The sequence below is a fragment of the Amblyraja radiata genome, chromosome 46 (genome assembly GCF_010909765.2).
Source record: "Amblyraja radiata isolate CabotCenter1 chromosome 46, sAmbRad1.1.pri, whole genome shotgun sequence".
NCBI classification, from domain to species: domain Eukaryota; kingdom Metazoa; phylum Chordata; class Chondrichthyes; order Rajiformes; family Rajidae; genus Amblyraja; species Amblyraja radiata.
In genome coordinates, this window is record NC_046001.1 from 6,013,748 (window position 1) to 6,142,752 (window position 129,005).

Here is a 129,005-nt window from a genome sequence, read left to right on the forward strand (position 1 = left end):
CATGACGCAGGAAGCAAGTCAGACAACAGGTGGTGGGAGAGGTTGAGCAGGCTAGGACAAATTAAAGGTGGGCATGTTCAGAGGCAGGATTTGATCAGAGTCGCTGTACTGAGCACAGGCCCCAAGGGTCTTTGCAGCAGTGGGGAGGGGATTGGTGGGAAGGCAGCAATAATTGAAGAAAGTGCACCAATCTGGAAGGTGGATACTTTAGACTCCAATGTATAAAACATTGGTGAGGCCATGTTTAGAGTATTATGTTCAGCTTTCCTACACCAGGCTGTAGGAAAGATGTTGTCAAGCTGGAAAAGGGTGCAGAGAAGATTTATGAGGATGTTGCCAGGACTCAAGGGCCTGTGCAATAGGGAGAGGTTGAGCAGGCAAGGACTTTTATTCCTAGGAGCGCTGGAGGATGATGGGTAATCTTATAGAGATGTACAAAATCATAAGAGGAATAGATCGGGTAAATGCAGTCTTTTGCCCAGGGGAATCAAGAACCAGAGGACATAGGTTTAAGGTGAAGGGGGAGAGATTTAATAGGAACCCGAGGGGATCTTTTTTATTTTTTATTTTTTAAACACAAAGGTTGGTAGTGGTATGGAACGAGCTGTGGCGGAGGTAGTTGAGGCAGGTACTATCGTAACATTTAAGAAACATTCAGACTGGTACATGGATAGAATAGGTTTAGAGGGATATGGGCCAAATGCAGGCAGGTGGGACTAGTGAAGAGGGGCGTTGTATGATTCTATGACCATCTAAAGGCAACTAGGTAAGGCCAGGCTTGGGTTGATTGAAAGATACAGTATGGTAACAGGCCCTTCGGCCCACCAAGTCCGTGACGACCATTGACACTAGTTCCCATGTTATCCCACTAATGCATTCACGCCTTACACATGAGGGGCAATTTTGAAGATGCCAATTAACCTACAAACCCGCACGTCTTTGAGGTGTGGGAGGAAACCGGAGCACCCAAGGGAAACTCACACAAGTTACTGGGAGAATGTGCAATACCAGAAGTCAGAATCAAACCCGGCTCTCTGGTGATGTGAGACAGCAGCTCTTCGGCTGTGCCGCTTAAAATTGAAGAATGCCTTCACCCTCCATTCAAGACCTGCTTCAGTGAGTGAGGCTTGCACAGTATCATTTTGGGTTTGCACACTTTTATACAGTGCAGGGCACAAAAATGTTGCATTATGCAAAAGATTTTCTAGGCCACATGACTTGCATATACGTTGCCCCATCAGTACATATATCTGTCCTCAGACATAAAAACAAAAAGAGGTTTGAGCAAGGTGCTGACGACTTCAAATTCCTGTGAACCTGATCGCCAAACCAACAGTGAGCATTTTCAGGAGAATGGGAGAAGAAATGGTTAACAAAAGATGTTTGCTCCTCAAACAGTTTGGTGAATAAAACCACAAATGTCATGAAGATCACAAGAGCTAAATCTGAATAAGCCGATCTCAGCCAAAGCACTAGGAGCCCTGGGTTGGCAAGTGGAGTACACACGCCAGATTTATCAGTGCTTATTCCATTGTGACAAGCCCTTCCTGCCACCCATCTCCCTGCTCCTCACCCACCTCCAACCATGCTGGTAAAAGTATGCAAGACACAAGGCGAGAAAAGAATAAGCTGTTGGTCCATAAACAATAACCCCCTTTTTCATACAAAGAATGGTCATTAGTGTGTATACCAGAGGAAATCATATCCCATAAGCCTTAACAAAAAGGGATAAATATATATACACACATATAAAAATGATATCAAAGATGAATAGATAGGTACTAAATTTGATCACTGAATTGCTCTGGGAATCTGCATCAAGTAACACCAAAAGGAGTCTGACATTATTTGGCTCATAAACTCTTCACTGCTGCTTCATTTGAAAAAGGCAAAAATACAAAACAAAATACAGTATAGCAACTAATTCACAAAATTCTACAAATACCCACGATAGGTCCTTGGAGCAATGCCTTGTGATCTGTTGTACTCTTCAGAGTTAATTAATCAAAGTACTGATCACACATTATTATGTTCAAGTATCTTGGCTCGGCATTTATATACAGATAAAACAAATAATTTCTCTCACTATTCTTCCTCCTGGTATGAGTTGCAACAATAAAGGATGATTTGCTTGGTGGTGGGATGGGGAGTTGAAGGTAGTGAAGCCATTGCATAATATGATGTCATGATGGCTTCTCTTAATGAGTTACTTAGAAACACTGCTCAAGTAGAACATAACTGAAGGAGCAAATTCAATTTTCCAAACATGAACTTCAACTTATAAAAAAATGCCCAAATCTATTGTCATATTTTACAGATCAAAGTAAGCAATTGAAGATAAGGATTTAAGCTTCTTCCTACCCATGATATACCACAGAGTGCTGTCTGAATGTTCCAGGTATTTATTTTGTGGGCAGTCAGGCTAATGTTTGGTTCATCAATACTCAAAGCACCAAAGCTCTCAGCAAATCTGGCAAAAGAATCATTCCTTCTGGATTTCACGGACCCACATCTCCTTTCTCTTTTAGTGTCCTTTACTTTCAGAATATTTTATTGTAATGATTGCGTAACTTGACTGAAAACATACTGCTCTTCCCAGTTTTGCATGGCTCATGGAAAGGCTCAGCCTGACTGGTAGTTAGTCTAACTAACCTAACCGGTAGTTGAGCAAAGCCATGACTGGAGACTAGGGTGAAGGGGGAGTTCCTTCTTTCTATACCACTTCCCTCAATAATTTTTGAGCATGGATTATATTTCCCTCCATCCCAGAACTGATGTTTTTCTCTCCCCCACATACATGTGCCTCAGCCAAGTTCTTTTAACAACCTTGTGTAAGATGGTGGTAATCAAAGGTTTTGAGAAATTATATTTCAGATCAGAGCATTTAAAAAATATTTAAAAAAACAATTCCACAAGTAATTACAGAAATAAGAATATTGATGCCCGATTTCTAGGCATTAACCTCTTATCACAATCCTTTAGCTGCCTTGAAAACCAAATTGTTGCCTTTCACCACTGAACCAGATTAACAGGCCAATCAATGCTAATTCAGGCCTCTCAATCTTCAAGTGTCTCAAAGAGCAAATATTATGAATGGGAAATAAAATTATACTTCATTCTGCCCACTCGAGTACACTATTTGGTGCAATTACCCCTTTGTGCTACAAAGTTCTCTTTGTTCATTAACAGTGACCAGTGGCATTTCTCCAGCTGTATAATAAGCAATGTACCATTGGAATCAATAGTCCAAAGATGTAGTCCGTAAAAGGCAATGGTTTTTGCACCCAGTTTTTTTGTTTTGCCTCGTCTGCCTCCTTCCCAAATATCTGACAGGTCCAATATTAAAACTGCATGTGCTGCAAGGGACAGTACCATTGCCTGGTTATTATCAACGACCAGGGGATACTTCCATTTGAGAGACCTAGGTTCCTCTTGCTTTTTGCTTTGAAGGAACAGCATAAAACAGTTTCTGCTGGAAAGGCACGGCATTAAACCACCCCTCCCTCCTTTGTACTGGACATCAACGGCAGGTGATTGGAGTGTTACATTCTGTGCGTGTGTGTGTATTTATCATGACTGACGCAAATTGGATGACACACACATACAAAGGCATTAGTAAACTAGTCATTTCCTCCAGTTAGATTGTCAGTTTTCTGACTGAGATCAAGAGTCACCCATTCTCACCCTATCCCCACCCTCCCCTCACCTTCCAAAGTTCAAAAATAAACCCTTTGCTTGTTGTTGAGTTGCCAGGTATCTAGATAGAACCCTGAAGGTGATCCTCTATGTCCTTTTTATTTCTGACTTTGCTGGCAGACTATTGTGCCAGTAGTCTGGATTATCAAAGGCATGGATGTCAGCCTCAGTTATAAACACCGTACTGTCATCCAGGTATTCTGGGTTCTGCACAATGCTCACACAGCCATTGAGGTAGGCTCGTTTGTTCATGTACTCATATTCCTGGTTATCACTAGGTTTTGAGTCCGATTCCTTCCGATTCTCAGGTGACTGGGTGGTATTCACATCACCGGCTTTACTGATTAAGGGATCTGCATCGTTGGCAGGTTTCAGGTCCTCTGTAAGCAAAGCACAAAGACTTGTAATTCACTGGAAAATAACTAAATGCTGTGAATCTTTTATCTTCTTTGCTTCTGAGATGCATGTCTGACATGTATTTGAACAGTTTCTTGGACTGAGACATGCACACACACACGCACCAACACCCCCCCCCCCCCCCCCCCCCCCCCCCCCTTCCTCTGGTCATTTCCTAGCCTGGTGCAAAACAAATAACATAAAAGACCGTGGATTGAAACAGGACTTGCCTCATCTTTAGGTCTCTACTCGATCAGACATGATTGCATTTACCCCTTGAACCATTAGGTGGAACTACAATGCCGTACAATTATTGTATCAAGGATACTTACTGGCAAGAGAGTGTGATTTACGATTAAATGATAGAACAAGTTTGTGCTTGTATTAATATTTTATCCCACTCTGCAGGCACTTTACAGCCAATTAATTCCTTCTGCAGCGCAACTATTGCAGGCATATACAACAGCCCTGTTTATGCACTGCATAATCCCACAATTAAGAAATTAAATAAATAGCCAGTTAACCTGTTCTTGGTATGGTTGCCCAAGATATAAATTGTGTCTTGCTCTTCTAATAGCAGCATCAGATCTTTAGCACTCATCAGAATAATCATAGAAGGCCTTGATTTAATTTCTGATCTGATAGACACTTATCCAAAGAGCACTCAGTCACTACTCAAGTACCAGAATATATTTATTGCTCACAGTTTCCCACAAATCTACTTACTCCATAGCTACCAAGACTACACCTCCTCCTACCCTGTCCCTGGTCAGGACACTATCCCTTTCTTCCAGTCGCTCTGTCTTTTCTGCATCTGTTCTCCAGAGGAAGCTTTCCATTCCAGAAAATCAGGAAATGGGGGTTCCCTCGCATGTGCTTGATTGAGCCCTCACCGGCATCTCCTCCATTTTTTGCACGCACCATCTTCCCCGAGTCCTCTTGGTGCTGACCTTTCACACTGCCATCTTCCATATCCAGCACAATATTTCTGCCAGCTGCATCCTGATCCCACCACCAATCACATTTTCCCATCTCCAACCTTTATACTTTCCACAGGGACCACTCTCTCTGTGACTCCCTGGTTTCTATACTTCCTCCCTCACCACCATCCGGAGACCTAAATACCCCAACCAGGTGACACATATTCACACACACTTCCTCCAACCTCATCTATTGCATTCGTGCATCTAGTGCTCTCCCTGTGGCCACCTCTACATCGGTGAGCACTGTCACTTGTCAGCTCTTGCCCCACCTTTCCTCTCGTCCCTTTGTACTGACTAAATACCCTCGACTCTTTCAAGCCAACCCCAAATATCAACAGTGAATTCCCTCACAGATGTTACCTATCCTGCTGATTTCCTCCAGCAGTTCATTTGTCTGCTGCTGGATTAGACTGTCCAGATAGGTTATATGTTCAGATTGTAATTTAGACATGAGAAATTACAAATTATACCAGATTTAATTGGGCAATTTAGTTACTTCTTTTAGAAGTTTCATATTTTCTAAATTCCTGTGCAAAATTCCTATGCATTTCATTTTTATTTTTGTACTCAAACTCCAAGCAGAAGGTTCAAAGGGTGAATAGGTTTCTTACCAGCAGTAGTGTTTTTTTGTTCTGGCATCACATAGCCATTAATGTCCACCTCTGCTTCATCAGACGGGGAAATCATCATGTTTGTGCCATTGGAGAAACGTGCACTGCTGTCTCGCGAGCGGTGGCCACGGAGCTGGAGTGTTCCATTCAAAGATATCTCTTCATACAGATCAATTGAGGATGCTGTACCTCGACCCTCCGATGACTCCGAGATAGTCCGCGTCGTAGATTCATTCCGTGTCCTCAGTGAGCGCTTTGATCCCAGGTCTCCATTCTTCATCCCAGTCTAATAGATGAACAAGGCACTTTGTTATATGTCACTGTAGCTGGTAATGCACACATTCCTCTTATGTGGTATGGTTAAAGGACTTTTTGTAAGAGGTAAATAATTACACCATGAGCACATGGTCAAATTTTCATATTTATTGAGGTTTTCATGATCTCCTTCAGGGCCTCAATGCTACAGGAGGACCCTGACTGAGGGGATCAGTTTAGACCAGGGGTCGGCAACCTTGTTCTGCATAGGGGCCAGGATGCATGTCTGAGCGGATGGCGGGCCACATCTATCACGTGCCACACATGGGTCCCGCCCCGGATGGCAGGCATCAAATCACATGTTCACAGAAGGTAGACAAAATTGCTGAGGAAACTCAGCGGGTGAGGCAGCCTCATGCAATCCTTGCATGTCTCACCCGCTGAGTGTCTCCACCATTTTTGTCTAACTTCGATTTTTCCAGCATCTGCAGTTCTTTCTTAAACGTGTTCACAGAAGGTGCGCGGCCGTGCCGGCGGCTTTGCACAGGATGCGGTACAGCCAGAGCACGCGGCCACACTCGGGGCGGGCACTCGGTGGGCCGGATGGTTACGGGGAAGAAAATCCGCTTGCGGGACAGATGATTTTGGGTTACAGGTTGCATTCGGCCCGGGTGCCGTAGGTTGCCGACCCCTGGTTTAGACCTTACTTTAAAAGAATGTAGCCTGTCACTGGATTTTCTTTCTCACCAATGCTCCATCATGCTCTTATTTTCTTTCTTTTCTTTCTTACCTACAGTTCTCCCTAAACCGTACTACAGTCTGCTTGCACAGCTCCATAATTATCGTTATTACCGGCACTAAAGTTCCACTTTATGCATATTAAGATCTCTTTCTGTATCCCTATTGCAGAAGTGAATGTATAAGGAGAAGTGTATGAAGTATCTGGGTGGAGTCCCCAATTCTGGCTCAATTATTTCTCCAACTGAACCAAAAGAAGAATTGGATGACCAAATTCCCAATGCACAGTTTTGAGCAAGAAACACTGCAACAAAACTCGAATGCTGCCTTTTTTTTCGTTGCTGTTGAGACACTTCAGAATAGCATGTTGGTATAGGGTGTAGTGTATCGAAGCTGCATAGATGCCAATCTGTGATCCAGCAAATACCCACAATTGAATGGGTCCCTTCTGGTATTCCATACTCGAGGTACAGAAAAAATAATTCAGTCTTAAAAGTTAAACGTTTACATGGTGCGTGCTGCTTACAATATATATATTTTTAATATTTGTGAACAAATGCAATAGCTGCACTAAACATTCAAAGAATCGGGGCAAAGATTATCTAAACTTACCCTTTAAAATACCAAGACTAAGAATATTCCAATTATTTTTGAGACTATCTTTAATTGTTTCTATGTACTATCTAAATAAAACGTGATACTTTTGCTGCCGTTATCAGTGTCTCCAAATAGACTTCATTTTGTACCCACCTGCCGAGAGCCATCTTGACCAATGCCATTCATTGGCATATACGCAGCCGGTAAACTGTTGCTCTGCAAAAGAGACACAAGCATTACATTTGGAAGGGCACCCAACACGAATTGTCTCCAGTTGATCAGGAGACCATTTGGGATATCAGCAAACAAATGGTTTGAAAATAGGTCAGGCAGCAACTCTGAAGAACATGGATAGGTGAAATTTCAAGTTGGGATTTCTTCAGACCGATTGAAGGGGGGGGGGGGGGGGGGGGGGGGGAGAAGAAAGATGGGAGAGAGGGGGTGTTAAGGGGCTGTACATAACTAATCCAAGGTGTAGTTTAAGGAACCAGGTTCACAGCCAATTGAGTTTTGGAATAAGCAACAAACAATTTGCAAGTAGCCTTCGCCCTGGTCTCTCCATTATTCTTGTGATGCTATAGCTGAGGTCCTTATCCAAATGACCAGTTCTCTACATACTAGCTGAGATTATTAACATGTCCCTTCACCAGAGACCAAGGGGAAACTGAGCAGCTGAACTGGATGTCGCTCCACATTCACACAGTTATTAGCAGAGGTATTCAGATCATACCAAAAGCGGAACCCTGGCTGATATTTTTCTCTCCCTTGCTTAGGAGCGCCAAGCCATTACTACTATCCCAGCTAAGATCATCCAACTGGAAAGTCAAATTTAGTTTTTTTTTGGTCGATAACAAATTGATCATTTACCCCACTAAACCATGAGGAAATCAGCTAATTCTCTCAATATGTCAGGAGAAATTAGCTTACAACTCTGCACTCTCTCAGCTAGCTAGTTGATTCAAAGGATATTGAGAATGGGCAATAAAAGCTTGGTGTTGCCAGAGACGTCTGCGCATCACACAAACTGATTGCTTTGTGCAATCAACATCTAGGAAAGACTGAAGGGAACTAAGTCCCCCCAAATAATCTGCTCTTGCCACAAAACCCTAGATTAATATTCGCCCATTTCATACCCTGGTTGATTCAATCCTCAGCCGTACCACACCAGATGATGGGTTATCCAGTGTGGTCTCCATCAAATCTTCATCCAGATCATCACAATCCACAAGATCTTCCTCATATTCATGCAGGGTCCTTTGGTCACTAACGTATGTATTGTTAGCCCTGTCATCACCCTAAGGAAAGATACAGAATGCTTAACGATACAGTTGGCAGCCTATCAACAAAACAGGGACATCCTCAAGTAGGCAATGATACTGTTAAATCAACAGAATATAGGCAAACCTGATATGTAATTACTGAATCTGTTCCATTCTGTATTAGTTTTTTTGCACAATCCGCAAGCATTGCCACTTTTAATTTCACTGCACATCTCGTATGCGTATGTGACGAATAAACTTGACTTGACTAAAAAGTTCCATCTTAGTTGCGGTATAATGCAAAGGAAGTCCGTGGCAAATCTACCCAAATCACTACTGTAATTCGGAGCAGGATATCCAATAGAGAATGGTGAGAATGTGGCGCTTGCTATCATTGAGTGGTTGTGGTAAATGACATTGATAGATTAACAGAGAAATGAGATGAACAAAACAGAGATTAGAAGACAATGCTCGCAGGAATTACTGATAGACTGTTCTCAAACTTATTTCCACACATTCATATCACAGAAACAAACCTCAATAACCAAATATCGAGCTGGATCCCGGGCCATTCGAGAAAATTCTGCACCAAGTTCTTTGAATGTTGGGCGACTGTCTTCGTCGATCATCCAACCTGTTTTAGAAAAATGAAGAGAATTACGTTTTGTTGCACCCCAACTGTACATTGAGGGAAGAGGGTAGACGGGAAGCAGATCATGGAACCCAGATTCTTGCATGTAACTCATTCAGAAAGTCAGTAATCTTTATGAATCTTTAGCCAAAAGTCTCAAGATCTGAAACCCAAGGAGGGGGAAAATAGAAAGAGCATGGAATTTTACACAAGGCCTTTTAAAATCCATGTCCTTTTTCTATTAAGGACATTCAAATGGGGATAGATGGCCCGTGATATATCCATACCATGCAATCCTGGCAGCATATTGACAACATATTGAAGGCTTTCATAATTATACACACATGCAAAATACATGTTACCACAGTAAATCTTTTTGACCTCCATTACTACAGCTCGCATAAACTACAACAGATCTCACTGAATCACCTGATAATCTGATCAATATGCTTTCATGTTTGGATCTTGTTGCTGCTATTTGGATGTGAATAGTAATGTTGATGAGCAAAATAATTATCTATTTAATGTTCAACGATAATAACTCAAACATTTCAATCACTCCATCATTGGGACTAAATTCTGGAAGTCCTTCTTTAAACCCGTTTCTCTATCTTCTTCAAAGATACTTTTAAATTCACTTGTTGCACCACGCTTTTTAGCGCGTGTTATTTTCTTATGGTTTGATGCAAGATTCTTTTTGATGAAGCTTCTGTGAAGTTCTTTGGGACATTTTACTCATCAATTACAGACTGCATAGAAGACAACACATTGATGCTGTTTCCCAAGTTGTCATATATTCTATGCAGCTTCAAATGATATATCATAATCTATGATACAAGGCGTTATTATTCAATACTCCGATTTTTAGTAACCGTCTATTTTGATTTGACAAAAAATCCTAGAATCTGTGCTTTCAAAGTTAGGGATAGAGAAACAAGATGGGCCAATTTGCTCCCTTGAGGCCGTTTCACTAATCAATGATATCAAAACTGCCATGCAATCTAGCTCCGTATATCACAATACCTTTGGTTAACAAAAAAAAAAATAATGTCTTAGATTTATGATTGACAATTGACCTAATATCAATTGTTATTTATGCAAGAGAGGTCCAAATCGCAACTGTCTGTTGCCTGCAGAAATGTTTCCTGATTATCCTCGGAAGGCCAAGCTGTAACTATTAGTCTATTGCGCGCTTATTTCTAATGCCAGTCTCTCAAACAAATGGAAGTGGTCACTCTACCCAGTCAGTTCTCTCTAAATCTTTAATATCTTGGAAACTTCAATCAAACCATCCCTTAATCCACCTAAAATTCTGCAGGTAAAACCCTTGTCTTTAGTCACATACTTACATTTCACCATCACCATGTAGACATCAATGGTACAGATCTGAGGCTGTGGCAAACGTTCACCTTTCTCCAAGAGACCGGGGACCTCACGAACAGCAATGCCCTCGTACGGTTTACTACCAAATGTCATCAGCTCCCATATGGTGACACCTGCAAAGAGCACACAATATTTTAAAACTCGAAATCTGGTACCTCCTATGGACACAGACAAAGGAGTTAAAGTTCACTTCAATGGCAACGCTGAACATACAAGCTGAAAATTGCTGTTGGTACAATTGAGGTTTAATTGAGAATTACTTGGGTTTCTGAGGAACTGCTTTATTCAACAGACTCCTAATTTTAGTGGAGTATGAAAAGATTTTCTTGGAAGCCAGCCAATGCAGAAGATGCAGTAAAGTTGTGCTGGAGAGGCCACAGTGGCTGTAAATGTCAAGCAACTGATGGCCATATAGGAAGAATAACCAGCTTTAATGATTGGATGCCAAGAAGCCCATTTGGTAAGGTTCAAGGCGTGAAACACGATATGAGACTCATGACCATTCCTCTCCACCTTCTCCCTTCCCTCTCACCCCTTCTCCCTTCCCTCCTGGCATCACAGACATAGGAGATACTGTCAGTGCAACTCAGCATCCTGAGCCCACAAGAGGTGGGAAAAGACCGACAAGAGGATGTTCCAGGAATGTGCTCCACACAATGAGTGCTATCTCATGTGCACAAGTGCATGCAAACACACCTGCATACAACATTCTTCATTGACTGCTGGAAGGTGATAAATAGTTGGATACGATTCGCTGGAATAATATCACGCCATAATAAAACAAGGACGCATTTTTTTAAATCTTAAATGGGAACACTCAGGAGATTTACAGCATTTTATAGTTGGAGTTGTACAAGGAACATACACAGGATAATCTTTTAATAACTTTCCACATATCCTTAATGGTCATTTGTAGATGTTCCTACATCACTGTGCTGTGAATTCTCTATACTCATGAACCACCAGTAGGAGAGAATGCACTCAATCAAGAGGCAGCTTAAGTCATCACCAAGGATGGGGATCTTTGTGGGAGTGGTGGTCAACAAACAAAGGTTTATGTCTTCCATTATAGTGTCCATGTCCTGCAATATTCCACTAAGTGATAGTCTCGGAGATACCACACTGTAGCAATATCCCAATAGTGTATTGCATGGAAAGTCATGCTTGAAGGTGATGATTGCAGGTAGAGGGAAAAGCTGACAGCCACAGCTGGAATACCTGACCAAGCCAATCCTCGTCACACCCTACATTCTTATCACCATCTTCAGAATACACAGCTGCACAGACCCCAGAAGAGGTAACAGGCAAGGTCTCAATCTGGTGCCATATCCAGTTCATCAAATATCTCCCCACATGGGACAGTAAGCAGGCTGGACTAGTCAGCCACAACAACAGTCACCCCACCCTGACAGAAGCAGGCATAATGCCTTCACAGTGTACAACACAAAATCTCTGGCCTCCCAACAGATTGTTCATGAAATCATACAATTCAACAAGAGAATCGATTTGAAGAACTCGTGATTTCAGGTACGTCAGAAACACGTGCGGAGTTAAATTACATTCACACTGACCAGAAGAAGAGGCTTGCATTTCTGTAGCGCTTATTATCACCTCAGGTTATCCCAAAGTGTTTAGCGGACAAAAAAAGTCATTTTGTATTGTTGGTACTATAATGTTGCTTAATACAGCAGACAATTTGCGCACAGCAAACTCCCACAAATTGCAATACGATAATGATAAGTAATCTGCTGGAATTTTTTCAGATGTTAAGGAACAATGCTGGCCTGGAACTCCTTCGGCCTTCTTCAAAATAGAGGCATTGGATTATTTGCGTCCACTTGCGAAGGAGATAACATCTTGGTTTAACAGATCATCTGACAGACAGCACAAGTGTGAGTGCAGCACTCCCACAGTACTGCACTTCAGTGCTGAACTAGGTGTCTGTAAATGCACAATGTTTGAAAGAAATGAACAACGCTAGTTTTGTGCTTATATTTATTTAGAATTCTTTAGCATATTGACAAAAGCCAGTAAAGAATGGGAATAGGTTTCCAAATGAGGAAATTGCAGGACAGTGGTGTTTTTTCTTCAGTTACTCTTCAGTACAGATTACAGCTTTAAGAAATAGCACACATTGGAATTAACCTTAAATCTGCATCTGAAACACTAGTTCTACTTGCTGCATTATGGGTTAGCAACAAATTCATTGTCCTTTACACTTCCTGGTCCACGATGGCTTTGCCAGACTTTATCTGGTCGACAAATGTTCAGTAGGGGGCGCTGCACTGGCAGCAGCCTGTCGGCAGCGTGTCCGTCTTTTTTCAACTTTTTTTTTTTTTTTAGTATGTTTAAAAGTTTGTTTTTAAAGTTTCTTTGTGTGTTATGTGTGGGGGGTGGTGTGCGGGGGTAAGGGGGAAACCGTTTCGGCCGCCTCTTCCATGGAGAGGCGACTTTTTCAGGTCGCCTCCCCCGTGGCCTAACAGCATGGATCGGCGCGGACTTTCCCGGAGACGCGCCCGGAGCTTCAGCGGCGGGCGCAGCGTGGACTCTCGGCGCGGAGCGGGTGAGACCTCGCTGGAGGGGAGCGCTCCGTTACGCTGGCCCGCGACAGCCGGCAGCCTGAAGCCACAGTCTGCAGAACTCCAGCTGGTGCGGCGTCTACGCCCGGGATCCCTCGTGGAGGACCCGGGGGGGAAGAAGTAGCTTCCACCGCCGGCCCGCGGCCGTCTTCTACCGCGGGCGCGGTATGGACTTAACATCTCCCCTGGAGGGGAGCTTCGACCGCCGGCCCTGCAGACTGCGGTGCTTCCGGCTGCGGCACGGCAGGTACTTTAAAACTTTGACCGCCGGCCTGCGGCCTACACCAGCCTGAAGCCACGGTCTCTGGTTGCGAAGAGCCGATCCTGGACTCACCTTGACTTTGACTTTGTCCCTTACCATCTGGACGCCCGCAGCAACGGCTGTGGAGGGTGGAGGTCCCGACCACGGGGGAAAATGGAGGAGGACTGGCCAAGCTCTGTGCCTTCCACCACAGTGATGAATGCTGTGGTGGATGTTTGTGTAAAATTTTTATTGTGGTTGTGTTCTTTATTACTGTACCGCTGCTGGCAACCCAAATACCACCGACCTTGGTTGTGTGGCAATTAAATTATATCAATTATATCAATCAATATCATATTTTCTTTACAGTGCAAAGCAAACAAATGTGTTGCAGTTGACACTGGGGTGGGGAGGAATTGTACCACACAATTAAAGCTTCTTTTTAAGATCCCAATGATTTTTGTGATAATGATTCTAATGGTAACACAAGAATATTTGTGTCTATTTCCAAATAGCACAACATTTTGCACAGGAATCCGAATAACAATACATGTTCTGCTGAATAACGTCTAATCACAGTTTTCGAGAAGCAGACAGCAAATGGACACCTTACGATACTACATATTAACTCAGTAATAATCCCAAATCACAGATATTTGGTTTAAGCCATCAGCAATTTCCAGCCTATACTTCCCTCTTCTCCCACATATTTTCTCATAGACATACGTGTGGTAACCCATGAACACATCTCTAATGTCAGATTTTCATAACAAATCCCAGATCTCTCTCTCGATTCATTTGTGTCAATATTTTCCCATTAGTCTTGTAATGCATCTAATTAGGGTGTATCAACAAGTGGAGGAGTTTATACTAAATTACATAATATAGCACCAGCCAAATGTTGCCTTCCCAAACAATGTTCCCTGTTTGTGCCCATTCCTTTGACCTTATTAACCACCCTGTTGTTTTGCTAGCATCTCCTGATTGAACTAAAATGATCAACATGTTATTTGAAAATGGCAAAACAGTCCTAACACTGATCCCTCTCGTCCAATCATCCCTTCCACACTCTGCACAGATCCTTTGACTCCAATCGGCCAACAACAGTTTGATAGCAAGTCCTTTTTCTGAGGCCAATTTAACAAAGTTGAAGTAAGACACATTTCTGTCATATTCTCTCTGCTCCCTCAGAAAACGAATACATTATTCGGGACATTATTAAGGTCTATACTGCCTCTTCAACATCTCCAACACAAAGACCTCCTCCCCCTATCCCACCAGAAATGTTGCTTAACTACAGAAATGAAGTATTTTTGCATCAATTTTGTTTAAATATGAAATAATGCTGTACTGCACTTTTAATAATAAAAAAAATGCTTCCATAGGTATATAACTCACCATAACTCCACACATCACTTTGGTGGGTGTATCTTCTAAAGTGGATGCTCTCTAGTGCCATCCATTTAATGGGCATCTACAGCAGGCAACAGACAGACAGACTCAACAACAAAGCAACAAAAGGGTGGGGCAATTTTTTTTTACAACAATGAAGACAAATGTTTGCCTTTTATGGCACTAGGCCCCTGGTGCAGACATTGATTTAGTTATTGCCTAATTCACAGTCCACGGTGATTTTGTGCCCAATAAAACGAATGGGCAGAAAATCAAGGGAGCCTTGAATGAGAAGCAAGTCTAAATTTCTGCCAATATGCTTTCAGCATGTAAAGCTCCCCTGAATGGGAACATTTAAAAATATCACATCTTGGGGCCTTGGTGAGACCATACCTGGAGTATTGCGTACAGTTTTGGTCTCCTAATCTGAGGAAAGACATTCTTGCCATAGAGGGAGAACAGAGAAGGTTCACCAGACTGATTCCTGAGATGGCAGGACTTTCATATGAAGAAAAACTGGATAGACTCGGCTTGTACTCACTAGAATTTAGAAGATTGAGGGGGGATCTTATAGAAACTTACAAAATTCTTAAGGGGTTGGACAGGCTAGATGCAGGAAGATTGTTCCCGATGTTGGGGAAGTCCAGAACAAGGGGTCACAGTTTAAGGATAAGGGGGAAGTCTTTTAGGACCGAGATGAGAATTTTTTTTTCACACAGAGTGGTGAATCTGTGGAATTATCTGCCACAGAAAGTAGTTGAGGCCAGTTCATTGGCTATATTTAAGAGGGAGTTAGATGTGGCCCTTGTGGCTAAAGGGATCATGGGGTATGGAGAGAAGGCAGGTACAGGATACCGAGTTGGATGATCAGCCATGATCATATTGAATGGCGGTGCAGGCTCGAAGGGCCGAATGGCCTACTCCTGCACCTATTTTCTATGTTTCTATCTAAAACCAATTTACAAGGCATGTTGCCTTGTCTTATTTATGTAATATGGTGATGTTGCACACAAATACATTTCCTTAAATCAAAATCAAGGTCTAAAGCATATGTGCCAAACATGATCATTGCAAGCAATGAATCCCTCAATAACATTGAAACATTTCAGATCTTGCATCAGTTTGACAGAGGCTGTTGCTTCTGCTTTCAATGGTTATTACATGATCCAGCTTGCTCAACCAATTCAACTCTAACTTCATTCACAAGGAGTGACACAATGTTGACGATTTAGAAGTAGCTGCAGATTTGGGTCAGCAATGTAGTTATAGTTTGCGCCTCTGAAATTCAGCTCAAATGCATGCAGCTGCATTTCCATTCCTGTCCCTTTAATGTGACGGCAGAACCTGTGGCTTTATTTATGCCCATTCTAGTAAAGTGCCAGTTTCAACAATATAAAATGTGTTTTTGTGCAAGCCAGTTTTTTCCACTGTCTAAGTTCACTGCGTTTAACCGGAGTGAAAATTTAACATTAGCGATGTTCATTTTGCGCAGAACTGTTGACAACCTTAGATTGTGTAAAATAATCTTTCCCAATTTACAATTTGAGATTCCCTAGACTACTGAATGTGGCCTATATAACAAAGCCTTTCCTTTCAAGTAGCTTCTAAATATGTAACAGAGGAAAGCTGATGAAACCACAGAATCTCAGAAATGGGCAAAAGAAAAATAAGGCAAAAGTGCTGGAGAAACTCAGCAGGTGAGGCAGTATCTATGGAGCGAAGGAAATAGGCAACGTTTCAGGTCGAGACCCTTCTTCAGACTGATGTAGGGTGGGGGGGGGGGGGGGCAGGAAGAAGAAAGGAAGAGGAGGAGCCAGAGGGCTGAGGGAGAGCTGAGAAGGGGAGGAGACAGCAAGGGCTACTCTTCCTTTCTTCTTCCTGCCTCCCCCCCCCCACCCTACATCAGTCTGAAGAAGGGTTTCGGCCCGAAACGTTGCCTATTTCCTTCGCTCCATAGATGCTGCCTCACCCGCTGAGTTTCTCCAGCACTTTTGTCTACCTTCAATTTACCAGCATCTGCAGTTCCTTCTTGAACAGAAAAATAAGAGTTCCACATAAATGTTAATGTGCAGTAGTGACTATTGCTCTGTAGGTAATGGTAGCTGCCTATTTGCGCACAGCAGGAAGCTGCAATTGCCGATGAGATGAATGGCCTATTGACTGGTTTGTTGAACTTTGGGGGAATTCCCCACCCTGTCTTTAATTAATAAATGAGATCTTTAACACCCAATTATATAAATTGACAGGACATTGGTTTAATAGCAGGGATGAAGGGCAATGGGCGAGCAGCTCTTCACTCATGACTATTTGCGCAAAACCAGTTGTACAAGATGACTGACAAATTTGTGGACAAGTGTTGTACGTCTTGCAGTTGCTTTTTGTAAAAATAAAACAAAATTCAGGTATTTTCTGACAGAACAACAAGAGAGCAGTTGAGATGGGGGATTAGCCACGGTCTTATTGAATAACAGATCAGGATCAAGGAACTGACTCGCCCTTTCTTTTATAGATACAAAGTGCTGGAGTAACTCAGCTGGTCAGGCAGCACTTCTGGGGAAACATCGATAGGTGACATTTTGGGTTTGGACCTTTCATTTGATTGAAGGGGAAAGAAACAATCTTTTTCTTTTGTACTTTTGAAACTTCATAAGAGATTCTCATTTCGTGAATATATTCATTGTCCTTTTCCAATAACTTTCTTTCTTCTGAAACATTGCCTGCGTTCGGAATGCATCGCTATCTTTGGGAGCAGAAACCTGAATGACTGAGACTATTTGTAATGCCTCCAATATTACCGACAGTTACTGGGGGAATCAAACCTGGGATTTTCTTGGTCTACATAGGGGTAGGCATGCAAATAAATGTTCTCTTCAAATATTATAAATTAATGAATTCCCACTTCCCTGACGTATCAAAACCAACATTTATGGAATTAGTAACTTAATATTTTCTGCTTAGTAGAAAACTTAACCAAGAAAAATGACAAACCTTAACTTCATCAAAGAAATACTTTTTCTCGTCTAATGCCAAGAGGTTGGTGATGCCAAAGTCCGTGATCTGAACATGACTAGGTGATTTCACAAGTACATTTCTGGCAGCCAGGTTCCGATGAATCATCTTCTTCTCCTCCAGGTATCTCATACCCTGTGGTAACAATGTAAATGTATTTAACTCGGACATAAGCAACGATAAGTATCATCCCAATAGTCCATTTAGAGAGGTTCTCCCCACCAAGGGCTCACTAGCACCTGATCTTCAATAAAGCTATACAGAATGTTTGACATGCCAAGCATGACTGGTTCCTGTGCGGTTCCGAATAAATTTCAAGACCCTCCTCTATGTCTATAAAGCCTTTAATGGGCTTGCCCCCACCTACATCAAAAGTCTGCTTACCCACCACACCACCTCCAGGTCCCTCAGATCGGCCGACTTGGGGTTACTGAACATCCCGCGGTCTAGGCATAAGCTCAGAGGCGACCGCGCCTTTGCGGTTGCAGCTCCTAGACTGTGGAACAGCATCCCTCTTCCCATCAGAACTGCCCCCTCCATCGACTCCTTTAAGTCGAGACTTAAAACTCATCTCTTCTCCCAAGCCTTTCTTGACGTCCTCTGAGTGAGGGTTATATGTATATAGTGATGTATGTATTTAATCTATGAACCACTGTTGTATAACGTTAGTACCTCCACCAATGTAAAGCACTTTGGCCAACGAGAGTTGTTTTTTAAATGTGCTATAGAAATAAAAATGACTTGACTTGACTTGAAGCAGAGGAGCATAGACACAAGGTCCCACTTACCTTGGCAATCTGAACACACCAGTTGAGAAGCTTTTGGGACTGGATGTTATCCTTGTTCTTGTGGAGGTACTCAAGGAGAGAGCCAAGTGGCAGGAGCTGTGTGACTATCTGGAGTGGGGCTCCGGGGCAGATTCCAAGAAGCCGCAGGACATGATGGTGATCCAGACTGCCCACCATCAACATCTCCTGTAAATACAAGGTAACATGAAATACAAAGTACAGCATGTACCAACAGTAAGCCTTTTCCATGGTGAGATACAGGGATAATTGGTGAGCTATTTTCTCCACTAGTTGTTCAACTCCAGACCATCTATGGGAAGGCAAGGAATGAGGGACAAATTCAGTCAATACCATTACTATCAACACAAATCATCCTCAGTCCCAGAAACCTATCTGGTTCACCAAATTCCATCAGGCAAAGACATTCATGCCTAGTCTGGGCCTATAGGTGACTCCAAATAAGAGCTAAACTCACATGAGTTGCTCCATCTGCCATTTAGTGGATTAGAAAAATCCCTCTTCAAAAAAGAGCAGGAGAATTTTCCCTTAATATCTTGGCCATAGTGATTTACACTTTCCCTCTCAGTTCAGGGGCCATTAGAAATAGACAAGAAATAAAAGATTGACAACCACATCTATATCCTTTGAATGATTAAAAAAATGGCAGGTTTACCTCATTCACAGTCCTTGAAGCCTCAGAGCAATGCTCCTCCTGTAAGACCTTGATGGCCACTGGAATCTTTACGGACTCACCCTCAGGGATCCAGAGACCCTAGGAACAGAAATCTTATCAGGTCATCAGGAATAAAAATAACTAAGGTGGACTCACATGAGCATTGGATCTGGCTCAGCTCAGCACAAAGTAGTCTCTAAGTCTTCATCTCATTAATCTCATTCATTCACCTCACTTCCTATCACCAAAGTTTTTTCTAGTGTATCACAATTTCTTCCCGATAAATCGAAACATTTATATTGGTAATTGAGTACCTGGTTTTATTCTCCCATCATTTATGTGCTGACATTATTTTGCCCCACTGCGCCTTATATAAAGTAATTCATAATAGAACCCACTTTTGTGTAAGAGGTCACATTGCACTATTGTGCACTAGCTGGGGTTCAATGGGCAGTACTCAGTCCTCGGAGTCTGTCAGTGGTCGGTTTAAGACCCACTCCAGACTCTTGAGCACAATAAGCCAGGCTGTCACTACCGCTCAACGTCAAGGGAGTGTTGCAGTCTCTTCCAGATAAGGCATTAAATTGGGGATCTCTCCCAAGTGGATGCAAAAATATATTGAGCAAGAAAATTCATTGCCATATTTCCTGCATCATAATAGTGTCTACACTTTAAAAATGCTCATACACTTCAGGACATCCTGAGAGGTGCCACTAGCCTTTCTATTTACACATTCCAATTGACTGCAACAGCACATCATGATCAATCCCAATAACAAGGTCAGTTTGAAAGAGACTTATAATTTGTTTGAGTCTGTTTAGCATCAGATAACCTTAGACCTCAACCATGGTTCCTCAACCGTAGACCTCAACCTTAGACCTCAAGTAATGGCTAGAATCCAGCAGTCTTAATTAATATTGGACTAACAGCTGTATGCAAGAATTGTGATATTAAAAGACTCAAAAAAGGCAGATTGTAGAAACAAGAAACTGCAGATGCTAGTTTACAAAAAGGCAGAGTTGCAGGTCAACATTATCCTGCAGTGACCTATGCCCACTAACCTTGTACACCGTTCCGAATACTCCAGACCCCAGCACCTTAACTTTCCGCAGTTCCGTCTCCTTCAGAATCCGTGTGTTCACCTGATTGGGTGAGTCGGCGCTGGGATCAAGGGGATCAAGCATCTAATGAAAGGAAACAAAATCACAAACGCAATGTGTTATCCTGATGGTAATGGTGTTTGATGTTATTGATAGGATTTTGTTGCATGTCGAAAAATCAAGGCTCCAGAGACCCAAAATTGGTCAACACTCTTTTGAGAGTTTCTTCCTCACAGCAGACTCAGTGGAGCTCACACTAACGTCACTAAAAGCAACCTCACGCTCTTGACATTGTCCATCTAGGACGACCTCTCACCTCTGTCTCCAGATATCGCCGCATTGCCCTCTTTTTCCGAATGATCTGCCTTCTCCAGTAAACGACAGCCAGCAGCACCACAAGCATCACAGCCATCAGTCCTCCAACAACTGCTGCTACAATCTGAGGGATTTGTCTAGATTCAAAATAATACAAGTCAAGGCAGGTTTTGCCTCACGAAATATGGCAAGAAGGTCATTCCTTTCCTTCTCAAAATAATAAAATCTACAGTGGTTCGAACAAGATTAGCTACATCAGAGCTTTAAAGGTCACACCAATTGTACTGCCAAACAAATGTGCAGATTAGAATTTGCAAAATGGATCTGTGCAGCATAGTTCAATGCTGTGTCTATGGCACTCCAATGCACAAAGGGAGCGATTTACTTTGACTGTCAGCTGGCTATTGGTCATTGAAGAGGAGTGATTCTGAAAGAAAGCATGCTTGCACGAGTGAACAAGAGGGAGGGCACGCACGAGAGAGGGAGCTAGAGAGGGGAAGAGAGTGAGAGTGAGAGTGAGGAGAGGAGGGAGAGAGAGAGAGGAGGGAGAGAGAGAGAGAGGAGGGAGAGAGAGAGAGAGAGGAGGGAGAGAGAGAGAGGAGGGAGAGAGAGAGGAGGGAGAGAGAGAGGAGGGAGAGAGAGAGGAGGGAGAGAGAGAGGAGGGAGAAAAGGAGGGAGAGAGAGAGAAGTGGAGAGAAGGAGGGAGAGAGAGAGGAGAGGAGAGAGAGGGATGGAGAGAGAGAGGAGAGAGGAGGGAGAGAGAGAGGAGAGGGGAGGGAGAGAGGGGGAGAGAGAGGAGAGGGGGAGAGAGAAGAGGGGGGAGAGAGAAGAGAGGGGGAGAGAGAAGAGAGGGGGAGAGAGAAGAGAGGGGGAGGAGAGGGGAAGGGGGAGGGAGGGCAGGCACGTATGAGAAAGGGAGGGAGAGGGCGGGCATGTGGGAGAGATAGAGGTAATGTGGGCATGCGGGAGAGGGAGAGGAAGGGGAAGGGGGCGAGCGCACGCACAGGAAAGATAATGTGCATAGGATGAATGCGCGCATGGGAGAGAGAGAGCAAATATAAATGCTCTGAAATGTTATTCCCACATCATTGCAATCCCTGCCACAGGCAGGAAACGTGTGGAGTGAAAGACTTTAATTAAGTTGATTAAATGTGTTCTTTAAAGCTCTGAGGAAAACAAAATGAAGCATGAAGAAAACCCCATCAGGATTCAGACACACAGCAAACAGTACACAGAGAATCCAACAAGTTGGAATTCCCCAACTGAAGGGAACAGAAAACTTTGCTGAAGAAATTGAGTTTGATCTGGATCTGTCAGTTTCTTCTTCCTTGTCGGGTGGGAATATTTAAATTGTCACAGTGATGGCGATTGGAGCTGTTGAGGCATCAACCATTATCACATTATGACCAAAACAGTGTAAAGCTCCTTCTATTCTGCCTGAACAACACTTAGACCAGTGTGCTATCAGCCAAAATCATAATTCCACCCCATAAAGCATTCTAGCAATGAAGGGGCAGTCTGTGCCACCCAGCTTTCTGCAAGAGCTACCACGTAATCCCTGCTATATCCCCATTGCTTTACAACCCTCAAATTAGTATTATCCCTATAATCTAACTTTATTTGTAAATTCATCCATTTAATTTCTGGGTCTCTTTTCAGATTGCATTTATCATCATCGTTTATACTTTTGTTTTCGATCCTGGTTATGAAAAAACATGGTAATTCTGCTGGTTGTTTTCCTCTTTAACATTTAAAATACCGTACTATTTATGACACAACTATATAACCTGCACTTATGCAGTTCCTTTAATACAGTAAAACCAAGGTGCTGCATAGGAGTGTAACTGAGCATGGTCTTGATTTTGCAGAATTATATTCAACAAAATTAAGTTCATTCAAAATTAGGGCAGCCTGATTTGCATATATTGCTGGGTATTTGAGTTCCTATTTCGCAGAAAACAGGCTGCAGAATTTTAACAAAACGATAAAGCCATTTCCTGGCACACTTTTTCTTTTTAAAATAACAACAGTAAAAATTTGCATTTATACAGTTCCTTAAAAAGAGCAAAATGTTCTGAGGAAGTTGCCAAAGTAATTATTGAAACTGACATCGACCCTCAGGAGATTATTGGGGCAGTTGGCTGAGAGATTACACAAAGCTTGGCCTTAAAAGCAGTTTAAAGGAGGAAAGAGAGGTGGAAGAGTTTCAGGAAGGAATTCCAAATCTTAGGGCCCAGGCAGCTGAGGCATGGCTGCCAATGGTGGAACAATTACATCTGGGATTGACCTAAATTGATGTGATGCAGAGACCCCTGAAGGTTAAAGGGCTGAACTGAAGAATTAAAATACTGCCCATCTTTATGTAAAGGTTTGTGGTCAGTCTTCTTCCAAAACCCAACCAGTTTTCCACAAATGCGCTCTAACAATAATAAGCAATATCTTGCAATTCATTCTAAAATGTATCTGTCAAAATGTGAGCAAGGCTCTGAGTGGTGGCGATTTTTCCACTGGCAATGAAATGATTTGAACCAGTGACGCTGTAACAGGAGAGGGGAATAAGGATTATGTCTTCAGCAAAGTCATCAGTTTCATTCAACATGCAAAACACTCAAGATTTCATAGGCATGGTTAAGGGTGGTTGAACTGCAGATTGCAACATGGTTGCTGCATTATATTTCCATTTACATTCACGCAATGGAGAAGGGGGAGAATTCAAGCTTCCCCATCAAATGAATGAGAAGGCTGGGCCGTTGCCAATGTTACTCTGCAAAGGTAATGTGACAGAAGAGGATGGGTCGATTGGCCTCCTTTGTGCCTTCCTCTGGGAAAATGACATTGCTTATTTAACAAAATAGCACCTTTGGTGCAAGGGGAATCGTGTGCACACACCCCGACATCCTGTGACAAGAGCAGTAGCATTTTGCTGCATTCTGCCTTTGACAGAGTTGAAAGACTTACACCTGATGCAATACAGCCATGTTGCCACCCTTAATCATTAATTCATATCCAACAGTACACTCTTTGAAAGGCACGATTCATAGTCACCCTGTATGTGAAGTCAGAAATACCTCATCTGTAAAGAACTCTGGTTCCAAATGAAATCATGGTCAGAGTTTAAAATTGACAAAAATGCTTTAGAATCACATTTTTCCTTCCAAGTTCTCCCATCTGGGTGGAGATCATCCAGGGTCAAATGGTGAGGCGGGGAGGGATGCCATGTTGCTCAGTAACATCTGTGCATTCTGCAACTGAGCATCTGAGCAGCCTCCACTGCAACCAATTCTGATCAAAATATGTTCTACAAAATCGGTGGTTAAAGACTTCTTACAGGTGAGGTCTTTCAGGAGGTGCAAACAATAGCAGTCAAAGCAGGATCAAAGTGCTGATGGGAATGGATGTTATTGTGCGGTGATCAAAACAGTGGCCAATGAAAGCATTGATAAAGACACACAAGGAGCATCACAACTCTGGGACATTGGGCTGGTGGAAGCAGATGATGTAATTGAGTGCCTGTTAATTTCAATACAGTATTAAAAAATAAATAGATATTTCCGTGGTACCCTGATCAACAGGGATGATACATAACAAGTGCCATGACATGGAGTACAACATAAAGATCAGACTGGGACCTAGTCCAGTATTTCACATCCTGCAGTCTACCAGTATTTTCCTTTTACACCTCGGGGCAGCTAACCTGTAATACTGGACTCCCTGACAGTACTCAATAGCCTTCCTAGGAGCCTGGATTTTCAGCACAAACACAGAACAGCTTTTCTTACTGTACTAAAACTTTACACCCCAGTTGTCAATTTAGAGTACACTTACACTATGGATCCAATATCACTGCAATGAGACACACAAGTTATCTCGGTCTGTCTATTTCACATTGTTTTCCTCCAAATGCTTCCCAGACAATTTGACCCATTTCTTGTCACCAGCAAGCTGGTTTCTGTCTTTCTTTGCTGTTCTGTCCCTTCTTCTCCTGGGGTCATTGCTGGGTTCAATTTGACTAGTGCAAGCCATGCATTTGTAAAGGGCAAGCTGAGACCATGAGTGCCACTGGATTGGATGGCCAGAGATAGTATCCTGTGCAGTTCTCCACTGCCAACACTTGCATCGTGGGAACACCAGTTGATTCCCAGCAATCCACTCCTATCCCTCCCAATAGCTCCATTCCAAATACCAAAGATAGCAGCCCATTAATGAGAGCACAAAAAGCCAGTAGGGGTTCAATTCAGGCAAGGTAGCAAATCAGACAGTATCAGGTATTGTATATCGCACCTTCTAATTTAATTCCATTCTGATGGATGGAATTAAGTACCAGATGTTGATGAAGGTGCCATTGACTTGAAAGGCTAACTCTGTATCTCTTCCCACATTTTCTGCCCGATGTGCTGAGTATTTCCAGCATTCAGTTTTGATTTAGTTCCACTAATTGCAGATGAGCTGAATAATGGCTGGTACCCATAACAGGAGACTAAGACCATCAATCCTGCATTGCAGTAACGTCCAAGACAAATTACGTGTAACTCTGCTGTTGGATGCACACAGCCTTTTCAACAACACAAACCACCAGACAGGGGATGCTCACAATTACTGTTCAAAACAAAAGATGAAACCCCCTGATTGATTCTGCCTCCTTCCCCACATAGATCTCATGTTGCACTTGCATGTCACAGCTCTAATTTGAAGGGGTGGTGGAGAGAGGATGTTACCTATTGTGTAATGCTTTGATGGGGGCCATCCAAGGATAGCGAGAGCAATCCAGCCCAGTGGGACCCTTACACCTGTATTATAATCAGAATAAGAGAAAGGTCATGAGGAGGCATGCACACACGCAGACCGTCAATGGTACCTATGGACAACTTCACCACAATCCGCTGCATCAGAACCTCGGCACCTGGTGTCATGGCAACACAAAAGAAAACAAGTTAAAAATCACAAAGCAGTTCTTGGCAAGGAAGTGACAACCTGGTTAGCAACATCAATTCAGATCCTGGACAGACACTCACAGTGCATTGCGTCAGCATCAACAGATCACACTCGAGCATTACCTCTTTGTTGTGCGGGGATCAAGGCTGCCATCGTCTGCCCAGGATAGGTTTCTCTGCTATATAGAAACATATAGCAGAGAAACCGACCCTTCGTCCCACCTCGCCTATGCAAACAATGATGCCAGTCCTGCAGTGTGATGAACAGAACTGTACGAAATACTCCAAGTGCGGTCCAATCGATCTTTATACAGCTGCAACATAACATAGTTTTGCTCTCTACCTGCTCCTGGCTGTTGGAGATCACAACCCTTGTCCTCACCATACTGTGGCACAAAGTCAAGGCAGCATTACCAAATGCAAACTTTCTGTCTGTTGTATCATTCACTTCAGGGGTTTGGTTCTCCCCAGCATTGGGACTTTGTAGGACCACCATTCAATGAATCCAGGTGCCCATGATTTATGCAGGAGTTTCAACACTTGCCCAGTTCTTTGGCTTCATGAGGCAATGGAGTTAGGTCTGATTCAGTTGGCTCAATGTCCAAGGTAGATACTTCGAACAGGGGTCGTTGTATAATAACTAGACTTGAGCACACATTTATCGACCGATTTCTGACCTTCAGGTGGAGAATGGGAGGAGGTGGGTCAGCTTATTCAACAAGGAGGTTGCGCTCCACCCTCTAACCCCATTGTATGGGTTGAGAGTCCCCATAAACACCCTACACCGCTGCTTCACAACACTGAGTGGTTAAAAAAATGTTCACACCCATGGGATTACAACCTGTCAGACTGTTACTCACCCCAGAGAATCTTCCTTTATTGGGCAGCACAATGCTGCAGCTGGAAGAGCTGTTGCCTCACAGCACCAGACATATGGGTTCCATCCCGACCTAGGGTACTGTTTGTGTGGAGTTTGCACGTTCTCCCTGTGACCGCGTGGGTTTCTCCGGCTGCCTCCCACATCCCAATGACGTGCTGGTTTGTGGGTTAATTGGCCCGAGTGTGTAGGGAATGGATGAGAAAGTGGGATAACATAGAACTAGTGTGAACTAGATGGTCGGTGTGGACCCTGCAAGCCAAAGGACCAGATTCCATGCTGTATCTCTAAACTAAAACCAGACTGTTCTCATCTGAAGAGTCCAATGATACAAAAGTAATACGCACACCATCGCAGAAGACTGTTAATCAGCTTGCGAATCCTTCCAATAAGCCACACTCTACTGCTAGGCAAAAGTGCAAAGAAAGAAAAACGATCGGAATATTTGACACATTTCAAAGGTTAGAGTTCTTTGCACCTACCCCTGTGTGCAGTTCTCATGGCAGGACTTGCATTCTTTGTTCTTGTCTGGGTATTTGAAGATGAGACCCCTCTCTCCCTGGATTCCTTCCGGGCATTTCTGCACACAGTTGGGTCCATCTTTGTAATGAGCACATCGAAAGCAGTGAGCAGGTCCCTAAGAGTATGTAGAAACGGACGAGGATGGATTAAGCAAAACATCAATTTTGTTCAACAATTATCTCCCTTCCACTCCTCCACCCTCACTATTCTGCAATCAAGGCTCAGTGCTTTATTTTCCCCAAATAACGCAAAACCTTCATTTCCTCAGTCTCCCTTTCTCTTACAATTTACAATCAAGGTTTCATATTAATTCATTGCAACTTCCTGATTTAATTTATTATTCTTCCAAATCTTTTCAATTCAGGTAGCAGAATAGACAGCAATTTATTTTTGTAATTACATTGAAAAACAAGGACACTTTCTCCTTGTTTAATATCAAGCACTTGGTGCAGCCTTGTGGTTCAACCGTTCACAGCAGTCATGGCTGTTGATTGAAGTGTGCCAGAGGCTGGTAGGTACAATAGTATCCCTGCCCTCGCCCAGTCCTGTCACTCTGGGTGGGTGCCAAAATGAAGCCACACTTCAGTAAAGTGTCGATGATTAATGTCCTACCTGGTAAGTAGCAATAAAAGAATAAAGGCCACGGTCTTGGAGGAAGCCAATCATTACCATTCTTGGCCAATAATGATGACAACAATTTGAAGTTCTACATTTTCTTTATAACATGGTAAAAAATACCCCAGGGGCTTCACAAGACCATTATCAAGGGATTTTGGCTTTGTGCAGGAATGTAGCATGGATGTCTTTGATCAGCCACAATCTTATTGAATGGGAGAGCAGGCACAAGGGGCAAAATTGCCTACTCCTGTTTCCATAGATAACCAAAAGCTTGATCAAAGAGATGAGTTTTAAGGACCATCTTAAAGGAGGAAAGAGAGATGGCTCAGTGTAAGGAGCAATTGAAAGTAGAACATTGAAACCGAAGCAAAATTTCTAGTCAGTTGCACTCCATGTTTCCCCCTTACCGTTCCATTGCAGGTGGGTCCTCCCTTGATCTTCCTGCACTCTGGGTGACATAGCATGCACGTGGAGCCATCAGCATACTCTCGCTGGGATCTGTGAAGAGAACAAAAGAGTACGTGCTGATTCTGCACACCTCCCAACTCTTCCTGCAGCAGGCTATATACTGGATTGTCACCTTTGATCTTCATATCAGCCTGCAGTATTCATGAACACGCAGAGAATGAGGAGGGAAGAGACTGCAGCCCTAAGATTTTTGCCTCCATCACAGTGAGGAGGTGCTTGGTGGACTCACTGTGGTGGATGTTAATTTGTGTTTACTGTCTGTTCTGTTGTTTATTATTGTATTATTGTATGTATGGCTGCAGGTAACGACATTTCGTTCAGACCGTAAGGTCTGAATGACAAATAAAGGATCTAATTCTAATTCTAATTCTAACATATTGTTGATATGTAAAAGGGGAAAAGGGATAGACAGGAACACGGTGTTGAGCTTATTCAGATGAGGCATGACCTTATTGAATAGTGGAGCAGGCTCTTGGGGTTGAGTGGCTGATTCCTGCTCTGAATTCATATGTACGTTCATAGTATCATACTGGGTGAAAGCAAGGCTGGAAACCGGCCCATTGCCCTAGAAACAATGAATTCATTTGCACAACCGAGGGTCCTTGCCTCGACCAACCTAGCCAACAGCTCTCTCAAACTACTGCAAAACAGGATGAATTATAGATGACCAGGACAGGGGGGCAGAATAGGAGGGGTGGGTATCCTTCAGACTTCAAACAAGTCTGCTTTCATAAAGAATCTGCAGCACAAAAAGAGGCTGTGCACTACAGCAGGATTTCTGTCCCATAACAGCCTCCTCCCACTAGACGTCACCACTCCCCTTCTCTCACCACCTCCTATTCTTTCCTCCCTCATGTGTTCAGCTTCCCCTTAAACATATTTCTGCTATTTATTGTAGCCACTCCCTGGTGTCTTTCAGACGAGATCACGGCCTGATCCAGTCGTTCAGATCCCTTTGAGTCCATCTGAAGCTCAATGGCCTCATGTCCTGCATCCATGAAGGATGGATCCCTCATCCTTCCCACAGAACAGTGGATTACCTTATCTTTCAGCTCACTGCTGTTTATGGATTCTTGCTGTGTGTAAGACTGCGCCACAGTTCCCTATACTACAACAGCTCTTGTACTTACAAATAATTCCGAGAATGTGAAGTGTTTTGGGATGGAGGAGGAGGAGGATTCAAATTAAATTAGAAATGAAATGCTTTGCATGTTAGGTTCGTGCAATGGCAGAGCCAGGTCACAGGTTGAGAGCAGAGTGACCAGAAGCTCCTGACATACGAGACAAATTTCAGGTGAAAGTTCCGATGAAGGATCTTCGACCTAAAACGATAACTCTGTTTCTCTTTCCACAGATGCTGCCTGACCCGCTGTTTCCTGCATTTCTCATTTCATTCCATCTGCCTGTTGTTGTGATTTACATGAGCAAACTCACGCTTTTCAGATAAAATGTTCCCAACTTTTACTAAATAGGTTTTACCTCTGTCTCATACCTTCAAGTACATTGTGGGTATACTTAATGGCATGAGGCATAGCGTTAAAACCTACAATTCACGCAGGTAGGTGGAGGGGAATGATCAGGGAATCAAGGGTAACAGCAATGTATTCCAGGAAGTGATTACCAATAATACAGTGAGTGTTACAGTCCTTACCCTTCCTGGAATCGGCAGCTTTTCACACAGGTTCCACCACGACTATAGAAGGCACAGGACAAACACTGGCTGGGGCCTGGTCCCCAGCAACCATCAGAGGAACACAGGGGATCACACACCTTCTTTTCGTTCCCTGTGGAAAAATGAAGGAAAGAGGAGGAGAGAAAAATAAATGTAAAAAATCAGTACAAATATGCCGCAGATTTAATCCAAGATTTTTTTTATTTTTTTTTAATATTTTTTTTTTAAATTTATTTTTTATATAGTGTGTGAAAAAAGAAAACGAGTAAATGAAGAAAGTTGAGAGAGAAAATAGAGAAAATAAAATAAAATAAAAAAAGAAAAGGAGATCATTATTTATAATCTTGACCAACCCTCGTCCAATCCTGAAACAGTTATTTTTTACAATTGTGTTGCACCATATGATTCCAAAAAAACGACGAATGGAGACCAAATCGTTATGAATTGGTCTGATTTATCCAAGATTTAAACCTAGTTCATCTCTGTGAAGCAACTTCACCAATGGACACAGCTATTGTTTTCCAATCTCAAGAACATCCACAAGACAAATAAAAGATCAAGGGGAAAAATGAGTGTCTACCCAGTGGAATTTGGAAAAATCACAGCAAATCTCCAAAGGCCAACTGCAGCATTAGCAATGAAGGCAGGAGGGAGACCAGTTGATGGAGGTGGCACTAAACAGTGCTTTCTGTAAGGATAGATGGACTTCCCCACCATTTGAGCAGATGGAGATTTCCTTCCCTTATTCACTTCCCTGCTGGAACTGCTGCAGCATCCAAGTTGTGCCTCATCTGTAAACAGACAGATCCATCTGGGCCATTACTGGTCACATCCTAACAATGTGAGTACCTGCCTTTCATCCCTACCTCTCAGGCAATTTTCCAGCCGAGTCAATAATTGGTCATTCTATCCACGAGCTTCAACTTTTAATTTCTTATAAAGAATCTTATCAAATGGCTTTTGGAAGTCCACATAAAGTGACATCCCCTTCTGCCTTAGTAACCCCCACACAAAATTCATTTCAGATTTGGTAGTTGATCAATGCTTTTTGTTGATACTTGCTCTCTTTGATCAAATGAAAAATTTCAAGTAGTTCTGTCACTCTCTTTCTTAGAGATGCTCAGAATGTCCCAAGAGCTGTTAGGTTAACTGGCCCTTAATTCCCTGGTTTCCGTCTCTCACTTTTCCCGAATAGCAGAATTACAATTTTTCGATCTAAAGGGAACAGTTCCCAAACAAAGAAAACTTTGTAAAGTCATGACTAAAATATCTGCAATGTTCTCACCAGTTGCCCTTAAATCCAGTGATAGAAACCATGCTGCAGTACATCTCATTGTTACTGTGCTCAATTCCTGTCCTCCGCTACCCAGATGATGGCGGATGTCCCGACAATCATGAAGGCCCCAACTTTGGAATTGTCCTTTCTGTCTCTCTGTAAAGTTTATCCTTTTGACCTCATTTTTAATGGCCTGGACACAATACGTGGCAGGGTATCCAGATATGTCTGATTATCGTTCCTGTGACACGTTATCACATTAAAGGCGCTAGATAAATGCAAGTTGTTGTGTCGTGCTAGAGAGAGAACGCACCCCGTGCTAGAGAGAGACAACCCCGTTCCCCCCCACCACTATTGTCTTCCTTTACCCACATCCCACTTCCATACCCGTTATCCAAGCTCACTCACTGCACAGTCTCCCTTGCTTGTTTTCTTTGATGATGGGAGATGGGGCGGGAGTCTTCCGACGGTACAGCACTGTCCAGTTCAGCGTGTTGTAGTAGCAGAGCTGCTTATTGAAGGCCACATACACCCTCCCAGCGCCGATTTCCATCAGTGATTGAAACCCAAGGGATGTCACGTGCGGAAGCTTCATGATCATCAGAGACAGGCCACGGCTACATAGAGACACACAAAGGGGCAGAGTGAGAAGTCATGGTACTTAGGCTCAGTTCCAGTGGGTCCCCATTCGACTTTGCGCATTCCTTCCCACGCTACTCACATAAAGCAGCGCTAACCAGAAGCTGGCTGTGGAGGAGATTCCAATCTCAAAGCCACGTTCCTGTGCTCTGACGCATTGGCTGTTGGCCGCACACCGCCGTTTCTATGCCCTGTCACCCCACTCCCACCTCTCCTATGGCTTAGAGCAAAACCATGATAAACCACATAAATCAGTGTTTCACCCAAGCTGGACTTCAGTGACTGGTGGCGAGGTGGGGGATGCAGGGTGGACTGTGTGAGGGGAAGTGGAGAAAGGACACATGAACAGAGCCCATTCAGTCCAAACCTGATAGCCACAAATGACGATCTGCTTCCAGTCGGAGCCACAGGATTCATGACTGACATGCACCCTCAACAACCAGGTGACGGAAACTACCCGCCACAGCCCTCCACTTCTCAAGCACAGGTTAACTACCCTTTCATTTTAGAGTGCTTACATGTAGAGCGTCCTTCCTCCAATAGTAGTCAGATTGGAAAAGACACTTAAATTCTTCAGGCTTTCTGGCCAGGACTGAATATTCAAGTAACCTGGAAATGGAAAGAACGCACATGTGATTCGAAACATCGACAAACAGGCCACACTCTCAAACAGTCCATATTGTTGCAGCATCTGTACAGGTGATTTGAGTTCGTTTTTGCCCGGGATTTTTCCAAATGGGGGAGAGTGCAAGACTTTTTCTTTCAACCCTCTCTTGCTGTTGAGAATTCAGGGAAGTTGCATCCTGCTCTCTGTCAGTATTCTCCTTGAACAGAGCAGAGACATGTACAAGAAAGACCTGTGGGTAAACATTACCTCCACTATTACCACATTTTCCTCCACTTCGGATGTCTGAAGGCACTCAGCAATACTTTGAGCCTAGACCCTTTAAGCATCACTGTATTAATTGGGTATTCAATTCCCAGTAATCTCCATTCATAGGCCTGGCATCAGTTGTACTGGTAAAAGCTGTAACACTATCGGGCCAATGCATCTGGAACAGGCGACATGGGCAGCACTTAAACTCTGCAGGATCTGGATTAATCTAAGGCAAAGCAGCACTTCTATCACGTTCTCCACATCCTTTAGGCCAGTACCTGTATAGGCTGGGGGTGGAGATACACCAAATATTGGTATCAATCTAATAGCACTTAGGCAGATCCCCAAAACAAAATAATCTAGAATGGTTTTGAACCTTAGAGACCCCTTATTTTTGGATTAATCTACCAAGTAACATATCAGACCTTTAATCATAAGGTGCATACCTGTTATCTCCTGGACAGTTTGAAATATCTTCAGCTTTTCTGGATCTAGACGTGCAATTTTGTGGTACGGGTCCCTAAAACCAAATAGAAAGGAAAGGAAAAATTGAATTGGAAAAACTAAAAATCTCATCCAAGCCTTTGAAGCCAAGTAATTAAATAGCAAAAGCACTTGGGATTTAAAAAAATCTTAAACCGCTCTGGGATAATTACATATTGAAGTAACTCCCTGCTGTCAAATCTCAAATATAACAAGACTTCTGTATTCAGACAAGCTAAAAGCTTGGAGAAAGAGGGCAGCATTCAATTGAGCTGATTCCACATTGTGCATGAACAATATCAAAACTCAGAAGTGCAGCCTTTTTCACGAGAGATGTTAGAAACGGTTCCTCAACATGAAACATAGAAAATAGGTGCAGGAGTAGGCCATTCGGCCCTTTGAGCCTGCACCGCCATTCAATATGATCATGGCTGATCATCCAACTCAGTATCCTGTACCTGCCTTCTCTCCATACCCCCTAATCCCTTTAACCACAAGGGCCACATCTAACTCCCTCTTAAATATAGCCAATGAACTGGCCTCAACTACCTTCTGTGGCAGAGAATTCCACAGATTCACCGCTCTCTGTGTGAAAAATGTTTTCCTCATCTCCGTCCTAAAAGATTTCCCCCTTATCCTTAAACTGTGACCCCTTGTTCTGGACTTCCCCAACATCGGGAACAATCTTCCTGCATCTAGCCTGTCCAACCCCTTAAGAATTTTGTAAGTTTCTATAAGATCCCCCCTCAATCTTCTAAATTCTAGCGAGTACAAACCAAGTCTATCCAGTCTTTCTTCATATGAAAGTCCTGACATCCCAGGAATCAGTCTGGTGAATCTTCTCTGTACTCCCTCTATGGCAAGAATGTCTTTCCTCAGATTAGGAGACCAAAACTGTACGCAATACTCCAGGTGTGGTCTCACCAAGACCCTGCACAACTGCATTAGAACCTCCCTGCTCCTATACTCAAATCCTTTTGCTATGAATGCTAACATACCATTCGCCTTCTTCACTGCCTGCTGCACCTGCATGCCTACTTTTAATGACTGGTGTACCATGACACCCAGGTCTCGTTGCATCTCCCCTTTTCCTAATCGGCCACCATTCAGATTATAGTCTACTTTCCTGTTTTTGCCACCAAAGTGGATAACCTCACATTTATCCACATGATACTGCATCTGCCACGCATTTGCCCACTCACCCAGCCTATCCAAGTCACCTTGCAGCCTCCTAGCATCCTCCTCACAGCTAACACTGCCCCCCAGCTTTGTGTCATCTACAAACTTGGAGATGTTGCATTCAATTCCCTCGTCCAAATCATTAATATATATCGTAAATAGCTGGGGTCCCAACACTGAGCCTTGCGGTACCCCACTAGTCACTGCCTGCCATTGTGAAAAGGACCCGTTTACTCCTACTCTTTGCTTCCTGTCTGCCAGCCAGTTCTCTATCCACATCAATACTGAACCCCCAATACCGTGTGCTTTAAGTTTGTATACTAATCTCTTATGTGGGACCTTGTCGAAAGCCTTCTGAAAGTCCAGATATAACACATCCACTGGTTCTCCCTTATCCACTCTACTAGTTACATCCTCGAAAAATTCTATAAGATTCGTCAGACATGATTTACCTTTCATAAATCCATGCTGACTTTGTCCAATGATTTCACCACTTTCCAAATGTGCTGCTATCCCATCTTTAATAACTGATTCTAGCAGTTTCCCCACTACCGACGTTAGACTAACTGGTCTGTAATTCCCTGTTTTCTCTCTCCCTCCCTTTTTAAAAAGTGGGGTTACATTAGCTACCCTCCAATCCTCAGGGACTACTCCAGAATCTAAAGAGTTTTGAAAAATTATCACTAATGCATCCACTATTTCTGGGGCTACTTCCTTAAGTACTCTGGGATGCAGCCTATCTGGCCCTGGGGATTTATCGGCCATTAATCCATTCAATTTACCTAACACCACTTCCCGGCTAACCTGGATTTCACTCAGTTCATCCATCTCATTTGACCCCCGGTCTCCTGCTATTTCCGGCAGATTATTTATGTCTTCCTTAGTGAAGACAGAACCAAAGTTTCAATTGGTTTGCCATGTCCTTGTTCCCCATGATCAATTCACCTGTTTCTGACTGCAAGGGACCTACATTTGTTTTAACTAATCTTTTTCTTTTCACATAACTATAAAAACTTTTGCAGTCAGTTTTTTATGTTCCCTGCCAGTTTTCTTTCATAATCTATTTTCCCTTTCCTAATTAAGCCCTTTGTCCTCCTCTGCTGGTCTCTGAATTTCTCCCAGTCCTCCGGTAGGCTGCTTTTTCTGGCTAATTTGTATGCTTCATCTTTTGTTTTGATACTATCCCTGATTTCCCTTGTTATCCACGGATGCACTACCTTCCCTGATTTATTTTTTTGCCAAACTGGGATGAACAATTGTTGTAGTTCATCCATACAGTATTTAAATGCCTTCCATTGCATATCCACCGTCAACCCATTAAGAATCAATTGCCAGTCAATCTTGGCCAATTCACGTCTCATACCCTCAAAGTTACCTTTCTTTAAGTTCAGGACCCTTGTTTCTGAATGAACAATGTCACTCTCCATCCTAAGTCATGAGTCATGAAGCATGACTCAGAAAGAAGACAGGGCTAACTCAATTACTTGGTTGGTAAGAGACAAACCAAAGACCTCGGGTTTGACTACAGCCAGTTTAGTGGTTGGTCACAACTGACCTGGTTATTTAACTGGCTGGTTAACTGGCTGATTAGGGCACAACCAATTCTGGTCATATATTTTAGCACAGGTGGGAAGTTCCCAGAAAAGGTGCCGAAAAGATTTACTGCAATGGTTCCGGGGCCACAGAATCAAAGTGAAATGAGGACATAAGGAACATATTTTTCTTTATGTAGTGTGGCTATGATCTGGAACACACTGCCTTTAGGAGTGGTGGAAACAGAGCCAATCACAGCATTCAAAAAGGGAATTAAAGACTGATTCGTAAGGCTACTGGGAAAGAGTGGGGGTATTGGACTGATTGTAATAGTTTACAAGGAAATGATGTGGACCCAATAAGCCAAATAACCACTTTCTGTGTTGGGATCATTTTGAGTTTGCAACTAAAGACAACTGGGAGGGTACTGCTGCTGGGCAATACAATTTGGTGAGAGAAACACTCATCTGTACCATTTAGCTCTCCTCCATAACATCTACCAACCAACCTGAAAAAGCTACCATGTTCCCAAGTCCTTGAAGGTGAAAAACATAAACCAAGATATGCACAGGATGGGAGTGGTCCAATCAGTCTAAAGGGTCCTGACCCAAAATGTCACCTATCCATATTCTTCAGAGATGTTGCTTAACCCACTTTGTGTCCTCCTGGGAGTGGTTCTAGCTTTACTGACAATATTTTCTTCACCCCTTTCTCTGTGCATCCCCTATGCCGCCACCTATAGTTTGCTACATTGCTGAGATGGATGATGCATACAACCAAACATCCTCCATTCCCTCTACAGCCACTGGGGTCCCACAATGTTCCCAGTATTGCACTGCCTGGCATTCCCATCCAAAGGAATTGTCAGTGCTTTCTTACCCTTCGAGACCAGTGATGAGAAAGTCAAGGTTGCCGGTGATCTTGGTGCAGTTAATGAACTGGTCAATGTTGTTTGAATCCACAGTCTGGTATCGATTGCCAGCTCCAGTCCCAGTCCCAGTCCCTTTGCATGCTGTGCAGACAAAGAAGCAAAGGGGACATTTGAGGAAATGCACTGGACAGTGGTTTTCCCAGAACTCGAGTTCAGAGCTAAAGCCCTCTGGAATCTGCAGTTAGCACACTAACGGGCAATATGTAGGAGGAAGTTTGCACGCAGAAGCACAAAAGGTGGTGCTGCTGCTTACCAGTAAACTTTTCACATCAGCATTCCCAAAATTCCCTGAAGAACTGTTTTATTCCAGAGACGAGCACATAACCAGGCTGACACTCCCGCAGTGCTGAGGGAGTGCTGCTCTATTAGACGTATCACTCTCCTGAACAGGTGCAATGTTCTGACATTAAACTGAAACCCTGTGTCTTCTCCAAAGTGCTGTTTTGAGGATGAGCAGGGAGTTCTGGGGCCAGTGTTTAATCCTCAATCAGCATCGCTGAAACAAATTATTATCTGATTAACGATCACACTGGATCTGGAAGTTTGCTATGCACAGACAGGTGCCCTGCAATAATAACCACACTCGGAAAGCATTTAGTTGGGTTTAAGGCATCTGGACCATCTCAAGGGCATGAAAGGTGCTATCAAATGCAAATTATCTTTCCCTTTAAATAATTAATTGCCAAGTTAACTAGTCCCAACCAAAGCAGTAATCACTTGTTAAAAAGATCCACAAAGTAAGGTCAGGGATCTTGTAAAATTGTAACGGTCAGGGTTCTTGTAAAATTGCATCAGAGAAAGAAGCAGGAAAAGGGAAAATGCCAAAATAGAAAAAACAAAGGCAATTTAGTCGTATTGATCCTGCAGATTCTGCTGTTTGCCTGTGTGTAGGAAATGGATGCTGGACAGTGCATCCTGCAGAGCATCAAAGAGCCTGAGGGTGGTGCTAATGGAGTAATAATTTCTGTAAGTTCCACGTCACTAAATACTACACTGCCCATGCAGTTTGAGAAGAAGTGTTCAAGGGGGCCCTCTCGCTTTGCCCACCTGCTTTTAGTGTTAATTAGACGTGGGACTCTTCTGTCAGAGTGTGCCATCCACACAAGTTAGGGTATCCTTAAACAACTGAGTCCTGAACATTGCCAATGGCATAGAGTGGGTACAGGCTTGCAAGTCTATTCTGATTATTATGCCAGAGAATCTACAGCATCATAGCATCCAATCAATTCTTACATGAATGCAAAGTGAAGAGGCATATTGCAGCCCAATGGTGTCAGAGTCAGAATACCACAAACAGTAACAGGATTGACCCAAGTTGATAAATAGGTGTACAAATTAACAAACATGCTAGTTAGAAAACAGAAGAATATAACAATTAAATATTTTGTTCATGGCAGAGCAAGCCAGTAGTTTGGGGATTGATTTGGTCATTTTTGGTAACTTTTTATTTTACTATATAATCTTATCATTAATTCAATATAAGCTCTCTGCAATGTTCCCATATGTAATAATGGTTGAAAACAATGATTTTTCACGGGGTGGTGGTGGTGGAGGAAGATATGATAGTAGCATTTAAGAGACTTTTGGAAAGGCAAGGGATGGAAGGATATGGATTAGGTGCAGGCAGATAATAGGATCATATTTGATCTGGCTGTAACCTCAACTTTGCATTCCCCCTTCCTCCCAGTAACCTTTCACCTCACTTTTCTTGTCAAGAATCTATTGACTTCTGTGTCCAAAATATTCAAAGACTGCTTCCAACACCCATTGAGGAAATAACTTCCAAAAACCACATTTCTATGAGAAAACATTGCACCTCGCCTCTGTCTGAAATGGGTGACCCCTTATTTTTGAACAGTGACCTTTGGTTCCATATTCTCCCTTAAGAGGAAATGTTCTCTCCACATCCACCCGTCTTGCCTGCCATGATCTCTTATATTTCAATCAAGTTCCCTCTCAGGCTTCTACATTTCAGTGGATACAAACCTAGCCTTTCCAACATTTCCTCAGAAGACAATCTGCTCATTCTTAGCTATTTTCTATTTTGAGAAAACCACAACTCATTTCCAGTGTAGTGATATTTTTCTTACAAAATAACACGGTCTCTCTCAAAACCCACAAATTTGTCAGAAAAAAGAAACGGCTTAGCTGGCCCACATTTGAAAGCAGCACCTCGCCAGTGTAGTTAAGGAGTAGCAGGCTGGTGAGCCTCTGCTTTTTTTCCTTTGGAATCTGGGTATTTATTGCCCTTTAATGGAATGGCTTACTATGCCATTTCAGTCAACAAGATTTGATGGGTCTGAAGTCACATACAGCATAGGCCAGTCTGTACAAGTGTGCCAAATTTTCTCACAAAATTTACATCAATCTGGTAATTTTGTGGTCAGTATCAAATAATTCTGGATTATAAACGGAATTTAAATTCCACACTAGCCGAGGTAGGATTTGAATGTGGATGACTGGATTGTTGGTCTCAAGAGAGTTTTCAAGAGAGTTTATGGTCATTGTCATGTGTCCCAGATAGGACAATGAAATTCTTGCTTGCTACAGCACAACAGAATATTGTAGGCATAAATACAGATCAGATCAGTGTGTCCATATACCGTAGAATATATATATACATATAAATAAACAGATAACGTGCAATAGGCTGTTTGATTTCAGAGTTTGTTTGAAGTTGTGTTTAATAGTCTGATGGCTGTGGGGAAGCAGCTGTTCCTGAACCTGGATGTTACAGATTTCAGACTCCTGTACCTTCTACCTGATGGCAGCGGAGAGATGAGTGTGTGGCCAGGATGGTGTGGGTCCTTGATGATGCTGGCAGCCTTTTTGAGGCAGCGACTGCGATAGATCCCCTCGATGGTAGGGAGGTCAGAGCCGATGATGGACTGGGCAGTGGTTACGACTTTTTGCAGCCTTTTCCGCTCCTGGACGCTCAAGTTGCCATACCAAGCCACGAAGCAACCGGTCAGCATGCTCTCTACTGTGCACCTGTAGAAGTTCGAGAGAGTCCTCCTTGACATACCAACTCTCTGCAATCTTCTCAGGAAGTAGAGGCGCTGATGTGCTTTCTTTATAATTGCATCAGTGTTCTGGGACCAGGAAAGATCTTCGGAAATATGCACGCCCAGGAATTTTAAGTTCTTGACCCTTTCCACCATTGACCCGTTGATATAAACGGGACTGTGGGTCCCCATCCTACCCCTTCCAAAGTCCACAATCAGTTCCTTGGTTTTGCTGGTGTTGAGGGCCAGGTTATTGTGCTGGCACCATTTGGTCAATCGGTCGATCTCACTTCTATACTCTGACTCGTCCCCATCAGTGATACGTCCCACAACAGTGGTGTTGTCGGCGAACTTGATGATGGAGTTCGCACTATGTCTGGCTACGCAGTCATGAGTATAGAGTGAGTACAGCAGGGGGCTGAGCACACAGCCTTGTGGTGCTCCCGTGCTGATTGTTATCAAGGATGACACATTTACACCAATACGGACAGACTGTGGTCTGTGAATGAGGAAGTTGAGGATCCAATTGCAGAGGGATGTGCAGAGACCCAGTTCTGCGAGTTTGGTAACCAGCTTGGAGGGGATGATGGTATTAAATGCTGAGCTGTAGTCAATGAATAACATACGAGTTTTTGTTGTCCAAGTGGTCCAGAGCGGAGTGGAGAGCCAGTGAGATCGCATCCACCGTTGATCTGTTGTGGCGGTAAGCGAACTGCAGTGGGTCCAGGTTTTTGTCGAGGTATGAATTGATTTGCGCCATGATCAGCCTCTCGAAGCACTTCATCACCACAGACGTTAGTGCCACTGGTCGATAGTCATTGAGGCACGTCTCTGCATTGCTGAGAGTAATTTAATGATTACTACCACTGTACTCTACAGGTCAAAGAACCAGAAACAGGGGCTGGCCATGACTTAACAACTGGAAAACACCAGGAAGTGAAAGTCCCTGCAAATTCAAAGTCAACTTTGAAAGCATAAAATAGTATCTGTTGCCCAGGCAACCTGCTACAGTGGAAGGGAGAAGTTTGAGTCTCTTGCACTCTCACCTTTTGGGCACAGGCCATCACATGGTTCACACATCTTTACTCCATTTTTCTCAACTTCCATTTTGTCACTGGGGCAGGCACGGACACATGAGCTCTGGTCCACAATGAAGTTCGCTGCAGGACAAAACAAAAACAGAAGGTGACTTTTAAAATCAAAGATAATGAGTTGGTCATTCAGGGCAGTTGAGGTTTCTTCACCCAGAGTGTGGTGAATTTTTGGAATTTCTGCCTCAGAGCGTGGAGGATCAGTTATTGAGTTCATTCAATACAGAGATCGTTAAGTTTCTGGATATTTAAGAAATCGGGAAACATTGGGAGAGTGCAGGAAAATGGGCGCAGATCAATCTTGATTTTGATGAACAGTGGAATCGTTTGAGGGGCCAAACAGCCCAGTCCTGCTCCAAATGTTTATGTTCTTCATGCTCCGCTCCTTTGAGCTCATGCCTCACAGCCATTTCCAGGAGTTGGCACATACACTGGGTAACATTGAATTGGCTGCCTGATAAACATGGTACCACAACTCTCTGCAATTGAAACCAAAAGCTGTTCATGTATAAAACAAGCAGTTAGCTCAAGGATGGCCACGTTCAAAAATTATTGCCGGATTTCATGGAATACGAGTTTCCACTGGCAAAAGGGTGTTCACAGGTTTAGAGAATCACTTGTGCAACCTGTAGAGCGATGAGGGGAATTATTTTAACCTAGTTAGTTACTGTGATCCATAACGCCCTTCCTGAAAGAATTGTGGAAGCATATTCAATAGCTCTCAAAAGGGGAATTAGATAAATACTCAAAGATTGACAGTTATACAGGAAAAGAGAAGTCAGTCAAGTCAAGTCAGTCAAATTAGTCAGTCAGCAGGGGAGCAGGACAACCTCCTGTAAAGTGCCGGACCCGATGGAATGAATGGCTCCTATGCTGTGGATTCTATGAAACCTCCCTGTGGCACTCTGAATGATGTGTGAGTAATAATAAGAACAAAACCTCTAATTGCAGGGGGGGGGGGGGGGTATTAATATACAGATGAGAAAGATTGCAGCTTCCATAGTCGTCTGTTGAGTTAGCCAATAGCTTGTACGCCACTTGGGATGGCAGAGAGAGGGACGGCTGTAAACCTGGCTTATGCCAGGAGTAAGAGAAAAGTGAGGGACACAATTTTATCTCTATAAGGAAGCCATCATTAGCATATGTTGACCAATGGTTGGTTACACACCACAGATTGTAGTGTGAGCGTTCTGCTGCTGATGATGTAGTTCCCAGAGAATGTAAAGCGCAGAATTCATGGCAAATTAAATGTACTCACCAGGGCAGCTCTTCACGCAGAAAGCTCCATACATGTACTTGGTGTCTGGGTTGCGCTCAAGCTGATAGGACTGCTTGTTATAAATTAATGGTTGCGGACAGACTGGAACACACGCGTTGCTGTCATTGAACCATTTGCACGCCTGTGGGAACAGAACCGTCAATGGGAGAAATTAGAACAGCTCAGGAAATGTCATTTTATACTCTGACGCTTGGGCACACAGCTGGCCCTCACCGCTCTGACTCACTGATGCAGTCTTCACTATCAGTGAGCCCCACTCGCTGTGTGAAGCTCCATTATCTTTTCTCTGCTTCAGTCATCATCACATTTTGGTTCTGTTCGCTCTGGACATCAGTCATAAAATCACAGAATGGTTTCAGCACAGGAGTGGGCCATTTGATCTACTGGAACCATATCAAAATCATGCAATCAGGTTTATCCCACTACCTTGCCCTCTCCACCAATTATTTCCTTTCAGATACATATCCAGCTTACTTTGGCTTGCTACAATTGAACCTGCCTCCAATACCACCCCAGCAGTGCATTCCATGCCCTAACCACTCAATGCATGAAGAAGTTCTTTGTTGTATCACTTTTGATTCTTTTGCTAATCACCTACATTCTATGTCCTCTAGTTCTTGACCTCCCTGCCTATGGAAACTGTTTCTCCCTGTCCACTCTGAGTATATCTTTTGTGAATCCACCTCATTCAGATCCTCACATCCTCTCCTCGTCCAAGGAGAGCAACCCCAGCTTCTCCAGTCTAGCCAGATAACCAAAATCCCTCATCTCCAGAACGATCCCAGTAAATCTCTTCTGTACTTTCTCCAAAGCCTTCACATCTTTCCACTCACAGTTGCTCATTATCATGCTGATCCCACCCAGTGCTTCCATTCCTTCAGTCTTCATCAGGCATTTGCTCCCTGTCACGCTGAATCTTGGTGCTTATTTAATTCTTTGGGATTCACAATTTCAATCCCTGCTTCAGAAAGCTTTTCTATTGACTGTGAGCATCAGGATTGATCATGCAGAAACATCTTAGCAGACAGGAAAAGTAAAACAAGGTTCATATTTCAAATTGACCTGAAACATTAACTTAGTTTCTCCCGCAACACACACAGTTGACCTATTTCTGCAACTTTTTTTCCAATTTCCAGCATAGCACCTTATTTCCTATCACAATTCACACAACTAAAACAAATATATATTTTTTGAAATATTGAGTTTGGTGCTTCACAACTGGCTTTGTGCTCTGAATGTGTAGTCGTTGTAATAAAGCTAAAATAAAACCCGCCAAGGACTTACAAAGCAGTTGGTATCTTTGGGGCCAGAGCACCCACCAGCACACTCGCCGTGGCAACACTTGCTGGGGTTGTGTTGTCCAAAGCATCGGCCATTACACTGAGGAGCACACACTGATTTAGTCACTGTTGGGAAGATAAGGAGAGCAAAGTCAAAATGATTGCAGCTTTTGTGTTCCATCACCCTTTGCCTGAAGGCAGTGATTCCTGCTGGGTTTCCCCAGGACACAGATGTACTTTAGTAGTGCACATAAGAAAACATCTCTCAAAAGCAAGAGCAGGAGAAGGCTATTGAGCTTCTCAAGCCTGCTCTATCAGTTAATACAATCAAGGCTGATCTATCTACCTTCCTTGTTAATTTGCATAACCAAAAATATTCCAATAGCATGAATATTCTAAACAACCAAGTCCTCTGGTGCAGAGAAGGTGAAGGTTGAAGAAAATTATTCTCATTTACATTCTCAATGGGCAGTCCCCTATCCTCAGACTTAAAGCTCTCCATCCCGAGGAACGGCCTATCAACTTCCCCACTGTTAAGCCTCGCTTATACAACAATCCATTTATTCAGTCAGATCTTTGGTGAAGCAATGAATTAAAAAATAACATCCCTTATCATGTACCCCTTTACCAGGCTGGCAAATCATTCCTTAACGCAGAAAGCATACTCAAATCTTGGAACAAAGCTTCAAATCACAACATGAAAATTTACTCCAACTTGACACTAATTTATGATTGTCTATAACTAATTGAATGTTACGTTTCTTTAAGGATTTGGCAGTTTTACACATACATCCCCATTCACACTGAGAGATTGTATGTGAATCACTTCAATACAGATGCTTTCAACCCAAGGTTAGCTGTTTGTGTCATCTAGCTAAATGATAACCCGCCAACAACAAATGCTTTCTTGGAAATACCTCTTGTGTGATTGAAACAATATTTTGTTTACAGAACCTCTAGTTAAGCTAGAAGGTTCGTCTGAACAGGGTAACCAAAGGTAGATCCACTACTTTATGGATATGATGAGACTGTCCTCAAGCTAACTTTGTGACAAAAACAGAGAATGTTCAAATTCTTCAACATGTTGGGTAGCATTAATTGGGAGAGAAGAAGAATCAATATTTCAGGTCCAGGACCCATTATAGGAACTGGAAACATGAGAAAACAAGCATGTTTTCAGTTGCAGAGAGGAGTGGAGGGAATAGAGGGAAAGTTTCATATAGGGTGCAGGCCAAAGCTGCAAAGTAACAATTATTTTAAAAATGGCAATTGGACAAATTGATATCAAGATAAATTGATAGATGCTGGTTTAAACTGAAGATAGACACAAAAAGCTGGAGTAACTCAGCAGGATAGGCAGCGTCTCTGGAGAGAAGGAATGGGTGACGTTTCGGGTCGAGACCCTTCTTCAGACTGGTTAGGGATAAGAGATATAGATGATGATATAGAGAGATAAAGAACAATGAATGAAGGATATGCAAAAAAGTAACGATGATAAAGGAAATGGGCCACTGTTAGCTGTTTGTTGGGTGAAAACGAGAATCTAGTGCGACTTGGGTGGGGGAGGGATGGAGAGAGGGAATGCCGGGGCTACCTGAAGTGAGAGAAATCAGTATCATACCACTGGGCTGTAAGCTGCCCAAGCGAAAAATGAGATGCTGTTCCTCCAATTTGCGTTTAGCCTCACTCTGACAATGGAGGAGACCATAATTGACTCCGGCACATCCATGAGAAAGGTGTACTGCAGGCCTAAGTTTTACTACAAATTTTTAAGCTCAATATTAAGGCAATAGCCAGCGTGCACCGTTGAGTAATGTATGTTACCATAGAGAAACTATGCAGGCAAAGAGAGGGTGAAACAGTAGAATCCGTGCAGTCTGTCAACATATGGAGCAGGTGCTGCCAATCCCCAGCAATGGGCACATTCACCACTGGGGAGATCTCAGTGCAGAACAGAAGTGCCCCAACACCAGCCCCCAGCGACAACACCCCCCACACCAAGCACAGGACAATTCATTGCTGCGGCAGCTCCACCAGAGGGCAGGGATCCACACCAGGCTCCCTGCACAGCAGCACTCAACTGAAGCGGATGCCTTTTTTAAAGTACGTGTGTATCTATCTGTCAGTGTTCAGACTGCATAACTAAGAGCATCGTAAGAAATCAGCACCTGACAGGGTCGCCATGTACACAAAGCCAAGTCTTACCGTTACATCTTCTGTGTTTTGCATTCACACGTGGTTCAGTAACTAATAATGTGTATACTGGCTAGAGTTATTGTTTCATAGTCATGCTCTACCTGGACTGCATAGCAGCCTGAATCAATAGACTGTGCACTCCTCTGCCCAATTTCTATATCTCACAAACAATCCATTAACAATGTACTTACAGTTCTGACAGTCAGCCTCGCCAGGGCCCCAACAATGTCCTTTACAGGATGCATGGCACTGGGAGCCTGAAAAACAGGAAATACATCTTCATTTAAAATCAAAAACACATACCCCAAAGAGTTTGCATACCCCAAAGAGTTAACAGCATTATCGCAAAAACCTGTAAATTGAGGATTTACGATTCCTTTCATGAAAAGGCAGCATTTCAGGAGAAACATGGATAGGTGACGTTTCAGGTCAAGACACTTCTTCAGACGGCCTTCTTCATAGAGTCATACAGCATGAAAACAGGCCCTTCAGCCCAACTTGCCCACACCGACCAACATGCCCCAACTACAATAGTCCCACCTGCCTGTGTTTGGCCCACATCCCTCAAAATCTATGCTATTCATGTACTTGTCCAAATACTTTTTAAACGTTGTGATATTACCTGCCTCAACTACCTCTTCCAGCAGCTCATTACATATTTCTACCACCTTTAGAGTCATAGAGTGTGGAAACAGGCACTTCAGCCCAACTTGTCCACTCCAGCTAATATGTCCCAGCTACACTAGTCCCACCTGCCTCCGCTTGGCCCATATCCCTCCAAACCTGTCCTATCATGTACCTGTCTAACTGTTTCTTAAAAGTTGGTATAGTACCAGCCTTAACTACCTCATTTGGCAGCTTGTTCCATATACCCACCACCCAGTGTGTGAAAAATTTACCCCTCCGATTCCTATTAAATCTTTTCCCCTTCACCTTGATCCTATGTCCTCTGGTTCTCGATTTCCCTATTCTGGGCAAGAGATTCTGTGCATTCCGCTCTCCTCTTATCAAGGAACAGCTATCGTCAGTTTTTTTTTAAATCAATCCTATTCCTGAAAAATGCGTATGAGGCATACAAATGATTCCCCTCCATAGAAAATAAACGTTAGAGCATGGAAACAGGCCCCTCAGGTTCCTATTACATCTTTTCCCCCCTCACCTTAAACCCACGTCCTCTGGTTTTTAATTCCCTTACTCTGGGTAAAAGACTCCTATCTACTCCTCCTACATTTACTCTATCTATTCCTCTCGTAATCTTATGCACCTCTATAACACCACCCCTTATCGTCCTGTGCTTCACGGAATAAAGCCCTAGCCTGCTCAACCACTCCCTGTAGCTCAGGCCCTCAAGTCCTGGTAACATCCTTGTGGATCTTCTCTGCATCCTTTGCAGCTTAACAACATCTTTCCTTTTACAGGGTGACCAAAACTGAACACGATACTCTAATTGCGGCCTCATGCACATTCAATTTTAGGATCTGCCTTTCTTCTGCAAAGAATGTTACGGTGGGGAGACCATTCCACCCATCATGTCTGTGCTGGTCCGTCTGCCATACCTGATGTTGTTATTAGCTACAAGATCTGCAAGTACCAGGTTAATTGGTTGGGATCTGGACCAACAGTAAGCTGAGTCACAGAGGGAAGGAGATGAAGAGGTGGAAAAAACAAAGATAAAGAGAGCCAAAAGAAAAAGTCTCAATGACAGACGTTTGGCATTTTGAAAAGCTGAGCTTTTGTTTTGATCAAAGATCATTATCTACGTCACAAGCCAGGAATGTGATGGAATATTCTCCACTTGCCTGGATGAGTGCAGCCTCAACTCTCAAGAAACTCAACATCATTAAGGAGAAAACAACCCACTTGATTAGAACCACACTCTCCACCCTAAATAGTAATTGTCTCCACCGTGAAATGCAAAGTACACTGCCATTACTTGCCCAGGCACCTCCCAAAGCTATGAGCCCTACCACCTGGGACCAGGGCAAGAGGTGCATGGGAACACCATCATTTGCAGGTTCCTCTTCAAGCCACATACCATACTTACTAGGAAATATGTTGCTGGTTCTTCATCATCTCTGGGTCTAAATTCAAAAATTTAGAACAGCACTGTGAGTGTACCATCACTGGAAGTACTATAATGGTTCAAGAAAGCAGCAGCTTACCACCACCTTCTCAAAAGCAATTAGGGATGGGCAATAAATGCTAATTTAATGCAAAACGCCAGAAATGAAACAAATCAAAGACCAATTTACAAGTATGTTTATAACAGCAGGGATACCCAAGTTGTTACCCCTAGCTAATGACGGGTCTCGACCTGAAAAGTCACCCATTCATTCTCTCCAGAGATACTGCCTGTCGCGCTGAGTTACTCTCTCTATCTTCTATACTCACAGCCTTTGGCAGCATCCTTTGTCTCATTGAAGTCCATTCTCTCATTTGGGTTTTGCAGGATGTCAGCCCAATCGATGGACTCTGTGTGGCACAGAAACTTGTTGGATTCTAGGTATACACCTCCCACCAGAATCTCTGCAAAGCACATAAAACAAAAAGGAGAGCGTTAATAAAGAAAGGGAACAATGACAATTGGAAGCCTAGGAAGAAGAGAAGGGAGAATTTAATCAAACTTTTGGGACTAATGCAGGGAATTAATGAGTTTTGAATGGAGACTGAACACAAATACAGCCAAATTCCCGTAAAATTTGAGCTCACAATATTGCAACTAGATCACAGTTTGTAAAAACTACAGATGTTCTTTACATTGGAAACATATTCTTGAAATATCTATCATGCCATTCCACTTTAGCCATTAATCTTCCAAATCAAAAACCTTTCTTTACAAATACTCTGAACTTGTGCTAAAACCTCCGGATGGTCCCAGGCAGCCTGATTTTCAGCAGTCTTGCGATATCCTAAAAATTGTGCATCATAAGTAAAGGGTAGCTCAACCCCACAGAGAACAAGAATGGGAGATGCAGGGATCTTAATCATTGTAAACTCACAAACACAACTATTTGATCATTCAACATTACTTTTTTCATCATGTATGTGATGATTCTTTGCTTCAGTCTTTTAATGGGGATCTTTGTAATGATCACACAATATACTGTCAAGTAAATGGTTGTGTCAGTTAACTCTAAACGGGTGTAGGGGGAGGGGTGGGAGCTGAAGTAGAAATAGAGGGATAAAGGCTGTCTGCAATGAGTAGGTAATAGAATTTGATTATAAGCCCCCTTTACGCAATGACTGTAGGCCACCCTGAAGTGAGAGTGACCACACACAAATGGTATTTGTGAATGCAGATACCAATACCTTGATGGTTTTATTCAGCATTCCTCCGCAATATTACCATGATAAGCGTCAGCTTCGTTAACAAGTCACTTATACTGGATGGTGAAGTGAATCGTATTGGTGGACTTAGGAACAACTGGCCAGTTCAAGGCATCTTTAGCATGTGCTCCCTGGATGGGCTGTTGGTATCAATGTCTGGTCTGAATTGAGAGTTAATCTCAAATAGGAAATCATTTGTTGCATTACAGACAACTTCTGGCGAGGAAAGGGAGAAGTAGGCATGGTGTATCACCGCAATGTTGCAGGGGGACATTGTTGGACCCAGTTATGATGCCTTATATGGGCGGAAATCCTGGGGGGGGGGGGGGGGGTGGGACATCCCCTCCATGCTTTGAGAGGTGGGGGACAGTCCCCCCCATGTTTTGTAATCCAGACTTAATCAGACACTTTCTAAGGGCTGAACCGGTTTAAAATCAAACTGCTGCATCGAGGCTCCCGATGTTGAAGCCCCTGCCGGCCGATGAAAAGCCCCGCGAACGGACCAATTCAGACCCCACGATTCGGGGCAGACAAAGCTGCTGTTGCTGGAGTTCGGAGTCGGTCACCAACCACGTCAGCTCCCGATGTTACCATCCACTGGGCCCAAGGCCGAAGCCTCGCGTGTGTGCGCGTGCGCATGCGAGTGTGTGTGTGTGTGTGTGTGTGTGTGTGTGTGTGTGTGTGTGTGTGTGTGCATGTGCGCGTGCGCGTGCGTGCGTGTGTGCGCGCATGCGCGCGCATGGCCGCCAAGAAATTGTGTCCCCCCCCCCCATGTTTTGATTGCGATTTCCGTGCCTGATGCCTTAGCAGTCAAAAACATTGCAGGTGAAGACAACCACAGTTTCATCATGAGGTGGCCCATGTGTAAGAGGAAGGGAGGTATCTAGGGGGAGTGCAGAAGGAAGGGAGAATAGAGTGGGGGTATGGTGAGAGCAAATAAGGTGGGGGTGGTTTGAGGAATGTATGGGTGACAAAGTGTGGGTGAAGATGTGGAAGAAGGGGAAGGCGAGGGGAGTGGTGTAAGGGAGAATGGAATAGGGTGAGTTGAGGGATGTGTGTGGGGAATGTGGGGTTGGGGGAGTTTGGTAAGGGGCTATGGGGTGGGAGAGCGTGGGGAGAGGGGTATGGGATATGGATTGGTTGAAGTGTATGGGCTGGGTTTTGGGAACGAGCTGGTAGGAGAAGGGTGGAGCGGGTGTGGGAGGGGGGAATGTTTGAGGAGGAGTATGAGGGGAGTGGGGTGAGGGCAGTGCGGAAGGAGTCAGGATGTCTGGGCTGGTGCTGTGTGGCACGACAGACAGCAGCTTTTGCTTTGATTGTTTCCTCAAGCTTGTTGCCTAGTTTGAGGTGAAATTTGGCTCCAGATCGGCTCCTTGGTTGAAAATCTGGTTTGACAGAAACTGCAATTCTCTCACTGACTCATTGCAAAAGTCACAACAAATAAATCTTTTAATTAGACCTGTCATCCAAACCTTCGTCTTTAACAGAGAGCTAGAGGGAAGCACAGAAACACGTACTTGATGCAAAACAAAATAAAAGATGTCTCTTATGGGTTGATTTATGAGGAAGAACCTCCATTCCCACGCGCAACTTAAGCCTAGTCAACTCAACTCGAGTGGCCTCAATATCTGAGCACAGACCAAAGGTCCCTGTGAGGCATAAGGCAAGGTCAGGTTCAAAGGTGATGGTTGCAGTGGCGCTCACTGTCCATGTCCATGCTGCCAGGATGTGGCCTCCTAAGCTCTCTAGTGTTCACAAATAAGGTACATTGTTCAGAACAGGATGATAGAGCAAAGGAAACCAAGATGTCAGGGTGCTTGCAAAGTGCCTGAAGGGCATTGTAAGTTTGTGTGGTAGGTCTTTGCCAAACTGCTGATAGGTTCTAGAGCACTAACTACACCTAGGGGGTGGGGGGTTTTCTCCAACTCCATGCGCCCTCATATCCAAAGATCATACCTGTCAGGTGTTTAAAACCAAGCTGCTTCAGCCCATGAACTCCATCTTTCCTGTAGTTGAGGATCAACGACAGTGCATACTTGCCATCGTAGAGCGTCGTACCACGGATAATTCGCAGGTTTTCCAGAGGAAGGTATTCAAATTGATTCAGAGCCACAAGCAGGTAACCAGTGACCTCCCGGATTGACTATGGGGTAAAGAAGCCAAGATTAGATCTGCAAGACGATGTACTGTGCAATGCAATAGGCCATTTGGTTACAAGTTTAGTTACACTATCAGGAACTCAAGATGCAATGCTAGCTTTATACCAACAAATCGCAGGGGACAAAGCAACCAGGATGGAAAACAAACATGGTCTCGTACTAGCCTGGATTGTGGTGCTCAGCACATGGGGGACTACTTGAAAAATCAGGGAAGGTTTTCATTTCTTATTACTCCCCTGAGACCCTATCAAACCCTATCAAACACTCCCTGGGCAGGCTCGACACGGCATAGAAATGGTATAAAACTCCTCTATGTTGTTCTGTCAAACACTTCTGGGCAATGACAGCTACAGTTAGACAAAGAGTAAAGAACCCTCTGCAGTGTCCCATCAAATGCTACCAGGCCAGGGACAGTATGGGTTAAACACAGAATAAAGCACCCACTGTCCCATCAAATACTTCTGCAGCAACAGCAAGATTAGACACAGCATGAAACTCCGTCCACAATGACCCATTACACAATCCTAGGGCAGGGACAGCACAGGTTAGATCCAGATGAAAACTTCCTCTACACTATCCCATGAAATATGCCCGAGACGGGGACAACAAAGGTATAACACAGATTAAATCATGAAATACTATCATAGCCTCACTCCATACCACAGCAAAACTATTGATGTTTTGCGTTCCCTTCTTTACAGTGGAAAATCCAATTTAGTCTTTTCCAGGATTGTGTAATCTCTCCAAGCTACATATACCTGAAACCTCTGTGTTCCTCTAATTCTGCCCTCTTGGATATCCTGAATTTAATCGCGGCCTTCCCCTACACTCCCCCACAATTAGCAATCATGCCTTCAGCTTCCGAGACCCCAAGGTTGAAATGTCCTCCTCAAAGCTCTCTGCCTTCTTCCCTTCTCCCTCTTTTAGCACTCTTTCCAACCCACTATGGACTGTGGGTTGTAAAAGATAACTCCATTATCTTTCCTGTGACTTTTTATAAATTTTTGATTGATAATCAATCACTCCTGGGAAGCACGCTCGGACATAATACTATGTTAGAGGTGTTGTTTATGTCCAATGTTCCTGTCTTTGGAAGAATTGTCCCAATTTTCACCTACATTTTGCTTACTGATACAGAGTTGGTATTAAGTTACGAGAATGCTGTGAAGGAAGGTGGAATTTTTCTTTTTCTATTCAGCGCCCACAAGAAACTGAGAAGAAGTCCCGCTGGCAGCCAAGTCAGCAGAGAGAGGTTTTTAAAATGTCAGCATGACGTTCTTTGGAAGTCAGCTCCCAGAGGCTGAAGAACAAGTTGTAAACTCACGATGTCCCTGAGCTTCAACCAGTCCACCCTGTGTTGCAATAGGAACACTCTCTGATAACACTACAACAAATCAGTCTGGCCTTTTATTTCGCTTCCTTGGTAGCAAAGAAGATCAGTCTAAATATTAAGCTGCATGCCAACAGGCCAGTGTGCCACAATGCAACAGGACCTACAGGTACAAGTGACGACTCAGGCTAGTCCATGGCCAGAGGCAACCTCTTTGCCCTCCCATTCCTGAGGGAGCTAAAACTCTGAACAGCTTGTATTGGTGCCTCATGCCTCCATGTTAATCTGGGCAGCTCTACACTTAGGTCCCAAAGTCACAGAAAGAAGAACACCTATGTCCAGTTGACGGCCAAATCCAGTGGCCAGCAACCTTGGGTGGTAATCTGATGGTGGTGGGGGGAGGGGGGGGGGCAGTCATGGGTGAACAGACTTGAGTGTCCAACAAACATTTCTCATGGTCAATGTTAGAGAGCATGTGTATTTTTCATTCTTCTCTCACAGGATGTGGCATCGCCACATTTATTCCCCATCCCTAATTGCCCTTCGGAAGGTGGTGGTGAGCTGCCTTAAAGCACTGCAGTCCTTCTGGTGAAGGCGTTCTCACAGTGCAGTTGTGCAGAAAGATTCAGGATTTGAACCCAGAGACCATGAAAGAGCAGCAATATGTTTCAAAGTCAAGATGATCTGAAACGTGGAAGGGAATTCATGCACTCGCTGCCCTTGTCCTTCTTGGTGGGAGAGCTTGCAGATTTGGGAGGTGCCAGCAAAGTATCCTAGGCAAGTAACTGCATTGCATTTTGTAGACGGTACATACTGCAGCCACGTATGCACCAGTGGTGAAGGATAAGTGTGGTTGATGGGATGCCAATGAAGCAGCTGTATCGTATTGGAAGGTGTTTACAAGTATTGAATATTCCATCATATTCCAGATTTCCAATTGTAGATGTTGGAAAGACTTTTGAGTCACAAGGAGGTGTGTCACTCACTGTGGGATACTTAGCCTCTGACTGTGGTATACATTTCAATACATTTGGAAATCTGACTTTTAAGAATTCAGGTCACTTCCACTCGTGTTTATACACTGTATAAATTCCAACAATTAATTGTCAGAAGCGTACTGTCTCAGTGTAATTTACTATTCCTACAATCCTGTACTTAAGTATGATTGTGCCTATGTATAGTACGAGTTTTACTGAATTGTATGTAAAAAGGCAAAAGGGAATGTGACGATAAAGTACCATTGAACCATCGTGTCTTAATAGCTCTGACCTTGTCAACTGATTAGTCAAAGGAGTGATTGGAATGCTATAGGTAGGCTAGGTTAGGGAGGTGTGATATTAAAGATAATTTCTATTAAAGCGTGTCATTCATTAAGCACCAGGTTGTACACTATTACAGATATACTTCCGCAACCTGAGGATGGGGAGGTAGTGGTCAATGATCGGTGGTGCAGAGATCCATCAGAGAGACAACATTCCCCATCGTAGAACATTTCTGCTAACTCTTCGCTGTCACAGTTCACAAGTGGACATTCTGACATTGCACTTGTGGTGCTTGGGAACCAATGCCTTGGGGAAAGGTGAGACAAATTTTCGAGGAAGAAGTTTTCTTTTGTATGACATGAAAAACCTTCCAGTTTGTCAATCCCGTCAATTGACTTCTTGAGATGGCAAGTGAATTAGTGATGTGCCTCCTGCAACTAATTTTAACAGAGAGGTTGATGTGATGCTATCCATGGTTTGGGACATGGTCACAGCTGCACTTTGGCTCACTGAGCATTTTCCATCAATAGAGCAGGTGGCCATATTGTCATGGCTGCACAGATTCTGTCAAGTCCTGTGTAGCATCTTCGAGGGAGGTTAAAGTCAGCGACTTCTACTGTGCATATGGTCACAGGTATTTGTTCCCTGCATTGGATGCATCTTACACTTCCTTGCATCGGACAGGGGACTTGTGAAAGTGAAACTGCCTAAGAAGTATGTTGATTTCCAAGGACTTCTAAAAACAATATGCTTTCTGAGAAATATTTGTTCAAGGACATTGGTTGGAAAGTTGAGGGAAAAAATAATTTGGCATTCAGTATCTAGAAGTAGAGGAGCATCTTCCATATCTGTTTGTTTTACTGTATACCCTTTTAAACATCCCCAGCCCCATGCTTCATCATGCATGTCCCGCTGAGTTACTCCAGCATTTTGTGTCCATCTTCGATTTACTGCATCTGCAGTTCTTTCCTACCCAGGCTTCATCAGGCAGGCCCAGACAGGCAGTGCCTTACCTGTGGTTTGTGATAAAGATTGCACATTACTCAGCACTCCTTATCATGATGAATGTGGTGACATACCTGCATTTCAAAGAGGAAACTTACCTTTTTCCCACAGTACGTTTAGCTGAAAGAACAGTTTAGAAAAGATACTTATTTTATATCTTCAATTGGAAAAGAATACTGTTTTAACAAAAGGACTTTGTGCCTTAATGCCTCTCTCTGAATTCTTGAACTTGTTATTGCATTCTCAGGATGTTCCAACATGCTCAGCAGCCAATAATTTCTGAAGGACAATCATTGTTGTTGTGCACATAAATGCAAAAACTTAAATTTGCATTTACACAGTCCATTTAGCATTATGAAATGTCCAAAGGCAGATTATCAAACAAAGTTTGACACTCAGCCATGGACGTAGTTGTTATGACAGGTGACCAAAAGCTTGGCCTAAGAAGTAAAATTTAAGGAACAACTTAAAGGAAGAGAGAGAGGCAGAGAATGTTTAAGGAGGGAGTTCCAGACTTTTTGAGGCCCAGGGGCTGAGACATAACTGCCAGTGGTGGAGCGATTAAACTCAGGGATGAGCAAGAAGCTAGAGATGGAGGAGCAAAGAAATCTCATGGGGTGGAGGAGAAAGGAAATGTTAACACACCATAAAAATTAGCCACAGTAAATCTCATTTTAGCAGGATTGCTTGAGGAAAAATATTGTTTGTTGTTCAAAGTAGGTTCAAGTCCCACTCCAGAGAAAGCATAAACATCTAAACAGTTTCCCTGGTGCGGCACTGAGGCAGCTTTGCTGAATATGTTGCCTTTCAGGTGAAATATTAAACTGAGACCAGTTTGCTTTCTCAAGTGGGCATGAAAGATCCCGTGGCACTGTTTAAGAAGAGCGGGGGAACTCGCTCCGGTATTACTTATAATGTCACTTCTAAAGTGTGGATTTTCCACCGAGTGGTATGTGGATTTATAATATCCAATATTGTCCTACAAGCCACTATATTCCCTGAAAGACATTTTGGGTATGCAGGAACAGATTTAACAGTTTACATTTTCCACAGTTTCTAACTAGCTGTGAAGTGCTTGGAACATCCTATATATGCATGTAGGCACGTGGATGTGTGAATGCATTGAAAGGTATATTGATATTTTTGTTGTGCTTGTGTATTTGCTTGTTGTTATGTGTTTATGCACATGCACTTTGATTTATGTCCAAACATGTTGATGTGTATCTAATGTTAGTCATGCACATTGACATACATGTGTTAATGCAGTGTGCATGCACACACATTGATGTGAGCCTGTGCTCTGGGACGTGTACACAAGTTGATGTGTGTGCACTTCACACATGCTGTCCTTGAATGCTCAGTTGCTCTGCTGCCTAGTTTTAAAACAGGGACGGTTTACCTGGATTAAAAAGGGATCATTTATATTTTAAAAAAGCAACATGGTTTTGGATGCAAAACTGCTGTCCTGCTCCAGCAGCCTGACTGGGGTTTCCCACTGCCATGCTCACCACTTGGTAGTGAGTCAGTCGCCCAGTCACGCAGAGGACAAGTAGAGGAGGCCATTCAGCCCTTCCAGCCTACTGTACCAGGATCATTCCCCAATGCTATGTATTACCTCCCCTCTCCCCGCCAAAGAGGGGGGCGGCTTCAACTACGCAAGCAACAAGCAATTCCTCGGAGGCCCTCGCATCTCCTCCCCCCTCCCTCAGTATTTGTGGGGGAAGAAAGGTCCCAGCCTCACATAACTGGCACAGAGTCTGAATAGCTCACATCAGGGCAGGATGAAGCAAACAAATTCTTACCAGGGGTAGCACAAGGCTCTACCCATCCTGGCTTTTCATCCTGGCACGGTGCCGACATTGATCTCGCTGCCGAATACTGTCAACCACGGAAAGAGTCGCGTGGCCAGCTGGAAGCAGGCCTATCCCGTGATGGGAAACACTCCTCTCGTTCACCTCGAATTAATAAAGAGCGTCTGTGCGCCGCGTGTTTATTTGCCAAAATGGTTTCGTTTTTTGGTGTAAGGTACACGAGCCACAAAATCCTCAGAAAGGGCCTATTTATAGTCGGCAGCTCAGAGAAAGAAAAATATATCCATTGGAACTTGGAGAGACGTCAAGGCAGAAGCGCTGCCAAGGCGTATCCGGGAGGGCGACGAGCGGCCGGCGGTGCAAACGGATGCTCGGCCACGAGCGCGGGCCCTCGCGTTGGCGCCACATGCACGAGAACAACCCGGATTGTCCGCTCCGCCACGGACGGACGCGTTTAAACCGCGGCCAAATAAAGGTCGACGCCAGCTCTTAAAGGTGGGTTGTCACTCGCGCTGCGGAGGTTCAGTGAGGCCATCCTGAATCAGTCTTCGATTGATGCCAGCTGGAGGTAGGCAAAGTCGATCATAAATCATAGATAGACACAAAATGCTGGAGTAACTCAGCGGGACAGGCAGCATCTATGGAGAGAAGGAATGGGTGACCTTTCAGGTCGAGACCCTGCCTCAGACTGATGGACATAAATCATGTTCGATCATAAATCAGTCAGGTTTGTGCTCTGCACGAAATGCCACCAGATCGCTGTGGGAGAGTGACGTTGTAGATCCAGTGGGATGGTTCCCCGAGCACCCTGTCAAAGTCATTTGGGCATTTGCCTCATTGCCAAAACGTTCACAAAAGGAAGAAGGCTCTTGCTTTGGTTGGTCTTTAGAAAGGGCCTCATTCTCACTCCTTTCATGTATGATTGACAATGCATGTTGCCTTCTTGCTGGTTGCACTGGAAAATAAGATGATGCCCATCTCCTTAAAGAAGGTCAGGGAATGAGCTACAGGAGTCAAGGTTCATCTTGAACGAGCTGCATGACTGTACGGGATGTTCCCAGAGAAACGCACTGTGACAAATATTAACTGCTGCTGGCAAACCATCAACACAGTTAAAATACACCTGTTGATCTACCCAAAAGCCACCAGTAATCCAGAGTTATCTGCAACACAGTGCTGCAAACTGTCATGCTCGGAGGTACAGGATGACATCCTGAGGGATGTGATGAAGCAGGAGCACCACTGCAAGGGTCCCATGGGGAAGAGTCACATGCCTTCACATACTAATTAGTTGAAATCTGTGCTAAAACCCCATACTTGTTTTAAGGTTTCGAGTGATTGATAACTGATGGTGTGCTGATGTTAAATGATGGGAATAACATGACTTGTGAAGAAAATGTCAACTTGAAGGTTCTGTATTACATGCTTACTATTTATTTTATGAATAAAGTATCACAAAAGCACGCTCAGGATGAGACTAACTCATTGCATCTTTGGTGTGCTAACATACGTTGAAATTAAAGTTTGGCATATATGTACTGGCATTGGGACTAACCTACTGGTCACACAGCATGTATTGGGTATTAGGCACTGAGGAAGACCCTCTCTGTTCAGTTGGAGTCTCCTCAAGCTGCCCTCGAGGATACAACAGGAACAAAACCCTCACCCCCTCCTCCTGCTGATGACTCTCCCTTCACATGAAAAGTGTAGAGAGGGATGTACTCTAGTTCACCTCCAATAGCTGAATCAATCAGTGGACCGTTCCTACCGAGAGACGTCAAGTGCTGCTGGAAGACCACCAGCGAAAGAGGCTCATGTGGTCTGTCCAGTACCTGCTGCTCTTGCAGTGGAAATAATTGTCTATGATTACAGGTCCAGGAGTATGTGCTGCAAGGAACCCCCTGCAAAAAACAGTGTTACTGAATCATTGAGTAAGATCACTGCTGATCTTTAACTCAGCACTATTTTATTGCACTAACTCCATATTCCCCAATTCTACTCCACCATTCAAAAATGATAATTGATTTCCTTAATGTCTAAAAACCTACCAATATCTGTCTGCAAGCATCGCAGTGACTGAGCATCTACAGCCAATTTGGGTAAAGTATTCCAAACATGTACTCGCCTTTGGGTGAAGAAATTACTTTTCTTCTCACTTTGAGACTGTGACCTCTGGTTCTAGCCACCCCAGTCAGGGGAAACATCATGGAACATATAGAGAACATAGTAAAACACAGGAACAGGCCTTTCGGCCCACCATATTGGCACCAATCATGATGACAAATGATGCCATCCCACGAATTGATCTGGTGGACTTTCACAGCATACCCTCTATCATAAATAGAAGCATTCCTTAGCTCAGGAGACCAAACCTGTACACAATATTCTAGATACAGCCTCGCATCTGTGTATTTGGAGCAACACATCACTACACTTGCACTCAAATTGTCTTGTTGTGAAGCCGACATACTGTTTGCCTTCCTGACTTCTAACTAAACTTCCTTTATACACAACTATTACAATTTCTCTCTTTGCACACATCTATAAACATATTTAGTTTTGCAATAGAAATGCACCACTTGAGAGAGGATGCTCTTCCCCGGGATGAGAAAAACTTTAACGCAATCCTGCTGTCATCAGGTTGCTATGGAGATTAATGGCAGCAGTTAAACACTTAGAAGGTGGCTGCAATGTTGTTCAATAAGACCTATCCTAGCCACTTGCCACTATTTCACTCTGCTCACACTACTCTGTTGTATCCACCCTTGCATCCTACTCCATTACTGCCACCGACTCCTTCACCTCGCCCCTTGTCTCGCAAACCATTGTGACCACCCACAATGGCAGGAAAACTGGTGTTAGGCCCTCCAAAAGAAAAGATCTCTCCACATTGTCTAAAATCAGCTGCAGAAGTGGGAAAATACATCAAAAACTGCCTCCACATGCAAAGCAGCATGTGGCCAGTGCATATTTTAGGAGATGCTGTTTCTAAACTCATAAACAACAACATCTTGCATTTATGTGGCACCTTTAATGAACCATAGTATCTCAAAGAGATTCACAAGAGCATTATTGATAGCATTTTGACACTAGTAGTTTAGGGCAGATAGTCAAAATCTTTGCCACTGAGATAAATTTTAAGCATCATTTTAAAGAAAGAGGGAAATGGATTTTATGCAGAGAATCCCAGAGGTTAATGCTTTGGTGTCTGAAGATATGGCCCACCAATGGTGGAGGGACAAGCAAAAGGTCAGAACTAAAGAGCTGACAGAAATCTCGTAGCATTGCAGGGCTTGGAAAAGGGCAACACTATGAGAGCAATGATAAAGAACTTAAAATGGAGGTATTGTAGAGTGAGATGTTGCAAGTTAAGACCGTGACAGCAGGATCTTTGAAAGAGCGCAAACCGAGATGAAGTACCAAGTGAGCTATCTTTTTACTCTTTGTCCTTACCTTGAGGAAGGTGAGGTTTCGATTGGCAAAAATGTTAGTGATCTCCAAGTTTCCCATCACTATCTCACAGTCGGTGTACATCTTCAGCAGCTGCTGGTACTGCTGTTCTTGGCCAGAGAGTGAACTCAGCTTGTTTTCCGTGCCTGCACACACTGGACAAAACATAAACAAATTTCTTTAGCAAAGAGGAGTTTCACCTCGCTCATCAGTTAATAAGTTGCTCAGTATGGCCATTTTGTTTTAAAATAAAGCCTCCCATTGCTTATTTTTCCTCCTCTCTAACCCATCTTAATGCTGCCTAAAGGCACCAGATGTTCTGAACCGGCGATACAAAACTGTTCACTGTGAATGGTATAAAATTAACAGCAAAAAATACAAAAATAAAAACATTCCAAAAGCCACCTTGGAAAAATTGTTTTTTTCTTTTTTTTGCACCAATAAAACACCATGCTGTAATGAACATTTAAAAAAAAGCAGAAACTACATATCATTCACTCTGCTTTATAAGAGCACCAAAAATGTCTTTTAAAATATGCCCATGGAATATCACACAATCTTACTTGGTTGTGGGATGCACTGGTGACCTGCTAAAAGGTGCTAAATTAAAAAAATAAGAATGTATCTTGGAATATGTATTAGTGGTTCCGATGACCAATGTATTGGAACCAAAAACTAATGCATCTCTTGACTGAAGTTTTGCCAATATGTAATTTTGGCCAACAACAATGAAAACCAACGAAAGCCCCCAAACCGAAGGAAATTTATTTTTATTTTTATTTTTATTTTTTATTAGAAGTACAGTAAATTACAATAATACACATCACATGTATCTTAATACATTTGTTGTACCACTTCGTTTTTTGAGCTTTAAAAAAGATAGAAATAAAAGAAGTAAGGAAAGTGAGCAAGAATCGTGAAGGTGCAGGAAAGTGTTGGGAAAAGAAAGCCCCTTAGGGAAGAAGTTAGAGAAGGAAGTAAAGAAAGGAAATTAGACCCTAGAAAGAAAAGAAAAAAAAGGAAAAACAATCGCTCTATTGTAACACAAAACTCCGCAAACAAGGATATACCAACCGTTTTTTTTTGTTTTTTTTTAAACTTTATTTTATACCCCCGTTACCAGATCCTGGTACCATTTATATTTTAAATTACCATTGCACCTTATACTTGTAATAGTTCCATAAATGCAGACCACGTCTTTTGGAAGTGGTAACCGAAGGAAAACTAAAACCAAAATATTCAAGCTTGGCCATACTGTCCCAGATGTGATTACCTGGAATGCGTTGTAGATAGCAAAAGGCAAGTCTACTTTCCTCTTACCACCCTCTGCCATCACTCAACATGACCAATAGGATGCATTACAAATGTTGTATACAATCAGGGTATTTCTGGGGCTGTTTTACTGAGTGCTAGTTTGAATTCATTAGGAACACTGTGTTCTGTTCTGGGAGTTTCATCTTTAAAAGCATACACAGGTATTGGAATAAGTCCAGGGATTTAGGAACAATAGGCTCAAGTCTGTTCTACCATTCAGTGAAAACGCAGGCAATCCCTCCCCTTCCTTCAATCTCTTTGGGTAACAAAAACCCAATGACTACAGATTTCACTTTAACTGGACAACCATCAATTGCTGTTTGGGTTAGAGAATTATCCAATTTCTGTCCTCTCCACCCCAGAGAGCAGCGAGAGAGGATGTTGCAGAACTCTCGTCGGCGAGAGGAGGAGAGCTTCTTCAAAGTTGACACACCTTAAGGAGATTTCGTAGTGGAGATTCCTCCTGCTCTCTGACTCTACGCATTCATTGTTCTTTATCTCTCTACGTCATCGCCTATATCTCTCGTTTCCTTTATCACTAACTAGTCTGAAGAAGGGTCTCGACCCGAAACGTCACCCATTCCTTCTCTCCAGAGATGCTGCCTGTCCCGCTGAGTTACTCCAGCTTTTTGTGTCCATCGTCAGAAGAAATAGTACCACGCTACAGTCTGCTTGAATATACTGTAAACATCAATCAAAATGCCCCAAGTTGTGACTTGCTGGAAATCCGGGATGTAGGGTGATCCTAAGGTGAGAGTTGCAGTGGACCAGATAGGTTTTCTCGGGTTTTGAACCCACAATGTTCTAAATCAGAGATAAGCATGCACAACCCATCGAGCCATGGCTGAAACCCTCACCACAATGCTGCCTAACCTGTTGAGTATTTCCAGCATTATTTTTAAATATCAGATTTTCGACTGTATTCTGAATCTCATTTCCTGCATGTTTTTTCTCCTCTCTCTGCTGCTTTCCCTCCTCCATTTATTCACACTCCTCTATAAAGATTAGCTGTGATTAACAAGCATTCATTACCCTTCCCTTGGACAGCATCAGCGACATTTGTGTCACCCACACAGCCTTAATCCCCACTCAATCACACATCCCCACTGTTCTCTCCCACCTGCCCCTCTTTGGAACTTTTATAACACAGTTGTTTTCTCACTTTTCCAGTTCTGATAAAGGGTCATCAATCTGAAATGTCAACTTTGTTTCTCACTCTACATCTGCAGCCTGACTGCTGAGCATTTCCAGAATTCAGTTTTTATGTTGGCTGAAACCCATGCCAATCAAGATAAAGACTGAAGAAAATTGGCCAACCTGCACACATGTCCCAATAGTGGTTACTGAAAAACAGAAACAGGAGATAGCAGGCCCAGCCCACCTCCCCCTCCGGACACCAAGTCATGCTCGTCCTTTGTCCAACTTCTACAGCCGTGTCCAGCAGGGTGGTGGGCTTGGGATAGTTTTCTTAGATGGATGACAGCCAGTGGTTTCCAAAGCACCTCATCTGCTTTGAAACATTTATCATAGGGGTGGAGGAAAAGTAGGAAATACTTCAATTAAAAGGCTGTCACAAATCTACCTGAAAAATCAGCAACTAGAATGAACCTGCCTCTTGGCACGAAGCACCTCTTATTCCTATAAAGAAACAATCAAACTATGTGTTGGGCTATGAATCGTGTCTCCATACATACATGCAAAAGACCAAATACTGACAGCCCGAGTGCCTTAGCTTTTTTTGCAAATTCCCTGATGAGAATTAGAGGCAATTAAATATCGGAGTAACTCCCAGAGCAGACAGGATGCAGCATGGAATCCTTTTGATCAACATGTTTCAGAAACCATTAAAACTTTTGAGCTGAATCTGAATATTGGAAGTGTGCAGGAATTACCCTGATTTTTGAAACCTGTTCAAAGCAAAATTGTCATGCCAAATAGCTGCTCCGAGAGAAGGGATGTGTGTCAATTATGGGGCACGGGTGCAGAGGAAAAGTCAAAATTATGAAGGGTCAAGACAGAGTGGAGAAAATAAAAAGTTGCCATTTGGCAGAAGGGTAGAGTTGGATATCATTACTTGAAAGGGCAGTTGAAGCAGATTACCTTCCAAAATGAAACTGGGTAGATACTTAAGGGAGAACAGAATGTTACGAGGGAAAGAGTTGGAGAATGAGACTGACTTGCCGACATGCAGTGCAGTCATTGGGCAAAAATAGCTTCTTCCTGCGCTATCCCTCAACTCCCTGGTCAATTCGTCCCTCCCTACCCAAACCACCCCCTTCCCTGGTACTTTCCCCTGCGACCGCAGAAAATGCTACACCTGTCGCTTTACCTCCCCCCTCGACTCCATCCAAGGACCCAGTCAGTCTTTCCAGGTGAGGCAGAGGTTCACCTGCACCTCCTCCAACCTCATTTACTGCATCCACTGTTCCAGGAGTCAACTTCTCTACATCGGCGAGACCAAGCGCAGGCTTGGCGATCGCTTCGCCCAACACCTCCGCTCAGTTCGTACTAACCAACCTGATCTCCCAGTTGCTCAGCACTTCAACTCCCCGTCCTATTCCCAATCTTACCTTCCTGTCCTGGGCATCCTCCATTGCCAGAGTGAGGCCCAGTGCAAATTGGAGGAACAGCACCTCATATTTTGCTTGGGTAGTTTACACCCCAGCGGTATGAACATTGACTTCTCTAATTTTAGATAGCCCTTGCTTTCTCCCTCCTTCCCCTCCCCCTTCCCAGCTCTCCCACAAAGCCTACTGTCTCCGCCTCTTCCTTTCTTTTTCCTGCCCCCCGACATCAGTCTGAAGAAGGGTCTCGACCCGAAACGTCGCCTATTCCTTCTCTCCATAGATGCTGCCTCACCCGCTGAGTTTCTCCAGCATTTTTTGTCTTCCTGTGCTATGTATTTTGAGGAAGGAGGAAGGAGTATGTGCTGAGTGGCAACAAAATTCTTTGCTTTGGACTGTGAGCAGAGAACTAGAGGCATAAAATGAAGCCTATCTCCACTAATACCTGGACTTGTATCAGCGATTGTTGGAAGTTCAATGTCCAGATAATACACACGAGGAAGGATTGATAAAAATTCAGTGCAATTGTTTTCTTTATTCAGACACAGGATGTGGGCGTAGCTAGGCCAGCATTTATTGCCCAGAGAGCTTTGGAAGCTGAGTCATTAAGTATATTCAAGGCCAAGTTTAATACATTTATGACCCACTGAGGAGTCAAAGGTTATGGGGACCAAACATGCATGAAGCCAAGACCAAGATCAAATCAGCCATGAAAATATCAAATGGTAGAGCAGGCTTAAAGTTGAATGATGTAGGTTTCTTTCCCTAAATAAAATACAAAATTAGGAAAGGGATACGCAGAGTAGATAGTAATTTTTTTCCTATCGTGCGGGTATCCTAGACAAGAGAGTATAGATTTGTGGGAGATGTAGAAGGTGTGAGGAGAATTGAGAGGGAATTGTTTCACACGAAGGGCAGTTGGAATCTGGAACACACTGCCTGAGGAGATGGTGTTGGCAGAAACTCTCGCAATATCTAGACAAGTAGTTAAATTGCCTTGGCATAGAGGGATACAGATCTAATATGGATAGGTGGGGTCAGTGTAAGTCTTGGGCAGCATGGTCATGGTGGGCTGAAGGGCTGGTTTCTGTGCTGTGTGGCTGACTAAAAATCACATTAATTAACCAATTACATTTTTCATAGCAATTCGGTAGTTCTGTGGTCACCTTTACTGATACCAGCTTTGTAATTCTAGATTTTTAATTCTGGATTTCAGTGGCTCAGCTGGTGTGGTGGGTTTCAAACTTCTCTGTCTGCAAGTTTAATCCAGGCCTCTGGACACCTGCTCCAGGCCGCTACATCATTGTTCCACTATTACAAAGTTTTTATTTCTGCTTCACCGCTAAGAGATGCAATAAAGTTGAGCTAATTGGAGAGTAAAATGCTGCCAGTGAGGAATCTATCTTCCTGCAATGTACCAGGGAACACATTTCAAAGAAAAGCCCTGTGAAGCAGTGCAGAATTGTGCCAAAATTGTGAAGGCGCTGTTTACCAATATCCAAATTCCTCTTTCAGCCAAAGCACTTGGTCAGTTATGTGAAAATTACTTTCTCTGGGAAGGTCCACTAAGCAAGCAAATTCAGGCCTGCACCTTCACTTCCTGCTAAGCAGCAAGAGTGTGGCACCGACAGTCCCTGTGGATGAGTCACACTGTTCCACCTACACCACTCACGCCAATGTCTGGCAGAACGGGAAGTGACTGCTAATAAAAGGTGATGGCTTATTTTCTATTTGATATTCAATAGTAAAGATCACCAGCCTTCTGTACTTCTTATGCATTAAGCTAAAGTCTCTGGAGACTAAATTATAAATAAAAAGTGTATTTCCAATATTCATCCCTTCCTATGCTGAAAATAGTGATTCTGTGGAGTTACATTTCTTCAGGACAAACTAACAATCTGGGGATTGCTCCCTTTCAAGTTCAAATGGTGTGCCCGCCACTTGGAGGGAAACCTGCAGGTGAGGATGTATCCATGTGTCTGAACCCCTTGCTCATTTTAGTGGATATAGGTTTGGGAGGTGTTATCTAAGTGGCCTCGGTGAGGAAGTACAGGGCATCTTATAGATGGTACACATTGCCGCCATGACGTGCCAGTGGTGGAGAGAATAAATGTTTAGGGCAGTGGATGAGGTGCCAGTCAAATTTCAGGTCCTGTTGGAGCTGTGCTTATCTATGCAACTGGAAAGTATATCATCACACTCTTTACTTGTGCTTTTTAGGCGGTAGAAAGACTTTGGGGTGTCAGAAAGAGAGTCACTTACTGCAGGATACCTCGCGTCTTGTAGCCACAGTATTCATGTGGTCTGTCAGTTGAGTTTCTGGTCAGTACGGACCCTGGGGTGTTGATGATAGGGGACTTGTCGATGATAAAGCAAATGAATGTCAGGGGGAACTAGTCCAAAGCTCGAGCTGTTTTTTTAAGTCCTCTTTGGTCAGCTGCACAGAAGCTAGTTATGCAGCCTCAGCCCCACCCCCACCCAATGCTAGCCAAGATTGGTTCACTCACCACAGACCAACAATCAAACCTCATAAATGAGTAAGGTGCTCCAAGACGTTCACCCTAATATTTCTAACTGCCAATAATCTAAAAAAAAATTGCTCTCCCTCACTTCCACCTGCCACCCCCTCGTCCTTCTTTACAGCCGCAAACGGTACAATTTTCTGGGTTACTGAGATTAGAGTGGTAAATTGAACATATGCCTACAAATCACATCTGCCCAGGGCATGTGAAAAATTAGGCCCCACAATCTGATATTCTTGATCAGAATAGCACCATGAGGTGCCAGTAAACTTGGAAACGGTGAGAATGATGCTGCACATTATAAAGGAGGCATACAGTATCACCATCCAAGTTTCGGTAGCATACAGATTACAGTGGCTTCCTTGTTCCAAATTTCTACTGAGCACAGCCTTCAGGAATGGTGGACACAGCCCCTGTGGTCTTCTGTAGTGGATGAGACCTGTACTTGGCAGCTCGGGTGTTCAGCTGGGGGTGGGGAAAGGAACCAATGTTTACAAGGTCTGGTTCGGCAAGTCTTGAATATTTCCTTTGTTTCCATGGTGTTTGCAGGTCCTTCCGGCTGCTTTTCCAACTTATTTACAGTAATATCTGATGTCATTGGCACAAACTCTTAGACTGGAGAAATTAATCCCATGACTGCAGAAACTGGTTGTGCCAACACAAACCCTTTTTTTCCCCTCTGTGCTCTGCAGACAACAGTCAGGCCACACTGTGCAGAATGACAGCAACTTTGTGCGTTTGAGACGTTAGTGGCCTGCATGTGTAAACAGCCAGCTGAGCGCTTGCATTTGTATAGCACCTTTTACATCAAGAACATTCCATAATGTTTTTCAGCCAATGAGCACTACTAAGCTGACGTCACTGTTGTAATATTGGAAACCTGGCAGCCTAAATTGCACACAGCAAGATCCCACACACTGCATTCTGATACTGACTGGACAATGATTTTCTTGTGATGTTGATTAAAACATAAATATTGGCTGCCAGACCTGGCAAAATTCCTCTGTTCTTCCCTGAAATAGTGTCATGAGTTCATTCACATCTGCCTGAAGGACAGACAGGGATCCAATACCTACTGCACGGCAGCATTCCCTCAGTACTGCCCCTCCCACAGCACGGTGCTCCCTCAGTAACGCCCCCCTCTCAGTGCGGCGCTCCCTCACTGCCACTCCCACAGTGCGACCCTCCCTCAGTACTGCCCCTCTAACGGTGTGACGCTCCCTCAGCTCCCACCTCCCTCGGCACAGCATAGGAACATTTTGATTTTGGTGGAGTGGGATTTGAATTCACAATCTTCTGATTCAGAGACCACTCAGCACAGTTCATCGTCATGAATATATTTGATGTGTGGATATATGTTATCAACAGTTGGAGAAGAAGAGTTAATACCATTGCAAAGCCTCACTGGACAATCTCCAGACATACAAATTTAACAGTGCGAGTTATTGGAATAACAAATACATTTCTAGCCTCTGTTATGGGAGTTGATTCTATTAAAATGTTTCAAATCCAAGAGGGGATGGGAAGCTGTTGCCCCGGCTGGAAAGCTTAAAGCTCAGGTATTGAGAAAAAGGAGGCATCCATTTAGGACTAAGATAAGAAATATCTTCTCTGAGTAGTGTGTGAATCTTTCCCCCCCCTCCCCTGTGGTTGCTGACTGCTTGCACTGGGAATCAAGGGCTAATGGGTTTGGCTCGGGAGTTGGACATGGCAAAGGATCAGCTGCTACAGTATCTGTGTAAATGAGGGAGCAGGCTTGAATAGCCAAATGACCTCTTCATGCTCTGGTTTCTTAAGGTCGAAAAGCATTGAGGCTGACATCAAGATCAACATTGCTGAGATCACCCAGCACAATAACAAGCCAGTGAATCTCAGACTTTCCTGGTCCAGGTGACTCAGCAGTAATCATTTCAGTGCCTTCACCCCAGGAAGTTTCCAAGCCTGTTTCCAAGTCCAGACGCAAGTATGAGGTAGCTGGATTAGAAAGCACAAGGTGAAGGATTCACACCGCAACTGTCACTATTCTTCAGTGGCCATTTGACTCTCTCGTGCCAAACTGCAGTCTGCGGTGCAGGATCTCTCTTCCGCTATTCTAGCCTCACCGCCCTTTCATTGGTGACTGGGCTACAGGTCCTAAACCATTGTCATGTTGGTGGAAACCCAACTTAACATAGGTTCAGGACAGTCTGAAGCCATGTTATAATAGCACGAGCCAAAACGGTCCCCAGGTCAGCAGTAACTCAGGTACCCTATCTCAGTCCATCACCAAACTGCACATGCTGGCACAAGCTTGCATACACACAGATGCACACACACTTCTGCTCACACTTGCACACATTTTCAGTCGGCATTAAAATGCAAAGCTTCCATTGTGGGTTTCTTTACGGAAAAGCAAACCTGTATTTTTTTGTTTTCTTTTCCACTGGCAAACACCCTTTGAAAAGGTTTTTATAAAGGTTTAACTGTAAGTAGCATTGGAATGTATGTTGATGTAACCCTAACAACAAGGTAGATTGTTTTCCCAAGCCACTGTCACGAGTTGTTTATCCAGTTTCAAACCACACTGGTTGGCGAGTCAATAAATAGTTCATCAGTGGCTAATGGTGCAAATAAACTGCCGTGGAGAAAAATATGCAGCAACTGTAATAGTCAGAACACCAGGTGGTGTAGAGCAACTCTTCACAGTCAAGTTCTATTTCCTGTGAGTAGTCAAACAGCTCCGAGTACGCAGGTTCGATCCTGACATCCACTGCTGCCTGTGTGACCACGTGGATTTCCTCTGGTGCTTTACCCCCAACTCCCAATGACATTCAGGTTAAATGGCCACTGTAAATTGCCCCTAGTATGTAGAATATGGGGGGAATTCATGGAAATATGGGGAAGATTTTTTTTAATGGGATTTGGGGGAAACAGCTACTCGACATTTGGCACAGATTAGTCTTTTGACACCTTTTACCATCCCTTCCCTGTCTGATGTTTCTTTCTCTCAATTCTTTCAACTCTCTCACCGTCTCTGACACACACAGTGAAGAGTATGGCACTGCAGCTACCGACAGCCCTTTGATTCCACATTCTTCACGTTCGAGTGTGGACAGGGTTCCAACATGTGTCCCTTCCCTCAACATCCAACTCCAAACAGTATCCCTGCTTTGAAGTGTAGAGAAAGCAAGTTCATATTCTGGAATGCCAATTCTACTGGTGCAACAGGTAAAGGGTCTCCGGAAGACAGGGAAGGTTCAGAGTTTGATCCTCATTGTGAGATGCAGCAAATCCTATCCACTATCCCAGAGCTACCCATGCAATTGTGGCAGTGTTTGGACAGGAGAAGAAAATTGGAAAAAGGCACTTCAGAGACTCAGAACAGTGAAAGGTTTTCAATTGAGCATTGTCCACTCAATTTCTGGTGCTGCCATTGTCTAGAATTGTCCTCCTTTTCACACTATTCTGCTCTCACATTGAATTATTCGTGGGACCCACTCCAATCAGTCCTTTCCACTTGTGGCCGCTGTTTCCCAACAAATGTGTTGAGTAAGTCAAAGTGAAGAGGAGAAGGAATAAGATGATAGGCTGTTGTGCATGTACACTGAGAGAAAAACATCATGAAGGGTAGGTGAATAATAAACCACACAGCATATCATTGTGAAATTGTTGCAACGTTCACAGTTTAACAGGTGACATCCCACAGCCAGCTAGGTGGCGTGGAAGCTTTCGATGAAGACTTCTTTTCTATTAAATGGACAATAGCGAATGCAAATTAACGAACTGGAGATACTGAAAATTGGAAACAGAAAATTTGGGAACACTCACTGGGTTAGGTCGTGTCCGTCAAAAGAGTAACAGAGTTAATGTTTCAGATCTAAGCCCCTTCATCAGAATTCTGACAAAGAGTCTTTGACTTGCAACATTAACCCGGTTTCTCTTCCGATGGCTGCTGCCCAATCCACCGAGTATTCCCAGCGTTTACCGCTTTTATACTCCAGATGGGAACGCTTATATATCCAACAGTAAAATAGACGCTGGGAACAGAAAGGCAAACCTGCATGTCACAACTTCAACTGTTGATTATGGGATCAAAATAGACCCTAAGACACTTGTGAGGGGAACTCCTCTACTCTTTAAAATAAAGGCACGGGATTTGCTACAAGCAGCTGAGAGCAGGTAGGGGTTCAACTTAAGATCCTATCCAAAGGACAGCAACTCTAACATAAAGCATTCCCTAGTATCAACACTGGGATTATGCAAACTTTATGCATATATCTTTGAATTGGTCTGGGTTCATTCACATCCCTCAATGCTCTCAAGCAACTACAATCAATCGTCTTGAACCACAAATATTCCCACTGCACCATCCATCTCCTTGCTTTGCCGTTTACAAAGCCTTCCACATTTGGAAAACTCTTTCACCATCCCTTATTATTGTGTTTTCTGTAAATTCTTTATGAGTTAAATGTGGTAATATCTTCAGCTCCTCATTGTATTCCATTCATCTCTTTCCTATCTGCTGCACCGCTCTCAGTTGACAGGCGGAATAACCCCATGTGTAAGTCCAACCTGGTATGTAACTTCCTGTTTACAGCACTGGCTCTACAAAACCCTCCAAATTCACTCGAAAGATAAACAAATCAACAATCACTGCCCTCTTCCAAGGCAATATCCTCAGCATTGAGGTCCTAGTTACTCTCAGTCAATTGCATTGGGCTGGCCATTTCATTTGCCTGCCCAATACCAAACTCCAGACACTGAAACTCTCTTCCAAGCTCTGTTGTGGGAGGAGATTTTCAGGTGGACAGAAGAAAAGAATCATGGTTATGCTTGAAGAAATGCAACATCCTCACTGACTCCTCTGGCCACAACCACACAAAGTGGAGAAGGAACATTCAGGATGGTATTGAGAACTTTAATACCATGGATCACAAGCACAGAGAAGTCCTGTCTAAGCGGTGAAAGGAGTGCACACCTCACAAACCACCTACCTACCCCAGCAGCCATCTCCCGCCCCCTCTTTGGAAATCTACGATTCCCACATTGACCTTAGCTACCTCACAAAATTGAAGCAAGTCATTCTCAATCCTGAGGGACATCCCACGAAAAAGCTAACAAAAGGGGCTTGTTTCAAATGGCCTGAATGGTCTGTTTCTACGCTGTATCATTATGACACCATCACCGCCTTCCCTCTGTATTGTACCTTCCACATCACACACACTCTAGTTCACGGGAGAATCAGAATATTGTTGCTGACTCACCAAACGTTCGTCAATAATGTTGGTTTTAAGGAGCATCTTAAAAGAGGAGAAATACATTGTTTTTAGGGGTGGCACAGTGGTGCAGTGGTAGAGTTGCTGCCTTACAGCGCCAGAGACCCGGGTACGATCCCAACTACAGGTGCCGTCCGTATGGAGTTTGTACATTCTTCTTGTGACCACATGGGTTTTCTCCAGGTGCTCCGGTTTCCTCCCACACTCCAAAAGACATGCAGATTTGTAGCTTAATTGGCTTCGGTAAAATTGTAAACTGTCCCTAGTGTATAGGATAGTGCTAGTCTTATGGGGTGGTCGCTGGTTGGCGCAGACTTGGTGGGCCGAACGGCCTGTTTTCACACTGTATCTCTAAAGTCTAAATGCAGAGGTGGGTATGTTTATGGAGGGAGTTCCAGAGGTTGGCACAGCTGCCAGTGGTGGAGTGTTTAAATGGAGTGATTATCCAGTGGCCAAAATTGTAGGAAAGCAGAGATCTGAGGATTGTGAGGCTGGCAGGGTTTACAGGCTGAAGGAAGGTTGGGGATTTGACAAGGATGAACATTTTAATCTCAAAGCCACACTTAACTGGGAAGATGGGAGAGGAGGAGGCTATGACATGGGCAGGTTTGTCACGGCTGGCTGGCCAGAGTGTGTGCATAAAACACAAAGCCACAAACCTCCTCCACACAAGGACCAGCCCTAGAATCAGCAGTTTTCCTGCCTTCGCCCTAGTGAAACAGTCAGATGAGAGCCCTGTACCTCCGTACTGACAGAATGCAGAAGCAAAATACCTGCCAAATGGCTTTGGACTTGATTGTGAGAGGGAGGTGGACTTGAAAATCATTGCAGCATAAAGCATGTTTAATGATTAATTCTGCAATTTAGTGAATTCCTCACTGCGCTAAAGAAAAATAACTCGAGCTTGTGATGCTGCATGCTACACTGCACAGAATCACACAGTATAGAAACAGGCTCTTGGCCCCACTGAGATTGTGCCAACCATCAAACATCCATTTACACGAATCCCTATTTATTCTCCCTACATTCCTATCAACCCTCCCCAGATTCTACCGCTCACCTACACACTGGGTCAATTTACAACAGCCAATTAACATACCAGCCCACGTATTTGGGATGTGGGAGGAAACTGGAACACCCGGGGGAAACTCACAGTCAAAGGGAGAATTTGCAAACTCCACACATACAAAAAATATATCTCCACCATCTCAAAGAACACTTGATGGCCAAGGTTCATCAAATGACAAAGACAGTTGACACAAAATGCTGGAGTAACTCAGCGGGACAGGTAGAAAGTTAGTCGTTTCTCTAAATACTGCGGAATACTGCACAGGGAGTCTAAACCAATTGTAGTTTCCGTTGAAACAGTGCCCGGCTCTCAGTCTGAAGAAGGGTCTTGACCCGAAACATCACCTATTCCTTCTCTCCAGAGATGCTGCCTGACCCGCTGAGTTACTCCAGCATTTTTTGCCATTAGCATGACTGTTTTTAATGTCAGTCTGTGTAGGGACAGAGCTGTTGCTGGAGACCAATTCCTGAGCATCTTCAGGATAATACTTACATCCCATATTTGGGAGTACCTGGTTCTTGGGGGATTAGTATTAAAAATTCCCCTCATAAGTTTTGTTACCAGTGGGTGAGTCCCAACAGAGTAACGCTCTGTCCCCTGCCATAGGTAAGTCGATAGGGCACTTCTGGCGCCGTTGATGGCACTGTAACTGAGCCCCTCATCATAGTGGAGGCCTGCCAGATATTCCAGAACAGACGGGATGTTCATGTCTCTGTAGGTGATGTTGTTTTTATGGCAGTGCATCGCCCACTTCCTGATATAGACCAGATACTGTTTTTTGGTTGACTGTCTTTGGGCCGCCGAGATCATGTTCACTGTTCGGTCCGTCAGTCCCAGTTGTAGTAGAGGTGTTTTTAAAACTCTACAAATTAATAAGTTCAAATGTTTATGGCATGGGTGGCTATCCCTTGTTACGGGATGTAGCAATAAATCTGGTCTATGTGGGATGGTGATACATGGTTCTAATACCATGTTTAATACCACTGGGAACCATGGTTGAGTAGGCCAATCGGGTACTTCCAATACCAGACGCAGAGTCTTGTTGTATTTTCCTTAATACCCGACTGATGAGGCAGGAAGGAGGGAATGCGTAAATAAACAATTTCAGTGACCCGACTCCATCTCCCGGAGTCTGTCACATTGGAGCAAATGCTCCACACACCGCTCCATCCGGCTCCAGCGCTCTCGGTCGCTGGCCGCCCGCGGTTGTTCAAAGTCGGACTCCTCTGAGTCCACGACCTTGTTTGTTTTTGTGTCTAGCCTTTCCGCCCGGCTGCGTGGATCTGGCCGGTGCGGAGGCGACATCAGGCACAGCTGATCCCACTATCAGTGATCCAAGTGCCGCTGGCTGCTGCTGGCTGCCCGCTGTTCCGCGGTCCTCCCTCACCAGCTTTGTCCTTACTGCCGTGGAGTGGATCTGGCCGGTGCGGAGGCGACATCGGGCACAGCTGATCCCATCTAGCCCACCAGCTTTGTCGCAGCCCGTTGGTTTCTCCACCTGTAATTAGCATGGTAAAAACACAAAAAGACCGCCGCTCTTACCTGCAGGTCCAAGTTAAAATTGTCGCTACAGGGGAACGTCGTTCCACCCCGTCTCCTGCCGTTTTCGACTTGTCCAAAAAGTCGACGGCCCCATTTGAATAGTCTCCCGCCCGGCCGTGGTGTTCTGGCCGGTGCGGGACCAAAAGTCGGCACAGCTGATCCCTTACGGGGCTTGTGCCTTCAGCTGCTGCTGGCTCCCGCAACTTCACGGTCCTCCCCAGCCAGCTTTACTCGCAGCACTTGTGGACACTATTTTGTCCAGCTTCCCCCCCCTGTGTAAAAACAGCGCGGGGACAAAAACTACCGCAGAGTAAATCACTTACCTGCAGGTCGCGGTTTCAAACTTACAGCTGCGGGGGAACGCTCCACCCCGCCTGTCGTTTCGCAAGCGTGAAGCGATATGAAACGCATGCGTCGTGGCGGGGTTCTTCACGTAGTCACTCACGTGACTCCGAAGTAAAATCTGATTAATCTCAGCTATGATTCAGTGGTGGTTGGCAGACAGGATTGTCCATTCAAATCTCACTACAAAAATCGGGCTTTTCAGTCCACAATAGTGCTCAGGAAGTGTTGCATTGTTGGGGATGCCGTCTTTCAGATGACATCCAATGCTACCTCAACTCCTTGCCTGTTCTCTCAAGTGGATGCAAAAGATTCTGTGGTGCTGCTTCTAAAAAGAGAAAGAGAGTTCTCCCCAATGTCCTGTTCAACAACTATCCTCAAGTTAAAAACAAACTGCTGGAGCAACTCAGCATGTCAAGCGGCATCTGTGGAGGGAATTGATATGCCATGTTTCAGATCAGGACCATTTTTTAGTATGAAGAAGGGTCCCGACCCGAGTCGGTGCTGATCCATTCCCTCCACAGATGCTGTGTGACCCACTGAGTTCCCCCAGCTCTTTGTGTTTTGCTCAAGACTCTTACATGTGCAGCACCTTTTGTTTCTACTGTCTTTAAATTAACATAATTGGAACAGATTATCTTTTCATTTGTGAGAGATCTCTACCTTTCATTGGGATAGCAGATAGGTGCACTGCTCTCAGATCTGAATGCCCTAAAATCATCAGTGTGAGCAAGAGCAGCCAGCCAGTCAAATAATACTACCAAACCTATTATTTTTATCCTCGTTTTCCAATCCCTCTACAATCTCACTCCTTCCTGTTTTTGTACCCCCTTCTAGCTTTAAAGCCCCCAAATCTCCAACTCTGGTGTCATGTCCTTCTCCAAAGCTAATTACTCCACCACTGGTGATCGTGCCTTCAGCCGGCTGGGCCCGAGTTCTGGAATTCCCTCCCTCAACCTTTCCACTTCTTTCACCTCTTTAAAACATTCCAAACTGACCAAGCTTTTGTTCACTTATCGCAATATTCCGCATGAGATTCAATGTCGAATTATGTTTGATAATCAATTATACAATGGGATGTGTTTTCTACAGAGCTACAGAAATATAAGCTATGTTTGAAGCACCTAAGATCTTTCACCTAATAGTGTTACCCAGGCACGGCACTTCTATACCATATTGATACTGCATGTACCAATCTGCAACTTATGTCTGAAGAAGGGGCTCGACCCAAAACGTCACCCATTCATTCTCTCCAGAGATGTTGCCGGTCCCGCTGAGTTACTCCAGCACTTTGTATCTATTTATTGTAGGTGACACAGGTATGCCAACATGCCAAGCATAGAACTATCACACCGTTTCCAGCTTCTACTCTGCTGCTAGATAGCACTGATACGACAGAGTCCTCGCCCAAGCGGAAAAAGATTCCCATGCCTTGTTTAGTATTAAAGTGCTCAAACAGAGCAAGTTGGCTTCACATCTGCTTCGGTAAGGGAAAAGCCTCCTCTCCAAGCAACAGCACAATACAGTTGGCCTATTCTACCTACTGGAGCAGAGCAGGATCCACTTATACACCTCAACCAAAGTACACATTCCTGCACTCCACAGGCAAACAAACCACACTGAAAGACGGCAGCTCACTGGCACAGGCTTGACGTGCGAGGTCTCGCCCTAGGCACCCGGAAACATGGAAAAATAGCCACAGGGATTCCGAATTCTCTGCGCCGATGGGAAAGTGCATCTCCTTGCTCCTCCCCTCATGTAACTACTGACGGTTAAGTGACTCAAATACTTCTATGTGGCCATCCTCCAAGGGAGGGAATTGGATGGTGTGTGTTGGCAGGCACAGCAGCAAGCCTGGTATACCTCTAATGCCACACTGGCCACAATCCTGATCTGGCTACACTCGGACCAACCCACTTTTCCAATGCTGACAAGGAGATGCTTAAACCGTGGTTTAACAATGGAGTCTTAGTGACACAGCACGTGGTTGAGGAGGTGGGGCATAGAGGAGCAAGTCACAAAGTCATAGCACGGAAACAGGCCTTTCAGCCCACTGAACCTGTGCTGACCATCAAGCATCCATTTTTACACCAATGCTATCCAAACTCATTTTAGTCTCCCCACATTCCCATTAACTATTCTCCACCCTTTGATTCTCTAACTCACCTACACACTGGAGTAATTTTCAGAGGTGAATTAACCAAACAACCTGTCGTCTTTGGGACGTGGGAGGAAAGTGAAACACTCGGATGAAATAAGTGGTCACAGGAAAACTCATGTGGTCACAAGCCAGTTTTGAGCTGTGTGGTTCATTGTCTTTCCCTTCCCGTCTCCACCCCACCTACTTTGCAACATTTTCCCCCTTCATCAGAGGGTTCCAAGGGTTAAACTCCACAATCCATTGCAGCTGGATGGGGCCCATTTTAATCCAAGTCTTTTGACTCTTTAGCTCTGCCTTTTCAGCAGTACTCGGCCTTCAAAAGGTCAGATTCCACAGGCCCCTCAAACTGCCATAGCTAATGGCAGTATAATCAGGGTCTTTATTCAGAAACAATGGTCTTCACACAGGGAGAAACCAGAGGTAGCCCTTTGTGAATTGGCACATCGGACAAACCCGGCTTTGTCAAGCTTTGAGGCCGAATACTTTATCAGCCTCCAACTTATCTACTCTGCTTCTGAGGAGAGGAGCCATAATCTCTGACCACTTGGCAAAGTTGGACAGAGTCACCCGCAGGCATTTTCTGGATTCAACAATTAAACAATTCACAGTGTAGTGTGCAAGCTACTAAACACAATTGTCCTGGCACACAGCAGCTGTTAACGCTATTCTGTGCCTTCCCCTGGCTCCACGTTCAGATCTTAGCCACATCCATATCAATTGACTGGAAATGTTTAATTTTCCTGTTACACAAATATTCCCCTAGTTCTGGTTCGTAGATGCATCAAGTAAGCAATTGTGCAAGAGAAGAAGGTAAACATGGAATATTTGTTAGTTTCATCTCCTACTCCCCAACTTCTACACTTCCCTCCAGCCTGACCATTGTGCTGATGTGATGATGGCTACATTCATTAGCCAAGCTGAAACGGACCCTCTGTTCTGAGCCACATCATGACAACCAATTGTTCAGCAGTGAACAGTGTGCTGAAGTCTTCTGATCCAAAACATCAGTAAGTGGAACTGAAGCCCAAACAATCAGGAGTGCGCAACAATCTGGGCAACAGCACCCACCCTCCCCATCAGTCAACTCCTGTGTCACCTGCACAGTCTGTGAGTCCCACTTTGACCTGATCTGATACCTCTGAACCTTGGAATTGGGCAGTCCAAGAAGACAAAGAACTAAGCTTGTAGTCAGACGGTGCAGTACACATCAATGAAGAGGTAAAAGGGCTCACATGCTGCCCACCTTCTATACCAAATATTTGCCCAAAATGTTACTTACTAACCTGCACATTTCTGGGATGTTGGAGGAAACTGGGGCACCCAAGGGAAACCTACGCAAGTCACAGAGAGAACAAAAATAGATACAGAGTGCTGGAGTAACTCAGCGGGTCAGGCAGCATCTCTGGAGAACATGGATAAGTGTCTTTTCAGGTTGGGATTCGGGTTTGTATCAGATCAGGTTCCAATCCGAAACACCACCTATCCATGTTCTCCAGGAACGCTGCCTAACCCACTGAGTTACTCCTGCACTTTGTGTCTTTTTCTTTGTAAACCAGCATCTGCAGTTACTTGTTTGTACAAACTTCACATAGACAGCACCAGGGAACCGCTAAGTTCCTCCGTCATTTTGTTTTTTGCTCAAGACTCCAGCATCTGCAGTCTCTTGTGTCACCAGAATCAATCCTGGGTCATTGGATATATAATTATTTGAATGTAAAGTCCCAAGCTGCTGTGGTGAGATTTGAACTCGATTCTCAAGTTTGTAATTACTTTTCCAGCCACTTAACCCACTACATTCCACACCAGTGCAGCACCACAATACAAAGCCATACATAAAACTATTTAATTTCCTACTTCAAACTAAACCTTAAACCAAAGATTTCAGCAGAAATGTATGCTCTTATTTGATATATATCCCAAACCTGACAATGTGGTTTTATCCAATGTGCTTGCAAAACCTATGACAGAGTTGGCTTCCTTTTTTGTGCTGTTTATGAAATAGTTGACAGATAACTCATTAGAAGAATTTATGAGGTCCAACAATGCGGGCTATTGAGATAAAAAGGCCTCATTACCATCTCACTTCTTACACCCAGGCCGCCAAAACATTTGAAAGTTTAAATTGGGACCACTGATCATTAACAAGTGATAAATAGTGAAAGAGGGAGAACAAAAAGATGCAAGACCACAATTTCCTGTGCCCAAAGGCTGCACTGTAGAGCGGAAAGAAACTGGTTTGGAAGCAAAAATAGCTGAAGCCACCAGCAAAAAGGAGACAGCATTGGAGGAACAATGGAAATCTGTGAACAAGGGAGCATTTAAACAATGAGTCTTGCTATTCAACCACCATCACAGTGGCCGAGTCTGGTCGAAAAAGGAGCTAATATTGAAGCTAAGGAATGATTTAGATCTCCAATATCAACACCAATACAGTTCAATAAGACACAAAAGCAAAATTTAGCTTGTCCACACTAGCTCTTACTTTAAGGAGATCCCCTAAAACACAGCATACAATCGGGCATTTCTCTTTGTTTATGACACTGCAAAGCCTCTTGGTGTGACATTGGCAAAACCTGCACCATCGTGTACAGTGTATAGGTATATTAAGGTCATGTCACCTCAAACTTTACAAGTCGTCAAAGACAGGTCCTTATCCCAGCAGTCTGGGGTGGATTCAAACCTAGGATTTCTGTTGCTGCTACTTAAAGCGGAAATAAAAGTACAGTTTTTGATCAAAATAGTGTCAGTTATCATCTTACAAAAGGAAGTCTACTTGTTCTAAGTGCAATGGTTACTCTCAGCATGAATATTATATTGTGTCCATTTATTTATTCTATTGTGGAAATGCCTTTGTGGCTTTGCACTTGCTGTCGACGTGACTCTCTCCAAATCTACAACCCTACAAGATTTCTGTGCTCCCACAATTCAGGCCACTTGCTCATCCCTCGACTTTGGTTCTTCCACCACTAACAGCCGTCTCTGGAATTCCCTTTTTAAACCTCTTCCCCTCGGTTTCCTCCATTGTGGTGCTCCTTAAAACCTGCCCCCATAACCAACCCATTCTATTACCCTCTCTATTATTTCCTCATGTGGGGCAGAGTCAGTATTAGTCAGTAAGCAGTTGCGATTCACCCAGATATTCCCAGATTCAAATTCTGGAGCAGGGCTTGGAAGCAACATCTTGACTCGGAGGAGAACGTGCTAATATTTATCACTTGATCAAGGTTGACTTTCATCAGCATCTCATGACTTTACTTGCTTTAGCAAAGAAAAGAAATGAAAGACAATTTATTCCATGAAGTCTACTGCATCCACAACCCTAAAATGTAATCCATTCCTCAACTTAACCCCACTTCCATGATGTGAAGGAAATGCTTCTCCCTATGACATACTAACTCTAGGGCTGCAGCTAGTCAAATCTTCAAAATGATGGCCCAGTGGCAGTGCTCTCACCTTGAAGTTCAAAGGTTGTGGGTTTGAGACCTACTCCCGAGATTCAAGCATAAAAATCTCAGCTGACACTTCAGCGTAGCACTGAGGAATGACTGCAACGCTGGAAGGGTAGTGCCGATGGACTACCACGTCATCAGCAAGCCAAGAAGATGAGATGTTAAACCAAGGTGCTCTGCAAAATGCAGGGGAATTTCCAGACTGTGCTGGTCTATGATTTAAACCTCAATTAGCAATCATGAAGCAGGTAATTTGGACATTAGCACATTGCTGTCTGTGGGAGATTGCTGTGCTCAGCTTGGCTACATTACAACAGTGATTATACATGATTAGTTGTGATGTGACCTTAAAAAGTGAAAAGTGTGACAGAAATGAAAGTCCTTTTTTTCTGTTTTACTATGCACAGAGCTTCTGACAAATGATGCTCACTGCCATTCTTCAAATTGCTCAGAAATATTTATGCCCCTCAGAGCATTCATTAGTCTAACTCTACACATCTGGACAATTAATTCCATCCTAAATCTGCTGTTTCATTTCAGGATTTGATTTGCTAGATTGAACCCACACTTAAGGCACACAGTGTGTTGCAGAGAGCAGAGACAAAATCTTTTGATCTCTATTGAGATGCCGCCCAGAGAAATGGGCAGCGATATGTTGAATTTGTGGCTGTAAACTCATAGCATAAAGCAGAGTATAATTTATTGAATTACGCAGGATATATGGCATGGTCCATTTGGCCCAACCAGTCTATGGTGGTGTTCATACTCCACTTGAGCATCTTTCCTTATCTAAATCTCTCAACCTGCCCTCTATCCCCTTCTCCCTCAAATGGTTGTTCAGTCTCCCTTTCAATGCATATGTGCCTCAACCACTGTGAGCGAGTTCCACCTTCTAACTACCTTTGGATAAGGTGAATGTCCTATTGTGTTTCATTGTACACAAGACTCATGAGTGTCATTCATGGGAACAACATGGGAAGTTGAAAGCTTACATCAGTACAACAGGCGTGCTCAGATGTAGGAGTTCCCACTTCACAAGAACAGTGTTGGAAGAAGCGCTTATTTCATTGAGATGCTATGATTGTGCTATACCTTACCTGGGAGTGTCCCCAAAGCTCGAAGGACAACTGACACAATTACTTTGTACAAGTTGGACACAGAGTACTGGAGTAATTTAGAAGATCAAATAGAGAACTTGGATTTTGAGTCGGGACACTTGCAGAGATGCTGCTTGACCGGCTGAGTTACTCCAGCATTTTGTGTCCTTTTATCTAAGCCAGCATTTGCAGCTCCTTGTTTCTACCTTCTATACTTTGTACGTGTCTTTCCCTCAATGTCCAAGTGACTCTCTGGGTTTACTGACCTGACAAGTGATCTTGTGGAAGAGGATGGGAGGGAGAGAATTTGCCTCTTGACTGCTGAGCTCAGAGCCACAACGCATTGGTAAAAAAAAATGGAAGGTTCGTTGTCAGTGCTGTGAAGACCTACTCCACAGCGAAACACTGAGCAGGGCTGGAGATGTGTTGAAGTCGAAACAAATGGACTGTTGGTGTTATGCTAATTGAGACACAGTCATGACCCCATGCTGGCCTTTATTCTCCCTGACAGATCACACTGGGAGTTCTTCCCCAGCCATGCACAGAATTCTCGATTGTCTTTTTGTCTTTTTAGAAAAAAATCAGTCAGTGCAATCTAGATAAAAGGCAATTGGTCATACATGGTTGGCACTGTGTGACTCAATGGGCTTCATCATGTAGCCTATTGGAATCTGCAGTTCCGGTACACACTCCCGGGAACAAAGAATGCCTCTTAGATACGAGGATGAAAGACTTGTTCTTTTGCCACACCTACTGCCACTTTAGTACGTCCTTGTAACTTACAAGTCTGAAGTCTGTATCATCAGTCTGAAGAAGGGTCCGGGCCCACAACGTCACCCAACCACTTATTCCAGAGATGCAGCCTGAAAGCTCACAATTATTATCATATACCCTTCACTTTCCATCATTTTCTCCTGATTCAAGAACATTAACAACACAAACTTGCCATTTAGCCCTTCTGAACTGTCCCAGGTCTCCGCCGCGTTATCCTTGATCTGTCCCATTTCTCTGCACCTCTATCCTTCTTCACCACTCCCCCCCCCCCCCCCCCTTTAACCATAGACTCCCCCTGTGGAAGTCGACCCACATTCCAAACGCCCACTCTGGGATACTGTTCAACTATAAGCTCTCCGGTGTCTCAATCAAGTGAGAACTGGACAGTAAAGGGACAAGAGACTCTGAGTCTGGACAGAGTCTTCACAACTGCGCCTGCTGCGAATACGTGCGCAAGAATTTTCCAATGGTGAAGAGTGGTCGCGTTTGTTTCCCGGGCCAGTGAAAAAGGGGGTTTGCCCTTCCACCAACTCCCGAGAGAAGGGAGGAAACTGACTCAACACTGACCCGGACTGGAACCCGGGAAGAAACAATATCAGGCAATACCAGACAATACCAACTGAGGGTTACACCACTCAGAATGAGAGCCACACTCGTTCATCTGGATTATTCATACAGTCTGCATACTGTAGATTATAAACACTGATGCGACATGCAGTTTGCAAAACTGGTAGACACCATTTCTTCACATGTCAGGGTGCAGAAATTCTAACTTCAGGGTTGAAGGGTGAGTCACGTTCAGTACAAAACACCATTGTGATTTCACGGCAACAGACGATCTGCTTTCAGTCACTCCGGTGTCATGAGGCCTTCCCAGACAATAAACTCAGTGTGACGGTCAGAGGGAGATATCCACACCACAGTGTATTGTGGGCTCTTGGCTAATACCTATCACAGATGCCCGGCATCTTAACGGGAAAGCAGTCTGAAGAAAAGCGTCCGCTCAGACAGACTGATACAGCTAGAAAACGCATTGGTGACGGAACATTGAAGCATAAACTGCATTGTATCCTGCCCAGTTCATCTGTCCACACCATCTCAGTGAGCCAACAAAGCTGGAGAGCCGGCTCAGAAACCAGTTATTTTCCCACTCGACATTTCCCCTCACTTCAAAAGCAAGTATGTAATCGGAGAAGAAAAAAACTGCACATGCTGGAAATATAAAATTAAAAACAATGAACTCTAGAAATTCTCAGCGTGGGTGAAGGGAGGAATAAGATCTAGACTTCTGAGCCAAACACAAACATTCTCACTGCATGCATTCTTCCATATAGTCTGGAGAATACAGTCCCAGTTCACTCAATCTCTCCTCATGTGGCAAACCCACCATTCCTGGATAGATACAAAGTGCTGGAGTAACTCAGCGAATCAGGCAGCATCTCTGGAGAAAAAAGAAAGGTGATGTTTTGGGTCGGGTCCCTTCTTCAGTCTGACCCGACTCAAAATGTCAACTATCCATGTTCTCCAGAGACATGCCTAACCCGCTGAGTAACTCCAGCATTTTGTGTCTTTCCTTTGTAAACCAGCATCTGCGGTTCCTTGTTTCTACATTCCTCACTATCAGCCACACTGGGCAAGAATAGCAGATATCCGCACGAATCCAGTACTTGTGGTCATCACCAATTAATTCTGGATTATTAACCAAATTTAAATTCCACAGCCACTGTGGTCCGATTCAAACTCAGTCTCTGGATTGCCACTAACATACCCGGGACAGCAGTGAAGGAACCCTGCCCCACAAAGCAGCACCAGGCAATATCTTATGTCTATCTAAGAGAACAGATGATCCCCCAGCTCGGATAGAGCAGCATTCCTTGGAGGGTGAGCCTTGAGTGAAATGTGAATTCACAATCCCTGAAACTGCCGCTCCTCAGAATTCAGTGGAAAAAACCTTGATTCATTTACAGATTCTCTCCCATCTTTTGATCATGCTGGAATAGTCCTTCGCTTAGAAACCCTTCTGTATGTAGAGCTAGAAATCCAGGGGTTACAAAGTGGAAGGTACACAAAAGTGCTGGAGAAACTCAGCGGGTGCAGCAGCATCTATGGGGCAAAGGAAATAGGCAACGTTTCGGGCCGAAACCCTTCTTCAGTCTGAAGAAACGTTTTCCAGCATCTGCAGTTCCTTCTTGGTTATAAAGTGGAAAATGTGTTGACACAGTGTGAGGTAATTTTGCGCAGGTTTCTTGTCATTAATACTGATTGGTACGAGGTTGTTTTTCTGGCATTCAGATTGCTCAGATGACGTCAACATTAGTGCAACACCCAAAGTCCGTCTCCTGTGACATTTTCAACCAAGTTGGGCTAAATAATGACAGGCATTGTTCACTCAGGAAAAAAAATCAGTTTTTAATAACGCTCAAACTGAATATTATTTAAAAAAAATAATCAGTCATAGGCAGACTGCACCACACATGCTCTCCCCTCACTCTACAGCCTGTTCTTCAACACTGACCCTTCCTTCCATTTTAAAACACTTTGCTGCCATCAAAACTGCCATTTAAATACCCATCTTGTGCAAAGTGAGGGTGTTTGCAAACTGTATTAATGTCCTTACAGAGAGTAAGTTCCCATCTAGATGTATCCTTGAATTGGTATAAGGGTGTAAAAGAGGCCGACACCAACTCCCAATGCACCCAGTCACCCTCACTCTCGATTCCCTAGCCTCAGGAGCGCACCAGGTCCTATCAGGTCCGATGTAAACCGCATCCCAGAGGTCGCTGATCACTGCTGCATCAGGGACGTGACTGACACTCTGTAACAGAACAGACTTCAAACACTTTTACTTTAGCCCACAGGAACAGGCTGAACAGGGAATTTTGTTCTTCGAAGGAAAATTCTCTGACCCTACGCCAAAGCATTATCCCGTCCCTTATTTTTGAAATACAATGAACTGAGGGCATCACTCCTGTGGATGAGCTGACCCTCACCAGGATGACCCACTGCCCCAACATATTCCTGTCATTAAACTCAGGAACACACTCCCTGCCACCAGGGAGCAGCCAGCTATGCTGAAGTGATCACTGCTCTCCAGTCACTTGAAGGGTGCTGGTGGCATTGACTACTATACCTTTAAGAGTTGTCTGATGAGGTATGCGTCTAAGTGCTCGCAGCACTGAGAAATTTGATCAGAAAATTCTGCTGTTCCTGAGACAGTCAAATGAGGGAGATAGAATGACGTTTTTCAACTGGTACTCGTGAACTTTGCAATCTTTGACGTACTTTTTAAAACAGCATCAAGAAGGCACAATAATCATGTTTTAACATTTTAAAAAGCACAAACAGAGGCCCATTTCTTATACGGATCTGTGGATAGATAGACGCTTGATACACAAGGGGTAGGCAGGAATGCAGAGTTTAGGTCACAATCAGATCAGCCATGATCTTATCAAATGAAGCAGCGGGTAAAGGAGACGAGTGGCCTCCTGCTAAGTCGTATGGGGAACACAACAAAAGAAACGGAAGGAAGAGCTTAAAACCCTCAGAGGAGCTTCAGGGGTCAAAGGGTCTTGGGCACCCAGCTCACCCCCACCTCCCAGTGATCCAGGAGCTCAAGGTTAACCTGGGGTGGAAGACGAATGCAATCAACTCGGCGTGCACAATCAAATAAGATCAAATAGAACAAGTTGTCCTACAACTTTATGCTGTGCACGCCATACGCAAGAAGAAGAAGAAGGTTAACCTGGTGGTTCATAAAGCACAGCCGTACTGTCAGGCAGACAAGTCAGGCACGGATAAAACTAACAGCTTCACATCCAATCTGGTAGAATCACAGTCACTATTCCTGATATGAGTTTCTTAAATTCCTGGGGTTTTTTAAGTAACTGAACTTAAGCTTCCCAGCTGCCACAGTGGGATTTGAACTTGTGTCGCTCAATCGTCAGACTTGGCATTGGGAATTACTATCATAACCCCTGTGCTACCACATCTCGCGTGTTAGGCAGCAGGCAGTCAGTTGCCTTTTTCCACATGTCTGTATTTGTCCCACGTGATATCATCGGGACAGCTAATTGCCTTGGAAACAATTACCCAAATTTGTTGGCATTTATTACAAGTGCAAGGAAATATAAATAGCGCCCCCGATGACTTAAGATGCCAGTTGGTAACCTACTGGGAGGTAAGTGTTCAATGGGAGAAGGGGTATTTGATGTGGAGTAATCGCTATCATTCATGTCGCCAATTCCAGGTTATTAATTCATGGCAGCTAATAAAAATTACAAAAGGGTGGGCATGAGTGAGAAGATGCCGCCCAATCCCCAGCTGCATGACTGTGTAGAGATGTCTCATTTCCAGGAATTACCGAGCTGTGCCATGGCACATAGGCACAGCTTTAATTAGTTCATGAGAACTGGGCGTCACAGGCAAGGCCAACATTTATTGTCTATCCTCAATTGTCGTCGAGACAGTGCTGGTGAGCCAGAGTCCTTCTGATACGGGTGACTGTCTTACCCTGCCAGGTCAGAGGAAAGTTGAGTGTCAAGCGCATTGGAGAGGGCCAATTTCCTGCCTGAGAGGACAAACCCAGCCCAGTACCTTGTACAAATGGGCATCCTTCATTAGGGAATCCAGACAATGAGTGTATGTGGCACCCCATCCAAGTTTGATGACATCCTAATATAACACAGGGATGCTACACGTCCCACGTGTCTTCACATGATACCGAGTAGTCATGGTGTCTTTTTTTAAAGCTTCTTAAAATCCCAAGACAACAAATCTACCACAACGTCCATCATTTACCACAGAATTGGAGGCTATTTAGTCAACAGACTTTTTCAACGTTTACCATGATAAGTATGGTCAGAGTCAGCGGTAAGGTTGAATTGGGAAGAGTTTGCAACATGAGATACAAACATAATGGCATGGCAGGATGTTTGCACTGTAACCAGGCTCTGAACCTAGACCCTTATCCCTCCATTACACAGCTCACAGGACAGGTGGATGCTAACAATCCAAGTGAACACATCAAATATTTATCTCAAGGCAAGTTGCCAGAAACTAAACAAAACTCTCCTGAAGTTTACTGTTTAACTATTAAGATAATAAAACACGGTATCACATTATAAAGCATAAAAGTAGAGTGTTGTTTGGAACTGTGCAATAAAAATTATTTTCCTCAACTAATTCTTGCAGGTTTCACTGCCGAGATAACAATTTTTACAATCTAACGACTTCAACAAAACATCTCAAGGCACTTCTCAGGAGAGTTACCAGACAAGAAAAAAATCAATACAGAACTGCATAGGGAGGCATTAGGCCAAATAACCAAACGTTCACCTAGTGAGATAAGTTTAAAGGAGTGTCCCTAAAAGACGGGGAGAGGCAGAGGGATTTAGGGAGGGAAGCCCAAAGTTTGGGGCCTGGGCGGTTGCCAATGTTGGAATGATTGAAGCCGGGCAAAGTCCAGAGGCCAGATTTAGCAGAGTGCAATTAAACAACTATACAATACCGTCATATAGTTCTCCAGGCTTCTGCGTTATTAGTCCAGTAATGTAGTTGCAACATCAAAGTTTAATAATTCCACCATTGATTCGTTCTGATAATGAGTTCCACTCCTGACATGTTAACTGTTTCTTATTCCACAAAACTACCTGACCTGCTAGATGTTTCTAGCATTTCTTTTTCAATTCATTTTTATTTCAGATTTCCAGCATTTGCAATTTTTTGGATTTTCATCCGGCTCTGGCAGTCGTGCCTTCATCTGCCTGGGCTGTGGAATTCCCTTCCTGAACCTTTTTCCCTTTTGACCCATCTTCTCCACATTTAAGACACACTCCCCTTAAAGCCACCTTGTCCATCCAACCCAGCTTGTGGTAATGATCTGAAGTTAAATACAGGTCCAACCTGCTCAGCTTCTCTTCATATGTCAACCCTCTCTTCTGGAGAGAAGTCTTTCATCCCAAATCCAGATTCCAGGCGTTAAAAAAAAAAGCATTTGCACAACATAACTCCCGACACAAAACTCCAGGCTTGGATTCCAGCCTGTGGTATTAGCCGATGAAAGTTGGGGCAATGGAATATGGGGGCAATATAAGGATCAGTGTGAAAGCGAGGTACAGAATCCGTCAGTGGAGTATGGCTGAGGGGCTGAATGGCACTCGTGCTGAAGTTAACTGTAATGTTAAACTTTAGCACGAGTGCCATTCAGGCAAGTACAGGATCAAGCTGTGTGCGTGCCACCCTCGGGTACGTGCTGCCCAGCCTCACCCTTGAACAAGGGTTCAATGAACTCTTTGGGCAAATTATTAGAAGACCAACAAACCCGGAATTGTACAGCAAAGTTAATGGCAGGAAAGAGTATCTGGGATAGGGAATAATGAAAAGAAAGAGAGTCCTGGGGGAGGACTGAAATCTGAAAGCACGCTCTGTGCCTGCCAGCATAAAGAGACTTGTCCCTTCAACAGAACGCTTGGCTTTGCATTCCATTCCACACAGAAATAGAAGCACTCAGATAGCTGCACCCGACCACTGATGGAAAACGGACGCAGCTCCCCATTTGTGCAGAATGACGGCATCATTCTTTTATAGCCATCAGTGTCAATCAGCAAGCACACATTCCAATGGAGACACTTGTGTGGAGGAATTACAGGTCAGGCAATGGGATTAGACAGCACCGAATTAGGCTGGCAGGAATTATTCAGGCTAAAAAGACTCACTGAGGTCCATAGTTGGAAATATATTGAATAAGCACTTCTCACTTCTACTGTAATTTTCAAGTATTATAATATTTCATGTACGAAAGGACATGAAGGCAATTGATTACACGAACACAGAGAAACATCAGTAAATTAAAGATAAATGTTTCTACATTATTCGAGGGAATGCTTGATAAAGAAACTACTTCTTATTCTTATCCCATACAGGAGGTGCCAGAATGCTTCGTAGTAACAGGTGGCTGTTGGCGAGGACATTGGGAAAAGACTTTGAATGGCATCGTCAGATCTCTCACACCTGCCCAGGTCAGTGAACAAGGACACATTTTAACATCTCATCTTTTGAGAGTAAAAAAAATACACCTGTCTTAATATTGTTTGAAGAGTTAGCCTAGAGTTTTCAGCTGCAGCGAGGGTCCAAACCTGTAATCTGTTTTGCTCATTTTAAGAGATACACATGAGGCTGCAGATGCTGGAATCTAGAGCGAAAAAAACAAGTGGGAGTCCAGAGGAAAGGTCTCAACGTGAAACAACATCTGTCCATTTCTGTCCAGCTGAGTTCCTCTGGCAGATTTTCTAATTTTAAATCTGAGATTGATAAATTATTGTTAACCAAAGAGAGTTTGGGATATGTGGAAAACATAGAGACCAGCTATGAGGCAAGTGGCCACCTCCTGTTCCTATGTTCTAATTCTTGCATTTGTAAACATCATAAAAATTAAGCTCATCAAATGGGAAGAATAGTTATCTCTATGCCGCTTGCAGTTCGGAGTGTGTTATCGGCAATAGAGACAGACAAAGTCCTCGACCAGGGACTCGGAGTACAAAACAGGCTGTTCAAAGCATGTTTACCTCGGGACCAAGTTACCATAGCAGCCACAGATCAAAGAGCCATTAACGTTAAAAGTTATGGTTCTTTGAAGGTCATTCATTCCACAAAAAGTTTGGGAGCATCCAGCAAGTTTCCATTTAAATATAGAATGTTTAATCACACCGCCCCACCCAAGAAGGCACAGGACCGCTCAGTGGGCACAGCTGTCTTTCACAGCTGCCCCCTCTATGTCCACGTGCTGGAGAGCATCAGAGTCTAACCAAATAGAGTCATAGCTTCATACAGCATGGAAACAGGCCCTTTGGCCCAATTTGCCCTTGCCGACCAAGATGCCCCATCTACACTGGTCCCACTGGCCTGTATTAGGCCCATATCCCTCTAAACCTTTCCTATCCATGTACCTGTCCACATGTATTTTAAATGTTGTTATGGTACTTGCCTCAACTGCCTCCTCTGGCAATTCATTCCATGAGTGCACAAACCTCTGTGAAAAAGTAGTCCCTCAGGTTCATATTAAATGGACAGAATGTTTTGGATCCACTCAAAACGTTGTCTGTCCATTCTTTTCACAGATGCTGCCTGACCCATTGGGTTCCTCCAGCACCTATTTGTTATAGGCTAGCCTAAACCTGCCTTCACCTATTAGTCACTCAATTTCCAGTGTGGAGCAGAAACCCTGGCCAATTTGAACACACTTCAAGGCCTTTGGTACATTGGCTGAAGCCAATAGGGGACCCCTAACTGTACGCCTTGCAAAAGCAACTGGTCCTGGCAACTCCTCATCACAGTAACTTCTGATACATTTCTGGATGGATCATCAGCGAATTGCATTGCTACAGAACCTTTTACTTCCTTTTCTGAATTATCCCAAACCCCGTTACACCCAGTGAAGTGTAGTCACCCTTGTAATGGTGGCGGGAAACATGACACACCACAAGATCCCACAAACACAAATGTGATTATAACCTGATGATTTGTTTTATGACTAATAACTATTTAGCAGGAATAAAAACAGAACATGCTGGAAGAAATCAGCAGATCAGGCAGTGTTCGTGGAAAGAGAAAGAGTTAACTTTCAGTCCAGTCCGAATGAATGGTTTCTCTTTCCACAGATGCTGCCTGACCTGCTGAGCATTTCCAACATATTCTGATTTCCAATGTCAGATTTCTAGGATCTGATTACTTAATAAATGAAACCTCCGCCCCTAAAGCATTTAGGTTGATATTAAAACAAACGTTTCTATCAAGAGCTTGACAATCACATGCCTGTTCATCACGATCACGCTCTTGTGAAGTTTAAGTGCCTGCTGGGTTTCTAAATTAATGCCATTTACAGGACATCACAGTCAACTCTGCTAAGTCTCTCCGGCATGTCAGAAGCCTAGCTCAGCTCCCATTAATGAGAGCGGCGAAACTGGGGTTTATTAGAGGCGCTTGAAAAATCTGTAAAATAGCACCTTGTGTAAAAGAGCAACGCCCAGTCAGATTGGTCTCCAACTGATTCACACAGACACACCCTGGGCACAAATATTTCAATCCAGTTCTGCAGGTACTTTAACTCTTTGAGGTCTGGCCCGCTCATCTCACCAGGGCAGGAGAAGGAAGTACACCATCAGTTTGCTGCACGCCAACTGCACTGTTTGGCACAGAGTAAACAGGCGCAGGCTTGTTGGACACAGATTGGGAAGACCCAGCTTCATTTTCTGTACTGTACCAGGATGTTTCAGCTCAGGGCTGTTGCAATTGGCATTCTGGACCCTGGGCTAGAAGGAGAGGCTCACTGGCATTGCTTCCACATTGCCTTTGTGATGTCCCAGAGCACCTGACAGCCAAAATAGTTTTTTTAAGTGTTGACCCCAATCAAATCATGTCCCCAATTTATGCACAAGATCCCCCAAACATCAGAGAATTTCCTGACCTTCCACAGTGATGGTTTTGAAAGGATTACTATTGGGCCCCAATATTCCCAAGAAAATTCTTCTTCACAGTGGAAAGAGGGAGGGAAATTCCATATAATATGATTCCCTGTCATACGCAGGATATTTATCCTGCATTTTTTTTGCCCCCGCAGGAGCTACCAGACACAACATTGAATTGCTTTTAGCAGGCGTCTGTTGCAGGACTGTGTGAAGGGGAAAGAATCTCACCAATCTGCTTTAATTTAAGGCATGTTAATTTAAGGCATTCGCAACTCCAGTGCTCACAGTCCAAGTTAAATAACACGATTTCACTTTAACGTTATCTGTGCCTCAGGCTTTCCAAAAATTCTTGGTGGGTAAACGTGTCAGGGCTACATGGTCTATAAACATAAACATTTAAACCAGCGATGCAAAAACAAATGTATGGCAACAAACAGCCTCTGTGCTTTTTCACATATTTCACCACGGCAACATTGGTCGATGTCCTTCGGTAAAATGAGACAGCATGTTTACGCCAGTTACTGTGCCGAACACCGGGACGCATCGCATTTGGATAAAGATTAAATGACGGGGATAGAATGATGAAGGAGCAGATTAAAGCGTGGTCAGTGAAGCCACGTCACGCGTTTGTAATCGCCCCCTTTCCTTGGCCCTGGTTCGTGAAAATAAAGACCTGCATTTGCACAGCGCCTTTTGCATCCCTTCCAAGAAATCCCCAAGTGCTTCATAGCCAATGGAATACTTTTAAAGCGAATTAACCTGCCCAGCAAGCTCCCTCAATCGCCAATGCAACAATGACCGGATCGGACTTTGATTGTTCGGGGCTAAACATTACTAAGACTATCAGGAGGCTTTCCCTCTTAAAATAGTGCGTCCACCCAAGAGAGCGGACGTGGCCTCGGTTTAACGAAAGACAGCATCCTCGGCACCTCAACTTGCATCGAGCTGAACATCGGACTCGGGACAGTGGGTTTGGGAGATCCAAATGGCGTCTGCTCTTGGAGGCTGGGAATGGACTCGGCTGCCAAGCAGAATCTGCTTGCTTGGGGGGTTGTGTTGAATACCCGGCTGCTCACTGGACACACGGGACAGAGCCGTGTATCTTTGTGTGTCTCAGCACCTTTGGAGGGGGAAGAGAAACTGGATTTTTTTTTGGAAAAGCAAGTCAGACTTGCTCTTCCAACGAGATTGTTTCATTCTCACTGGCACTGAACGACACGTACAGCTGCAAGAAGAGTCCAAGTTACAGCCAAAACAAATTAGCGCTGCTCCACTTAAAAGAACAAGTAGAAAATGGGAAAATCATCGCAGGTGCTTTTGTCTGTGCAAGGTTTGTGTTTTCAAGCGTTAGTTGGAATTCATTCATGGGGCATCAAAGCAGCTTTTAGAATTTCATTCAGGTGGTAGAAAAGCACCAAGACTAGTGCCAAAGCACCCCGAGTAAACGAGGAATGATGCTCGTGCTTTCATTAACAGACTTTGCCCCCCCCCCCTATACAAATCAGTTATTGGACTTAAAAATACAAAACAAGGCCATTCAGCCCATCGTTGGCCATGCTGGACAAAAACAGACTGCAGACCAATCCCACTGAAGTCTGAAGAATGGTCCCGACCCGAAACATCACTCATCCCTTTTCTCCAGAGTTGCTGCCTGACCCACTGAGTTACTCCAGCACTTTTTGTTTCTCTCCACTTTTGTTTTAGTTTCATTTAAACAGGCCCTTCAGCCCACCGAGTTCATGCCGACCAACGATCACCTGTGCACCAGCACTCTCCTACACACTAGGGACAATTTACAGAAGCCAATTAACCTACAAAACTGTACGTCTTTGGGATGTGGGAGGAAACCAGAGCACCCGGATAAAACCCACGCAGGTCACGGGGAGAAGGTACAAATTCTGTGCAGACAGCACCCATAGTCAGGATCGAGCCCAGGTCTCTGGCACTGTAAGGCAGCAACTCTACCGCTGCACCACCGTGCTGCCTACTTCTCAGTATTGGAAAGGGCCCAGTGGGACCCATCGCAACACATCTCCTGATACAGTGTCAAAGGATTCAAAAGTAGGCAAATGACTGGGCACTTGTCCCAAGGCCACTCCACTATCAATGGGGTCAAGTCAGGAATGTTGGAGCAACCCTGAATTAGGTCCAAACATCCAGAACAGAGCACCTGCTAGTTCGGTGCTCCAAGTGCTGGAGTCCACATCCCGCCCTGGGACTGTGGTGTGCGCCATCTACATGAAGCCCCTCAGTGAGGTTCATCCCACAGCATCTCCTGAATCCTGACGTCTGCACCAGAGACAGGGCAGCAGCAGCAACGCGTTCAGAAACATCTTCAGCTTCCCCTAAGCCACATTCTGACTTAGCACATGGTGGAATTCTGGCTGAATTACGCGACCACTGAACTAGAAGTACAAATTTGATTCCCACCCCAGTAGTTCGATAATTTAAATTCAGTTCATAAAATAAATCTGAAATTTAAAAGAAACTGATATCAGCAGCAGTGACCAAAAACCAATGTGCCACTAGGACGTGTGACTGCATTGGCAGGTCAGATTTGAAACATTTGAGACCTGGGTTCAATTCTGACCTCTTGTGCTGTCTGTGCGGAGTTTGCACGTTCTCCCTGTGACCGTGTGGGTTTCCACCGCGTGCTCCGGATTCCCATCCGCATTCCCAAGACGTACAGGTTTGTAGGTTAATTGGCTACGGTAAAATTTTAAATTGTCCCTAGTGTGTAGGAAAGTATTAGTGCACTGGTCGGCGTGGACTCAATGGGCCAAAAGGTCTGTTTTTGCGCAGTATCTCTAAACTATATATATTTTTAAATGGCATTAGTGCAATAAACTAATATTGAATCATTGGATTACTGTAAATAGATGCTAGTTTGCTGACAGTAACATAATGAGTCGAATGGCCTGTTTCCATGTTGACTATCCCAACTATGGATGCACCAAATGCAGCCGTGGCATTCTCACAGTTGCAAGCTCTGGCACACCACTCACAGAAGGACCCGCCTCCTGCCACCCCCTCCCAAACCTACTGGGGCATTTGGCTGGAACAAACTTTGATTTTTCTGTTCAAAAACACAAAAGACGATCAACATAATGGGATTAAAACTAAAGTCTTAAACAAGCACTGTACAATTGTTTTGATCTAATTTAACCAAAAGACCTTTTCTCACAATCTTAGATCTGGATCCTGACCCAGTCCAAATAGCAGAGTGAGATCATGCTACAGTTACCACAGATAAAATTCAATCAATGGTACCAATGTTACCTTCAGACATTCGCAACCACAGATAAACCAGAATGGCCTTCTTGCACCCAACGGGCAGAATCCCAGGTCAAATATGGATTGGATCCATTTGCCAAGAAGAAAACGACTCAAGAAGCATCAATTCTTGGCGATATTAAGCAAGTTGGCCTTCAAATGGCCCAGGGGGTGAAATGCATTGTCCAAACGAGCATGTGGCTGGAGATTGAGGCTGCCTTTCACCACCACCCACCCCCCCCCCCCCCCCCCCCCCGGGGCACCATCGTGTCGGAAACAGGTGGAGGAAGCAGTGTGGCCCCTTGCTCCTGCTCTGCCATCCCATGGTAGAGGTATCTACAACCAGAGGGCCTAGGTTTAAGGTGAGGAGTTAGAGGTTTAGAGAGGATCTGAGGAAAGATTATTTTCATGCAGAGGGTGGTTGGAATCTGGAACACATTGCCTGAGGCAGTCTCACTACGTTTAAAATGCATCTGGAGAAGCACTTGAATCACCAAGTCATAGAAGACTAAGGAACAAGTGTAGATGTGTACATAGAAACAGGGAACTGCAGATGCTGGTTTATACCAAGGATGTAAAAGAATGGGTGACGGTTTGGTTTGGGACTGGATGGGTACTTAATGGGCAGGATGGGCCTGTTTCTGGGCTGCATGACTCTCAGATCAAAGGCTGATCCTGAGTGTCGAGCCCGCTTTCCTGCCCATCTTCCTTTGTCCTCCAATTCACAACATCAAAAATCTATTGCAGCAGCCATGGATACGTTGAATGACTGAGTCTCCACAGCCAGAGTCTGGGAGAGAATTCCAAAGATTCACACCTCACACAAATACACATTAATCATGCGTGTTGTCTTTCTGCTGACTGGATAGCACGCAACAAAGAGCTTTTCACTGTACTTCGGTACACGGTACAATTAATGAAACTGAACTGAACTACCAGCTTCACTGAAAGGAATTTTCCCCCATTTCAATCCTAAATCACTGCTCCCTTATCCCAAGACTAAGCTCGCCTCTCATTCTTCAGAATTGAAGTGAGTAAAGGCCAATTTCTCCCCAGCCTTCAGGACAGGATCTGGGAGAAATCAGCCACTGCCTCCTTCTTCCGAAAGCTATTCTGTGCGTGTACAAGGGGCAGGGCCGAAATTCGGTCAAAATCGGCAGTCAGCCACTCAAGCTTCGGAGTGGAAACCCTTGGAAGTGTGACCATTTCCCTCAGCAGAGCCACACACAGAGAAGATGGCAGAAGTGCAAAAGGGAGCACTGTTTGGTGCCTCGGGTCATAAGTGACTCCAGTCAATCTAAAAGAGATATGTAGGGAAGATCATGTGGTGAGGGAAATTGGCAACGTAGGTGTTGAGAGAAATGATCTCTGACTGTGGTCAGCACGGGAGCAAATCGTCATCTACCAAGCCTCAGAGTACAATGTAAATAACAGGGTTATAGAACATAGAACAGGAACAGGCCCTTCAGCTTACCATGTCTGTGCCAAACCTGATGTCAAGTTATGCTAATCTCCTCTGCCTGCACTTGATCCATATCCTTCCATTTCCTGCCTATCCATGTGTCCATCTAAAGCCTCTGTAATGCCACTATCAATGTTCACCTGCATTAATTCCTCTATTTTTCCTTCTCAGGCAATATGCGCTCATGGGTGTGGATTTGATTCTAGCTACACTTGGCTTGCAAATCGGTTTCTCATGCCCCAGTCAAGTTATCTGCAGCTGAAAGGCCAGATAGCCTTGGCTCAGTTCACGGCTCTATGTGACTGTCTTTGTTGGCTGTACATCTGTTCCTCGCTCTTGTTTACCTTCTCAGTAATGATGTAGATAAACAGATTAGTGCAATGATTCAGCTCACACACATTCAGGTGCAGATTCCCAAACTGAGAGCCCTCTTTACATGGAGTTACATCTGGATTTGCGAATCCCTCTCATTCAATCTTACATTTAGTTTAGAGATATAGGATGGAAACAGGCCCTTCGGCCCATCGGGTCCACAACGACCATTCTCACTGGTTCTGTGTTATCCTAAAAACTCATATTTCAAGGAATTGCCCCATAATAGTCCAAATCTTTCATCAAACTGTTAGAAAAAACTCTCCCTTTTCATTGTGACAAATCAAAGTAAACTACAAATGGTAACTGATGAATATTGTGGGAGCTATAGCGAACCATAGTCTTGGTTCATTATTGTCACGTGCACTGAGATACAGTGAAAAATGTGCAATCCAGGCAAATCATACCATGTATCACAATCCTTGCACACCAAAATAACAGATAGCTAGTGAGTTAAATGTAGATAACAAAGGCGAGCAGAAACAAAAGGCAAACAGCAATGGAGGTCAAAGTACAGGAAACTATTAAGAGCAGCAAACTTAAAGGTGCTGTATTACAAATGTCTGCAGCATTCGCAATGAGGTCGATTAATTATCTCGGCTCAGCAGACATGATGTAGAATTAGAATTCGGTTTGGGTGGAGCTCAGAAACAAAAGCAGAAAATACTGGTAAGCGCTATTTATGAGCCACCAAATTGTAGTGGTGATATTGGGCAGGACAATAAATCAGGAAATTAGGAGGTGCATGTAACAGAGGTGAGAGATTAATCATAGAGGTTTTTAATCTACATTTAAATTGGACAAGTCAAATTATGGTTAAAAAATGGAGGATGGTTTTCTTAGATTCAGATTAAGATTAGTTTTTTGTTAAATATACCAGGGTGTAACAAAATTCCTTGTTCGCATGAGGTTCACAGTAAACAGGTAACGGTAGAGACAACAATAAACACAACATCAAATGCAAAACAGCAGAATGCTGCAAGACAGCATTTCAATCAGGAAGTGTAAAACATTGACTGAATTGCAATAATGGAATAGCTGAATGGGGTAGAAACATAGGAAATAGGTGCAGGAGTAGGCCATTCAGCCCTTTGAGCCAGCACTGCCATTCAATATGATCATGGCTGATCGTCCAAAATCAGTATCCAGTTCCTGCTTTTTCCCCATATCCCTTGATTTCCTTAGCCCTAAGAGCTAAATCTAATGTTTAAGAAGGAACTGCAGATGCTGGAAAATCGAAGGTAGACATAAATGCTGGAGAAACTCAGCGGGTGAGGCAGCATCTATGGGGCGAAGGAAATAGGCAACGTTTCGGGTCGAAACCCTGCTCTATTTCCTTCGCCCCATAGATGCTGCCTCACCCGCTGAGTTTCTCCAGCATTTTTGTCTAGCTAAATCTAACGCTCTGTTGAAAACTCCAACTCTCCCTTGAAAGTTAAAAGAGAGGGAGAAAGAGCAAGAGAGATGGGGAGAGAAAGTGAGGCAGAGGGGGGGAAAGGTGATTGCAGTATTTGTTTGGTGCCTCCAGAACACTTGGCACTGTGAATTCAGTTGAACAAAAAGCAAGCCTACCCACATTCCTGCTTGCTTACACCGAGTGCCATGTGATGTTAAAGAGATGCTCAGTGATATTGCTCCGTTGTTTTGTTGGATTCCCTTCGCTCCATAGATGCTGCCGCACCCGCTGAGTTTCTCCAGCACTTTTTGTCTACCAGGTGAATAAGTAAGATGCAGGAGGAGTAGGATGTAACATACTTGGTCGAGCAGGTTTGAAGGGAGATAACTAGTCCATAAATCTCACAATTGCGACCAGTTGTTACTGACTAAAGTGGGAACGAGTTCCATCCACAAAGCACCTTTGCAGTGGGACATGTCCCAACACACTTCACAGAAGACCTTTTTTTCACCCAGTTTTATTCCACCAGGGAGGTCTTACCTTCCACTACCTGCAACCTCTGGCAACCACCTTCAACTAGCATCGCAACCGGCTTCGACTAAAAAATTACCCATTTTTTAAACGGCAACCTATTTTTAGTCGAGGCCGGTTTTGAATTTTTTGAAATAATCGCCGGAACATAGAAGAAGCTCGACTACGCGGAGACCACTTTCGACCATTAGGGAGAGTGACAAAAACCTCCGGGAACCTCACGGAAACATTGGGTGGGACGCAAGGTCTCCAGAGGTTTCCGTTCAGGTTTCCTAAGTGGGACAGGGGCATAACTATCCAGGAGTAATTGGGTGGTTGGTTCCATGCAGACTCTAAAGAGGAAAAGAGTTGGAGCGGAACAGAGGTTTTGACGGAGAGAAGTCTGGAAAGTAAAGGCGAGACAACTGGAGGCAGAGCCGTCATTGGGAGACCAAAGTTAAACAAATGTCGAAGAAGGAACTACTTCTGAAGAAAGGGTTTCAACCTGAAACGTTGCCTATTTCCTTCGCTCCATAGATGCTGCCTCACCCGCTGAGTTTCTCCAGCAATTTTTGTCTACCTTAAACAAATGTAGTGCTGGTTACAAATACAGGGCACGAGGGGCCACACGAGCATTGAAACACACACACATTTTATAATGGAAGTATCAAGACTGAGTGGGACAATGTCTGCGGAACGGGAGCACTCGAGCCCAGAGATAGCAGATGAAGTAAGCGGGCAAACGAATGTTTCAATATTCGTGACTCCTATGCACTTATTCCTGGCAACGATGATGGAAGGGACACGGGGAAGGGATTTAGTTTGCAATGCCGAAAAGAAGTCACGGATCCTGAAAGAAAAATATATTACCAGGCAGGAAAATTCCAAGTGGAAACTTTTACTTTATTTCCAGAGACAGAGCTAGCAGTGTAACTGGGACAGCGGCTGTTGATACATGCAGCAGAAAGGAGCAGGGCCGCTGAGATATGGTTAAAACCACAAATCTCTGCAATCTGTAACAAGCAAATCAGAATCTACTGATCCATTGTACAAGGGACTGTTCGCCTTTTTGGCAGCAACATGTAAATCAGTAAAGCCTCCAGCGATCAATGCAGATTAAAAATAATGGGAATGATTGACATTCTTGGGCGGGGGGCAAAGGGGATGACAGAGTTAAAAGACACAAGAAATGAATGACTGATCTTTAAACATGAGTATTCCAATAGGCTTAGTGCTGCAAGATTTGCATTTATATAGCGTCTGATCACGCAAGGTTAATGACTCGTGAGTGCCAAACACAGAGGAGGCGATTTGCAAACACCAGTCTCTCTCTCTCTCTCTCATACAATGAAGAGAATGTCCAAACAACCTACAGCTGCTTTGACAACTTGTAAATTAAACTCTGGAGCTCGGTAACAGAGTGTCGTTTTTGGAAGCTCCTCAGCCCTCTCTCTATTCATTCAGCGAGTCTCCGCCTTCTGCGGCGGATTGAACAAACCCCACTCCCCTTTCCCCAGTGAGACCACAGTCTGGTAAAGGTCAGGGACCGAGTCACTGGCATAAAGTAGAACATTACTGGTGGCATGCGAACGTGACTCTTAAAAAATACACCCGACCAGGGGAATCGTGGCATGCGAAACTACCGAGGGATTTCGGGCAAACCGTCACAGAGGAAATTTCAGTCAGAATAAATCTGGGTAGACAAAAGTGCTGGAGAAACTCAGCGGTTGAGTTTCTCCAGCAATTTTGTCTACCTTCGATTTTCCAGCATCTGCAGTTCCTTCTTAAACAGAATAAATCTCCTCTTCACCATCCTCGTAACAACAAGTCCATCACTGAATTAAGATGCTCAGAAATTCTCCCTAAACATCTCCTCGCTCCTTTATGATTCCCATTTCAACCCCCAGCTTTTGGTGTCTGCTCGTGTGGCAAAGTTACCCCGTTTCAAACTTTTAGGGACGTGTTAGAGAAGTTAAACCTTAAAATAACGTGGGTGCTGGCTTTACTGGGACCCATCACGTTTGACGTTCCCCTCAGTCAAAGCTTACTGCAGTTCTGTCAGTGGGTCAAACAAGACTAAATATTAGCTGAAAGTCTTGTAGCTTTGCAGAGTCTGGCTGTGATTTCCGATATTGACATCACGCCCCAAGTTTGCTCTCCAAACAAACCAACTAAGGAAAGAAAGGCGGCAAAAAGAAAGTTCGCGGGGACTTGCGGACGCTGTCCTGGGCTCAGTGCTTGCTCACGCATGCACTTTCCGCTCGAACTCGCTGACCTGTTTTTTACATTCTGTTTAACGTGTTCAGTGCCAAACGAGTCAGCTTCTCGCAACCTGAACCACTCCCATTGAGCAACCTCACTTTATCGCCCGTCTTGCGCAAAGAAACTAAAAACAAACAAGCTTTTATAGCTCTCCGTTTCCGTCTTGAAATGGGGGGGGAGGTTGTCACCGGAGGGCCTCCAAGAGAAGAAATTGTATTCATTCCCACAATAAGTACTAAATTAGTTTGAGATAAAGTTTTACACAAATTATAGACAACTTTTGTAACTTAAAAGACAGACCAAGAAAGATCAAAAAAGATCAAGCCACCTTACCTGACTGAGAGGCAACACCACGCAGAACCCAGAGCAAGTATATGCCCAACACCTGCACAATGTCCATCTTCTCCTTTCCAGATTGGCTTCGTGTCCTTGAGTCACTTCTATGAAATTAGCTCCATGACTTGTACCTTTTAAAATTAAATAAAACCCACGAGATTGTTAAATCGTTTGGAAATGTTGAGAATGTTTTCAGTCAAACTTTCTGATTGCTAGTCGACTTGTTGCTCTGCGCTCCGCTCTCGGCAGTTTCTCGCTGATATGACACATGGGGTTGGCTCCACCTTCTGAAGCCAAATCACATCACCAGGAAGGTGAGAAGCCACACTGATGCCCAAGATGCACGCAGCGCTTTTATTTGAACACATTTAAGGAACCGAACATAAACCAGATTGTGTTTAAAGTATGAGTTTGGTGACATTATAAAACAACGCGTGTGTTAGTGAAATCCCACTTTGTCAAAGTTGAGCCGTACAGTTTATTAGCCACCTCATAGTCCATCTCGTGTCTGGGCGGAGTTACAGCAATCGTGAGCGCAATTTGGTATTGCAAATTGTATGAAATACGTACCAATCAATAATATACTTTGAAAAGTTTTCGTTTTTCCCAAAATCTAAAATAGAAGTAAATCATTTATGGGCGAGTAATGGGCTATTTTTAAAACGCTGTTAACACCGTCATTTAAAATATTCCCGCTAATCTTTCGTTGTTCCCATTTTGTCCAAAAGGTGTTGTTTCAAACTGGATTGCTTAATCTTATAAAAACGAGGAACTTGTTATGCTTTGTCCACCCACCCCCTCTCTTCCATCTTTCTCTTCCTCACCCCCCCCCCCCCCCCCACCCCTCTATATCTTTACAATCAGTTTGAACAAGTCTCGATCCGAAACGTCACCTATCCATGTTCTCCAGAGATGCTGCCTGACCCTGTCTGATCCAGCACATTGTGTCTTGTTTTACTTAATCTTGTGATCTTTGGTACTGTCTCACGTTCAATTGAACCTGTCCTCATACATACACACGCACGTACCAGGAGGGGGCAGTAGACAGGGGGTCGCGAACACCAATTAATTTTATACCCTCCATACTGAGGTGTATGAAGACAGGAGGGGGTGAAAGCTGTGTATTCTCCATCATACTTCAGCTAATGTCGGTCAGCCAAGGACCAAAGATGAATCTTCCATATTTTGCATAGTTTAAACAGTTCTACAAAGAGATTAGCCTACTATCTTTTCATCCAATGAAGAGAAAGCACGTTAACAGGCTGTGGATTTCTGCCCACGATCTCCCTTATACACTAGCTTTCAGATATGGATCACAAAACCAAGGGCTGAAGTGTGTTTATTTCAATGCAAGGGGTGTTATGGGTGAACTACAAGGAGTGCATGGAACTACAATTGTAATTCATTTATTAGCCAAGTATGTAAAACATACAAATAATTTGATTTGCCATAGTCATACCAAAAAAGCAACAAGATACACAACATATAAATTAACATAAACATCCGCCACAGCGCACTGTGATGGAAGGCAATAACGTCTTATCATCTTCCCACCTTTTCTCCCGCGGTCGGGGCAGTCGGGGCGATCGAAGCTCCCGCAGCTGTTGCAGCCATTACAGATACTTGGTAGCGAGTAATGGCATGACTGGCAGCTCCAGGGTTTGGATGTTTCAGATGTTCAAGTTCAAGTTCAAGTGAGTTTATTGTCATGTGTCCCTGTATAGGACAATGAAATTCTTGCTTTACTGAAGCACACAGTACATAGTAGGCATTTACTACAAAACAGATAAGTGTGTCCATATACCATGAGATAAATATATACACACATGAATAAATAAACTGATAAAGAGCAAGTAACAGAAAGTGGTTATTAATAATCAGAGTTTTGTCCGAGCCAGGTTTATTAGCCTGATGGCTGTAGGGAAGTAGCTATTCCTGAACCTGATTGTTGCAGTCTTCAGGCTCCTGTACCTTCTACCTGAAGGTAGCAGGGAGATGAGTGTGTGGCCAGGATGGTGTGGGTCTTTGATGATACTGCCAGCCTTTTTGAGGCAGCGACTGCGATAGATCCCCTCGATGGAAGGGAGGTCAGAGCCGATGATGGACTGGGCAGTGTTTACTACTTTTTGTAGACTTTTCCTCTCCAGGGCGCTCAAATTGCCGAACCAAGCCACGATGCAACTGGTCAGCATGCTCTCTACTGTGCACCTGTATAAGTTAGAGAGGGTCTTCTTTGACAAACCGACTCTCCGTAAACTTCTCAGGAAGTAGAGGCGCTGATGAGCTTTCATGATAATTGCATTAGTGTTCTCAGACCAGGAAAGATCTTAAGAGATGTGCATGCCCAGGAATTTGAAGCTCTTGACCCTTTCAATGGGGCTATAATGGGGATGTAAGTGTGTGAAAGAGATGTAAACGAGGTGGAGGAGTTGCATTGCTAATCAGGGAGATTGTCACATACTGGAGGGTTCATTCATTGAGGTGATATGGGTAGAATTCTAAATACTTAAGGTGCAATCACTCTGATATGATTATAGACACTGGGACAGAGGAACAGATGTGTAGACAGATTACAGAAAGACGTAAAAGCAACAGTCAGAAGAAGGGTTCAAAAAGGAACTGCAGATGCTGGAATATCGAAGGTACACAAAATTGCTGGGGAAACTCAGCGGGTGCAGCAGCATCTATGGAGCGAAGGAAATAGGCGACGTTTCGGGCCGAAACCCTTCTTCAAACTGATGGGGGGTGGGGGGAGGAAGAAGAAGGAAAAGGGGAGGAGGAGGAGGAGCCCGAGGGCGGGCGCATGGGAGGATGGGAGGAGACAGCTAGAGGGTTAAGGAAGGGGAGGAGACGTCACCTATTTCCTTCGCTCCATAGATGCTGCTGCACCCGCTGAGTTTCCCCAGCAATTTTGTGTACCTTCGATATTCCAGCATCTGCAGTTCCTTTTTGAACAACGGGTTGTCATAATGGGTGACTTTAGTTTCCCCAACATTGACTGGATCATTGACTTGCTCAGTGCAAGTGGCATAGATAGGGCAATATTTGGCAGATATATCCAAGAGGCTTTCTTGAAACAGTACGTGAATAGTTCAATTTGAGGGGGGGGGGGCTCATTCTGGACATTGTGTCACGAAATAATGCTGACCGGATGACTGGTGTTTCAGTGGAGAGCATTGTGGAAACAGTGATAAATGTTGAGATTGATGAATAAAGGTAAGTCTGGACCTTGGGGTAAAGACGATTATAACATTATTAGACAGGAGTTAGCAAGGATGAGTACTTTATATCGGTATTGACCAAGGATGAGATCAGCATGGGGTGTAGGGCACATTGAGATCAAGCAGGAAGTGGCGTTGGGTCTCTTGAAGGACGCTAGTTAATGATTCCAGGGCCCGAGAGGCAAGAGAGATTGCTGGAGCCTTGATTTACTAAATCGGGTTGCATTGATGTGCGATGACAATAAAATATATTATTATTATTAGCCAATGTTGTTCGTTTATGAAGGAAAACAGGGATAATCCAGGAAATTATAGGTTGACGTGCCTCATATCAGTAATAGGGAAGCTGCAGGAGAGGACTGTTAGGGAATGTTTAAAGGAGATGTACTGGACAAGTTTTTGTTATCTTACAGAAAGCAGCAGGTACCTGGACTGTGGTCCAGGGTGGTGGTGGAAGCAGATGCGATAGTGTCTTTCCAATCTGTCTTTGTTATTGAAGGGACGGATATCTGTTGCTCTTAAGCACCATCTTGTGGCTAGTTCTGGACTAACAGTGCAGGGAGAAACTAAAACGGTTCTGATCACGGGGAATCAGCCTGTGATTGAAGATAGGGACACAATCGATCGGTTAAGCTGAATGTTGCTAGGAAATCTAGGAAATAGTTGTACGCCATCTATCCCACAAGGATCAGAATGAATGAATGAATGAAAGCAAAATTTAGACCAATTGTTTAGTAGAATAAATTAGCTGAAGGCTTCCAAACGAAAAGTTACCTAAAAGCATAATTGATTGAAAGATCACAGACCATCGATCATTCATTTACAGTCTGAAGAAGGGTTTCGGCCCGAAACGTCGCCTATTTCCTTCGCTCCATAGATGCTGCTGCACCCGCTGAGTTTCCCCAGCAATTTTGTGTACCTTCGATGTTCCAGCATCGGCAGTTCCTTTTTGAACACATTCATTTACACTAGTTTTGTTATCCTACATCCACTCCCTACACACCAGCAACAATTTACAGAGGCCAATGAACTTACAAACCCGCACGTCTTTGTGATATGGGAGGAAACCCGAGCACCTGGAGGAAACCCATGCGGTCAACTCCACACGGACAGCACTCTAAGTCAAGATCGAACCTGGGTCTCTGAGGCAGTTCTACAGCAGTGCCACTGTGCTAGCCCTTTGTCCCATGTGCGGACAAAAATAAGGTTGCAACCAAATCAGGAGTCTGTAATCATAGTATACATACATTGGATACCAACGAACAGACTGAGTAAATGGGCACCCAAGTGGCAAGCAGGAATGCCATCTACCATCTTGTCGAAATGTTTCTTAAATGTTGTGATAGTGCCCATCTCAACTACCGCATCAGACAGCTATTTCCATACATCGACCACCCTTTGTGTAAACAAGTTCTCATATTCAGGGTAAAAGACTGCATTTACCCTACCTATTCCTCTAATGCTCTTGTACACCTCTATAAGATCACCCCTCATCCTCCTTGCCTGCTCAACATCTCAAAAGCTCAGACCCTCGGGACCTGGCAACATCCTCATAAATCTTTTCTGCATCTTTTCCAGCTTAACATCTTTCCAATAACAGGATGACCAAAACTAAACACAAGAGTCCAACCGTGGCCTTGTAAAACTGTAGGAGGCACAGTGATGCAGCAGAAGAGTTGCTGCAGCGCCAGAAACCTGGGTTCGATCCTGTATACGGGTGCTGTCTGTACGGAGTTTGTACATTCTCCCCGTGACCTGCGTGGGTTTTCTCCCACACTCCAAAGATGTACAGGTTTGTACGTTAATTGGCTTGGTATAAGTGCAACTTGTCCGTAGTGTGTGTAGGATAGTGCTAGTGTGCGGGGATCACTGGTCGGTGCGGACTCAGTGGGCCGAAGGGCCTGTTTCCGTGCTGTATCTCTAAACTACGAAAAACTGTAACATGACCTTCCAACTTCTATACTCAATACTCTGACTGATGAAGGCCAGTGTGCCAAATTTTCTCAACCACTGTTCATGGTCTCATCCATGCTGACATAATTTAACTATAATCTCCATACTATTGTAGTCAATTCCTCCCCATAAATGCTAATATTTTATTAGCTTTCCTAATTACTTGCTGTAACTGTACATTAGAAATCACACAGTCAGAGATCACCCTTCTCACAATCGCCGTAGTCTAGATGAACAGGAGTCTTCTTACCATCAGCAATTTGGCATGGAGATGGGGGGGAGATGAGGCTCTTTGGGATACATCTTCAAGTGGCTTTACAAGCCCCCAGACTACCTGCTATTTCTGCAGCTTCAAGGAGTATATTCCATGTCCAATCGAGGTGAGAGGGGTTGCAGCCATTCCTTTGGTATTTGAAGGGATTACTCCTTAAAATTATGCGGCAGTCCCACACTCTAGGTCTTTATGGGGTTGGGCTAATTTAGGGATCTTCTAATGGATCTACTCCAAAGGTGGACTGACCACTTGCTCACCACATCATTAGGTTGTCTGAATACCTATCCCTCTTCCACATCCATATGTGGCTTTGTCCTTTTATGTAGCAAAATGTTTTGTTGGCAATCAGAGACACAGCATTTACCAACGATCAACCACCCACTTTCACCAATCCTACATGAATCCCATTTTATTCCTCCCACTTTACTACTTTCCACAGATTGTACCATTCACATGGCAATTTAGTGGCCAATTAACCTACCAACAAACCACGTCTTTGGGATGTAGGATAATAAATCCAGTTTAAAGTTAACATATGCTGTTATTTACTCCATTTTATAAATTTCCATTGTGATGTCCATCCATACATTGAGTTGGGCTCTCCTGTGATAACCATTTCTTTGTGAGATCTTTTTTACCAGCTACCATCAATATATTCAGTAAGTATTTGTCTTTTTTCCACCAGTCTTCAGGTATGAGTTCAAAAAACATGGTCTTACTCTCCAGGGGCACATGACATCTAAAAGGTAAGGCATCATGTAACTCTCTCCAAAAATCTTTAATAACAGGGCAATCCCAGAGAACATGGTAATGATCTGCCTTTAAATTTCCGCATTTTCTCCAACAAACTGGAGAATTCCGACCATAATGGGATTTCTGAGAAGGCGTAATAAAATACCGTATCAGGCTTTTTCAACTAAACTCCCTCGTTTTGTGAGCTGGTACATTTCCATTGACACCTCCATATTGCTGTCCATTCTCCCTCGGATATGATTATCCCTCCTTCCTTCTCCCATTTCATTTTAATACATAAGGTTGAGTGTGATTTAAGATTCAATAACCCTTTATACATACATGAAATAATTTTACTACCAGTATTTGAGTTATACGCTTTCCTAAATAATCCCAAACTTATACTCGACTCCGTTATATTTTTATTAACATAGTTCCGCGTCTGTAAGTATCGATATAAGTCTTGTTTTTCTAAACAGGAATTCTTCTTTAAGCATTTCAAAACTTAAGTGTCAGGATCTGGTAACGGGGGGTGAAAAATATGGTTGGTATATCCCCTTTTGCGGAGTTTTTTTATAATAGAGCGATTGTTTCTTTCTTTTCTAGGGTCTATTTCTTAACTTTCTTCTCTAACTCTCTCTCTAATGGGCTTTCTTTTTCCAACACTTTCACACTTCTTTTATTTCTATCTTTCTTAAAGCGCAAAAAATGAAGGGGTACAACAAATGTAATAAGATATATGTGGTGTGTATTACTGTAACCTATTGTATTTCTAATAAAAATTAAATTAAATTAAAAAAACTTCCTTCTTTCATTATGTTACAAAGAGCAGTTTTGCCTTTAACTGTCCATTCTTTAAACTACTATCTAATTTATTAGGAGTAGTCTGTGTCATATGCACACCATTTAAGGATTGTAATGTCTTCCTTTAAATTATACTCTGTATTTCCATATTTTAGGAGTCAATTTTACCGAAGGATTTTCAATAGCATTTATATAGTCTTGTAGGTTGCTGTCAGCTATGATCGCTTGTACAGGAATGACGAGTGTTCTCTTTAATATTGACAATAGCTCCATCTAGCTATATCCTCCTTAATTTTTTGGTGTATAGGTGAATGGTTGCATTCTGATAGTTCTGTAAGATCCCTTGGTACAATGATCCCCAAATATTTGAGATATTGGCACTTGTGGCTAAGGGTATCAGGGGGTATGGAGAGAAGGCAGGTACAGGATATTGGATGATCAGCCATGATCATATTGAATGGCAGTGCAGGCTCGAATGGCCTACTCCTGCACCTATTTTCTATGTTCTGCTTGGCATGCCAGAGGGTACCTACTTCTGACTTCTCCTGATGGGCTGTAGTTGTATGTAAGCAATTGTGTTTTACCTATGTTAATCTTGTATCCTGATAGTTGACCGTATTGTTCGAGTGATTGCATCAATTTAGGTAGAGTTTGTTGGTTACCCCAAATAAATCAAAATGTCATCCGTATAACAGGTCAATTTATGTTCAGTCCCTTGAATAGTAATACCTTTTATTTCTTCATTTTGTCTTATATATTGAGCTAGCGGTTCCAAATATAATGCAAAGAGTAATGGTGACCATGCACACTCCTGTCTTGAACCCCTTTCTAGAGAAAAACTCTTTGATAAATATCCGTTAACTTTAATTCTAGCAGTGGGCTTATTATATAGTGTCTGTATGGTGTTAATAATAGTAATGCGGGCCAAATCTATGTAGAACTCGATAGAGAAAATCCCTTTTTTTTTGCTTTGAAAGTTTTTCAAAGCAATAGACATAATCTGGTACAGATACAGTCCCCTAGGAAGCTAAACAGAATTTCCATTTTGCTAGCTTCCACAAAGCCTTCCATGTAAAAACCTTGATAGCTCATCAGTGAAGTTTGAGCAGCAGTGACACTGCAAATATAAGCAGCAAAACAGTGAAATCCACATCTCACTGCATCATGTAAGCAGCTTTCATTGATCCAAACATCAAAATAAGGTCCAAATAAATTTCAGTGGTCCAACATATTTATTAATATCAAACCAAATGACAGGATTTGTTAATGTTTACATAGGTTTGGGAGGAGGTCCACGTGGGATGTTGGCCTGGAATGGAGAAAAAAGAAAAATGTCAGCTGCTGTAGAAGCAGTTTGCTACAAAGAATGCCACTCAGAAACAGGCATCCATGGCTGAACATAAAAACAAGTCAAAAGCAAACATTCAACAGGTAATAAAATTTGAGATATTTACTCATGTTCTGTTGCACACCTGCCATTAATGTAAACTGAGCACACATGTTTTTGTACATCGCTAATCTCCATGTACATTATTCTCCCCTGATATTGATATTTGATATAATTTAATTGCCACACAACCAAGGTCGGTGGTATTTGGGTTGCCAGCAGCGGTACACTATTTCCCTCCTCATAAAGCAGCAGTCACTATTTTAAAAAACACACAGTCCCACAACCTGGAATCTAGGTGTCTCTGCACATTAGCCAGGAAAGGGGTGGAAAAACAACTGGCTACTCAGGCATTCTGAAGCAGTCAAGGAATGCAATTCCATTTCATTCATCTTTTCCGTTATCCAACCAACACCAGCATTGGTGGATGTGACAATAAATGTAACTTGAACCCTCCCAAACACCCAGGGTGCATCTTCTAACCAGTTAAGATACCTTGGTTGAAGCAACTCTGAAGAACCACCACTATGGAACCCAATATCACAAGCAATTAGGGTCAATGACTAATCAAAGTTGGAATGTCTGGTCTTAAACTGGTTTATTTACTAATAATAATAATAATAAATTTTATTTATGGGCGCCTTTCAAGAGTCTCAAGGACACCTTACAAAATTTAGTAACAGAATAAAAAACATGTAAGCAGAATGAAACAAAACAAAAAATAACGACAAAAAAAAAAGATAAAAAAATAATAAAGACATCAACAATACACAATTCAAAGAGCCTGACAGCCTTTCAATACTTACTCCTGGCCTGAAACGTGGTGGTGGAGTTCGGTCCTTCCTAGCCTCCCGAGAACGGTTTCTCACCACCTTGCTGTGGATGGCACAGCTGACGCAGTAATGCAACTTCACATACAGCTTGGGCAGCACATATGCTGAAAACAAAGAAAGGAACAGCAAACAATCAACAGCAGAATCCAAGCTTTTCAACAGAACCACCTCAAGCCCTTATAGATGAGAACAGTGGGGAAAATGGACGGTCAAGCAGGCTTCCACAGTAACTTACCGTCAAAAACACTGGCCTCCGATATATCTCGGACTGCAGCAGCCTCCACGATGTTTCGGATGACAAACTTTTTGATGGCCTTGTCTTTGGGGACACAACGGGCACAGTTTGTGCATCTGATGGGCTGGACGTGGCCACGGCCCTTCTTGGCTCGCCCATTATTCCTTCGCTTCTTAGTCTGAAAAAAGGTTTAGTTCTATAATTGTCAAATGTACCGAGGTACAGTGAAATGCCATTCTGCATGCTCACCAATCAGATTGGATAAACCATACATTGTAGTTATCGGTTCTCAAATTAAAATAGTTTTTTGTTGTTGTATTCAATGTGGGCTAGACCAGGATTTATTGCCCACTCAAGGTGCGTTCGAGTCGTGGAGGATGTTAAAAATGAACAACAATCATAGGCCTCAAGTCACACATAGGACCACCCTGGGGTGAAGATGGCAGACTTTTATTCAAGGACACTAACAAATCAGATGGGTTTAACAATCTAACAGCTGTGTTTCTCAAATTTATTGGGGGAAAAAGACATCCAGATATAATCATTGGAATTTAATTTCTCTTATTGTCACAGGATTCAAAAATGTTCTTGGAGCAGTCCTCCACAACACTCCCTAACATCGTAATTTAGCCTCTGTGCTAACACTACATACAACATGCTAGGTTGACAAACACATCAAATTGACATTGCTCTTCACCTGTGTTAGTGTAGGATGATATTTGACATGGGGCTGAATTCTTGTACCCCTATTCCCTGACTCAGTCTGAAGGGTCTCAATCCAAAATGTCACCTATTCCTTTTCTCCAGTGATGCTGTCTGACCAGCTGAGTTACTCCAGATTTTTGCATCTATCTTCGGTTTAAACCAACAACTGCAGTTCCTTCCTACACAACTATTCATTTACAGGAACATTAGAAATGGTAACCAAAATGCAACTTCAAACCAGTTGCATACCACCTCCTTGCACACAAATTCACATTGCTCTGGAGACTTGACTCAGATTAACCAAACTATGCACTATTCTGGGGATTAAGGATCTAATGAATAGATCTGTTTAAGAGAGAACTGCTTCTAAGTAGACTTGTATTCAATGCAGACTTGAATAGATTTGTTTCTCTAGAATAGTTCTCTCTCCATTGATGTGTGTTCCATTGCTTTTTATTGTATGACTGACTTTGCAAATGAAATTCTTCGTTTGTTGCAAAACATACTTGGCTAATAAAGCATTATCGTGATTGTGATGTTGCCTGGCCTGCTGAGTATTTCTTGCTTCTGTTCTGAGATTAAAAGCTCTTAAGTTAAAAACTGTGTGCCCCAGTCTACCTATGAATTCCGTATATTCACATTTTCAGCTGCCTCTAATGATTTTAGTACATATTAACGTTAAAAACAGGCACAGATTGTGGAACAGGGCTCCAAATATACAAAGGCCTTTTTGGAAGCGGTTCCTCGCTTCGAACTACAAGATGTCTCCAATGGTGAGTAAATTCAAGTTATATCATATCGAAATGTCATCAAAATGTAACATCAGCCCTCTGGTCGTTTCTGCTGGCTGGCTTGCAGTGCATTTGACAGACGGTGTCCCCATCGACCCACCCAGCAAACCGCCTCCTGGTGCCCGCGCAAGGCGGCCCTGCCCCGCGGGGAGACAGGCAGGCTCCTGGGCCGGGCCCGGTCTGTAGGCCTCGGCCCGCAAACGGCTCCGTGCTTCGACCACCGCTTCCCAGGGGGCGATGGGAGGAGAGAAGGGTGTTGGAAGCGGGAGGGCGAGGGCTGGACGGGGAGCGGGGGCGACGCTGGCGGCGGCGGGCCGAAGCAGCAAGACGGACACTCACCATCTTCAACACGAGTCACAAAGAGAAACGGAAGCAGGCGCTCGCGCCTTTTATACCTCCGCGCTCAGGCCCCGCAACTGGCGGAATCAACCCCCAATGCCACATCCAGCACCGACATCACGGCAGCGGCTGCCCCGCCGCCATGATCCACCGTGGCGGCTCAACAACGCTCCCGCCACTCGGCCCTTTTGCGTCTGTAAACACCGGGAACTACTTCATGCGGCGGAACGCGACGCAGCGGCGGGCCAGTGAAGGGGCCGCTACCCAGCGAGCAGCGCGCGTCAGCAGTCGTCACGTGACGCGGGCTGTCAATCAGTGGGAGCACGGGTCACATTGCGTCAAACGCCCCGCCTCCGTGTTGAAGGCACTTGGAGATGGAGCCCATCTTTAGTTTGAACAAAAATAGAATCAAGTGCACCGTAATCGTAGAGGCAGAAAGGTTGAGGAACTGTGTTAAGAGCCGCACCCACTAATAGTACATTAACACACAGGATGGTCAAGAAGCCAGAGATGGATAAGAACTAGAACTGCAAGAGATTAGAGAAATAGGGAGGGAAACAATGTCATTTCTGTTGCCCTCTTCACCCATGATTTCCAAGATGTTCTTTTCCCAAGGCTGACAATGTTAACACTGAGATATGGCTAACGTGGTGCTGGGGATGATGGGAGGTGATTCTGAGCGCAAGTAAGGTCACAGGGAGCTGGATGCGTTTAGGTTTGTGCTCTTGGTAAGGTGGTGGCAATGGGGCCAGAGTTCAAATCAAATGCCAAGTTTGCAGACAGTCTGGTTCAGTTTGAGACAGTGGTCAGGAACAGGAGCAGAATTAAATGGAGAGGGAATGGAATTTAAAATAAAAACAAAAATTATTGGAAGCACTCAGACCATGCTGAATTAATAGAAAGGGAAATTGAGTTAGCATCTCTGGTCAATGATCCTACGTTTGAACTGGAAAAATGAAAATTAGTTTTAAGTTGCAGAAAGGGCAAGGAAGGGATAGATTGAACAACACACATATCTTGGATAGGGCAAGGCAGGATTACAATGTATTCTGTTTACGGAACTGTCTGGGTGAGTTGAATGAGGGTAGTTTGAGAGAAAGAGAATAAAAAGGGAAATAGAGAAGCTGCGAAACGCAGGTCAGAGTTATTGCTGAGGCCTTAAACCAAATGTATTCTGAAAATGCCCAGCAGATCAAGCAGTGTGAGGAGAGAGGAAGAGTTGAACTACCGTTACAGATGAATGAACTTAATGGCAGAACTGGCTAGTTTCAATACAAACTAAATGCAAGTTATCTGAAATTGTTGAATTCAATATTGTCCCAAAGGCTACAACATGCCCATACAGATGAGATGCTGTTCTTCAAGCTGGGCCTCATTAGGTTAGTGCAGGAGGCGACAGAAACATGGCTCAGAAAGGGAGTGGGATATATAGAGTTAAAATTACAGGTAAATGGAAGCTCCAGGTTGTCTATGTGGACTGGACAGAGAAGTCCTGCAGAGTAGCCACCCAATCTGCATTCAGGTTCTATAAGGCATAGGAGGCCACACTGTGAACATTGAATGCAGTGCACTGGGCTGGAAGAAATACAGGTTTGTGCTCTTCACTGAGAAGGACTGTTTATGTCCTTGGTTGGTGGGAAGGAAAAGGATAGGTGTTGTATGGCAGTTACAATGGACAGTGCAATAAAGGGAAGCATTTCGTGATGATGAAAGAGTGGACTACGGAATTGTGAAGGGAAATGTCCATAGGGAATGCTATAAAGGGAGCAGAGGGGAGAGAGGCAAGGGGAGGGAAAGATACATCTGGTGGTAAAACCTTGTTGAAAGTTAGCAGAAGTTATGAGGCTGAAGCTAAACTCAATTGACACCTTTTGCCCAGGTTACATTGTCTTTCGGCCCGAAACTATATTCCTGAAATAGACGCTCTATTCTGAGCGCCATGAAGGAAATTACCAGGCGAATAGAGTAAAATAAAAGCAAGGATTTGTTCAAAACTTCCTTGAAAAGTATCAACATCCCCACTGACTGCTGGGAACCTCTGGGCCAAGACCGCTCAAAAGTCAAGGAGCACTTGGGATTCCACGAACACCTGGCCCATGAACAGAGGCAGGCAGACAGACATTTGGGGAGGCCCCAGAGCACATCTTACTCCAAAACTCTTCCTCTTGTTGGAAAATGGTGGAGGTGAGCGCATCTGAGTTATCCAGCCAGAGCCTAGATCACACCACTGTGATCTAGTATGCAGAAGCATGCAGAAGCCCCATGTAACGGGAAAAAGCAGCACAGCAATTTGCAAACTACCCCCCCCAAAAAAAATAAACTCAGGCATCTTGTGCCCTACATGTGGAACTATCTGTAGTCCCCAGAATAACCTCATCAGATACTCCAGAACCAAAATCCTCAATCCTAAAGTATGGCATAAGACAAAAGCATAGTGGTTTATATGTCAAACAAGAACGTACTTGTCATTTTATATATAGCAAATTGTGTTTCTTATGAAACAGGGCCCTCTGGAGGCAACACTAAAAATAACCAAGTTGGACTGGCCATTGTCACACTGCAAGAACACAGGTGGATCTTCCTCAACGGTGCCATTTCACAGTGTAAACACTCAGTGAAACAACAGCCGACAAAACTGTGGCTGTGCGACCCAACTGTTGGGGGTAAGCTCGCTCGTGTCTATAAATACAATAAGCTAGTCCTGCAGGCTGACACCTGGGAGTTTCTGTGTTTTGTACCGTGCAGGCCAGCTCGCAATGCAGTGTGGCTGTTCTTCCAAAACAAGAAGAAATAAAGCCAAAGGGCATAAAAGTGACAAACCCTTTGAGCAGCTCTTACAGAAGCACAGTGCTATTTCCTGTTTTCCCCTCTACCTCTGGTGAAAGGTCATTGATCCAAAACGAACTATTTTTCTCTCTGCAAAGTGCAGGAGAAACTTTGTGTCAGGCAGCATCTGTGGAGGGAAATGGACACTCAACGTTTTGGGCCGGGACCCTTCTTCAGACTGTTTGGAGTATGGATGGGGGGTGGGGGGGGGGGGGGGGGGGGGGGGGGGGGGGAAGAAGAGGTGTGCAGCTGGAAGTGAGGAGATGGGGCTGTGACAAAGCCTGGCAAGTGATAGGTGGATACAGGTGAGGGGAGGATGGATTGGGAGATGGATGGAGTAAGTGACAAAAGGCTGGAGATGAAAAGGAATCAGATAAGGAGAGAAGAGGTGGAATAAAATGTAAAGCCAGAGGGGAGGCGATATAGATGGAAGAGGATGGGTTTCTCTCTGCAGATACAACCTGACCAATTGACCATCTCAAGTATTTTCGGTTCTATTTCACTATCCCTGGCATCACTATATATTTCTATTTAGATAGGAACCATTTGCAAACACATTGGTTGTCTGTGGAAGAGAAAATGTAGTATTCCCTGTATATGCATTATGTCCAGATTATACCTAAACATTTTCCATTCGTGCTTGTTGATCATACAAAAAGTGTGCATGGGAATAAAACAAGTTCATAAGTCATGGGAATGGGTGCGGCAGAGGTTCACCTGCACCTCCTCCAACCTCATCTATTGCATCCGCTGCTCTAAATGTCAGCTGCTCTGCATCGGTGAGACCAAGCGTAGGCTTGGCGATCGTTTCGCCGAACACCTCCGCTCGGTTCACAATAACCAACCTGATCTCCCGGTGGCTCAGCACTTCAACTCCCCCTCCCATTCCAAATCTGACCTTTCTGCCCTGGGCCTCCTCCATTGCCAGAGTGAGCACCACCGGAAATTGGAGGAGCAGCACCTCATATTCCGCTTGGGGAGTCTGCACCCAAGCAGCTTGAACATTGATTTCTCCAATTTCCGGTAACCCTTGCTGTCTCCTCCCCATCTCAGCTCTCCCTCAGCCCTCTGACTCCTCCTCTTCCTTTCTTCATCCCACCCCCCCACCCTGCATCAGTCTGAAGAAGGGATTCGGCCTGAAACGTTGCCTATTCCTTCGCTCCATAGATGCTGCCTCACCTGCTGAGTTTCTCCAGCACTTTTGTCTACCTCATAAGTCATGGGAGCATATTTAAGCCATTTGGCCCACTCCTCCATTCAATCATGGTTGATCTATTTTTCCCTCTCAACCTTATTCTCCTGCCTTCTCCCCATAACTTTTGACACCCTTTCTAATCAAGCATCTGTCAATCTCCACCTTAAAAAACCCCAAAACATAAGTAAATGGAAGAGACAGTTAGTGCTGCTAATTTGCTGGTATATGGAGCAAAAGGAAACATTTCTAGTCAGCAGCAAGCAGTCACATAAAACTGATCAAACCACTTTACATTTTCAAACTCTGGAGGCTAGTACCAGTAACAATCACAAGTATACCAAAATAGTTTCAAACAATTTCCAGCATAATTATTCTTCACTTAGTGCAGACAGTTAACATTCAAAATACCCCTGAGAGACAAGAGTGAGAAATGTAAATCACAGCGCTTATACACACTAAATGTGTGAAAGTGCGTAAACCACTTGAAGTCGGGTTTTTTACAACTGTGACATCCAGGCTTAGACTGATAATTGTTAAAGTACACGTGCTGCAAAGGGGCCAAGCAATGCCCATCACCAACAAGGCGATCACTAATTACCTACCCTTGACCTGTAACCATCATTAAACCTTCCATGATCCCCTTCAATTCCAGACCCCCACAAAATCCCTTCCACAAGGCACATCAGTAGAACAAAAAAAAAATCTTCATTTGCATTGGTAAATGCAGGTCCAAATAACCACAATGCCATCCAGGACACAATAGCCTGCTTAAATAGCACCTCATTCACCTGGCTAAATATTTATCACCTCAACTATTGGCAAATACTGTTTGCAATGTGCACCATCTATAAAATGTATTGCAGAGACTCACTGTGAACAGAAGAAATAAACAAGGAAGAACATCATGCCTGCTCTGATCATGGTTGACAGTGCCACATATCCCGAGATCTCTTTGGTATCTAAAAATATTCAAGCCTTCTGAGACAACACCTGCCAAACCCAAGGCTTGGTCCCTCTGGCTGGCACACAGGAACATCACCAACAGCAGGTTCTCCTCCAAATTGGACACGATGTTGACCTGTTCTTTCACCGTCACTGGGTTAAAATCCTGGAGATCCCCACTCAATGTACTGTGGGACTGCCTTCACAGAAGGACTGCACAACTTCAATGCAGTGTATCATCACTACTTTCTGATGGGCAATGGATGCTGACCTTCCCAATGCCCACATTCCACAAAAATAAAACCAAGTACATATACATGTTACAAATCTAATACGGAAAGTAGAGGAATACAAAGACTTCATAATGTGAACAACATTTTTTTGAGGGAAGATAATGAATTTAAAGAATTTAATTTTAATTAAGTTTGTAAAGCATTAACTAATTTGTTTAACTCCTAGTCCTGTTGCCTTTCAGTAGCAATTGTCATTGAATTTTGCAGTATAGAAACGGGCCTTTGGCAACTTTTATATTCAATGCCCCAGCCTATGAAGACAAGCATACCATGTGTTCTCTTCACCACTCGATCTACTTATGTTACCAAATTCACAGGACTGTCGACTTGAAGCCGAAGGTCCCTTTGTTCATCGGCATTTCTTATCACTCTACTGAATATATCCGAGTTACTCCAGCACTTTGTTATTTATCTGTGACTAAACCATTGTCTGCTGCAAGATTATTCCGCTGCAATTAAACAGTGCAAGTACCAAAGTACAATACAACAAATTTAAAAAATCAACTTTTCACTTCATCTCTGTATTTTTTTTAATGGATCAAAATCATTACAGGAAGGAAATAAAAGTTTTCTAAACTTACATAGTTTATATAAGGTGCATTTATTCTTTCACCATATTTTACATATAATTTTTTGAGCTTTAAGAAAAATAATACATTAATTTCAGATTTTTAAGCCTACATGAGTAAGTATGCGCAATTTTATCAACCTTCCATTTTTGTACCTATTGTTCAACTGGTAACTAAATGGTGTATGGTAGATGTGGTCCCATTTTGGGCCCCAGTCTATGGGATAAACTCAGCTGGAGTTTGAGTTTCTGATGGCACGCCAGTGTTCCTTACTGCCAAGTATATGTTTGCAAAAAACTGCATAATGACTAGTTGGGACAGACCTACGACACTTTTCAGGCACACTCAATGAATGACTATCGAGGCAAGGCATCCAAGGACAGTAGATGCCCAAACCACATCTCATGACCACTATCCTTCAGGAAAGAAACCAGAAATAACATAATATGCAATCTAATTATTGCCATTCTTACTCTGGCAAAAAAAATAATTAAATGTTCAAAAGTCTTAAGATGTTTCTTCCCCAACTGTATAGTGATCAGCAGTAGAAACTCTAGTTAATAGTCCAGCATCCTGAAATGAACTAACAGCATGTCCCCGATTGCTATCCTGAGGTCAGTTCATTCAGGAGGCAGAACTGAACCTGGCACCTGCCCGATCTGGACCTGGATTCTCTTTATTTATCTCGAACATAATTAACGGAGTCAAGGTATTATTTTTCAGTTCTCGATGTACTGCAGCCTTTGAAAAAATCCCTCCCCACAAATCGGTCAGACAATTGTGCAAAAACAGTTAATTGACAATAATACCTGCAATAATAACTGCTGCGGTAACTACTTGGTGCTTTTCATTTTTGGTGAGAAGAGTGCATATTATGTACTAGGATTGGGTGGAAATGTCAAACTTAGATAAATATCGTGTTAAATTGAAACCAGCCACCACATCAATGAGCCAGTTTGAACATTATGGTCTGGTGTACGCAGGGGTAGTAAAGATTCAGGTTGCACACATCCAACTGCAATAACAGATGTTAATCAACCACCCTACCGCAAGTCTTCATGTGTATTTCTGTGTAAATCAGTTTGAAATTTGGCTCGCTGGGCTTTCAATTAACCCTTTCAAGCCCTTTGCTAATCCACTAAATCTTCTAAAACTCAGCAAATGCATCATAAAATCTCACATCTTGGAAGGATCGCAACACAATATACTTTCATGTTTGAAATTAAGGCTTGGTGCTGTTGTTACCTCTTTGATGGTGAAGAATGCAAGTCTTGTTTAGTCATGACCCAAACCTTGTTCCTTCCACAATCCTCTCCACCATGGAATTGATCCAACCAATTTTATCTCGCAAGGATTAAATCTGTGATTCTTCTGGTCTGTAGGGTTTAGTGCCCCAACATTACTCAACCCAGTAACAAGGTTTTTAATTAAAATTTTATTAAAAAACAATGTTAAGTAACACTTAAATCACTCCACCCCCTTGTACTTTCTTTTTGGAGAATGATTGAAATGTGAGACATGTCCTTAAAACTCATGTCTGTCATTACGTTAAAAAACAAAGTGCTGGAGTAACTCAGCTGCTCATGCAGCATCTCTAGAGAACATGGACAGGTCATGTTTTGGGTCGGGAGCTTTCTTCTGACTGTCTTTCATTATAGAGCGACCACACTTCATTGATAAATTATAAGCCATAAAGTACATAAATCAAAGCCTTATTTTAACCATTGTAATTATACTAAACTGGCATTTGGGAAACTTGTGCTTGGATAGTTTTTTTCTTTAAATAAACCGTCCGAATCAACTCCTCCAAAGCAGACATATTGGTTCAATGTATATTTGAGATTCTTCTACACTACTGTGTCATTCATGCCAAGTTAACTGAAGTTGGACTGAAGTTCTGCAGCAATTTATCAGTCTCATTTATTCCTTTTCTTGCCAGATCCTTCAATTGCTTCAGTCTGGACTGGATGCTAAATGTTCTCAAGAGACAATTCTCTTCTGTATTAGAACCCAAGACTGCTAATGTCAATTTGGTGATAGTGCTGGTGATGGCCTCCCACATTATCCTTTTCCATTTACAAGGTTTAAGGTGATGTGGAGTTGGAAGTGACAGGAATTGATCCACTGCCCAGCCTACAACGGATAGGATTCAACAGGCGATCTTTATGCTCATCAAGGTGATGGTCTTCATGGGTGAAAAAAGGAATAACCAACTTTCGACATTGTCAGATAGCTCGGTGAGGTGTTTTTCACTAAAAACAAGGTAATTTTTGCTTTGTCCAATTATATCTGTCAAGCACCTTGTTCAAGTTGACTATTTTTACAACTGTCGTTGAATTGAAATGGTCAGTTCATCAGCTATTTTGTGCTGTGGACTGACTAGAAACTGGACTGGTGCTGAACAAACTTCATTTCTGGGTTTACACCAGCAGGGAAGACATTAAACTTGAACTTGAAATTTAGCTCCACACACATTTAAATGTGTGTCAAACTGAATCAGTACAAATCTCATCATTCCTTATTTTCACAAACGTACACTGAAAATTACATTTAAAATATCAACACAAATTAAAATTTGGGCTAAAATTGATTAAAATAAATGCAGAAATGCATGCCGTCTGGTAATTGTAATTGTTTTCTATAGCTTTCTCAATCATACTGCATTAGGTGCAGTTATGTTGAGGGAGGATTCATTTGAACCAAAACATGTAATGTAGGCTGGTTGTGTCTGCTGTGTCGTTGCAGCAGTTGTTTTCCAGTCTCTCCCAACATGACAGCATGAGGTTCAATGGCAAAACTCCCAAGTCAGAAACCTTCCAGTTAAATCTCATCCCCATTTCAAGCACATTATCTAAGACAAGTTGAGTTTGGTATTGCGGAAGTGCTGCATAGTTAGAGATGGCATATTTTAGATGAGTTGTTACACAAACTGCAATCTTAGGTGGACATAAAAGGTTCCACAGGTTTATCTGGAGCGTGGATAAATTCTCCACAGTGTCCTGGTTAACATTCTATTATCGACACTATCAAAACCAAATTAACTAGCTATCTCATTTGCAGTTTGTGGTACCTTGTGCGCAAAATGCGGACTGCATTTGCTGCAAGAGGGAATGCTCCCAAAGCATTTCAGTTTGTGTGAAGCAAATTGAATGTTTCTAAGAGGCATCATTAAGCGCTATGTAAATGCAAGAAATTCCCTTACCCAATATAAACGGTATACTCTTTTATCTCATTGCGGGCCTTGTGCGCATATTGGCAGCCGCATTTGCCTGTGTGCCAACACTGATTATGCTACAAAATGTGTGAAATGCTTTGCCACTTGCTGGGATGTGAAACGCACCGTGTATGAAAGATCTTTATTAGATTGCTCAAGTTTTTTTTTAAAAAGCTTCCTTGCAATTATGGTACATATGTGGATATCTATCCGGCAATGTTTATACAAAATAAAGTCACCGGTGTTGTGTGATTTTGAAAATAACCAACTTGTCAACGGGTTCCTGAGTTTCTCAAGTTTATTTTAGTAGACCTTCAGCCATGACAGTACAAAACTTACAGTAGTTTTTCTCCAGTACACAAATATATATAATTATTATAATACATGTACAAAGGCTCTGGAGCAGTTTTTAAAAGCAACATAATGCAATTCATATTGATCACAGGAGAAAAAAAGTCAAGACAATAATGGTCTGTTATCGTACTTACACACAAACGTATACGAATAAGTCCATCAAGAAAACTACTGTAAAGAGGGACAGTGGAGTATTGCACTTGGAATTCCGTACATTGTATAAAAACACAAGATTCACGCATTTTAAACACGCTATGGGTCAGCTTTTTTGAGGCAGCACATCGTTATTAAGATTACATTTTACTGTCCTCAGACCAATTAACAGTTTCAAACTAAACAAAATGTACACCTACAGGTTAAAAAACTGCTTGCAAAAATCAAATCAGCAAGGTACAACAAATGCGATTATTTATAATTGATAGTCGATCCAGAAGTCAGTTTATCATTAATGTCATATTCACATTTTCATGAGGTATATAATATGTGCATGTTATTTTTTTTTATTTAAAAAAAAATTGAAATTGAGGGACTGGGGCTTACCTCCATCTTTATCAGAAGTGGGCATTTTCTGAGAATTTCTCTAAATAGCCTAAGACATGCAGTTATACTCCACTTTAGCATGTATCTAGCTCACATACTCGAAGTGTATATAATGTTTTTCCCTCCAAACAACGGAGGCTTCTTCTTTAGGTTAGTGAAGTATATTGTTAAGCAGTCCACACAAACACACAGCAAAATTAAAAGTAGAAAATAGTGGCAATATGCAGGCGAGTCGGTATCTAAAAAGATAAAGTTAGGTCCATCGACCTGTATTTGTACCATTTGTGGTTTTCTTTAGGTTGCCAGCATTTCCACATTTTATTTTTTTTCTATGCAAATTGTTGTGTACCTAAAATGTCTCACATTCTCCCCACTGCAAATGAAAATGTCATCATTTGTTAAAATAAATAATTTCAACCACTGAAAGGAATATACTTCAAGGCAAGCCTCAAATCCTGTGCACCATATTCTAAAATTGACCAGTTTCTGAACACAAAAGCAGGGTGTAAAGAGGAATTTGTATTTTATATTAATTGGGCTATAAATTATAATGGTCTTTCACAGTGCCCCTAAATTGCTGAGTCTTCAATGCAGAAACACAACCTTGTAATCACCACACATTGCATCCTTGGTTGCCCTCAAGGATGAGACACAAAAACAGCATCCTTTGCCAATACTGCGCATGTTTAGAAGATTGGCACAAACACAGAAAAATTATGTGTGTACCAATTTGCTTTAAAGTAATTCACCAGCTCAAAAGGTGAAAGACTACCATTAAATCACACTCACATCATTCAGGTCTAAATGCTCTTTAATACTTGACTGTCCAGCAAGATGATGAGATTCATTTGAAGGTATCCTATCACTGAAATCAAGTGAGCAAACAACATTTATTCAGCTTTTCCATGCCCTCCATTTAGGGCTGTGAAACTCAAAATTGAGCACAGACAGAGCTAGCCAACTACCTCGATCCTAAACATGGAGGAAGACTGCGAATGGTGCAAAATACAAAACATATTATTCCTTAATTTTCAACGATAGGAGCTGGAACACAAAAGGGTAACTTGGACAATTATTTTTTAGCAAGATCCTCAGAATAACAAGGAAGTCCAATGTTCTTAATCCTTGTATATGGACAGCAAGCTCGTGGGTTGGGGAAAAAATGTGGAAATTATCCCCGACTGTAATACTGCTTGGGCATTGGGGCACGTCCTGGCCAGCACTTGCAGAAGGCCAAAGGGTGCCTCTTAAATGAGTCAGGAAGGGAGTTCCCAGCCTTTGGGTTTAGTTCTCAATGGTAACACTTGGTGGGCAATTTAGCGCAAGAGGGCATACAAAAAGTTTATGCTGGGAAGTTCCACAAAATCCTAAGAGTTTTGAGGCAGGCCAAAGATCGGAAGTTAGTCATTAGTAAAAAAAATTCTGCCGTGTTAGGTTAACAAACCCCCACCATCAGGCAGAAGCCAGAGGCTGTTACAGGTCTGAGAAACCTACAGCTGCTTGATCTTCCTGAACATCCCAAGGTCTTGAAATGTCCTGAAGCATTCCCAGGCCATTTACATGATCTGGGAAGGAAGTGTATGCAAGTGCAGGGCGTGATAAATGCACTTTGCATGTATGTTGTACCCAGGCAGAGGGGAAGGAAAGAACACCTAAACATTGTCAGTACATTTAAATTTAAACCTTTAGAAACTGTAAGATACCAGGATAAAGCTGACAAAATATAATTGCTTGTGAAATTTTCTAACAATTCTTGGATTGTAATGCAAATTCTTTTAGTGCTAAACAGTTCTGCTGAAATCTGAAAAGGTCAGTTTTTGGACTGTAGCACAAAGTGTACTGTTCTTCAATTCAAGATAAGTATACCTTGGAAGAGTCGAGATTTCAGTGACTAATGGCTTAAAGAAGCAACATAGAATATTTGGGGAAATTACAGTGGAGAAATGCTTCAAAATTGTACACTTGTGATGCACCTTACTTCTCTCACATTAGACAGCATGCTTGATGCTGACTGCAGAACATACTCGCAATAGTCTCAGGTGCACGGAGAAAATCAAAGGAGTTCTACCGAGAAGAGGCACAAGGATTATATTCCACACAGCATTGCACTGCACTCATTCAGATAGCAACTTTAAAGGGATAGCAGTGAATGGAGGTTAAAATTTTCACGTAAAGCAGAAAACCATTTACAAGTGTGCAGACATTTGAGACGCTACTCGGCACAGATAAAGCATGCATTACAAACAGATTGTTTTGTTGTTTAAGTTAGGTAGTTTGGGTACTTTGTTTTCTCCACTCTGAAGATGAAGGATATCAGCTGCAGAAATTCAACTTTTGCATCATTTGTACCAAATGCTAAAACTGAACTCTGCCAAGTGAGGTACAAAACAGCCAGATTCAGAGTTGAGCTGCCATTATGACACACTTTGTCATAATGCATAAGCATTCCTTACCGCAACAGTGCGAGTGTTTCCATGGCATACGGTCTACTTGGAAATTTGAGCTGATTTTTATGCTACAGATTTGGGTCCACTAACATTTGGTTTAAGACGAAACAAATACATTTCAAATAAAAGCCTTTTAGCTTGCTGAATACATTGTGAAAATGCATTGTGTGACATTAGCTTTACCTGAAATCTCATAACATTATTTTTAGGTCATCAAAAGTGTGGAGGGCTTCTTTGAAATAAAAAGTAGGCTAAAAAGGAAATCAAGTGCAGTTACAGTTAACAGCCCATTTTGATACCAACCAGGACAAAGCAACCCATTTGTTTGACATCCCAACCAGTAGCTTAAACATTCACACTCTCCACTATGGCTGCAATGTGTACCATTTACACAATGCATTGCAGCAAATTGCCAAGACTTCTTAACAAAACCTTCAATATTCACAAACTTGACTGTGCAAAAAGGACAACAGTAGCAGGTGCATGAGAACTCCACCGCCTCGACTCCCAGCCAAATTTCACACCATCCTGACTTGGAAATGTGTCTCTGTACCTTAATCTTCAATGCTTTACATTCTAGAACCTACCTGTCAAAAATCATTGTGAGAGTACTTCGACCAGAAGGATTTCAGCAGTTCAAGGTGATAGCTCGCTAACATCTTTTAGATTAGAGAGTGGCTATTCTGCCTTGTTACATATTATTAAGATTTAATTAATTAAAAAAAACCTTTCTGCTACATTTTATTTATTTCTTTAAACTGACTTCCAATGCTAGCACTATTGCTGGAGCAGGTACATTAAGCTCGGGGTACAGCTATTTTCCCAATGCCGTATTAAGCAGAGGGAAGACCAGATCGTTCATCAGGAAATAAGCAAATGTTGCACTATCATCCTTCGCGTTTCAATTAGCAAAAAAGTAAAAAACAACTCTTAAAGATACATCCCTTTGATCTACCATTCAGCCAGTGTTAGATTTTCACTTCCCTCAACATTATTTTCCTGTTTGTGAAATATTTTGGAAGTTTTTTTCATATTAAAAGTACCATATAAACATTTTATGAGTCACAAATCCAAAAGATTGTGTGAAATTAAGAGTAGCTATTAAGCCATGGCTAAAATTTAATTTTCCCTCCAAAATGAAACAAGTTTTTGAAAATTATTTATAAATGTTACAGGATTATTTATTTAAAAAGGAATTTCGAATAAAAGCATTTTTGGTGTTTTAAGTGAACAATGACAAATTCTGATAATAATCAACTGACTATAGAAGTGATCGATTATCAAGTTAAGTAATTCAGCGAAACAACCACTAATCACTGCACCAGCTTTAAATATTGACAAAGTGCTTTGGAAAGCTGATCGAAAATGATTCAAGTTGTTAGATCGCGAGTGCGTGACTTGCAGAAGCTTGATTATTTGAGAAATCAAACACTTTCTTGTATAAAAAGACATCCTTTATACAAAGACTAGTGCTCCAAGGAAACACAGATAGAACCACAGATTTATTTTTCGTTTCACAATGTTTTATGACCTCCAATCAAACGAGAGCAAAATTAAAATTGGTGACAATTCATATTTACTGCAACACACACGCACACACGTAACAGCGGACGTTATTTGCGTTTCCTGTTCGGTTAACATAGGGTTACAGTCACAGTATACAATGTCCCTATTTTGCCCTTCTCCTAAACTAAATACAGACACACAGTCAGTAGGTTGACAAACAAGGCGCTAAACGAAAGGAATAATTTCATTTAAAATGCTACAAATGAAAAGGTTTGGGGTACTGCACGGTACATGGATGCCTTTTTTTGTTTTGCAATCAAGGCTTGATGATCACACTATTGACTGGACCCAATTGCGGAAATCCTTAGGCAAAAGTCACCTTATGGGAACTATTTATTTTAGAGGAACTCTACCTCCAAATGGTTAGCCAACTTTACAGAACAGTTTCTGCTTTATTGAATTATTTAAGCAGAATGCAGTTGTCACTGGGTGACAGTAATAAGATGGGGTCCCTGGTCTTCAATCACTAATTTATAAAATAGTTTTCTGTCAGGTATAAATTACTTTTTGGAAGTACTAGATCTTGGCAAAATAAAACTACCAACATCATGACTTTTAGTTCAGCTCACACATCAGGTTTTTGTCCATCGGGGACTACAGCAACATCTACAAGTGACCTTCAATGACTTACCGTCTATATTTTATTGATATACCCTTTAAACACTGCTTGTTTTTTTTTCAATTTTATGTCATTTGAGTTTCGTTAGGAGGTTCCAGCACCCATTCCAACTTACAATTCCAAAATGTCAAATTTCTTTTCAACAACATAAAACTGAGGAAGTGATTCTAGATACAAGCTTCAGGCTCTTATGCATGCATTAAGATTCATAATTTGATCAAATTCACGCACAGGTCCAAGGCTAAAGAATACAGCAATCAAAAAACGAAAGACGGCATATGCTGGAAATCTGAGATATAAACAAAACAAAGAATGTTGGAGATGCTTTACAGGTCTGGCAACACATGTTGAGGGAGGAACAGGGTTAATATTTTAGGTTGACCACGTTTCATCAAAATTAAATGATGATAAAATAGTTCAAATTGAAAGAAATCAACCTGTTCCTCTCTCCACTAGTGCTGCCAGACCTGCTGTGTATATCCAGTGGTTTCTGTTTTCACCAAAGTGTACAGCATGTAGGTGGGATTCAACAAGTTGAACCACAATCGAATTTAAAAATCAGGGTGTTTCTGCAATTCTCATTTATCAGTGATCGATATTTGTCCTCTTTGCTCAATTGGGCTGATCTTTTAAGATTATTCACAGGTTCAATGCAGCAAGGCGCTGAATAATGTACACTGTATCAATTTATGGATCAAACACTGATAAGTATAAAGGGAAAAGTTTTTAATTCCAAAAAGATTCTTTTTGCAGCAATTGGAAAACCTTGCTCCCCAGAGTATTGACTAATTTACAAAATGACCAGCAAACTATGGTAGTTGTTAAATATGAGGAAAATTCCAGTTGCAGTAGCAACAATCACAAGGCAGTTATAAACTGGTTGTTGATCTGTGGCTTTATTTACATCATTTATCAATAAAAAAAACAATTCTTTCCTCTTTTCTCCCCATACCAAGATTTATTTTTGCCCTATTCCAACCTTAAAGTTCACTTTTTCCACCCATAGCCTGGTTGTTCTTGCCTGAAGAGGGTCAGAAACTGCATTCACGTTGAGGGTTTGATGTGTAGATGAATAGCAGAAGCACCACTTTTGTATCAGAACAGTATCATTCTCAACTCCTCGTCTCCCTTGAGGCTGCACACAGATAGAGAGCGGGCCGAGAAGAGTTAATGGAAAAATAAACTATAAAAAGTGTGCACCAAGCAATCTAATATAATCACTTACATCATTGATAATGGCCCGAGGTTTAAAAAACCCTCAACTACTACACAAGAGTAAGGGACTACAATACCTGAGGAATTTCAAACTATATTTTTGGTGCCTTGCTCAGCATAATATACAATGCTCTTTGGAAAGGTTAGGGATGAATAATGGTTTGGGATGGAATTGCTGTAACACATAATAAATAGTCGTATGCATTACCTTCCAGCAGTCAGATACCAAAGTATCTTGGCACCTGCCACATTGTATAGTTTTTCCAAATTACCGTTGGATCTGAAAATATCTGCATTTCAAATTTCCTACATTTAAAGGATCAGATTAAATCAGACTTTGAAAACAAAAACACTATAACATGACATAAACTCTACATATAATACAAAGCTTTAACACAGAAGGTGGAACCTAAGGTAATGACCTTGCTGAGTTCGCACAGTAGAGATTAACAATACACTCTTCATTCTGTCATCTGAGCAGATATTATTGTCTTATAATTCACTCCCCAGTACCCATCACTCTACAATACATTAAAGGTCACAATACATCAAATGGCCTCTTCGAAGGCTGGAAAGGGGGGGGGGGGGGGGGGGGGGGGGGTGGAAGGTGGAATCTATAGTGCTAAAAAGAACATGGCCAGGAAAAGAACTAAGATCACTGACAAAAGTCAGTGCAAAAATGATTTGCAAACAAAATCTGCAATAGTTGAGTGACTCGAGCATCATTCTATCCACCTGAAACTAGTTTGGACTGCAAGGGTTGGCTTCACGCCAGTTAATCTACAGCAAGCCCCTGGTAATTTTAAAGTATAATATTTTTCCCTCGAAAGACAATTACCCAAATTATTAATACCTTAAAATAAAGCGACAAGTATGAAGCAACTGACTGCCAAGCTCACTTCCTAGTCTTGATTCTTACCCATGCCAGGACTTTCTCAGGCTG

The 129,005-nt window shown here is 43.3% G+C and overlaps 2 protein-coding genes across 4 annotated transcripts; both read right to left on the reverse strand.

Annotated features, from left to right (window-relative positions):
• Positions 1–946: 946 nt before the first annotated feature.
• Positions 947–101,451, reverse strand: erbb3 (erb-b2 receptor tyrosine kinase 3). 2 transcript variants are annotated; one of them, XM_033015828.1, is made up of 28 exons: positions 101,006–101,451; positions 59,851–60,002; positions 50,787–50,973; positions 47,895–48,029; positions 45,695–45,760; positions 43,312–43,433; positions 42,007–42,148; positions 40,704–40,817; positions 36,601–36,733; positions 32,973–33,046; positions 32,168–32,258; positions 31,419–31,627; positions 29,714–29,846; positions 28,002–28,092; positions 26,937–27,091; positions 25,362–25,433; positions 20,648–20,783; positions 20,293–20,415; positions 19,232–19,330; positions 18,559–18,744; positions 17,750–17,905; positions 14,768–14,843; positions 10,516–10,662; positions 9,072–9,169; positions 8,410–8,571; positions 7,430–7,492; positions 5,687–5,972; positions 947–4,076 (listed from the first exon to the last, which is right to left on the reverse strand). In XM_033015828.1, the coding sequence occupies exons 1-28, from the start codon at positions 101,070–101,072 to the stop codon at positions 3,784–3,786; spliced, it is 3,768 nt and encodes a 1,255-aa protein (XP_032871719.1). In that variant the 5' UTR covers positions 101,073–101,451; the 3' UTR covers positions 947–3,783. The 2 variants fall into 2 exon arrangements, with proteins under 2 accessions (XP_032871719.1, XP_032871721.1); XM_033015830.1 differs by lacking the exon at positions 25,362–25,433 and adding an exon at positions 25,502–25,546 and having other exon boundaries at positions 101,006–101,450.
• Positions 101,452–109,205: 7,754 nt separating this feature from the next.
• Positions 109,206–112,553, reverse strand: rps26 (ribosomal protein S26). Of its 2 annotated transcripts, none has more exons than XM_033015526.1 (4): positions 112,283–112,553; positions 110,448–110,625; positions 110,186–110,316; positions 109,206–109,301 (listed from the first exon to the last, which is right to left on the reverse strand). In XM_033015526.1, exons 1-4 carry the CDS (start codon positions 112,283–112,285, stop codon positions 109,263–109,265), a joined length of 351 nt encoding a protein of 116 aa, XP_032871417.1. In that variant the 5' UTR covers positions 112,286–112,553; the 3' UTR covers positions 109,206–109,262. The 2 variants fall into 2 exon arrangements, with proteins under 2 accessions (XP_032871417.1, XP_032871418.1); XM_033015527.1 differs by lacking the exon at positions 109,206–109,301 and adding an exon at positions 109,953–109,984 and having other exon boundaries at positions 110,164–110,316; positions 112,283–112,439.
• Between the last annotated feature and the right edge of the window lie 16,452 nt (positions 112,554–129,005).

Excerpts from the sequence above, each read along its gene's own strand:
- erbb3 (XM_033015828.1), bottom strand. The coding sequence starts at position 101,072 with ATGGACATTGTGCAGGTGTTGGGCATATACTTGCTCTGGGTTCTGCGT. Across the intron at positions 28,093-29,713 it reads AGCTGCCGATTCCAGGAAGG|ATCCCAGCGAGAGTATGCTG; the intron begins GTAAGGACTGTA and ends TTCTCTTCACAG. Across the intron at positions 9,170-10,515 it reads CTACATGGTGATGGTGAAAT|GTTGGATGATCGACGAAGAC; the intron begins GTAAGTATGTGA and ends TTTCTAAAACAG.
- rps26 (XM_033015526.1), bottom strand. Across the intron at positions 110,317-110,447 it reads GGAGGCCAGTGTTTTTGACG|CATATGTGCTGCCCAAGCTG; the intron begins GTAAGTTACTGT and ends CTTTGTTTTCAG. Across the intron at positions 109,302-110,185 it reads CACCACGTTTCAGGCCAGGA|GCCAACATCCCACGTGGACC; the intron begins GTAAGTATTGAA and ends TCTCCATTCCAG.